The 142928-nt window shown below is 37.4% G+C and overlaps 9 protein-coding genes and 1 pseudogene across 18 annotated transcripts; 7 read left to right on the top strand and 3 right to left on the bottom strand.

The window, feature by feature from the left end:
• Nucleotides 1-25994: 25994 nt before the first annotated feature.
• LOC116247295 (probable E3 ubiquitin-protein ligase ARI8) lies at nt 25995-48048 on the top strand. 3 transcript variants are annotated; one of them, XM_050075857.1, is made up of 15 exons: nt 25995-26401; nt 27899-28023; nt 28449-28557; nt 28784-28874; nt 29037-29134; nt 32124-32228; nt 32328-32416; nt 33171-33278; nt 34507-34597; nt 34689-34778; nt 36785-36832; nt 44377-44448; nt 44525-44627; nt 44705-44831; nt 47332-48048. In XM_050075857.1, the coding sequence occupies exons 1-15, from the start codon at nt 26237-26239 to the stop codon at nt 47591-47593; spliced, it is 1683 nt and encodes a 560-aa protein (XP_049931814.1). In that variant the 5' UTR covers nt 25995-26236; the 3' UTR covers nt 47594-48048. The 3 variants fall into 3 exon arrangements, with proteins under 3 accessions (XP_049931814.1, XP_031475246.1, XP_031475245.1); XM_031619386.2 differs by having other exon boundaries at nt 28962-29134; nt 44528-44627; XM_031619385.2 differs by having other exon boundaries at nt 28962-29134.
• Nucleotides 48049-51916: 3868 nt separating this feature from the next.
• Nucleotides 51917-69204, top strand: LOC116246993 (uncharacterized). The gene is made up of 9 exons (XM_031618933.2): nt 51917-52233; nt 53146-53295; nt 55051-55265; nt 55353-55423; nt 55529-55691; nt 57774-57960; nt 58565-58723; nt 59612-59700; nt 68670-69204. Exons 1-9 carry the CDS (start codon nt 51921-51923, stop codon nt 68766-68768), a joined length of 1446 nt encoding a protein of 481 aa, XP_031474793.1. The 5' UTR covers nt 51917-51920; the 3' UTR covers nt 68769-69204.
• Nucleotides 69205-71878: 2674 nt separating this feature from the next.
• On the top strand, nt 71879-75083 carry LOC126409826 (uncharacterized). The gene is made up of 6 exons (XM_050076306.1): nt 71879-71977; nt 72666-72792; nt 73635-73800; nt 73881-73932; nt 74012-74164; nt 74465-75083. Exons 1-6 carry the CDS (start codon nt 71888-71890, stop codon nt 75014-75016), a joined length of 1140 nt encoding a protein of 379 aa, XP_049932263.1. The 5' UTR covers nt 71879-71887; the 3' UTR covers nt 75017-75083.
• Nucleotides 75084-77032: 1949 nt separating this feature from the next.
• Nucleotides 77033-83476, top strand: LOC116248626 (protein farnesyltransferase/geranylgeranyltransferase type-1 subunit alpha). Its single transcript, XM_031621526.2, has 5 exons — nt 77033-77393; nt 77892-78001; nt 78948-79068; nt 79299-79394; nt 82726-83476. Exons 1-5 carry the CDS (start codon nt 77151-77153, stop codon nt 83149-83151), a joined length of 996 nt encoding a protein of 331 aa, XP_031477386.1. The 5' UTR covers nt 77033-77150; the 3' UTR covers nt 83152-83476.
• A 2450-nt stretch (nt 83477-85926) lies between these two features.
• LOC116247045 (S-type anion channel SLAH2-like) lies at nt 85927-94359 on the bottom strand. Of its 2 annotated transcripts, none has more exons than XM_031618993.2 (7): nt 94169-94359; nt 93697-94035; nt 93176-93250; nt 89218-89745; nt 87745-88512; nt 87405-87436; nt 85927-86570 (listed from the first exon to the last, which is right to left on the bottom strand). In XM_031618993.2, the coding sequence occupies exons 4-7, from the start codon at nt 89740-89742 to the stop codon at nt 86255-86257; spliced, it is 1641 nt and encodes a 546-aa protein (XP_031474853.1). In that variant the 5' UTR covers nt 89743-89745; nt 93176-93250; nt 93697-94035; nt 94169-94359; the 3' UTR covers nt 85927-86254. The 2 variants fall into 2 exon arrangements, with proteins under 2 accessions (XP_031474853.1, XP_031474852.1); XM_031618992.2 differs by having other exon boundaries at nt 93697-94011.
• Nucleotides 94360-97775: 3416 nt separating this feature from the next.
• On the top strand, nt 97776-100109 carry LOC116246787 (F-box/kelch-repeat protein At3g61590-like). The gene is made up of 2 exons (XM_031618650.2): nt 97776-98026; nt 98538-100109. Exon 2 carries the CDS (start codon nt 98564-98566, stop codon nt 99782-99784), a length of 1221 nt encoding a protein of 406 aa, XP_031474510.1. The 5' UTR covers nt 97776-98026; nt 98538-98563; the 3' UTR covers nt 99785-100109.
• Nucleotides 100110-101502: 1393 nt separating this feature from the next.
• Nucleotides 101503-110188, bottom strand: LOC116247132 (uncharacterized). Its single transcript, XM_031619113.2, has 3 exons — nt 109702-110188; nt 105031-105160; nt 101503-101907 (listed from the first exon to the last, which is right to left on the bottom strand). Exons 1-3 carry the CDS (start codon nt 110122-110124, stop codon nt 101678-101680), a joined length of 783 nt encoding a protein of 260 aa, XP_031474973.1. The 5' UTR covers nt 110125-110188; the 3' UTR covers nt 101503-101677.
• A 1291-nt stretch (nt 110189-111479) lies between these two features.
• Nucleotides 111480-119401, top strand: LOC116248814 (U11/U12 small nuclear ribonucleoprotein 59 kDa protein). Of its 7 annotated transcripts, none has more exons than XR_007572658.1 (10): nt 111480-111635; nt 111866-112069; nt 112532-112712; nt 112820-113213; nt 113321-113404; nt 115323-115388; nt 115506-115578; nt 117226-117614; nt 118051-118119; nt 118320-118386. XR_007572658.1 is itself a non-coding variant. In XM_031621796.2 (10 exons), the coding sequence occupies exons 3-10, from the start codon at nt 112561-112563 to the stop codon at nt 118402-118404; spliced, it is 1284 nt and encodes a 427-aa protein (XP_031477656.1). In that variant the 5' UTR covers nt 111481-111635; nt 111866-111927; nt 112532-112560; the 3' UTR covers nt 118405-119401. The 7 variants fall into 7 exon arrangements, 6 of the variants coding, with proteins under 6 accessions (XP_049932326.1, XP_031477656.1, XP_049932324.1 ...); XM_031621796.2 differs by having other exon boundaries at nt 111481-111635; nt 111866-111927; nt 118079-118119; nt 118320-119401; XM_050076367.1 differs by having other exon boundaries at nt 111481-111635; nt 111866-112008; nt 118079-118119; nt 118320-119401.
• A 448-nt stretch (nt 119402-119849) lies between these two features.
• On the bottom strand, nt 119850-119960 carry LOC116249416 (U6 spliceosomal RNA; annotated as a pseudogene).
• Nucleotides 119961-138470: 18510 nt separating this feature from the next.
• LOC116246909 (NAC domain-containing protein 83-like) lies at nt 138471-140344 on the top strand. The gene is made up of 3 exons (XM_031618824.2): nt 138471-139116; nt 139222-139508; nt 139777-140344. Exons 1-3 carry the CDS (start codon nt 138951-138953, stop codon nt 140032-140034), a joined length of 711 nt encoding a protein of 236 aa, XP_031474684.1. The 5' UTR covers nt 138471-138950; the 3' UTR covers nt 140035-140344.
• Nucleotides 140345-142928: the final 2584 nt, after the last annotated feature.

The raw sequence follows: 142928 nt of genomic DNA, 5'->3' as shown, positions 1-142928 counted from the left end.
AATAGTGCTATTAAACAGTCTACTAACTATGTAATAAATTACATATATACATATACATGTATATACATCATTGCCGCATCCATACTTAATTTTTTTTTTTTTTTTGAAAAATTGTTACATATGCACATGTATCTGCACCCGCACCCCACACTCATGTGACATAGGCCAAGGTCTCAATTTGAGATCAAGGTAGGTCTGGGCCAAATATCAGGTCTACTGGGGGCTCAATTAATGAACATTTTGCCACTAGTGTGGACTAGTAAAAGTTTTAAAAGTTGAACCAAAGCCTAGTGATCTTCACATTGTCTATTATTGGGTTAGGAGTTTCCCAATCATGTCTGGGTTCTCGTGTCAAGTGGTGGCTACCACCTGACAAAGAGCTCCGATGGTGACAGTCACAAGCAAGAGGAGCAGCAAAGATCAATGGTGGATGCGATGGTATAGAGGCTTAGAGAGAGGACAGAGTGTGATGTGGATAATGAGGTGAGTGAGGGTGCATAGTAGGGGTGAACAACAAGTCGAGCCGTCATTTGTTTAACGAATCGAACTCGAGTTCATGAGTCGACTCGTTCAAATAATCAAGTTGAGCTCGAACTCAACACATAACTGCCAAGCCAAGCTTGAGCCTTAGTCGAGTTTGTCGAGCCTTAATTAAGTCGATATATTCAAACGAGTTTACGAGTTTGTCGAGCCTTAATCGAGTTGAACTCGAGCTCAACATGCAACAATGAATATCAATTCTATTCAAACGAGTTTGTTGAGCCTTAATCAAGTCGAGCTCGAGCTCAACACGTAACTGCCAAGTTGAGCTCGAGCTATTCTCGAGCCGAGTCGAGCTCGAGGTTTCATTAGTCGAGCCAAGATCAAGATGGCTGAACTCCGCTCGACTCGGCTCATGTTCACCCCTAGTGAAAAGATGGATGGGGGACTCCTTGAATATGCAAATGAATCATTAAGATTGCGTTTGATAGTATCAGATCTTAAATATGAAACTGCATTGGAAGTGTGATTTGGAAGATCCTGAGTTTGTTTAAACTAAGGATCTCAGGAATCCATGCTACATATTAAAAACCATGGACTTAAGAGGGTGTTGCCCAACCTCAAGTCTGTGGATCTAAGATCTGCAGAAACAAACACAACCTTAGAAATCTACAAGAAATATAGGAGATGAAAGAACATCTTGAGTGGATAATGTGGATGGAAACAAAAAGTCGGACCTCAAAGACTGCCCAAAGGTGCATGTTTTGTTTGTAGAGGAGACGCCAGTTGTCTGAATCCATTCAAAAGCACACATCTTGAGTGGAAAGAGCCAAGGCCCATGCTTTCCACACGTATGTTAGCATGGTAGGGATGGCAATATACAATTTGGATTGGGTATCCAATCGAACCATCCCGAAAAAAAAAATCGCATATGGAAAAATTAATATCCGATTAAGAAATTGGATCGAATTTGAGCTTAAGAAATGACATCTGATCATATTTGGATTCTGATATGCTTCAATATTCGATCGAACTTGGATTTAGATCAAATTTAGTGGATTGTGAAATCGAGATTCAGTTATGATTTTTCTTCATTTGGATTCAGCGAATATGTGAATATAAGAGTACACCAAATTCTAACATGATCTATTGGCATCTCTATAGCCCATGCAAGTGGGCACCCTTGAACATACGTCAAGTACTGGAACTGCACCAACTGGTCCCCATGCACCTATTTGCCTTTGTTTCTCCTCCATGCAGTAAAAAGTTATATGCTGCAAATGTTATATGCTGCAAGCTTGGATATACCATTCTTTTGAAGCTGATAAGATATGCTAATTTGACCTCCTTCAACACCGAATCCTTTTCTGCAAGAGGCACGGTGGGAGATGGACCTTGTAAATTAGCTTATCATCCATGAATGATGAAAATTAAGGCTGCACAACGTGCCGAGCCAACTCGGGCTTGACTCGAACACGCTCGGAAAAACTTGGCTCGTGCTCCACTCGTTTATAAACAAGTCGAGTTCGAGCTTACAAAGATACCCAAAACGATAAACGAGTCAGTTTGAGTTTCAGGAACTCAACTCGACTCACGAACTGGTACTCTATATAATATTATCAAAAACGGTTTCACGAGTTACATGAGTTAAACGCTTACACGAGTTAAACGAGTTACATGAGTTGACGCTTACACGAGTTAAACGAATTAATGCTTACACGGGTTAATGCTGAACGAGTTAATGTCTAAATGATCTAAATGGATTAAACAAGTCAAGTTCAAGCTCGATTTTGTGCAGTAGAGTCGAGCTCGAGCTTGTTATAAAAAGCTCTACTCAAGTTCGAGCTGAGCTCGAGCTTGAGTTTTTTGAGCCGAGTGGAGCTGGCCAAGCTCAGGCTTGACTCGGCTCGTGTGCAGCCCTAATGAAAATGGAACATATGCATTGATAAAAAAACTTGATCTTGCCTTCATCTAACGTTGATCACATGCAAATTGGTGCTTGTTTCTTTCTGCAGCTTTGTGATTTTATGTAGTTGGACATGAGCTTTTCTTATAGTGGTTATCCTTGCAAGGCCTTGTTGGTGGGGCTCAGCCGATGATTTCAATCCTAATGAAGGTAACAATCCAGTGAAGATCAGATCCAAATTACAGAAGAGTATGAAAATAATTACTGAAAAATAAAAATGATTGCCCGCTGTTAATGCCAATCTCTTTAAGTGTAGAAAGAATTACTAGACAAGATGGGTTGTAGCATCATTTGACTTTGTAAGATTCAAAGATTTGGCCAATCAATTGCAAAAACATGTTCTTCCATTGATAATGAAGATAAATAGAAAAATGAAGCCATCTCTTCCTACCTATCACATCTTTTTCGATAACGTATGAAAATAAATTCACCTATAAAAAGAAATTGTTCTGCTGAAAAAGTAAAGATTATAAATTTTTTATTTTTCGTACCTATAATTGCTTGATTTGCTGATATTCCACTTAAATTCTAATGAATCTATAGTTGCCATATGGAGCTGGTACCATGGCTATAAAATACAAGTGCAAAGCCCTTCTTTGCATAAGACAGTCAGCTCTTCTTCTAATTGTCTAGTATGAAGAAGTTGTTCTAAATGCCATAAAGCGCCAAATTTTTGTACATTGTAAATTGATTTGTCTTTTTTTTTCACTTATATATTTTTCTTAAAACTTTGATGTTCTTATTTCATGAATTGTCTAGGCAAGTTTTCTTTTGCCTTTTCAATGGACGCCACAATGTATTCAAGCTTTAGAAAAGCTTTTAAAACTAGGTATCATCTATGCATAAAATAAATAAGTGGCTGATTTTTTGTTTTATTTAAGAACTTTTATTCCATGTAAATGAAGTCACAACTTTTTACAAAATTAAAAAGTCTTTTTGTTTAAACGACATAAAGAACCAACTCTCATGAAAACATTTACCAAAACGCTAGCACTACAGTATGTCTACGTCCTGCTTAGCCGTTCTTCGATTTATTTGTTTCCAATATTTGATATTTTGCTTGATAAAATGAATCATTAGCTAAGTTGAAATTTGCTTATGTTTTGGATGCAAAACAAGTACAGCACAAGCATTTAGTAAAATCTGTTATAGTACACAGCAAGATCAATATCAATGGTTTTTCTTTGCTTCAATTGTACTATCTGCAGAAGAAACATGATATGTAATTAAACTTATTGTTTCTCCTATATGTATTTAAACTTGTTGTTTCTCCTATGTGTGAAATGGCAGGATTTCAATGAAGCTTGACTTTTGATAGCGTATCATTTATTCTAACAAGTATGTTTTTATTCGTATTTATTCATTCAATTGTTTTTTTTTTATCAACAACAATTGGCTCCATGGTGAAGCTGTTTGCTTCTTGTCAAAATATTCAATTTAGATAAACATAATTATGATAACGGCAGTTGAAATAACTCAAGGATTTGGTTAGTTCTAGAATGGCCTGATATATTTTCTTTTGAATGAATTGCAATACTAAAATTTACAGGGGATTCCAAAATCAAGATTGTCTAAAGTGCATACTCGTTAAAGGAGTCATCACATGTTCTTTATTGTAATTTTCTTTTGCAAAAACTATTCATAAGTTCAACTATACAAAACCTTGTTCAAGTTCTTCAACTATACAAAATAATTCACCTTTTGTGTACTATTTTTGGGGATTCATCAGTATCGTTGTCCAGGAACTCATAGTCGGCCTCGTCGTCATCGCTAGCCATCGCCGGGTCTCCGCTGTAGAAATCATCTCAGGATTCCTCCTCTGCTGCATCATGTATATCGTCCTCCGAATCCATCATCTCCAAACTAGTAGTTTTCTCTTTCTTTAAATTAATGAAATTTCCCTTAATCGGAAAATAAAAAAGAGACAAATCAGCCAAGAAAGGCATCGGAATCTGCAGGAGAGAGCGGGGAAACTTGAAAAACCAAGAGGATGACGATCGATGAAGAGCAATGTGGAGGAATTCGGCAGAGATAAGATGGAAAACTGAGGAGAGCGAGGGGTTTTCCTTCTCTCTCTTCCCCTCCTTCCCTGGCATCGGCTCACGTAAGCTCCCACTTTTATACGGAGCTCAGAATTTTTTCCCAAATTACTGACGTATCCCTACGCTTCGGATAGTGGCTGTGGAGTTGCGTACTATCTGGTTAAACGTTGATCGCATTTGAGTGTCAAGGGCAACGATTGATACGCTCATGTCTGAAACTTGTCGATGTGGCTGAAAACGAATCGTATGGCTTGTTCTTGAGGAGATTAACAGATTACGTCACGGAGGGAGTTAGTCCTTCATGGATTCAGGTTATTTTTGCCAATGACTCTTATGCCCTTACAAAGCTTTACTTTTTATGTCTGCCGAATTCGGTTATAGAGAACCCCTCGCTCTCCTCGGTTTTTCGTCTTGTCTCTGCCGAATTCCTCCACATTGCGCTTGATCGATCGTCATCCTCTTGGTTTTGCAAGTTTCCCCGCTCTCTCCTACGGATTCCGACGCCTTTCTTGGCTGATTTAGCTCTTTTTTATTTTCCGATTAAGGGAAATTTCATTAATTTAAAGAAAGAGGAAACCACTAATTTGGAGATATGGATTCGGAGGACGATATGCATGATGCAGCAGAGGAGGAATCCTTAGATGATTTCTACAATGGAGACACGGCGATGGCTAGTGATGACGACAAGGCCGACTATGAATTCCTGGACAACGATACCGATGATTCCGATGGTATGACGGCCCGTCGGTCGCAGGTGGATGGTTTTTTCGATGATCGATTTGCTGTTGCCCCGTTTTTCCTAGAAATTTGGTCGTTCTTCATTGGTTGAGGTGATGCTGTGGCTAGAGGCTTCCTTATTTGTGTTTTCTCTTGGGATCCCTGTTTTCTGAAATTTCAATTTTCTTTTAAATATATAGGAAATGATTGTCATATGTTACTGCTTTAGAGCGCTTTTAATCCACTTGTACCCTTGTTGGTATCCGATGCTAGATGTGAACGCGTGGTTCTAATATGTATACTAAACGTTTTTTGCTTTTTTCTTTTCTTTTTTTTTCGAAAAGTTAGGAACAATGAAGTTTTGTCAAGAGAATATAGGTGAGCTCTGGTGAAAGAAATCTTCCTTTGGGCAAATAGAGTCATGCCCATCCCAGTCATTCTGTTATAACTATCATTTTCTGAACATTGTTTAAAGTTGATGTTTCTGGATTGTGGACTATTTTCTGGTTTATCTAGGTATGGGCTTCATTTTTAAAATATGCTTGCATGTATATAGACATATTTACCCATGCTCACAGACACATGTAGGCAGTTGACAAGGTGTAGCATATAAATGTGGTGCATATAAAACACAACCAATAAAGCCAAGATACTTGTGTATTAAAAGCGACATGAAACATCCTCTTGTCATGGCAGTTGGGTAGGCACCTTCCAAGTGATAAATGAGGTTGTTCACATTAAAAGTTCAATGAAGTGGCTTTATTCACAATGGCACCCCCTTTTCTCTTTCTTATTTTCATTTCACTTTTGAAAAAATAACAAAAAAGCACTTAAACTTTAAACAAATGGTAAATCACTATTCAACCCTTAGCCACTCAACTTTTAAAGAGCCTTTTCTTGACAGAAAATTTTAATTCTTAATGTAAAATAACAGAATTGCGCTTATTGAAGACAAAAATATATTTATTTTTCCAGTACCGAAGAATTAATATTTTTTGTTAGTAGACAGCTCCTTGAGAATTTGATCTCCGGAAAGTCAAAAAGCTGAACACGTATTTGATAGTTTTAAGCTAAACATATTAATTTCAACCAACCATTTTAACGAACAAACTGTGGATTTCAAAACTATGGGTTCAAGATTTTGGTTTAAGTTGATGTTCGCAGAATTCAAGATGCAAAATATATGCTCTGTTCCACTAAAAACACTTTAACAAGGCTTTCATATAGAATTGGACGAGTTTGATGGGGTTTATTCGAGCTGAATATATTTGATTTGGATCAGATATTTGATCCAACCGATTTGAAAAGTCTGATATAGAAAAAATTTAACATTTGATTAAGAAATCGGATCACATTGAAATTTAAGAAATGACATCCAATCGGATTAGGATTTGGATTTAGATATACATAAGTATATGATCAGATTCAGATACAGATTTGAAACGGATTTATTTTTAAACGAATATCTTATATGTAATGCTTTTACATTTTGAAAATCAGTTCAAAATTTGGATTCGAATATGAATATAAAAATCAGATTTCGATTGTAAAATTGAATTTTGATTTATTTGGATTCGGATGTGACTTTTCTTTAATGATTTTAGACTCTGAATACGTGAATAACCGAAAAAATGAATATGGAATCAAATCTGTTGGCATTCTTATATACACTCTAGCTAGGTAGAATAGTTAAGAGACTTTGCCGCTCATTCGGCAACATAAATATCCAAAAATAGTACTTCCAACTATGCCTACTTTAGCTTATATGGAGTATTTGTGTTCATTGGAATCGAACTGATCGCTTTGTACAAGCTACTAACCCGACAAAACGACAAAATTTTAATATGTTCTAGAGTTGTTTTTGCGAACCATTGATGATTCAAGTCAAGATCAAAAAAATTAAGATTAGCATATTTGGTTGACTGTTTGAGGGAGGCATAGATGACGCGTCATCAGCTCGATCTCAACAGCGATCACTTAAGGGGTGTATTGTAAGACTATCCAAGTCCTGAAACAGCTTTAGATGCCGAAGGCGATAAAGGAAGCCGCTTTGGCCCTTCGCATACCACCAAATCATAATTAAAAAAAAAATAAAGATTCAGTATCTAATTAATTGAGATGCTGTTCCACAACCTACCAACATGTCTTTTCTTGCGTCTTGCACTTCCTGGTGGATCTGTCAGTGTAAAGTTCAAGTCAATATGTTAAATTTGTGTTCACATTTTTCAAATACGTTGCTTGAAACTTCAGTTCAGACTCCAATGTTGATCTGGGCTGGATCCGAAATCTTGAAACCCAAATTCAACGATTGTTTTGGGCTTAATTAAACATTAATATTGTAATTTAGTATCTTATTAAAGATTGAGAAAGATCTTCAAAAACTTGTAAGAGAAACCGATGCAGCCCAACTTACTGATTTCAATTCAAATGTTACTCTGAGCATTCAAAAGACAGATAGCATGTTGGATCATTTGGAGCTGAAATTCAACCATGTCAATCCATCTGCATCTCTCCAAGTAACATATAATGGTCAGCCACTGTTATAATTGATCATTCAAATCTATAAGTACTCTTTCTCTCTCTCTCTCTTTTCTTTATCTATGAGATTTCTTGTTCTCAAATTTTGTTATGCATTCTCATTTTATCGGCTCTGTCTCTCTTTTTATCTCTCTCTCTCTTGTGTGAGACAATAGCTCTTAGCTCTCTTGAGAAACAATAGTAACGTGGGTGTGATTTTGCTCAAATACTCTTGTTTGGGTTCATGATACACCAGCCAGGTGAAATTAATTTTCACTGCCCAATACACACCCTGAAACATTTTTAAACATTTCAGATACCATGGGGGCTGTTTGACATCATTAACAATATGTTACTGTTTCATGTATCTATCCCAAATATTACGACAGATTCAAAGAATATTGTAAGATAGTATTTCATGCTCAGAAGAAACTGCTATATACTGTTATCCTTGTCAAACAACACCATAGATCTTAATTTGTTTCATTCTACTATGTGATTTTATGCAATTGGCCATGAGCTTTTCTATATTGATGTTGGTCATTGTCTACAAAATTTCCTTATTTCCATATTGAAACATCCTTATTTTTATTTATTTACATACAAGTGCTCCTAAAAGTTTAAAAAAAGAATTAGTACCCCTTACTTTTGGCTTGGCTACTACTTAAATTAGTAAAAAATTTGATGACAATCTTGAACTTTGGAAAACCAAGTTGCCCAATCTGCCCCTTAACCCAAGCCTAGGTAGGCAATATATTAAGTCACTCTGTTTGGCTCCATTGTCAAAAGGCCAAACCTGCAAGTAGAAAATCAATAAATGTGGAGCATAAAGGTGGCGAAAATCCATTGAAGGCATGAATTCTTGGTCAAAAGGTTACACGCCAAGGTTTGTTTAATTCTTTCGCCTTCATAGGTTGTGTTTGTTTGTTTACCACAAACCTACAGTAATCTAATATCATTGAAGATCTCGACCTTCTCTCCGTCAGACTTTAAGGTTGAGTATGATAGCTTCGGATCTTAGATCTATTATTGCATAAAAGCGTGTGTTTTGAATGAACTTCAATTTAAACAGACTGAGGACCTCAGTAGCATGGATCTAACAATAGATTTAACACCGAACAGAGGGATGGTATGATCTTTAATCCATGGATCTCATATCATCGTGAATCTCAAATCTAAGGTGTAACAGACACAACCTAAATGTTTGGCTTTTTGTATATAACATGGATTTGAGACCCATGCTATTGAGATCTTCTGTTTGTTTACAGATCTTACATAGCACAACTTTTAAAACAGTCTCGGATCTCAGATGCAAGGCTATCAAACATAGCCAAAGTGATGGAAGCGTCTCACGAGATGAAATAGAGAAAAGCCGATCAACGATGTGTCTAGCAGATTTTAGGACCTCAAGCATATGAGACCGTATGGGAAATAGTTCGAGGTAAATGTTGGGAGATTTCCCTCATGCATATACAAAAACAATATGCTCTAAAGAAGATCATGTTCATCCTAAATCATTGAAACCAAAATACTTAACTGTAGCGGAACCGTACTTGAATCCATCTGAAGAACTGGACAGTAGATCGCGGTAGAATCTTTCAGAGTCTTTGCGGCGCACGTAAGGTCGCTCTCAGATAGCGAAGAGACAACACAAAAAACCAACGTTTCAAGCAACCATTCCACGACCCCAGGGACCACAACCATTTTATATTAAGGGCAATTACGGATTCAACCCATCAAAGAGTTCGTAATTGCGTACATGCATCTATACATTTCAAAATTACCCCATACATCTAAAATGACATAACATCCCTAAATGCAATCACTTAAGTGGATATTTACATTAAGACAGTCATAATGTCTGAAATTCCTGATAGACATATGTCGGCCCACCAAATGATCCTTACAATCTCTCACTTGGGCCAAATATGTCTTTATACATTCAGACATTACATAAAACCTTATGAGCTCAAAACTGGTATCTTATTAAACGTTATTTTCACCAATCTCGTCCATGATCATATCAACACAGGACCAAAGCGGCTTTCGCTATAATAAAATTAGTTAAACCTTCAATGATCACAAATGTTAACAAAATCAATGACATAGATTTGATATGAATGTATAGTATGAGAATTACATGTAATATGATTACAACATGTTTATTCTCAACTGGTTCAATTTTAAAACCTTATGGAAATCACAAACATATACACATAATGAAACGAAAGAACTTTAAACTTTATTCTGCAAAAAACTGAATATGTATCCATATATAAGAGCAAACAAAATACAAACTCCCACTAAACCAGCACATCATCCAAAGGTAACACCCCCATATGAACAACATGTTCGTAAAAGTCCTTAGGTGTTAAACCCTTGGTAAGCGAATCCAAAATCATAGAGTTTGTCCCAATATACTCTAAAGACACCTGATCATTCTGTATCCTATGTTTAATAGCCCAAAAAAACTTAATGTCGATGTGCTTCGACTTTGACAAACTGCTGCTGTTATTAGAGTACATGATTGCTGAATTATTGTCACACAATAACCTTAGTGGTCTTTATACATCATTCATAATGCGCAGCCCAGTGACAAAATTATGCAACCATAAAGCATGATTGGATGCCTCGTAACATGCTATGCTACTTTATTCGCACCCAGCAAAGTCAGAATCTGAATACCTAATGATCTCCAACTGGTCTGACTTTTTGTATGTGATCATAAAACCTTTTGTTCTTTGTAAGTCCATCAATACACTTTTAGCTGCTTTCAAATGATCCATATCCGGATCACTTAAGTATCTGCCTAACATTTCAACGATAAATGCAATATCCGGACGATACAAACCTGAGCATATATAACGCTTTCCACAACAGACGAATATGAAATCCTTTCCATTTCCTTAGATTCGATTTCACTTTTAGAGCACTGTTTGAGACTAAACTTGTCTCCTCTAGCAACTGGAGTATTTCTTGGTTTGCAAGCCTTCATGCCGTATAGCTGAAGCACCTTATCAATGTAGGCCTTTTGTGATAATCCAAGAATACCCCGAGAACGATCTCGAAATATCTGGATCCCCAATACAAAATATGCATCACTAAGATCCTTCATGTCAAACTTTGTTGACAAAATTTCTTAGTTTCTTGCAGTATACCCACATCATTACTTTTCAGTAATATATCATCGACATATAAAACCAGAAAGATAAATTTGTCCCACTGAACTTTTGGTATACACATTCATCAACTATATTAGTTTCAAAGCCAAATGAAACTATAACTTGATGAAATTCGTAATACCACTGAAGGGAACCTTGCATTAACCCATAGATGGATTTCTAGAGCTTGCAAACAATTTTCTTTGCATCACCTGAAACAAAGTTTTCTGGTTGCACCATATATATCGTTTCATCAATGTCTCAATTTAGAAACGCTATCTTTACATCCATCTGATACAGCTCTAAGTCAAAATGAGCCACAAGTGCCATTATAGTCATGAAAGAGTCTTTCAACGAAACTGGAGAGAAAGTCTCTGTATAATCAATGTCTTCCTTTTGAGTAAAGTCTTTTGCGACAAGACGTGCCTTATACCTTTACATGTTTCCTAATGAATCCCTCTTCGTTTTAAAATCTATTTACAACCAATGGGTTTCACACCTTCAGGCAAGGGAACAACTTCTCATACGTCATTATCCATCATGGACTTTATTTCCTCATTCATGGCATCTATCCACTTATGAGATTTAGAACTCTTTATCGCTTGCTGGAAGTTAATAGAATCATCTTCCATTAAGCCCATATCAACATCATGTTCTTGGAGATAGACAAAATCATTTGAAATTGTATTTCTCCTCTCTCTAGTGGATCTCCTTTGTGGCACCTCTACTTGATTTTCTTGAGGTTGTTTTGTTTGTTCTTCAGTAAGGAGATCGACACCATTGCCTTTTTCTGAATATGTTGTTGGAACAATTGCAGGAATGAATACCTGACTATTGCTTACAACATCCGTATGAGCGGACTTAGGTCCCTCTTCAAAGGCAATGTTTCTAATATGATCACCTCCTCCAAACTCAATATCCTCAAAGAAATGAGCATTTTTCATTTCAAAGAAAGACTTACTGGTTGGATTATAAAACTTATAACCCCTTAATGTTTGTTTGTTTTTCCTTTATACTTTCAATGCAAACATTAAAGTCTGCAAAATCAAGGGACTCAAGAATTCCATACGACATAACCCTTTTTATTTTCCTTGTCAGAGATATGTCTTAAGCGCCTATGTCACATCATAGTAGAATTCTCATTGGTTAATTTTCTTTTAGTACTACTAGACGTAACATGCAAGGTTTCATGATATGAAGCAACCGTATTAAGCAAATAAAGGTTATCGCTACCAGACAAAGAACCAATGGCTATCAAATTTGAGTGCAGAAACAACTTAAATTTACTATCTCCAAATGAACAATAATAACCAAATTTGTCCAACGAGGAGATAGAAATCAAATTTCATCTCAAAGATGGTACCACATAATTTTTTGTCATATTCAAATAACAATCAGTCTTTAACAATAACCGAAAATCTGCTATGGCTTCAACCTTCGCCTTCTTGCCATCGCCCACATAGATGAATCTTTCAGCATCATTTGGCGTTCGACAATTTAGGCAGTCTTGCATAGACACACTTATGTGAGTAGTAGCACCCAAATCTACCCACCAAGTGTTTCTGGGTACTGAAGGTAAATTAACCTCAGAACAAGCCAAAGGCAGAAGTGTACCTCTCATTTCACGTCATGCATGATACTTAGTATAATTCTTCTTCGTATGACCTTCACCCTTGTAAAAGAAGCAGCCTGATTGGCCTTCCTTATGCTTCTTCTGTTTCTTAATGGGTGACTGGTCAACTGCAACTTCCTTAACAGTCTTTCTTTTCTTACTTATAAAATTCGAATCATTTAACTCAGGAATAGTACTCAAATTTACAAATATCATGAAAGCAGAACTCACTGTACAAAGAACAAAAATACCAAACATACTCACAATCAATACATGTACATAAATGAAACAACAAATATATATGAATTTAAATACAATGGCCCAAATCCCATCACAAGGTACCGTTACAACATTAATATCTAATCTTTGGATTGAAATGTTAACTATAAGTGGTATTCTTAGCCAACAATGAATATAGATAATTAGCTTTGTCAAATAACGAGCCCATTTTGGATTGACTCACTATTCACAGGGAAACCTAAAAAATTATCACATATTCATGGCCCTGTATACTTAAACTTGACCAAGCAACAATCCTCCTTTGGGTTGATCATTGCCTGCATGGATCAAGTATACTATCATCTAATGTTCAAAAAACAAACAGATTCGTACAATAGAAGTCACTTTGGCGACATAAAGTACAAACTTACTCATTTCGAACAATAGACATGGCCAAAATTCAATTCATGGTCCAAACATTCATCTAAAGCACATTCACAATTTCAATATCATGCAAAAAACATGATGCATAAACCAAATTGCATACAACATTGTCCTCTCATTGAATCCAAAACCAAAATGATTCAATGAAATAGGCCCAAAAAAGTCCAAAATTTCTTGAACCGGTACCAAAATCATGCTTAAGTAGGTCAAAAACCACTGAATCAGCCTTAAAATGGTCCGTATCGTTCTTGAACCACAACTAATCCACCCACATGGCCCTAAGTAGGCCTGAACCGGTTTAAAATTTGAACGAACCGTTCAAAATTAGACCGTATCGGTTCCAAAACCCACTGAAACAGTTAGAAAATGGCTAAAAAAGATTTCAAGGATTTGGGCAGCTGAAGCGGCGGCCAAAAGCCACCGGCGGGCTGTGGGTGGGCACCAGTGCGTCGCATGGCGCCGTCCAGCGACGGTGAACTCCTCGGCGAGGCTGGACGTGGCCAGACGGAGGTGGGCGAAGCCCTTTGCTCCCGCTCCTCTACATGTTCCTTCAGAATCCCAAAGAGAAAACGGGCGGGTCGGAGGTGGGTGGGCACTAGCCGTCGCCCGAACCGGCGGTCGTTATCCGCCGTGCCGCCATAACTGCTGGCCCGGCTGTTGCCCCTCGCCGCCCGCGCGGTTTCTTGCAGCGAGGCTGCCGCTCGGTCAACCAAGCACCAAACGGCAAACCGAACGGCAGATCTGCGCCGGCAGGGCTCCGAATGACTTGGGTGGGTCGCACGATGCCGTCCGGCGACGGCGAACCCGTCGGTGGCCTCCCTTCCCTGCCGTCGCCCATCAACGGAATGCCAATGCCTTCCATCGCCTTCCCCTTTCCCTTAGGTGGCTGCAACGGAAGCCCGACGGCTTCCGTTGCTCGACCACGCCCAAAGTTTTTTTTTTTTTTTTGAAAAAACATGCAGCCAAAGATAGGGAACATCCGAAAGGGAAGATCGCGCAAAAATACATCTAAAGATCAACGATTTAACAATGAACACAGGGCTCTGATACCAATTGTTGGGAGATTTGCATATACAAAAACAATATGCCCTAAATAGGTTCATGTTCATGCTAAGTCATTCAAACCAAAAAACTTAACTGTAGCGGAAGCGTACCTGAATCCATCTGAAGAACTGGACGGTAGATCGCGGCGGAATCTTCCAGAGTCTTTGTGGCGCACGTGAGGTCGCTCTCAGATGGGGAAGAGACAACCCTAGAAACCAACGTTTCAAGCAACCATTCCACGACCCCAGGGACCACTACCATTTTATATTAAGGGAAATTACGGATTCAACCCATCAAAGAGTCCGTAATTGCGTACATGTATCTATACATTTCAAAATTACCTCATACCATCTAAAATGACGTAATATCCCAAAATGCAATCAGTTAAGCGGATATTTACATTAAGAAAGCCATAATGTCTGAAATTCTTCATAGACATACGTCGGCCCACCAAATGATCCTTACAGTAAAGAGTTGTCTCAATCCAGTGACGGAGCCAGAAATTTCAAGTTAACGGACGCTATTACTTTTAAATTTCAAATTTTAATTGGCAGTCATAAAAAGTGAAAATTAGTGAAGTTCATAAGTATAAATAAAACAAATTTTATGGGCTGGTGTGGGCAATTGACCACAGCAGCCACAAAGTGGTTCCTTCATTGGGGTTTAACTCAGTCTTGCTTAGCTTGAGGTCGACTCGACCTGTAGACAGCCTTAACCCGCCATTCGGCAAAACAATTTTGCTGAAAGATTAGCATTGGTCGATCTGAAATCACATTCATTTAGGCATAAGCATGAACAAGATTCTGCAGCTTTATGGGATTGTATTGGAAGCGGAGCCAAGGTAGGGTCCACTTGGACATTGGCCCACTTCAATTTTTTTTATTTATATGTAAATTTAAAAAAAAAAATCACATGTTTTATATAAAAAAATATGAAAATTGATATTTTGGGCCTAATCAAAATTTAAAAACTTTAATTCGGTCCCCTTCGTGAAAATTTTTTGGCTTCACCCTTGATTGGAAGTAGCTGCGCGCAACTACTTGAAATAACTAGAAACTAACTTTTGATAATGGAGGCACAAATTAGAAAGAGGTAGAAACATACTTTTCATGCAATAACAGTCGCCATACTAATCATACGAATTCTGTGGCGATAACGAAATGTGAACATACTAAAGATCAACGTCTTGCGTCAGCAAGAGCTCATAGACAATGGGAACCTTTTCACTTTTGACCCTACTTTTCTATTAAATTTCTGAAAAGGTAACGACTTCTTGTGATTTTCTATAAAGTGCACACTTCTTTTCTGAAAACTGTCAAGCAACGGCAAAGAATGGGCTTTCAACTTAACTTGGAAAGCACAATTGGTAGCTAAAACGATAATAATGTGATCTAACATTAGTGATAGACGTTAATATTAACAAAATTGCAGTTGATTAACTTCAAACCCTTATTTAAGAGTTTCTAGGAGAAGGATAGCGCTTATTAGAAAATCACAAAAGGCAGTTTCTTTTTCTGAAATTAGGGTAAAAAGGTAAAATGAAATTATAAAACACTGGATCCCAATTCTCAAACTTTTGCTACTATTGATTCCATTACATTGTCAGCCTGGGGAAGGAAGGAAGGGTTCTTGACAGTGAAGGAGCTAAAAAATTTGGCTGGAGAGGCATTCGTATAGAAATTCTCATGTTTAGGTGGAACATCTATATATCATAGTCACAAATAACGTCTCGAGTTTTAAACCGTCCGGTTTTTCTTGAGTATAATACGACAAGAAAAAAAATACGGTAAATTTTTTAAAATTTTAAAAAACTAAAAATGTGGAAAAAATAAAATGAGAAACTAATAACACAAACATAAAAAGATAAGTAGATTTGCAACAATTTAAAAAAAAAACTGTTTGGAATTAAAAAAACTAAAAAGAATGAAAAAAGTGAAAAAAAAACTGGAAACCTGCGTTTTTTTTTTCATTTTTAACATTTTTTTTTCAAAAAAATGTGTTTTCTATTACTATTCTATATATAAAGATAATTAGTTAAAGATGCCTTTTAAAAATAAAGAAATTTTCAGGGCAGTTGCGCACACCAACCCACATATGGTTTCGCCACTAGTTCTTGATGTGACTAGGAAAACAACCAAGTTGCATTCAAGTTAGACTGCAATACTTAGCAAGCACAAGAATGTACCTTCAGTTTATGTTTCCGCGAACAATAGTATAAAAATTCTTGAGGTTGGTAGGTCATTTATGTTTTAGCCTTTTTCTCTTATATATTGCCCCAAATTTGTCATCCACCTTAACTGCTAGTTTCCAACTCTTCCAACTCCACAATATAATACCAATTTCATTAATACTTTGCTTGAGAACCTTCTCCTTCTCAAAGCAAAGGATTTATGAGGTTGGTATTATATTGAAAAGTTGGACGAGTTGGAAGCTTGCAGTTAAGATGGATGATAAATTCAGGGCAATTTAAAAGAGAAAAAGGCTAAAACATAATTGACCTACCAAGCCCAAGAATTTTTATATTATTGTTTTTGGAAGCATAAACTGAAGGTACATTCTTATGCTTAATATGTGTTGCAGTAAAGTTAGATGCTTTTGGAGAAGAATAAACTAAAGATGCATTCTTATCCTTACTATACGTTGGACCCCATTGAAGCAAAAAAAAAATTAGAGAGAGAGAGAGAGAGAGAGAGAGACAAAGCTGAGCAATTATCTGCCATTTCCCAGATGAAGGAAGCAATTGTTATTGAGAATGACATCAATAGAATGAATAAATATTTATACAATAAAAAATACTTGCTCGAATAAATAATACACTATATAAAATCAAGTCTCATTACATATCATGTCATTTCACACATAGGAGAGAGTGTAAGTTTCATGATGTATCATGTATTATATGCACATAGTACAATTGAAATAAAGGAAAAATATCAATGATTTTGTTGTATACTATATCAGATTTTACTAAATGCTTGTGCTGTATTGGTTTTGTATCGAAAACAGAATCAAAATTCAACTTAGCTAATGATTCATTTTGTCAAGCAATGATATCAAATATTTGAAGCAAATAGTGATACAAACTAAAGAACAATTAAGCAGAACACCGGCATACTGCATACAAGCCTTTTGGTAAATGTTTTCGTGACAATTGCTTCTTTATGTCATTAAACAAAAAGGCCTTCTAATTGTGTAAGGAGCCTTGAATTCATTTACGTGGAATATAAGTTTTCAAATCAAAAAATACAACCAATCACTCACATATTGATTTAGTATATTGATGTTATCTAGTTTAAAATGTTTCTCTAAATCTTGAAAATAACGTGGCTTCCATTGAAAAGACAAAAGGAAGCTGGCCTAGAAAGCTCGTGAAATAAGGATATCAAACTTTAAGAAAAATATAGAAGGAAAAAAAAAAGAGAAAACGATTCAATACATACAAAAAAAGTTGGTGCTTCATGACATCTAAAACAACTTCTTCATACTAGACGATTAGAAGAAGAGCTCATTGCATCATGTAAAGAAAGACCTTTAGACTTGCGTTTTATAGCCATAGTGCCTTCTCTATATGGTATAGATTCATTAGAATTAAAGTAGAATTTCAGCAAATAAAGCAATTATAGGTACGAAAAATTTGAAACTTCATAGGCTTTACTTTTTCATCAGAACAATTGCCTTTTATAAGTTAATTTATTTTCATATATTATGAATATATATATATATATATTTGAGGAAAATGTGTGATAGGTAGGAGGAGATGATTTTGGTTTTCTATTTATCTACATTGACAATGAATAATATGCTTTTTTGCCGTTGATTGACTAAATTTTTGAATCTTACCAAATTTGATGTTAATACCTATCTTGTCTAGCAATTCTTTCCACACTCAAATAGATTGGCATTATTAGTGTGCATTGAGACTATCGGGAGCCTTTTGGTTTCCCTATTTGAGAAGGTAGGGTCGGCTGATGTATCAGCCAACCGAGGGCTTTGTCACATGGGTGCTCCTAAACAGCGGCCATGTGGTGGAGTTTCTACGACACAGCACATCTTATGCAATCAGTTGAATCAGGTCAGAACTAATTATTTTAAATGTACACCTGACTAAAGTAGCTCTACTATAAAAGATTATATGTAAATATAGACAAATAGTGCTATTAAACAGTCTAATAACTATATAATAAATTACATATATACATATACATGTATATACATCATTGCCGCATCCATACTTAATTTTTTTTTTTTTTGAAAAATTGTTTCATATGCACATGTATCTGCACCCGCACCCCACACTCATGTGACATAGGCCAAGGTCTCAATTTGAGATCAAGGTAGGGCTGGGCCAAATATCGGGTCTATTGGGGGCCCAATTAATGAACATTTTGCCATTAGTGTGGACTAGTAAAAGTTTTAAAAGTTGAACCAAAGCCTAGTGATCTTCACATTGTCTATTATTGGGTTAGGAGTTTCCCAATCATGTCTGGGTTCTTGTGTCAAGTGGTGGCTATCAAGCAAGAGGAGCACCAAAGATCAATGGTGGATGCGATGGTACAGAGGCTTAGAGAGAGGACAGAGTGTGATGTGGATAATGAGGTGAGTGAGGGTGAAAAGTAGGGGTGAACAACAAGTCGAGCTTAATTCGTTAAAGCTTGGCTCGTGAACGAGTTCGAGCCGAATCATTTGTTTAACAAATCGAACTCGACTCATGAGTCGACTCGTTCAAATAATCGAGTTGAGTTCGAACTCAACACATAACTGCCAAGCCGAGCTTGAGCCTTAGTCGAGTTTGTCGAGCCTTAATTAAGTCGATATATTCAAACGAGTTTACGAGTTTGTCGAGCCTTAATCGAGTTGAACTCGAGCTCAACACGTAACAATGAATATCAATTCTATTCAAACGAGTTTGTTGAGCCTTAATCAAGTCGAGCTCGAGCTCAACACGTAACTGCCAAGTCGAGCTCGAGCTGTTCTAGAGCGAAGTCGAGCTCGAGACTTCATTAGACGAGCCAAGCTCAAGATGGCTGAACTCCGGCTCGACTCGGCTCATGTTCACCCCTAGTGAAAAGATGGATGGGGGACTCCTTGAATATGCAAATGAATCATTAAGGTTGCATTTGATAGTATCAGATCTTAAATATGAAACTGCATTGGAAGTGTGATTTGGAAGATCCTGAGTTTGTTTAAATAATGATCTCAGGAATCCATGCTACATGTTAAAAACCATGGACTTAAGAGGGTGTTGCCCAACCTCAAGTCTGTGGATCTAAGATCCGCAGAAACAAACACAACCTTAGGAATCTACAAGAAATATAGGAGATGAAAGAACATCTTGAGTGGATAATGTGGATGGAAACAAAAAGTCGGACCTCAAAGACTACCCAAAGGTGCAGGTTTTGTTTGTAGAGGAGACGCCAGTTGTCTGCATCCATTCAAAAGCACACATCTTGAGTGGATAATGCTCTTTAGCCAAGGCCCATGCTTTCCATACGTTTGTTAGCATGGTAGGGATGGCAGTATCCAATTTGGATTGGGTATCCAATCGAACCATCCCGAAAAAAAATCGGATATGGAAAAATTAATATCCAATTAAGAAATTGGATCGAATTTGAGCTTAAGAAATGACATCTGATCATATTTGGATTCTGATATGCTTCAATATTCTATCGAACTTGGATTTAGATCAGATTTAGTGGATTGTGAAATCGAGATTCAGTTACGATTTTTCTTCATTTGGATTCAGCAAATATGTGAATATATGAGTACACCAAATTCTAACATGATCTATTGGCATCTCTATAGCCCATGCAAGCGGGCACCCTTGAACATACGTCAAGTACTGCAACTGCACCAACTGGTCCCCATGCACCTATTTGCCTTTGTTTCTCCTCCATGCAGTAAAAAGTTATATGCTGCAAATGTTATATGCTGCAAGCTTGGATATACCATTCTTTAGAAGCTGATAAGATATGCTAATTAGACCTCCTTCAACACCGAATCCTTTTCTGCAAGAGGCCCCATGGGAGATGGACCTTGTAAATTAGTTTATCATCCATGAATGATGAAAATTAAGGCTGCACAACGAGCCGAGCCAACTCGGGCTTGACTCGAACTCGCTCAAAAAAACTTGGCTCGTGCTCCACTCGTTTATAAACAAGTCGAGTTCGAGCTTACAAAGATACTCAAAACGATAAACGAGTCGAGTTTGAGTTTCAGGAACTCGACTCGACTCACAAACTGGTACTCTATATAATATTATCAAAACCGGTTTCACAAGTTACATGAGTTAAACGCTTACACGAGTTAAACGAGTTACATGAGTTGACGCTTACACGAGTTAAACGAATTAATGCTTACACGGGTTAATGCTGAACGAGTTAATGTCTAAATGATCTAAATGGATTAAACAAGTCAAGTTCAAGCTCGATTTTGTGCAGTAGAGTCGAGCTCGAGCTTGTTATAAAAAGCTCTACTCAAGTTCGAGCTGAGCTCGAGCTTGAGTTTTTTGAGCCGAGTGGAGCTGGCCAAGCTCAAGCTTGACTCGGCTCGTGTGCAGCCCTAATGAAAATGGAACATATGCATTGATAAAAAAACTTGATCTTGCCTTCATCTAACGTTGATCACATGCAAATTGGTGCTTGTTTCTTTCTGCAGCTTTGTGATTTTATGTAGTTGGACATGAGCTTTTCTTATAGTGGTTATCCTTGCAAGGCCTTGTTGGTGGGGCTCAGCCCGATGATTTCAATCCTAATGAAGGTAACAATCCAGTGAAGATCAGATCCAAATTACAGAAGAGTATGAGAATAATTACTGGAAAATAAAAATGATTGCCCGCAGTTAATGCCAATCTCTTTGAGTGTAGAAAGAATTACTAGACAAGATGGGTTGTAGCATCATTTGACTTTGTAAGATTCAAAGATTTGGCCAATCAATTGCAAAAAACATGTTCTTCCATTGATAATGAAGATAAATAGAAAAATGAAGCCATCTCTTCCTACCTATCACATCTTTTTCGATAACGTATGAAAATAAATTCACTTATAAAAAGAAATTGTTCTGCTGAAAAAGTAAAGATTGTAAATTTTTTATTTTTCGTACCTATAATTGCTTGATTTGCTGATATTCCACTTAAATTCTAATGAATCTATAGTTGCCATATGGAGCTGGTACCATGGCTATGAAATACAAGTGCAAAGCCCTTCTTTGCATAAGACAGTCAGCTCTTCTTCTAATTGTCTAGTATGAAGAAGTTGTTCTAAATGCCATAAAGCGCCAAATTTTTGTACAATTTAAATTGATGTGTCTTTTTTTTTTCCTTATATATTTTTCTTAAAATTTTGATGTTCTTATTTCATGAATTGTCTAGGCAAGTTTTCTTTTGCCTTTTCAATGGACGCCACAATGTATTCAAGCTTTAGAAAAGCTTTTAATACTAGATATCATCTATGCATAAAATAAATATGTGGCTGATTTTTTGTTTTATTTGAGAACTTTTATTCCATGTAAATGAAGTCACAACTTTTTACAAAATTAAAAAGTCTTTTTGTTTAAACGACATAAAGAACCAACTCTCATGAAAACATTTACCAAAACGCTAGCACTACAGTATGTCTACGTCCTGCTTAGCCGTTCTTCGATTTATTTGTTTCCAATATTTGATATTTTGCTTGATAAAATGAATCATTAGCTAAGTTGAAATTTTCTTATGTTTTGGATGCAAAACGAGTACAGCACAAGCATTTAGTAAAATCTGTTATAGTACACAGCAAGATCAATATCAATGGTTTTTCTTTGCTTCAATTGTACTATGTGCAGAAGATACATTATATTTAATTAAACTTATTGTTTCTCTTATATGTAATTAAACTTGTTGTTTCTCCTATGTGTGAAATGGCAGGATTTCAATGAAGCTTGACTTTTGATAGCTTATCATTTATTCTAACAAGTATGTTTTTATTCGTATTTATTCATTCAATTGTTTTTTTTTTATCAACAACAATTGGCTACATGGTGAAGCTGTTTGCTTCTTGTCAAAATATTCAATTTAAATAAACATAATTATGATAACGGCAGTTGAAATAACTCAAAGGATTCGGTTAGTTCTAGAATGGCCTGCCATATTTTCTTTTGAATGAATTGCAATACTAAAACTTACAGGGGATTCCAAAATCAAGATTCTTTAAAGTGCATACTCGTTAAAGGAGTCATCACATGTTCTTTATTGTAATTTTCTTTTGCAAAAACTATTCATAAGTTCAACTATACAAAACCTTGTTCAAGTTCTTCAACTATACAAAATCATTCACCTTTTGTGTACTATTTTTGGGGATTCATCGGTATCGTTGTCCAGGAACTCATAGTCGGCCTCGTCGTCATCGCTAGCCATCGCCGTGTCTCCGCTGTAGAAATCATCTCAGGATTCCTCTTCTGTTGCATCATGCATATCGTCCTCCGAATCCATCATTTCCAAATTAGTAGTTTCCTCTTTCTTTAAATTAATGAAATTTCCCTTAATCGGAAAATAAAAAAGAGACAAATCAGCCAAGAAAGGCGTCGGAATCTGCAGGGGAGAGCGGGGAAACTTGAAAAACCAAGAGGATGACGATCGATCAAGAGCAATGTGGAGGAATTCGGCAGAGATAAGACGGAAAACTGAGGAGAGCGAGGGGTTTTCCTTCTCTCTCTTCCCCTCCTTCCCTGGCGTCGGCTCACGTAAGCTCCCACTTCTATATGGAGCTCAGAATTTTTTTCCCAAATTACTGACGTATCCCTACGGATAGTGGCTGTGGAGTTGCGTACTATCTGGTTAAATGTTGATCGCATTTGAGTGTCAAGCGCAACGATTGATACGCTCATGTCTACAACTCAATCAGGACGTGGCTCAAAATGCATCGTATGGCTTGTTCTTTAGGTTATTACCTAGTGAACGGAATTAATTTAAATTTCTGGTTCAAAATTTTAAGCATTTGAATTTTGACCCCATAACAATTTTAAAAATAATATTGGCCCTCTAACATCCCCCATTTTCCCTCAAAACTACATGGAAAAGGTCAGCCCATCAAAAGAAAGGGCAGCAAAAAAAAGGCAATTCCCAATCACCAAACCAGGAAAAGGAAGAAGCATGGTTGGATATGTCTAGCGGATCCTGCCTCTTGTTATTCCAGAGAGACTTGTGTAAGATCACAACAAGATTGCAGAATCAGCACACCTTTTTAATGGGCAGTTGATAAACAAGCTGAAACGAGTCGAGTTCGAGCTAAGTTTCGGTCTATCACGTTGAACTCGAGCAGTATATGAATTGAATTGAATTGAATTGAGCTGATCGAGTTTGAGCTCGACTCAATTCATGTGCAACCCTATCTCAACCTTTTAGCGAGACTCTTTTCTCTTGCTAAAATGAAAGGTGTGCGATTATGCAATCGTGCTGCGATCTTACACAAGTCTCTCTGGAATAACAAGAGGCGGGATCTGCTAGACATATCCAACCATGCTTCTTCCTTTTCCTGGTTTGGTGATTGGGAGATTTTTTCTGCTGCTCTTCTTTTGATGGGCTGGCCTTTTCCATGGAGTTTTGAGGGAGAATGGTCACTTGGAAGCTCAAAAAAGAACATAAAAATGTTATAAAAGGTAGATCAAGTTCCATTGCTTGCTTCTCTTAACTTGATGCTAAAGGTGGACCCAACAATTTTTTCGTTGGGCGGCAATAATTCAAAAAATTTAAATTACTTAGTGGTTGTTTGGCAGCGGGACTCAAAGTGGATGTCTTATGAATCTGTTCCAAAGATTTGAGTATATTTATTGAGCTTTGGAAGTAAGGTACTATGAATTTATCTAGATCTTTAGGGCTGATTCATCAAACATTCACATAGTGTTCCTGTTGTCAAAACAACTTCTTGAGGGACACTTTATATACCAAGGTAAATGATTAAAAAACATTAGCATATAAAATACACAATAGATGGAATGAATTAATATGCTAATAAACATTTGTTTTATGATTGTCTAAGCAAACTGCTTACACATGCAAAAAGAAACTATTGACATGCAAGTTGAAGCATGGTAAGAGCGGCATCATGAGATATCAACAATAGGCTTTACATCCTAAATCGTTGGGTGTGAGCGTTGTTTCTCTTTTGGATAGTAAGATGAAATATTTCTCCTGCTCACCCAAAACTGTCCATATGCAACTCCACATGTAGATTTCACAGTAAGGTGTGGTAGCTGAAGCTAACTCAAATCAAAGAGACAACTCACTTGGTCAATCAAGGCAGCAGCTAACTCGAGTCAAAGAAGTACACCCACTAAAAACTTGCTTATTAATAAAAAAAAAATGCACGTAAAAAGTAGACAAAGATTACAAAGACGCTTAAGATTTTATGTTTAAAGGAAAGCATCCAATAGTTTATTTCTGTCAAGCCAACTGTTAAGTCCTATTCAAAAGTTATTGAGAAATAATTATCTTTCATGTAATTTACATGTGAAAACCTTAAAAGCAAATTAATTAGTAACATTATTTGGTACAGCTAATGAGGTTAACACAAACTAATTAAAATAAGGTAGTGGTTAGGTGCGTTTAATAAAGGAAAATGGAATTAAAGCACTAATGGACAACTTTATGTGGAAAATTTGTTGTTGAATATTAATGGAACAAAACGTCAGTGGGTTTTTGACGATATTGAAAAGCTAACTATTGCAAAGTCTTTATCTGACAGCAGTCAAAATCTGGCTTCATAAAGAAGAGAGTAAACGACAAGCTCAAAAGAAAATAAAAACCAATGTTATTGGTCATGGTCAATGTTGTCCTTATTATATTATATCGGCCCGTGCCCCTCCATAGACGTTGTGACTAAGATTCAACTAGTATCAAATATTTATCAACAACAATGTTGGATCCTGATCAGATAGCAGGTGAGATAAGGAAATTTAGGTTTAGTTACATGCCAGGTTGAAATCTGATTCACAATAGATTCAAATTTACTAGATCCAATTAAATGAATTTGAAAACGAATTGTTATTTAGGTCTAGTTGCATGCCAAGTTGAAATTTATCGAATTCAATTAAATGAGTTTGAAATCAATTTGTTAAATCTGATAATACTTAATGAGATTGTATTCATTCCAAGAGGTTGTAGTGCATTGGGCGGCAAAACAGTCTACTTCAAAAAGTTCAAAGAGATCTGATGTTCAAATCCCTCTGCCTCTCGTAGCCATTTGTCACGATGCCAAAAGATTCACAACAAAATTCGTATTCAATTAAACTAAGAAGATGGTATGGTCTTAAATACATGGATCTCAATTAATGAGGATCTTAGCAACCGAATACTCTTAATTTGAGACATACTTCATCGGGTCCTCGTTCCCGAAACCAAATATAGACCCACCGAGGACTAGAAAACGTTTTTAACGGCGTTAAAATATGAATTATCGGGCGATATATGGGTATGCCTTTGTTATTATGGTTGGTCAATGTCGTTTATGCCCCTTCACCTGAAAAGTAAAGCTTTGTAAGGGTATAAGCGTCATTGGCAAAAATAACCTGAATCCATGAAGGACTAACTCCCTCGGCCATGTAATCAGTTTATCACCTCAAGAACAAGCCATACGATGCATTTTGAGCCACGTCCTGATCGAGTGGTAGACATGAGCGTATCAATCGTTGCACTTGACGCTCAAATGCGATCAACGTTTAACCAGATAGTACGCAACTCCACAACCACTATCCGAAGCGTAGGGTACGTCAGTAATTTGGAAAAAAATTCTGAGCTCCGTATAAAAGTGGGAGCTTACGTGAGCCGACGCCAGGGAAGGAGGGGAAGAGAGAGAAGGAAAACCCCTCGCTGTCCTCGGTTTTCCGTCTTATCTCTGCCGAATTCCTCCACATTGCTCTTGATCGTTCGTCATCCTCTTGGTTTTGCAAGTTTCCCCGCTCTCTCCTGCGGATTCCGACGCCTTTCTTGGCTGATTTAGCTCTTCTTTATTTTCCGATTAAAGGAAATTTCATTAATTTAAAGAAAGAGGAAACTACTAATTTGGAGATGATGGATTCGGAGGACGATATGCATGATGCAGCAGAGGAGGAATCCTTAGATGATTTCTACAGCGGAGACACGGCGATGGCTAGCGATGACGACGAGGCCGACTATGAATTCCTGGACAACGATACCGATGATTCCGATGGTATGACGGCCCGTCGGTCGCAGGTAGATGGTTTTTTCGATGATCGATTTGCCGTTGCCCCGTTTTTCCTAGAAATTTGGTCCTTCTTCATTGGTTGAAATGATGCTGTGGCTAGAGGCTTCCTTATTTGTGTTTTCTCTAGGGATCCCTGTTTTCTGAAATTTCAATTTTCTTTTAAACATATAGGAATTGATTCTCATATGTTACTGCTTTAGAACGCTTTTAATCCACTTGTTAATCGGATCATTGTTTCCACATACTTTGCCTATGTTCTGTATTTTGTACCCTTGTTGGTATACGTTGCTAGATGTGCACGCGTGGTTCAAATACGTATACTAAACGTTTCTTTTTGTTTTTTTCTTTCTTTTTTTTTTTTTTTGAAAAGTTAGGAACAATGAAATTTTGTCAAGAGAATATAGGTGAGCTCTGGTGGAAGAAATCTTCCTTTGGGCAAATAGAGTCATGCCCATCCCAGTCATTCGGTTATAGCTGTCATTTCCTGAACATTGTTTAAAGTTGATGTTTCTGGATTGTGGACTATTTTCTAGTTGCCAGATTGATGATTCCGGTGCTATTATTGCCCATTACCTGGGGAGGATGATCCTTCATCCAAATTACCGTCATTGTAGATAGCATGATCCATTATTATTTTATGAAGATGCACTGGAAAATCATTTTCACTGGCTTATCTTGTACTGGGGAAATAGCAATATGTGGATATGTGGAGGTCTGGTATGGCAATAGATTGAAGTTTCAGACTCAATTGAGCTGGTCAGTCAGGCTATGGAACTTCGTGATGCAAAGTCAACATGTATTGAGTCAGATGGCTGAGCTATGCTTTGATGTCCTTATTTGCATATTTTTTTATTTTAGGCCCCATGTCACATGGATACATCATTTACCCTGCCATGCCCATGTGGATGTCGTGTGCATGCAACTGTGACAGCAGGCATGGGTGCTCCTTGGCTGTAGGCAAGAAGAAGGAGGAGGAGGAGGAAGAGGAGGGCAGCATAGCAGCTATGGGGAGTGGGGAAGGGAGATTTGTAGGGGGAATTAGGTTTCTCTTTCTTGCGTACTTTCTCTTTATAATTAGAAAGAAGTCTGCTTGCACTTTACAAATGTTCTCCTTTTTGACAATTTGCAATCCATTCAGATACTTTTGTTTTCTTTTGACATGCAATGGTTTGGAGATGATAAGGGAAAAGAGTGAATAAAACCATGGAACAATACAGTGGTGGGAAGTTCTTGATCAAATAGTGTCACAAAGAGATTTTTTTTTTTTCAATATGGAAATTTCAATGTCAAATGACGCTGCACCTCTGTTCTTAAATTTCATGTCCATCATTGGCATTTGTTTTATTCTCCTTATTCTAGTTCTCCATTTCTGGCAATTTCGGCTCCAGTTGCACACATTTCCAAACACATCCCCATAGTTGTCTGTAGCATGCAGTGTCTGAAACTGTTGATCATGTAATATGTTGGTACTTTTGTAATTTTGTTCTTTAACTTGCACTTTCCAGCAAAGCTATACCATCTTAAATGAAGCTGATATACGTCTGCATCAAGAGGATGACATAACAATGATATCTACTGTGCTATCCATTTCAAGAGATTCTGCTAGTATCCTCTTACGACACTATAACTGGTAACAGTTTCATATTTGCAATTTTATTTTGGTTTATTGGCTATTAATAGTATGTTGAGCTTATGTGATTATGATTACCGAGGAAAAAAAAAGAGAGAAGAATGTCCTGCTTAGATGGTAATGTCCTCAGTCTTTCCACTTACAATAGTTGCCTTGCTTAATGATGCATGATATTTATGAGCGCTTATTATGTTTGGGTCATTTTTAAGTGTGACGTATGGGATTCATAATGACAAGTAATATTCAGATAATTGCATAGCTATGTTTTTTGTCAGCATTCCAAGAGATGTATGAACTTTTTAGTCCTTTTAATAGTTTGAAGTATATTACTTGATCGCATCATGAAAAAGCATTTGTATGTTCTTCTAAGTATGCATAGAAACTCAATCATGCTTATGTTTTATCCTGGATTTTTTTATGTGCAGGAGCGTCAGCAAAGTCAATGATGAGTGGTTTGCAGATGAAGATAATGTTCGGAAAGCTGTAGGCTTGTTGGAGAAGCCAGTAGTTGAGATAACGCCTAATGCCGTGGAGGTACTTTTTTTTTCTCCTGAGTAAAGCTTGGGATTTGCCTCGTCATGATTACCATCGTCTTCATCTTTTATCTGCATGATTGTCTGTTTTTGTGCATATATACTATATATGCATGCATAGGTGAACACGTCCATGCTTACATGCCCATGTATATTTACATGCATGTATTGGAGTTCTTTTTCTTTGGTTTATGCCATTTGAGTTTATCATTTTCTGCTTCCCACAGCTTACATGTGGGATTTGCTTTGAAACTTATCCTCGTGGAGTAATGCATGCTGCTGCTTGTGGACATCCATTTTGCAGTGCCTGTTGGAAAGGTCTGTTCATTCTTCTCATATATTCTGACAGAAAAACTGTTATATGAGTTGTAAAGTACAATTTTGATTGATATGTTAGTTTTAAAGGTTATATGAGTACATCAATAAATGATGGACCTGGATGCCTGATGCTGCGGTGCCCTGATCCTGCTTGTGGTGCAGCTGTTGGCCAAGTTATGGTCAATTTGCTGGCATCCAAAGATGATAAGGAGAAATACTCACGTTATCTTCTTAGATCCTACGTTGAAGATAATAGGAAGGTATGTAATTGATGAAGTTCTTAGTTATGCTTTAGTGTTGCATACAATAATCAGCTGTCATATTGCATAAGTTGTTATTTCAACTGTGAGTTAATGCAAGAAGTGAAATGAAGAATAGTAAAGGAAATCCTTTTTATTTTCATTAGTTGGCAAGCATAACAAGCGGATTAGTTCTGAGCAATTTATTGCAGTCTAAGTACCTCTCAGTCACTTAGGCAGCTTGGCTCCTGAAAAGCCTGCTGGACTACTTAAAGCCTAGTTGAGAGCAAAGAAATTTAAAGGTATGAACAATGAACTCCATAATTAATTTTTAAAGTAAAAAACTGAAAAGCTTACATAACAAAAATGGAAAACACATGATCCAAAGACATCATTTCTTTCTTCAGAAAGCATGATGTAATCACGATGACATTTTCAAATCCACCAATCAAACATTGTGAGATAATCACATAATGATTCATGGAACAAGAACATGGTGCTTTTGGAACATGTGTTCTAGGAATATGTGTTTCAATAATTCGATGTTCTTTTTGTCAAACACATGATCTACCAAGTGTATTTGGCTCCAAAATTGTAACTTCTAGGCCGTTACCTGCATGATTGCTTCTGATGCTTTGTCTTAGGAGAGAGTGATGGGTATAATAGTCATCTTCTATAACAATTAGTCAATCACTTTTTTGCTCTCGGTTGTCTTATTAAGTGGGCAAAGAAAAGGAAGTCGGAGCAAGAACTGAAGCAGTACCTGCATCTTCCATCACTTGGGTGGTGAGAGAACATTTTTTGGTGCTAAGGCGGAGATAATTGGTTTTCTTTCTTATTGAATCTTTCTTTTTGGTGGATTGAGTGTATAGATTGTTTGGTCTTTTCTACGACCACTTCAAAGGACATGCAATTTTTTTATTTATTGGAAATTGTTTGATGTAGTAAGTAATAGGTTCTAGTTGTTTGCCGTTTCGGAGTTATTGTTTAAGACAGTTTATGGCATTCATAAATAGTTTAGATGTCATACGTTAGTGCAACTCCAATGGTGATCCTAGTTTGCCGTTTCGGAGTTATTGGCATTCATAAATAGTTTAGATGTCATACGTGATATGTGAGTGCAACTCCAACGGTGATCTTCTTCACTATAGTAAAAGTAGGCATCCCTATACTCATGTTTCAATGTATGAGTGCCTAAATGAGTCTCGTTGTATGCTATCTTACATGCAACATATTATGCTGTTGCCAGATCTGATTGGCATTAGTCTTCTTTTATTAATATAGTAAAGAAATGTGTTCTATCCTGATTTATTATTGCTAGGCAAAGAGGTGCAACACCAAAGCTCAATTACTATCTTTTGGAACCTCTCATTCAGTTAATATCAATGCCAGATCTACAGAAGGGACAGTAAGGGAGTGTAAACAACCAATAAGGAGAGTATTATATCAGGAGTAACAAACCAACCAACAAGAAATAGCCTTCCTTGAAAAGTAGGTGATCCAGCCACACCATCTAGAAATAGAAAAATATAATTTCCTATCTAATGCAAATCCAATCTCATCTGTTCTCATTTCTGAAATTTTAGATTTTTCTGCCAGGTTGATTTTGAGGGATCCCTGTATCTAGAAATTCATTTGAAAAAAAAAAAGATCTAATGCACTTACATCTGGCAAATTATCTTGTTCCAAAAAGGAGAAATTTTGTTTGTCAAGTCTTTAGTATTCACTTATTGAACAGCAGCAGGTGATGGGGTTTTTAGTGTTTCCTCATATAAATTTATCGAACCTTGAGCATTGTTACAAACATTGCTGTTTTTTCAAAAAAAAAAAAAAAACACAAAAGGAAAGTAAAAGAAAATCACCAAAACAAATCTCATGTTTTTGGTTTTTCTTTTAATTTTCCCCCTTTTCAGGAAGAACATGTTTTTTAAATTTTTAATTGTTGTGATGCTTCTTTTGATATTCTGATAATTACTTTAGATTTTGATTAATGCTTTTATAAGATAATTAGTAGGAAACTCAAAATTTCATAATTTTTTATTATATTTTATATGTTTTAAGTTTTGAATTTCTGAGATTTATCTGAGAAAAACAAACTGCTGGCCCATTTAGTACCCCTGAAGAATGATTTTTGTGATAATTCTCATGATATATGAGGAGAAGAGAAGCAAGCCAACCATGTAGAAGCTTTGCTAGAGGGAAGGTGTGGTGACAGAGAAATCATAGAAATGGTATCTTCTGCTATTGCGCCTACAATTAGAAACAGACCTACTTGGGTTCCACTTTTTTGCTCTCTTGGATAATGTTCTCAGCATAGAGGAACATGTGCTAGGGTGCAGGTATGATTCGTTCATTTCATGATCCAGTGTTACTGACCATGTCACTGAAAAAGATTGGGAAGTATTCAGGTATTAGATGTCATTGGTTGTGGCAATAATAAACCTAACATAGCCATGCCAAACAAAGTTTTGATCCAATAATCTTCTTTTGCAATTCCATCCTATTGCTGTAGTATTCTAATATGGGATAACAGAAGGAGACCAATTAGGAAGTTGAGAAACAGGGTTAGGATTTATTGAAGAAGGGACAGAACAAAAGAACATTTCGGAAGAAGAAAATTAAAGAGGGCTTTTTTTTTTCTTCAGAGATGCCTTTTTGAGATGTTATATAAGTAGGGTCTCTTATACAATTGTAATATGCATATCATTTTGAGTCTTTATTTAAAAAATCATTTTCAGAAGACTCAACCCAAGCCCAATCCGAACCATCCTTCTTACACCTCTATAAACTTATTTGAAATGAGCATTACTGAGTCATGGTAATGAACAAGCTTTAAAATAGTTCTCTTTTCTAACCTTCCAGCAGTCTGAATCAGTTGGCTTGGAGATCCTTAAATTTTTCTCATGGTATTTTAACGTATACATGTCTTATAAGTTCCGTTTGAAGTTTTTTGAAGTGATGCCGTTTTCCATCTTTCTTGACCATTAGTTTTCCCCTTTGGCTTGTATAGACAAAATGGTGCCCAGCTCCAGGCTGTGAGTATGCAGTGGATTTTGTTGCTGGCAGCACTAACTATGATGTCATTTGCAACTGTTCTTATTATTTCTGTTGGAATGTAAGTCTCTTCTGGAATTCTTTGTGCATATAATTTTTGACAAATTTTATTTTTAGAGCTGAAAAATGAGAAATTTAAACCTTTTGAGTATGAATGCAGTGCACAGAGGAGGCACACCGTCCTGTTGACTGTGACACAGTTGCCAAGTGGATTTTGAAGAACAGTGCTGAGTCGGAGAATATGAACTGGTATGACTTATGAGGCAAAGAGTTTAATTGGTTTGTTGTTATTAAGTACTAGGTTGAGCTGAGAGGTTTTTGAAAGTGTATTTGTTGTTTCCTTTTCTTCCCTTTTTTTGATAATGGGGAACCTGGACTAGTGGGTGCTGGGTTGCAATATTTCATCAATAGGAAGTGTGTTTAGTCCCATTTTTCCTTTTGCCACTTGTTGATGATGGGAAACCTGGCCTGGTGGATGCTGGGTTGTAATATCCCCTTAGTAGGCTAACCTCCAACCCAAGAAGCTGGATCATCTTAAACCATTGTTTCCTTTTCACAGATCTGGTCAACCAAGTCTGCTGTATCTTTATGTGGGAATCTATTTTTTGCAGACTGGGGACAGGGTCACCTGACTGTCAAGATGCATTCTTGCAGTCAAAATTTCAACCTTGTGACCTTCTTAATTGAAGGAACTGGTGAACCTGTTATATTAAAAGGTTCTGTAGAAAAGGGCAGGAGTCTCTTAGATTGCAATGCCCAAACTCATCTGTGTTAGCCTCTTTCCATGACCCATTTTTGCATCAACTCGTAGTTATTGCTGGTACATGATTGAAATTTTTATTTTTGGTGATTCTCAGAAAGGTTCTGCCGGATGAATTTGTACAGTTTGATTTTCCATGTGAATATGCTTGTAGTTTGGATGGCCATCATTGACCTGATCATGTTTTAACTGTTTTATACATCATAATAAGATGCTTATGAAGTTTTCTGATGCAATATTCAGGATACTGGCAAATTCCAAGCCCTGCCCAAAGTGCAAGAGACCAATTGAGAAAAACCAGGGATGTATGCATATTACTTGCACACCACCTTGCAAATTTGAGTTCTGCTGGTGAGATTTTGCTTAATTGGATATAAAATGTTTTGAGAGCTTTCAAATTTAATCCATCCTTTAGTCCTATTTATATTTTTCACCCAAATCCTTCCATTATTTCAAATTTCTCCAAAGTTTTCTCATCTCTAAGCAACTACCCGTTCCCTTTTTTGTATGTCCTGTTCCAATCCTAGTTATAATAGCATTGATGAAACCAAAATCACAATACTACTTTTAGGAATATGTATATGTAGTCTTTTCTTATGTTTAAGGAATGCAAACATAATCCGTAGACATATATTATATTTATCATTTTCAGCTATGGAGGACTTTTATTGCAGATTTTAATTGTTGATATATTTCAATCATTGTTGGGAAACTCAGCGCAAGTCAACTTGTGGCTCAGCTAGGTTGTCTTGGATCAGTCCCTAACCAGTTAGAATTAGGGCCTCTCTATTAGGAACCAGTTGTTCAGGTCTGTCAAGTGTCAAGTTGTCTGACCATGAAAAAGCTGTTGCTTTTTCTGTATTGTGTATCGAGGATTGCCTTTAATGCTTATGTGTTGTCTGCTCCAGTTGTTTGTTCACATGATTTTCTTTGTGTGTACAATATATGGTAATTAAAAGATATTTACTTATTTATATATGAAATTAACTGATATTATGATATAGTAGTTAACTAATATATATGTATATATATATATATATATGTATATGTATATATATATATATATATATATATATTATAAATTTGTAATGATGTATAGCTGAAAGTCTAAAAGATGTCTATATGCGAAGTTCCAAGGTTATGTATCATAATCAGATCACATGCTTTCATTTATTTTTAATAAATTAACCAAGACATTTGAGTCATCTGGAGTTGCTGGGTTGACTCGTCGAAGGCACAGGTAGGCAGCAGCCTGATCAGATACTGAGTTCCAAGTAGGTCTACAATGGTTTCAAATTTCAATGCTATTTGTGGCAATAATATAAACTAGATGGGTTAAAACTGATGGCTGATACTTGATAGTTATTCTGAGTATCAATTGGTCAATGTTAAGATATAATCTTGTTGGGAGTTGACTCACAACTCATGAGGTAATTGTCTTCACCTGAAGTAGAATTTTGATGGATGTCTGAAAATCAGGAATAGTTTGGTGGTTTATGAAATAAGAATATGAATTGTTTATGATAAGAAACTCTCCTGAAATATTTAGTTGTTGTTCTTTGTTAACTGCCATTCACAGGCTTTGTCTTGGTGCATGGACTGAACATGGTGAACGGACTGGTGGTTTTTATGCATGTAATCGTTATGAGACTGCAAAACAGGAGGGAGTGGTATGATGATTCATTTACTGCTTTCATAGGATGGGAGAAATTTTTTCTGACGAATCATAGGTTTCTCTCATTATGTTTTCATGGTTTTCAGTATGATGAAGCTGAAAGAAGAAGAGAAATGGCTAAAAATTCATTAGAGAGATATACCCATTATTATGAAAGATGGGCTACAAACCAGTCGGTAGGTAGTCTTTACATTTCTCCCTCTTCTTTGTATTGATTTTTGGTGTTTATTAATAGGCGTATCTTTCTCTGTCTTTGATGTTCATGTCGATGAGTATCTTGTACCGATCCAGCTAATTATTGTTCCTTTCATGCAATGTCATATGGAGATGGATGTGGAAAGTTGGAAATGATGCAAATGAAATTTGTAAAACATGGTGATGACACGGATGCATATGCATAACTTGCATATACTTCTCAAATGTGATTTCGTAGTTGATTCTGGGGTTTTTGAATATGAGTCTTGCATCCCTGTGGACAGTAAGTAGATCGAGACATACAGAGATGGATGTGCCAATGAAAGTCTGCTGAGAGATAGATGTGGAAGCCGGAGATGATGCAAATAAAATTGGTAAAACACGGTTTTCTCAAGTTAGGCATGATGACCAAACTGCAGTCACGAAGAACTTGCACGTACTTCTCAAACATGGTTTCTGGGATTTTGGACATGAGCCTTCCATCCTATGGATAATAACTATTTAGTGACACTAGAACTTAGTAAATGTTCTGTAGGGCATCAATGACCAATTATAGCATATTAATTTTAAAAAGCAAGCTCATAATGGTTAATCAGTTAGTAACTTACTGGAAGCCCTATCTTTGGGGGTTTTAGTCCAACAAAAAAGTCCCTTGATTGGCTGCCCTCCCATTATTAAAACTTTTGGTCCATATGCCTACGAGGGAGCAATTTAGCATCAACTTTATAGGTAAGGAATGTGCGAGTTGGCTTTTGTCCTTCTTACGTGCTCTTAACATGATCGGGTAGGGCAGAGATCAAGGATTTTAGGGTTAGGGCGGAAATTAGGGCAGAGATTTTAGGGTTAGGGCAGAAAACAGAAATTAGGGCAGAGAATGAGACTTCTTACCAGACAATCTCAGTGGCAACAACCTGGCTCTGATACCATGTAAGATTTTGAGATATTACGCCAAACCATTGGATGAAATCCTTTGTAGATGTGAGAGGAGAAGAAGAGGTGGTGACTGCACGTGTAATAGAGAGAAAAGAAAAGAGGGCAGCAACCGTGGCCCTTCCTCCTTGTCATTAATATAACCTAATTTATGTTACAAGTAAATACAGAAAACAACAAGTATTTACAAGTATGCCACCGCCCATTATGTTTGGGTGTATGGGCAAGTTGGATCGGGTCTGCCTAGACCCGATCCAATTCGTACAATCTTAACATTAAGAGCTAAGTGGAGCCCTTGTAGGCTTGTAGTGCTCTGTTTGCTTTCTTTTGTGTACTCCAAATTCCAAAGTAAGTCTATGACTCTAAGCGTGCTGGCAGTAGCTTGAGGCACCTATGTGATATTCCTGAGCAGCCTCCTTTTCCTTTAATTTTTATGTCAAATAATTTTTTCCTTTTCCCCTGAAATCTTTGACATATTGGTTAAGGGAGGAGACTTCTGAAACCTTTATGTATCCCTTCTTCTTTGTCTTCTTCTTTCTATTACTGCTTTCTCCTCCTTCGTCTTGCCTTTCCTCTTCTTTTTTTCCCTGTTCTCACAAGGGACTGATGAGTTCCCGTAAAATCCTTCAAGTAGGCTTCTATTAGGGCCTATTGTCTAGGTAATATTGTATGGTATTAGCTACTTCCTGGATGTTAATCTGTAGTGTGTCTTTGGCCATTTCCTTCAGGAAAGGAACTTGATTTTCATCTGTGATTTGCTTCCTGCTAAGGCTGCATCATCAAAATGAAACTAGCATTTGAGTGTTCTTGGCTTGCCATTGTTGTTGATTGGCACACACCCTTTAGTTTTATCTGTCGTAGGTGTATTTATGTTAACATTAATTGCAAATAATACTTCTCGTACATTTTATCCACTGGTCTATGTGCCATTAAATGTTTAATATGTATATATATATATAGTACACTGTGATATATTTGAGATTTTTCTACAGGACATAAAACTCAAATGTCCTCTTGTCATTGTTCATGCTTCTAAACTTGTCTTTCTTGACTACAGTCACGTGCGAAGGCACTGTCAGACTTGCATCAAATGCAAACTATCCATGTAAGTGGCTTTAGATAACCATGACATTCATATCTTGTTTCCCTGATGTGCATGTTCACTACTTGTGGTTGTATATGTAAATGTATGAGCTTTTTCCATGTTAGCATAATCTCAAGTTTATCAACCTCTCTCTTTTGGATGTCAAAATCAGAGAAGGAAAATGTTTGTCTGTCTGTGGCGATATAACATGTGGAAGAATATGCTGGAACCTGTGTGAGAAACACACGTAATGGAGCCATTCTTTTGTAAGTCCAATCCCACATATGTGATCTACCAAATTAACTTTTGAATCATATAACCCTATCTGTATGGCGGCCCGGAAAAAAGAACTGGTCAAAAAGGACAGCTAGAAGATTGTTCTTTAGGTGTTTGATCATGTTGGGCAATCTATGCCATTGATTTGGGACAAAGTGTCTAAAAGGTTGTTCAAAATAGGTGTTTGGTCGTGTTGAACAATCTATGCCATTGATTTGGTACAAAACAAGTTGAATTATTTATGAATCCAATTGGACTCCAAGTAAAGTAGTTTGCAACAAATAACTGAACACACGTTCATCTTTGTGTACCCTCCCTGTTTTTTCAAATTGTTGAGTGGCATTCTTTACACTGGAACCATATTAGCTAGCTGGTATCCATCAAATAGGGCCTCCTCTTAACATTCTTGCCTTCAATTTAGGTTAAAAACCTTCTGGCTTAATTGGCTTGATTTAATTGACAATCATGCCTTTTTTCCATGAGAAGCAGGTTAGTACTTCTCAAACTTCGAAAAGCAATATGGAAAATTTTAAACATTCGCATTTTCCAAAATGGTACAGTTTACCTGGGGCCTTGTTTGGCATTGTCAAGAAAAGTTTAGCCTATATCAAGAAATAAAAAAATGTGCATACCTGATCAAAGTCAAGTGAAGAGGTTAAATGGAAGTATGCTAGATGTTTAAGCTAAATGGTGACTTTGCAATCACATGCTATCAACATTTTGAGAAAAATGATATATTTTTCAAATATTCTGTGAATATTAAAATATCTTGCACCAGTTTGAATGAAACACAAAAAGATCTTAGAAGCATAGTCACAAATAACGTCTCGGAGTTTTAAACGGTGAGTTTTTCTCAGGTATAATACGACAAGCTTAAAAAAACGAGAAACAAAGGGAAAAATAAAGTAAATTTTTAAAAATTTTAAAAAACTCAAAATGGGGGAAAAATAAAATATGTGAGAAACTAGTAACACAAACATCAACAGATAAATAGATTTGTAACAGTAAAAAATAGAAAATGAAAAAAAAAACTATTTGACATTAAAAAAACTGAAAAAATGAAAAAATTGAAAAAAACGTGTTTTTTTCGTTTTTAATGTTTTTTTCGAAAAGTTGTTATTTTTTTGTTTTAAACGGCTAGTTAACTTATCGTGTTTTTTTCGTGTTTTTTTCGAAAAAAAACACGTTTTTGTTCTTTAATCTCATTTGTGTCAATAGCGCTTTTACTCAATGTTGTAAAAAGCGTATCGTAAGCCGTATTGGTCGGGCTTTAAGATACGCCATATCGTAAAATATCGTAACCGTATTGTATTTTTTTTAAATAATAATAAATCAGGAAAAATTGAAAAAAAAATCGAAAAAATCATTAAAAAATCAGTAAAAATAAAAAATAATAAGTTCTTCACAGAAAACATGTTTTAGATAATGATAGAGTTGTCACAAAAGACGTGGACGGGTATAATACGGCGATGAAAAAAACGGGTATAATACGGCGAAGCCGAAAATCTCGGGAATAAAACGGGAAAAAGACGGCAAATTTTTAAAAAATAAATAAATAATCCTGATAATTATATAAAAAGAAAGTAAGTGAGAAATTAAAAGAAACATTGAAAAATGACTAGATAAGCAACACATTAAAATTAGATAATGAAATGACAAATACATAACTAACAAAAGTTTTTTGCCTTCATGGCTTTACAACACAAATGAAGTCATTTCAGTTGGAAAGTGAAAAAAATATGTCCTAATCGTCTTCCCAAGAAGTGGAGTCATCTTCTTCATTTGTTGTACGCCTTGAACTTGAAGCTCTTTGTCTTTCACTTTCATCAATATTTTCCTCTTCTGAATCTGAAGACAAGTTCGCTGTCTCAGTATTTAAATTTTCTTCTTCAGCAAATGGGTTCACATGTTCAATGTAGATAGCTTTTTCATTGGTCTTCTTCAATTCTGGAGCCATGCTTTGCAAACGCATATTCATTCTAATGAAGACCAAATTTGTTAATCTTGATGGTGCAAGATTGTTTCTTTTCTTCATGTTAGTAGCATCAAATGCACTCCAATTTCTTTCACAGGCTGATGCGCTGCATGCATGGTTGACTTAAAATTTTGATTGCTACACTTTGAAGCACAGGAACAGAAGAACCGAACATCTCCCACCAAACCCCTATTATAATTAGAAAACAAAACAAAATTTAAAAGAAGAAGGGCACAACCAATAATGAATGTTGATTGCATAATAGAAAAACTAGTAAAATGAGACACTTACGTGGATGTGCAGTATGAATAATTGTCATGGCTAATCCCTCGCGAAACAAACCCTCACGAACTTCTTCATCCATTGTGACCAACTCATTAGCTATTTCAGAAAAGTTTTCAAGAGGAACAAGTTTTTTTGTCACTATATCCAAACCCTCACGAACTTCTTCATCCATTGTGACCATTTTTTTCCAAAATAAAAGAGGATTTAAAAAAGCAGCTGCAGCATGTACTGGATTGTGCAAGTTACGAGCCCATCTCCTATCAATGTTTTTCCAATATGGCATATATTTTTCCTTCTTATCCTTACTTGCAGCCTTTATAGCTTCTTTAGCTCTGTCAAGTGCCTCATATAAATATGCCATAGTGGATCCTTCTCCATCTACCATTTTCAATACTTTCACTAATGGTTCCACAAACATGATTATTTCTTTTCCCATATTCCAAAAATCTTCATTTTGAATAAGATGTGTAATATCTCTTGCATGATCTTTTTCCACTTCTTCGACAAGTCTCCAATCATTTGAGGCAACCATGAACCTCAAATTTTCTTCTTGTTTTAAAATAGAATGTAAACAAATGAAATGAGAAGCAAACCTTGTTGCACCCGGCCTTTTCAACTCAGCTCCCTTTGTGTAAGTTCTCATTACATCTAAAGCTTGCTGCTTATTGTATATGAATTTAACAATTTGTCTAGCTTTTGTCATGATAGATGCTACATTTTCCAAAGTATCAATATCTTCAAGCATTAAATCAATGCAATGAGCAGCACATGATGTAGTAAAAATATTTGAATACCTTTCTTCAAGGATAAGTTTTGCCTTTCTGTAATTGCTTCCATTGTCTGTCACAATCTGTATAACATTTTTTGGCCCTATTTCTTCAATAGCTGAAGATAAAAATTCAGTTATAAGTTCTGCATTCTTAGGAACCTTTTCTACATGTTTTGCTTTCCAAAATATTGTACCTGTTGGACAACTTACCAACAAATTTATGTATGATCTGCTTCTAATTGTATCCTTCCAAATATTTGACATAATAGTACACCCATAATGTGCCCATGTAGATTTCATTTCTTCAATATATACATCAACCTCTTTCCTTGCATCATCTAATAGCCTTTTTCTCGCTGTTTCACTACTTGGTGGAAAGTATCCTGGGCCATGCTGTGAAACAGCAACAACAAAATTCTTGAAATCATTCGATCGAAGTAAGTTGAATGGCAAATTGTTCATAGCCATAGCTTTAAAGAGGAGCCTATCAATATTATCCTTTTCTTGTTTCCTGAACATGTTTGAAATTGTCTGAAGTTGTCCTCCTTCTTTAGTCAATGAGTTTGAAGTTGAACCGGAAGAACCTAAATGTGGTCCACTTGCACTTGAACTTATTCGGTAGCTTGACATTTTTCCCTTTTTTGTAGGCTTCTCGTTCATACCTTCAAAAGCTTTTAGTGCCATTTGTTTGACATTGTCTGGCACTTGATGACATATAGCAACATCATGACATAAAAGACCAGCTCAATGATACTTAAACCGAGTGATTCCTCCTGTATATTGTTCTCCACAAAAATTGCAAGCCAATTTTCCATCTTCTTTTAATTGTGCATGTCGCCAGAATATGTCCTTGCCTTTAGGCATGATTAAAATTAAAAATTTATCACCACCACCTAAACCATTCAACAAATTAAAAGACAGTGAAAAACGCTTCATCTAACAAGTTTTAGAAACAAACAGAAGACGAGATGGAGACGAAGGCATGCATTGAATTGAATCATTGATGCATACGACAACAAGAAAAAAGAAAAATCGAACAGCACATGTATACTATAGTGACGTTGTAAAAAAACGAAATGGAAACTTGGAAAGACTAAAGAGAACCTGTCACCGCTCGAATGAAAAAGAGATGGAGATTGGAGAAGAAGGAAGTTGAATCTCGAATGCCCTCCTCTTCAGCCGGATGAAAACGAGAAGATGATGAAAACCAGAAGAAGACGATCAGACGAAACCAGCCGAATCTTGAATGCCCTTCTCTTCAGCCGATTGAGAGGTGAGGTCGAGGAACGAACGAAGGAAGAAGTTCTCACCTCACTCGAAGAAGCCTGCCCTATTACGCCTCTCTGTCTCGGAGACAAGATAGACTCGAACGTTCGAAGCTGAAGGCCCTCAACAAATTTTGGATTTCAAGTTAACCCTAAGCCCTCTTTTCTTATGTTAAAATACTTTTTTGCCACTAAAAGGTAGAACAAGTTTAAAGAAAAGCCAACGTCTTAAAAAATATTACAAGCTATGCCATTTTGCACTCGCACGTTAAAAGAAAATGCAAAAAATCGTTTTATGCACGTTTTATACGCGTTTTATACGCGTTTTTTAAATTTTGCCGTTTTTTGTGACAATGCAGATAGACTTATTATTGCTATAGAGTTATGCGTTCATCATTCATAGACATCAAAATTCATAACATTGTAACAATAACATTCTACAAAGCATAAGCTAAAGTGAAAACATTCAACAACCATCGTCTGAGTGCACCGTCGCTGGAGCCATCAGCCTGAATCAACGCCTCTTGTCGTTGGAAAAGGTTGAGGACTGTTGCCTCTAGTGGGAGATAGCCTGTCGGTCGCCGAAAAACCGTGAATATAGCTGGAAGGAAATTGAGGATTGCTCGCTGCACGGCAGGGGCAGTAGCAGCAGTGAGGGCTTTGACTGTGTGCAGTTTTGTGCCGCAAATTGGAGCAGGTCCTCTTGCATCGCCAGAAGTGTTGTCATTTTTTGTGCGTAGGTATGGTGCCGCAAACTGGAGCAGGTCCTCTTGCTTCACCTGGTTTCTGTGCGTTGTGATTCCCATTATGCCTGATGGCTGCTGAGCGGAAGGGGAATAGCTTGACTGAAAGGATGGATTGTATGATGCAGAAATCAGATCATCTTCCTGTCCAAGTCACGATGATTCGCTTTACCAAGGACAATTACCTTTGTTGGTCTGCAGTCATTACGATGGGACTTGCAGGTCGCGGCTGGATTTCCTACATAAATGGGAAGAACAAACAACCTGCTAAATGGAATCCCTATTGGGAAACGTGGTATCTTGAAGACCACCAGGTCAAAACCTGGATTGTTAACTCTGTTTCTATTGAAATTCGGTCATTGATTATTCGGAAAAGGACTTGCCTATGATATGTGGGTCTGGTTAGTCATGGTTCGGAATCGAGCCAGAAAGGTATTCGGAGATTCTCACATTGCAAAAAGAATGGTCATGTTGTTTTTCTGTTTGGATCTCCATCCGAAAAGGAAGAAACATCGTGGCAGCAAGAACCTGGGTCCTGAAGTTGCTGATTACACTGGCGAAAAAAGGAAGATAACAACCGATTAGATTTGTGAACTTCAAGCCTCTTTAAGTCGCATTGATGTTCACAAGAATGAGCATTCTGATGATGTGAAGATCAATCGTGCCCTTGCTGTGAGTGGTAATGCCTATTACAAAATGACTGGATGCTTCAGAATCAATCAACTACACCATACCTGGGTCACTAGTGACTGTACCAACAGAAAGGGCAGAATCCATAACCACAGTAGTGGCAAGATGCGATGATGTCCATGTGGAGGATCTTTGAGCAAGTATATGCTCGTACTCAGACTGGCTTAGGCTCATGGTGAAGAAGTCGGAGAGATAGTAGAGCTCTCTCCAATAGATGGAACGGTTGCCTGTGCTGACCTTGCTGGAACATGTGACAAAGAAGTACCTCTACCAACCGTTACTTTCCCTTCTCTGACTGGTTTTGAGCCAGCAGGTCGACCATACTTATCCCAGCATCGGTCCTCCAAGTGCCCTAATTTCTACAATATGTGCACTAAAAGCTCCCATGTCCAGCAGAGCCACGACCAGTACCTCTGCCTTTGGCACCTGAGAATGAGCCCTGCCCATGGCTCCAAGGAGTGCTATGGTTGATGCAGGAACCTCACTAGCAGGCTGAAATAATGTCACTGCTAGCCTATTAAGCCTATTATAGGCCTCAGACAAATCTGGAATTTCACTCTCAGTGAGTATTTGAGCTTTGGCTACTGCATACTCAGGTGATAGGCCGATAGAAGTTTAGCAACTATAGTGCGTTCAAAGTGAGATTTGTAACACGTCTTGCAAGGAGGATGGAGAGATTTCAATCTTTCATATGCTGCCTTTATTGAAACAAAGTATTGAGATAAGTCTTGATCTCCCTGTTGCATCTTAAACAACTCTTCCTCCACTTGGAGTAACATTCTTATCATGAGAATAGGTCTGCCATAGAAATTCCCACATGTCCTTTGCAGTAGTATAGTAGGCTATGGTAGGAGCAATCTGGGTTCTGCATTATTCATAATCTAGGACATTGCCATGCTATTGTGCTCTTCCCATGTAGCATATTTCCTAGTTGTGATTAGACTCCACCCGCCACACACCCTTGAGGATGACTTCAGCAGATCAAGAGAAACAACGATAGAGATGGAGAGAAGAAGAAGAGGAAGAAGAAAGGACACCCAACACCGCTGCCACTGCTGCTCGCCGGAAAAGCTACCGCCATTGGGTCAACTTTAGTTCTGATACCATGTAGCAGTCGACTGTTTTGAGAGAGAAAGATTAAATCTTATTAATCCTGAGATAAACATGATCTTTGAACATATTACTGTCTTAGTTAAAATGCCAAGGACTCCAATCACTGTTACAAGTAGCGGGCATGGAGACTTGTCTCTATCCAATTACTGCACATAAATGCAAATTACTGGCTATAACTGTTGATAGACTAGAAGAATTGAGAGTGCTAATTTTGACCATAGAAAGAATACTGAATATAGAGTCAATATGGATATGATAACTTTTATTAATTAAAAAAATCTGTCTGAGGTAGCTTCGAATATGAGCTTTTCTTTATGCATGCACTTGTATGTGCCGCTACCATTTTACATGGTTCTCTACCTTGTCCAGAAACTTAGGCTGTTCTTCTGAAATTGTGATACTTCTCTTATAGTTTATGAAGATTATAATGGTGCTGTGTGGCTTTGCAGCTTGAAAAATTGAGTGACAAGCAGTGTCAACCTGTTTCACAGCTGAAATTTATCACCGATGCATGGTTACAGGTATTATATTTTCCTCTTCCTTTGTTTCCACATGTTTGCTTTGATGCATAAGATTTGTTATGCTGGTGTTGTTTAGCAGATAGTGGAGTGTAGAAGAGTATTGAAGTGGACATATGCATATGGGTATTACCTTCCTGAGCATGAATATGCAAAGAGGCGGTTTTTTGAGTACCTACAAGGTACTTCTATTTGTTGATTGATTTTGATTCATATTATGTCCGTTCATGTCAGTCTAACATCACATTTGGCACCATAGGGGAGGCTGAGTCTGGGTTGGAGCGACTACATCAGTGTGCTGAAAAAGAGTTGCTTGCATTCCTTGATGGTGAAGGGCCATCTAAAGAGTTTAATGAGTTCAAGACTAAGTTGGCAGGCTTAACCAGGTAAGGCAGCCACTCAGCTGGACTATTTTAAATTTTATTCGTATAGACTATAGACAGGGAAATGCTATACCAAGAAAAAAAGGTTGGAGCAACGCTAATATCAGTGGTACTTAGCCAATAAAACCACAAAATGGTCACAAGGGATATATCTAAGTGGTGGTTACCATTTTTTGACTTCTTCTGTTCGTGTAGGCTTTGTGACAAGTTGCAACTATGTCCAATTCCATCAAATAGGAAACTCAGTGAAAGGGAACTTAACCGCTTTTTTTTAGGCCAATGAACTAATCTATTTATGTTGTAAAAAGTTTTAAATAAGTGCTAGATGTCATTAACTCAGAAAACAGAGCCCTTTATGCAAATATCTGAATAAACTACATGAGAATGGTTGATAATTTGCCATTGTACTCTGGTCAGGTAGTCACCTTTAACCTCAATCTTGCAAAAGCCTGTATAATATGAAGTGGGAAAACAGAGCCCTTTATGCAAATATCTGAATGAACTACATGAGAATGGTTGATAATTTGCCTTATACTCCGGTCAGGCCGTCACCTTTAACATCAATCTTGCAAAAGCCTGCATAATATGATGTGTCAGTGCATTGCAAGCTGGTTTGTCAACTTGGTTAATCCAAGAATGTCACCTTGTTGCGTAGTGCATGTCATGGGGTCAATCCTACTTGCTTTTCAAACTGTAGTGGGCCAGTGGCCACCTTTGAGTGTCTACTTTCAGTATAAAAGTTTGAAATATACTGACCATGTGTTCAGATGTCTAGAGAGACTGTACAACTGTTGATCAAAAGGTAGCATGGTGCCAGCTGACTTGGTTGCATCTGTCACTTTGGACAACAGTGATCATCGGAGTCTCTAGTGGTCTAATCTTCATACCAAATGGCACCATTGTGAACAAAGCAACATGAAGCTTCTGCTACAATCATGTCATAAATTTGGCTTTATCATCACCAATGTTGTAAGAGGCATATCATAAAAAATTAAAAATTAGAGAAAATTCAGAAAAATGTATTTCGTATGAAAAATGTATCTCACTTAAAGAGCATTTATGATTCGTTATTTATAAGCCATAATATATGAATAACACATTAAAAAATGAGAAATCACAGATTCAGAATAATATAAAGCGCATCAATCACAAGTTTAAAATGTTTTAGATTGTATCACAAGTTCACAACATATACTTGTTCACTGTCAAGTGCCAAATATCATTATTATCATCAATAGATGATAATCATCATTATCTTGATATTCATCCTCATTTTCTTCGTTAATTGTTTCAATGCCTTCAAATGGAATGTCCTTACCAACAATATGATAGATTTTTTTAGAAAACTAGTAGAATCTTTCTCTCCCACAGCTCTTGAGATGTTTAGAAAGCGGGAGGGAGGAGCTATTTCATAAAGAAACACGAAACAAGGGGTTTGTTTTTCATTTTGTCTCCGTATCATAAGATACGGTGGCATATCGCCCAATACGGCCCCTGTATGGCCCGATACGGGTGATATGCCTATGCTATATATGTATATATTGTGGTTGTCTTTTGTTATGAGTTGATCATATTGAATGTAAGATACAATCATGTCATAAATTTGGCTTTATCATCACCAATGTTGTAAGAGGCATATCATTACATGGATCAGACCCGACCCATATGTCATATCATAATCTATCATAAAGGTAGCATAGTGTATCGTAAAATTAATTTTTTATGTCAAAAAAGATAAAAATTAGAGAAAATTTCAGAAAAATGTATTCAATATGAAAAATGTATCTCACTTAAAGAGCACTTATGATTCGTTATTTATAAGCCATAATATACGAACAATATTTTCAAAAATGAGAAATCATAGATTCAGAATAATATAATGTGCATCAATAACAAATTTAAAATGTTTTAGGTTGTATCACAAGTTCACAACATATACTTGTTCACTGCCAAGTGCCAAATATCATTATTATCATCAATCGATAGTAATCATCATTATCTTTTCAACCTCGTTTTCTTGTTAATTGTTTTAATGCCTTCAAATGGAATGTCCTTACCAACATATGATAGATTTTTTTAGAAAACTACTTGAATCTCTCTCTCCCACAACTCTTAGAGATGTTTAGAAAGCGGGAAGGAGGAGCTATTTTAAAAAGAAACACGAAACAAGGAGTTTGTTTTTCATTTTGTCCCCATATCATAAGATACAGTAGCATATCGCCCAATACGGCCCTTGTATTGCCCGATACGGGTGATATGCCTGTGATACACATACATATTGTCTATCGTAGACGTATACGATACGTATCGCGTGATACGGACCCAGATTGTGCAATATGGATAACTATGATCATCATCATCTTCCAGTTTGTGCTTCTACTCTATTATAGCACAAAATGTGTGTTACATATCCAAAGAAGAGTGCCTTAAACTTCTTTACTTCTTTGAACAATAATGGAAGTTTTTGTGCTAATGTTTTTACTTGGCACCTGTTGATATGCAGTGTGACTCGTAATTACTTCGAGAATCTGGTAAAAGCATTAGAAAATGGGTTGGTGGATGTGCATTCCCAGGGAACAACTAGTAGATCAGCAAGCTTCAAGGCTGCTCCTAGCAAGGGGAGGAGTGGCAGGGGCAAGGCTGCTACTTCAAGATCTGGTTATGGAAAGGGCCTTGATGATACGGATCACTGGTATTGTGAACATTGCACATTTGCCAACCAGAATTCAATAAACATCTGTCAGATATGCAACCATCGTAGGTAACAAGCAGAAGCCATGTGCACATAACTTGTGCATCTGTTGTATCGGTGTTCCCCCAGTCTTGAAGGTGTCTGCATTTGAAGACTTCTTCCTCCTTGAGAATTAGTGAAGTTTCTACTTTTGCCTCTTGCTTAATTAGTCAGAATCATATCAGGGCTCATGTTGTAAATATCCTTCTGTTGATTATAGAGGAGCGGGGAAAATGTAAATGCAAAGGTTTATCGTTTCCTTATTTGCTCGGTTGTGAAATCGCTGGTGTTGCTAAGATTCTTGAGATCTAGTCATGTGAGTAGCATAAGCTTTACGTCTGTGTAATCCCAATTTGAAGGTAATGGTGTTGGAATCTATTCATGGATCAATTCCATGTTTCCCTTGTGTCATTGAGGTTCATCTTGTCCTTGTATAGAGAAGCTCATGTATATTTTCGATCAATAGCACATCTTCTATCAAATTTTTAACTAGTCTTCTACTTGTGGTGTATGAAGGTTTCACAATTATTGCTTATGTTCCTCCAAAGTTTGCCTGATTGCATATTTTCCTGCCTCTTTAGGCGGCAGCATAACAGCACAATTAACTGCACTAACTATTCGGGTGTGTTCTTTAACTATGTTCTATATTATCGGTTCGGCGGGCATATAGAACGCACTGTTGCCTACTCGAATCTTGTAGGTGCTATTCTCTTGAACTGTAAAAGGTGGGATTGTGACACTCAAGTTGGAGGGTGTATTGTACTCTATTTAGGTCTGGATGTATTTCCATACCCTGGAGACCGGGGGAACGGAGGGCTTTCAAGTCCTGTTCGAGTACTTCTTGTTCACTCGAAGAATAGTGGGGATGTTGTGCCTTTTAGCTGTATTTTTAAACATTGATACCATGCATCAGGCAAGAACACCCATTTGGGTAAAAATGATCTTTTTATGTGCTTTGAAGGTTGTTCATTCTCAACGTTGGCAGTGTCCAAAGCTGCCTTTTGTTTTCCTCTCGTTCTTTTCCCTGAAGAAACCTATTGAGGAACTTGTTTTCTTTTTCCTTTTAAAGAATCTTGTTTAGGAGCTTTGATACGATCTCTCTCTATCTCTCTCCGTTGGCATCACACTTTTGTGTCTACTTAGATGTGATACATGCCTTTAGGCGACGTTCGGCACAAAATGACTTTTTTGTATACTTAGATGTGATATATGCTTTTATGGGATATTTTGTACAGGTGAAAAGTTATGATCCATTTTATAACTTGTCAACTAAAATATCTCAAAAAAAATTAAACAATAGGGCCTGATACGTGAGGCCGTTTTTCCTAAAATATATTAACTGCTCAATTTTTTTTTTCAATGTTATCAAGCGCCCCGTCGCTTGTTGACGAATTGCTTCATTCATCAAACGCTCAAGAGTGGGACGCTTCAAATTTCAAGTATTTTAAATATTTAATATTTTTATTTGTAATTATGTATTTATATTTTTTGTATGTATTTTGAAATAAATTTGAATACGTTTTTCTTCTTCACGAGTGGTTTAGGAATCACGGGTTCATAAACTGATTTTTACAACCCTGGTTAAGTGCATTTTTATCTGCTATATGTTTGGGTTATGCTGCACCCCGTTTTCACTTCTCACAGAGAATTAGGTGATCGAATTTTGCTTGACGCGTTGCAGCCAAAAAATTAATATGTTCATATGCTCTATCCGGTTTCCAATTCGTTCTATCTAGTTAGAACTAACCTGTATTTGTATAGCAATTTTTGGTGAATAAAAAGGTCGGAGGCTTATCTTTCTGCCGCCTTGGCTAGGGATATCCTTGAAGTGAGATTTTTAGGAGATAGTAACACTGTGTTACTGTATTATAAAGCTGTCCCGTAAAAGAGATGCACATTTATGCAGGGACGGAGGAGGGGGTTGGCATGGGTGATGGCCCCTTTACATTTAGGGAATTTTTTAAACAAATTTATGGATATATTTTTGAAAATTTTTAACTTTCTATATGTAAAAATTCTGAAAATTGTTATTCGGCCATTCCTAAAAAAACAAATTCTGACTCTGCCTCTGCATTTATAGTACCCTATAACATATTGTTCTATGAATCTTCCTTATTTTTTAAGCCAAATTCGTTGCATAGTAACAATGTGCCTCTTAAGGATATGAAGGGTCTCCATACAACTTGTGTAGCAATGAGAATGCGGGCATGTTGAGCATTATATTGTACAATAATTGCATTCAATTAAAAGGCAAGTTGCACCACACTAAAAGCATTATACGAATTAACCAAGGTTAACTAAATCCAAAAGCTCATTTATAGTCATGTTATAAAATTGGACTGGTCGAGAACGTAGAATAACATGAAAGGCAACTTTAACTTCTGAGTTGCCATCAAATTTCCTTTAGCATGTCATTATGATTCTATCTTTCTAACTTTAAAGGGGCATTGGGTAACAGGAACACTAGGTTGGTGTCCTATGAATATGTCCTAAAGATTGGAGCAAATTTATGCAACACATAAACTTACTGCAGATGGAATACTAATGCAATATAATGATTTATATGCATGTATGAGTTCAAAGCCTCCCAATTGACCATCACTTGTGTGCTTATCTTAAGGCAAAATATATTTTGCTCCCGCTAAGAGCAATTTGAATAGGAGGATGATAAGATTCAAGTTTTGTCACTTGTGAATTAACAGCCAATTAAATAGGTGTCTGCATATCATGACATTCAATCACAGTCACAAAGTCTCAGAGTTTACGGCAAGGTTTTTGTCGGGTATAATACGGCGGGCTTGAAAAACATGAGAACAAAATGGTATTTTACAAAAATTAAAAAACTAAAACTGGGAGAAAATAAAATAAGTGAGAAAATAATAGCACAAACATCAAAAGATAAGTAGATTTGTAACAAGTAAAAAGTAGAAAGTAAAAAAAAAATGTTTGGCATTAAAAAAAATGCAAAAAAAAGTGTTAAAAACACATTTTTTCGTTTTTAACGTTTTTTTTCAAAAAAATGAGTTTTTTAAAAGTTTTAAACAACATTTCATTTTCTTGGGTTTTTTCGCGTTTTTTCCGAAAATAAAGTGTTTGATTCCACCATGTTTACAAGTTTGACAATAAGTAAACTTGCAAACTTGTATTGGTTGTATGCATTAAGAATAGGAGGTCAAACCCCCCCCCCCCTAAACCTTCTCCTACCTCGGGGTTCGGGATTACTTTGAAACCTGGGTGGGAAGCGGGATATCGGTCAACTAGTGTATAATGTTTTCAGCCCAGTAGAGTTTCGTTCACGGAATCAAACTAACGATCAAACTTTCACCAGCCAACCCAACCAGCTAGGGTATGCCCATTGGGCTCCAAGAACTGGATGTTACTGAATTCAATTTTGAACCAATCACAAACGAGCAATACAATGCATGCAACACCCGCGAGCACCTCCGAACACATGATCGTGTGTTAAGGAGGTCAAACATAACACCTTCTCTGCCACATGAGATCATGCTATATTGGAAAGCTGGTGTATGTGCCCCATGCCAAGACTCCCCAATATTGTCACACACCCTTCTGGCTAGGATGTAACCATTATCATATTAGAATCATCTGATGTTCACGTATTTGGATTTGAATATGAATGAAAAAAGATAATGCCATAATAAAGTCTGAATTTTAAACTCCAAATTCAAATATGATCTTCTTCCAACTTTAAATTCGCAACTGAATTCCAATCCGACTTTTAAATACACAAATGAATCTTAACTGCAGTATCATATGTTTAAAAAGGCTTTCAATCTGTATGAATATTGAATGTAAGATACTTATTTAAACCTAAATGCGAATACGGTAAGATATTTATTCAAACCGAACCCGAATATGGTTGTATGTCATTTTTTCAGATAGGAACTGGATACAATTTCTTAATCTGATGTTAATCTTTTTCTATAACTTTTTTAAGCAATTCAATCGATACCCATTTCGGGTCCATTTATGACATTCCTACTTCCTAAGCAAAAAACCTGCTCCGTTATATATATATATATAACACTTAAATTCGCCTGCAGGATGAAAGTTACCAAAATGCCCCATAAATTAAATGGAAGACCCCTCCTTTTATGAGGGTAAAAAAGGAATAAAAATATCTCCAATGAAAATTACAAAATAACCCTTTGAAAAGAGGTGAGAACATGCTTTTCTGACAGGGAAAGTGCTCTCAGTAACCAAGTCGATTAAGTGAAAAATTCTAAAAGTGAGCTGGTTTTTACAATATGCTCAATTAGTTGGGGGTGTTCGTTAAAATTTCCGTTATTCATATACGGAGCTTTAAGTGTCGTTCGACTGGACTGAACTCCGCTGAAAAAATGGAGGCCTGTCTGCTCTCTTCTTCTTCTTCCTATTCTCTCGGAAACACCAAGTCTCTCTCCAGGTCTTGTTCGAGGACTTACCCTCACATCATATTTGTGTCTGGAATAAGGAGGTCTAGTAACCGTTGGACCCGGCTATCGGTGACCTCAAGTTTCAGACCAACCGCGGTCGAGAACTCAACTTTCGATGTCGTCGTAGTCGGGGCCGGGATTATTGGGTTAACCGTGGCCAGGCGCTTCTTGATGACGACCAATCTGTCAGTCGCCGTGGTGGATGCCGGGGTCCCATGTTCCGGCGCAACTGGTGCAGGTGGACTCTGCGCGTCGTCCTTCTAGTCTTCTTTTATTCTGTTGACGTTTTTTTGGAATTCTGTAAGGCCATTTTTGTTCGTATGGTGCTCTGTGTTACCTGAAGCATAAGCAACTACTAGGCCATTCTGATCTTAACGTAGAGATTTATTGGTCTTCGGGAGCACAGTAATCCACTTCCTGCACTTAAGTAATCTCAGTTTTCTGCACCAGATTTGTCAGGTCCGGCTGAAATCAGGAGTACTTAAGACACATTAGTATGCAAATAGCTTGATGGTTGTTAAACACATATATTCTAATGTAGTTTAAATTCTAGGATTGCGATCCCTGAAGTGGGGCACATACTTGGTTGATGTGAATCCGTCCAGCATATGATTGGGATCTGTTACTATAGCTTGAGTTGTATGCATGAATAACAAGTCAAGGTAAGACAGTTTGGCTTCAGGGAGCATACTTGGTTGGGCATATTAACTTGAGAACCCGATATGTTTTATGGTAGCTCGGTAGCTCGACCTGGGTACTAGCTGTGACTGTTTCATTCCCGGAATTTCTTAATCTTGCTTTAGATTAATACTACTTCCGTAGCTTGAATTGAAGCGGTTTTACTTCTTATTTTCCTGACAGTAATATTGTTCATTTGGTTGTCAGCTTTGCATCTATTTATCAACGTATTGTGAATATTGTTACATGAAGATGCAATCCAAGTCTAACAGCGTCCATGTCGAAGGCTATCAAAATTTGATTTAAGTATCTTTCCTATAGATTGTCCTCTATATTATGTGGATATCAAGAAGCAGATAGCAATTTAGTTTCGTTGATTATATTAAAAGATTATTACTCTTCCTGTCACGATTTTTAGTGGTGTTTGTTGGGAATGATATTTATTCTGTCGATGATTACATGGCATTGTTAGGCCAAGGTTACATATGGATGACACATAAAACACCTGGAAGTGAGACATGGGATCTCTGCAACAGAAGCAAAAAGCTATGGGAAGATTTGGTGGATGAGTTGCGGTTTCATGGCGTGGATCCTTCGCAAGAGCTAGGATGGAAGAAAACAGGTTACACATGGCCCTATCATTTGATATCCGTATCCTGATTTATTATTGTAGTCAACGAAGATGTGCGTTTTGCTTTCACTTCCCTAATGAAGTAGACATTGTTTCTCTTGTAAATTATCTACGACATTTCACTTATGCATATCACTTAACTCTTCTATATTTAATAATGTTCTTAGATTTTCTTGCTTTGCTAAATTTACCTGGTTGAAGGATCTAGGTTGTCCCTGTGCTTCAAGCGAAACTTATATTATTCTTTGTCATTAAAAATGCATATTCTGTTTTTCCTTTTCTATTGAATGAAAGAATGTTTACCTATGACAAATAACATATTACGTAATTCACTTGACTCATTGATATCTCTTCCTGCTTCTTAGATTTTTTCCTTTGTGCTATTTCATAACCTGTTTGAGCAATGCAGGTTGTCTTCTTGGCTAGATGCGAAATGTTATCTTCTTCGTTGAAAATATGTGTCTTTGTTTCCCTCTCTCATGAAATAGAGATTTCTCCTGTATGATAATCATGTGTTGCTACAATATTTCACTTATGGAACTCACTGACTATTTTATTTTTGCTTATGGTTTCTTATGTTTTCTTACAATGCTGTGACAACCTGGTTGAATATTCCAGTCTGTCCTCTTGCTTCATGTCCATCACCCCTTTTCTTCTCTTCCAGAACTAGTTTCCTTGTGTTTCAGTTAAGCAAGCTTTGTTTTCTTTTTCTTTTGGTGTTTTCCCTTCTGCTGATGCTTCACGCTCTTCTGTTCTAGGCTTTTTCAATTTCCATCATCATGATTATACTCACTCTTCTTATTGCTTTGTTGTCATGCTCATTATCAAACATTCTTACTGTATTGGATTGTTGTTAAATTATTGATGCTATAAATACTCCCTCTTTTCCCCTTATGTCAGAAATGATCCTGATGCTCCCATCTTTTTCTTGCACATGCTTTATTTCATGTTTCATGTTTGTCATATATGATACCTGAAAGAGGGGAAAACTGTTGAAGAATAGATTCTGGTGGGAGGGTGAAACCTGTCTTTGTCATTAGCCTCTAAGGTTCTTCATGTGCAGGTCATTTGTTGTCATTACATCAGAGATTGTCTTGTACTGAAGTTTGTCCATTGGCTTGAAAATTTGAACCTGGGGTCTCTGTATAACATTGACAGCAAATTGTTCCTTTTTTATGTTGTTGATCCTCTCCATAGAAGTTTTAATATGCAATAGACTGCTGTTCAAAAATCAACAAGTTATGCCTTTGAGGTTCTCAAGATGATTTGAAGGTGCTATATGAGTTAGCTATTGTTTCAACTGTCAAATAAGAAATTCTGTAACCCCCTTGGTGGAGTTTTCAGATAATGCCAGTGTGTTTATACTCCAGAGATATGTTTTGGTATTTTGTTGGCTGTTAGTTGGGCAAGATGTCTGGATTGGAGAAGGGGTTGGGTTAAAATGCATATGACTTGAATGCTTGTTTGGAAGGCATTGGCCAAATGTTTTGGCAGTGAGGTGGTTTTTTTCCCTTCGCTGAAAAACAAATACAGGAAGCATTTAATGTGAAATAACTAGATTAAGTTACCATCATTTTCGTAAAGGTGTATTTACCACCATTTTCTAGGTTTATAAAATACTTTGTCTAGTTTCTCTTTGTGGTTTTTTCTTTTTCCCTTATTGCCTTCTGATCTTATCAATAGCAGTAAATCATGCAGACATGTTAATATGTTATAAAAGTATCTTAATCTTATGTTGATTAATAGGAAGCTTGTTGATTGGTAGAACTCCTGAAGAATCGGAGATGCTGGCAAGTAGAGTTAAGTTACTCTCTGAAGCTGATTTGAGAGCAGAGTTCTTGTCTGCTGGTTCTCTGGCTGCAGAAGAGCCATCTCTTCAAGTTGGAAGGGACTGGAGTGCTGCTTTTGTCCCAGATGATTGCCAGATAGATGCTCAACTTGCTGTGGATTTTATTGAAAAGGTATGCTAGAGATATTGTCTTCTTACAGTTACTTAAATGAAGGAAAGTGGAAGGCATGCTGACCTTGTCGATCTTGGTTACATATAGGGGAATAGGTCCTCTGGTTTGCAGGGCAGGTATAAGGAATTCTTTCATGAGCCAGTAATCTCCTTAGTAAGGTATGCTTCAGTCAATGGTGACGGAATGCATTTTCTCCCTGAATTGTTTAACTATTGAATTTCTGCCTTCATTAATGTGGCTTTCTATCATGTTATGCTATGTAGGTCCGATTATGGTGGTGAGGTTGTGGGTGTCCAAACTTCCAAGAATATACTGTACTGTGAACAAGCTCTTGTAGTGGCAACTGGTGCCTGGAGTGGATCCTTAATTCAAGACCTTTTCAAGGGATTAAACATCTCATTTTCTGTCCCTGTGATACCTAGAAAGGTCATCTCTATGCTAATCGCCAAGTACTTGTGGTATCTACAAAAATTATAGTTGTCATGTTTGTATCTTGAGGTGAAAATGAAGTAATGGATTTTCTTTTTTGGTAACTTACTTTCCTTTTGACACTTTATTACTTGGTAAAGTTTAGGTATTATGCACCTCCATTCCAAATGCTCATAATGGTGCAGCATATTTCGTGGATTACCACCCATGGGGCCAAAGGCACCGATCTAGGTGCTGGGTGGCAGCCTAAACACCTAACCTGAGGCACCTAGGCTCCTCAAATAAAGAACTAGTATGTCCTTAAATTTAATGCTACTAAAAATCTGAGTTTCATCTTCTAATATATTGTGGGGTGGAGGAATTTAAAAACCCCCATTTTCTCTGTTTTGCTACTTTTCTTTTTCTTTCTTTCTCTTTTTTCCATATTCTCTGTCAAATAGGGACTGCTTATGGGAATCTTTTCCCTTTTGTTCTTGTTATTTTGTCTGTTTGAGCAGCTTTAATCCTTGTGTGCAACTTCTTTCCTTGTCATTGTGTATGATCAAATACAGAACTCATTGCATCTTAAACTGATGGTTTTTGAGCAAGCAATACAACAGGCATGCACTACAGCTTCCCAGATTTTAGCCACTGCATAAGCAATTCATGACAATTCCTAAACGCAGGCATGAGCACATGTGCACACAATGCAAGCCAAATGTTAAGTAGCTGATGCCCCTACTTGACCATAACTGGGTGTATAAATAGGCAGTTAACTGATGACTAGGTTGGCCATGACAACATATTATTTAGGGTAATCTTAGTCCAGATAATTTTAACAAAGCATCAGAGATTGTCTCCTTAAGATTGAGTAGTAGAACCTACTGTCATAGAGGAGTTTTCCTCATGTTCTATTTTAAGTTGAAAGAAGTTGCTATTAATTTTACCTTTTTCTTTTGTAAATATTTGGAAGGAGAAAATCACATTTTCTTCTTAAGACCCTATAAGCTGTTATCTTTAGTTCCCATAATCCTTTTCCAATAAATTCAGTTTGAAGATTCACTTTTATCATTGCCCAATAGTCTTCACAGAAAATGCTTTGCTTTGACACATACATGAGGTTGGAGTTCTATACCTGGTTTTATACTGTCTTTTATGTTAATACTCTGCTTGGTTGTTGCTGGAATTGGAAATACAAAGGATATTTGGTTTTCGTTTTAATTTTTTGACCAAGTGTCGTACATCTAGGCTAGGATGTTTGTAACTGTAACAATGTTTTCTTGATTTTCTTTTTTTCTCATGGAAGTTATGAACCTTAACAAAATCACTGACATATCCTTTCCTGAACCTAATTCTATCATTCTGTGTTGTCCCTAAATGTTATGGCATTTAGGTAGAAGTTTGCAGGATCTATTCCATACCTAATATGTTGCTTTTTTGATAAAATTGGTAACACCTAGTTGAGGCAGTTAAATTTCCATTTACGGTATCTGGTTTTGACTGCAAGGCATGACCACCATGTCTGATTAACTTTATTTACAATTATAAGGTTTTCCTTCCAGTGCCTTCTTCTTGTTGATTAGTTCATTTGTTCTTAGCATTCAAGCAACAACTTGATGGGTTGGTTTATGTCTTACATTAGTCAGCTCATGTTCATTTTGGGGCTTTCTATTGCTTCTGGAGTCGACCTTTTTGTGCTAAATGGATTTATGGGGTGCAAAGAGATTTTGAAGGATTTAAAATATCAAGAATTGTTATAACCAAAGCTCCCATTCGACCAAAAAAAGAAAAAAAAATAAAAACTTAATGGCCATGGCTTCCTTATGTCCGTAACCTATAGCTTGGGTTAGTTATTGAAGTTGAAGACAGGGAAATTAAGGGTGCTATGCATGTAAATTTGCGACTTTTTTTGTATTCATGAAGCTAAAGTAGTGCTGTCCTAAACTTGTACAAGTAAGTGACTCAACATAAATTATGGTGGAAGACTGGAAGTTTTCTACGTTGAAGCAATGTTGGTTGTTTTTTTTTTTTTATAACAGTCCCTCTGTGTGGAATACTCTATTCTTATAATTATTTGATAGTCTTTCTTTGCTTCTCCAGGGGTACCTTGTCATATTAGAAAATTTTCAGAAAATGCAACTAAATCATGGTATAATGGAGTTTGGATATGTTGATCATCAGATCATTTCTCGATCATCCAATTTATCTGCTTCCGGAGTTTCTGAATGCGAGAAGTTGTCAATTTCAATGACAGCTACAACTGATGCTACAGGAAATTTGCTTTTAGGTCTGTGCTCTGTGTGCTGGTTTTTCATAGACCCTATGTTCTTAGTTAGCTTTGTTGTAGCACATGATTTGTTGGTTTTAGTCTGTCAGCTTGTGTCCATAGTGACGGAGCCAAAGGTCTTTCAAGTGCTGAATGTTGGCTGACTGCTCCACTGTCTTTCTTAGCTTGTTATTTCTATCAACTGAGAACAAATTCAGTAAATTCTGAACGGCTTTTAAAGACTGTTTTTGGGTACAAGCTAGCATGCAGTTTCTAAAGCGCCTTTTCCTTATATATAATGAACTCTTCCTTTTTATTATTTACAGATTATTAAGTATTGTACTTCTGAGTTTTTTAAGTAGTAAGTCAGGGGTCAGTTGGGTTTTGAGCGTTTTTCTCTAAGCCCCTAGACAGCCTTTTTTTTCTCATTTGCTATTGTTATTAAAATTTTATTTGGTAAACATGAAATATCTCTGCCTGTTCATTCTGCATAAGAGTTTTTTTTTTTTCCCTTTTTGAAGTTGTATCACATGCTTTATAACTTTTAAGATTTCAAGCTGAATAACATTATTCTATGCTATCTTATTTTGATCTGAAACTGTGACCACATTGACAAAATTTTCAGGAAGTAGTCGCCAGTTCATTGGATTTGACAATGGAATGGATGAATCTATTGTGAATTGCATATTAGATCGTGCACAACAGTTTTTTCCTGCTTTAAGAGACCTCCCTCGACAGGACATGTTAAGAAGCAGAAAAATAAGGATTGGATTTCGTCCTTACAGTAAGTTCTTCATTTCTTATTATGACTCTTCTAGAGTGAACTGAATAAGACTCGTGGTGCTATAATGGACGATGAGGCATTTTCTTGGAGCATCTATCATGTAAGGAGCTAATGGCTTGTTTGTGAAGGCCTGCAATACCTGCAATTTATAGGTTTCAGACTTATGGTTTCATTGCATGTAAAATATTATTTGGAGGGTGTGTGGTGCAACACCACCTCAATGCAGGTTATGGTCAATCTAGACTTTGGAGGAAGTAGGTCTACAAAACCTGGATTCCCAGTTGTTTGGGGGGCAACAGAACCTTGCTTTCAGCTGTCCAAAGGCTACATTGTTGCTGGGAGGTTCTTTTTGACATAGTGCAACTGCCGTCACCTCCCAGGTGTGGCGACTGGGATGCATAGAATGAGCCAAGTAAGCAGTCATTCTTGGCCCATTTAGTTACTAAGAACGGCTGGTGCATCACAGTTTGCCTCTGCAACATTTTATCTGGTCATATCCTCGCTGCTTTGTGGTTGACAGTGAAACAGTGTCCAGGATTGTCCATTTTTCTAGTGAAAGTAGTGTTGCGAAGTGCTTTTAGTAAGGCATCTAGGCTGGGTCAAAATAAGGTTCTCTGATTATAGTTTTATATTGCATGTTATCCTTGCACCAGGACAAAAATTCCGTCCATGTGTGTGCTCTGATTCAGGAAAGTGGACACGCATGCAGGCATATGCATGAGTTGGTATACATGTGTGGACTGTGGACCTGGGGGATTATATGTTTGGGAAAGCATGTGTGAAAAATTGTTGTAGCGAAGTCTCCAGTGAAACATTCTTTTATTGATGTTTTTGAAATTTATCTATAACCATCGCTGGTATTTGTAACATAGTTACCAAAACTTGTAGTGCATGATGGGAAACCAATTATTGGGCCTGTTCCTGGCTTACCAAAGATGATCCTTGCAGCGGGACATGAAGGAGGAGGATTGACCATGGTATAGTTCTTTCTCACTTCAGAGAAACCTTTAATGCAACTAAATAGTTCACGTGTTTTCCAAGCATGTTATTGTTATTATCTTTCTTTTTTCTGTTTTAACAAGAAGGTCCAGGCTGATACCTTCCTTTGTTCTCCCAATTGTACATGTTGAAAGAATTGTCATGTTTTCAAGTATATCAAGAATCAAAGCGAAGCTATGGTTGACCCAGAAGCTAGGGGAAACCATAATTAACATCCACAAACTGGGCAAAACGAAAAATTTTGATACAAATTCGATAATAGAGATAAATTGCACTATACTTACCAAGCTGAAAAATGTGCTCAAGATAACAATTCAATTCCCTAACTCCTGGTGCGTCGGTTTACCCATATATCCTTATATGTACATACTGTGTCCTATAGAGGGTAGACCTAGCCTGACAGCTATTGGGATCAGGTACAGAGGCTAGTTAAACTTCCCCAACTAGCCATTAGAAGTCTAACAGATACTAAATTGTAGGAAGATAAGTCCAGATTGTAGTAAATTGGTTATTCAAAAACCTTAAATAGAAAAAGATTAAAAGATGAATAAGCATATACCTTATCTACATAAAAGACACTAAAACTGGAACTTTAATACAACTTAAAATTTTGAGGACCAAATACATAGGGAGCTGATAATAAAACACTGATCTTAAATGCATAAGGATTTCTAATATTGATATATGTGTTCCAAACTTCCAATAAAGGATTTGCTGGGAGATATGCTCCTGACTGTTTTATTTCCAGAAAAAATATATACAATATATATGTTAAGATATATTTATTTGTATGTTCTGGTTTGCAGTTCTGGATCCATTATGGATTTATTAATTATTATCCTGAGGTGCTACTTAAGGGCATTGTTGATAGATTGTGTGGTTCGGGTCCAGATCCATACCCGACCCGCCTTGTAGCCCGTTTTTGGGCTCTACTTAAGTCATGTAACCCTAATCCTTATGTGTTAATGATAATCTTAAGAGAGAGAGAGTCTGGCTGCTAGTGGGCACCAACTCCTCCTCATTCGTGGTTTTTTCTCCCTCGTGTTGAGGGTTTTCCACGTTACATCGTGATCATTGTTTTCTCTTCCTCTTCTTCTTGTTCGTATCTCTACATGGTATCAGAGCCGTGAAGTTCCGGCGTTTCTGGTTGTCTTTTGCCCGTGTTGGAGGAGAATCGCCCGGCACTGTTCATCGTCTCGCCCGTGCCCGACGCTCGTGCCCAAGCGTCGTCTGTCGTCCCGCCGCCGTCTCCGCCCAGCGCTGCCCTGATCAGCGCCGCTCAGGATTCCGCCGTCTTCGCCTAGCGACAACCGGCCCAGCGACGCCCTGATCAGCGCCGCTCAGGATTCCGCCGCTTCCGCCCAGCGTCGGCCTGCCCAACGACGACCTGTCCAGCGGCGGTCTTTTTCCGCCCAACGCCGTGTCTTTTTCTGGCGCCGCGCCGCTCTGCCTGGTTCCGGCGGTCTATTTCTGCCCAGCGCCGCGCCGACTGCCTGATTCCAGCGGTCGCCGCTTTGCCTGGTTCCGTTGCTAGCTCTCTGTCCTTTTTTTTTGGTGTTGTATTGTGTTGTTGCTTCCTGCTGCCCTTGCTGCCTACTGGTCTGTGATTATGGCAGCCTCTTCCTTGTCCACCGTCAACACCAATCCGACTGAAATAGGGGCTTTTAGAACTGAGAATGTTCCCATGCAGGTCATCACTCTTCGCCTCACCAAGGAAAACTATTTCTCGTGGTCACCTGCTATGACTATGGGGATTGCTGGCCGTGGTCGCATGGCCTATATTGATGGGAGCAACCCCGAACCAGCAAGAACAAGTGATGTGTGGCATACTTGGTTTCTTGAGGATAATCAAGTGAAAACTTGGATTGTCAACTCCGTTTCTGCCGATATTCAGCCCCTTATCCTTCGGAAGAAGACTGCTAGAGACATGTGGGTGGTCCTCGAGCAAATGTATGGCCAAAAGAAAACGACAATTCGTACTTACCAAGTTATGAAGACAGTCTATGGCATTCGACAAGGGAACTCGTCTGTTGCAGAGTACTATGGGGCTTTGAAAGCCAAGTGGGAAGAGCTTGACTATCATTCTGATATTCCTTGGCATTGTCCCCATGATCAGGCGCTCTATGTTGCTCATGAATGGGAAAACAGGGTGTTCCTATTTTTAGCAGGTTTAAATGATGAGTTTGAAGATGTTCGAAGCCAGATTTTGAATTCAGGGGAGGTGTCCAGTATTGAAGATGTGTACTCCTGTGTTGAAGCGGAAGAACAGAGAAGGCTTGTTACAAAAGAAGGGAAGAGGGAACTTGTGCCCTATAACGAGAGATCTGCTCTCGTGAGTCGTGGTCCTGGCGGCCCATCTAGGTCTCTTCGCCGGTGCACTCACTGCAAGAAGACAGGTCACACTGTGGATTATTGCTGGGATCTTCATCCAGAAAAGAAGGGAAACAGAGGGAGATCTTTGACTGGGAGAACGCCTATGTCTGAGGTGCAAGCCTCTAGTGGAGAAAAAGTCTCCATTTCTGCTGACCAGCTTCGTGAACTAAGGGCTTATTTGGGCAGGATCGATGTCAACAAGACTGAGACCTCAGAGAGAACTACAGCTAATCATGCTCTTGTAGTTATTGGCAATCAAGGTAACTTTTCTGTGGGGGAATGGATTGTTGATAGTGGTGCTACTCATCACATGACAGGTAATCCAAAATTGTTTCATGAGTATAAGTTGTCCTCGGGAAGGGAACGTGTTTCTCTTGCAGATGGTTCCTCTACCTGTGTGGCAGGCGAAGGCACTCTGTCCTTGTTGGACAAATTTCATGTGCAGGGCGCTTTACATGTTCCCCAGTTTCCTTTAAATCTCTTATCAGTCAGTAGACTTACTAAAGAATTGAATTGTGAACTTATATTCTCTGCCGATCGTTGTGTTTTGCAGGACTTGGTGACAGGGAAGAGGATTGGGATTGATTTAGCTTCTGATGGATTATATCGTCTTCCCATACGTGTGGCTACTGCTCTGTTGACAGCGATCCGCAAGACAGATAAGAGAAGAGAAGATTGTCTTCAGTCTTTTATGTACTGGCATGAACGTTTTGGGCATTTACCTTTTGGGATTTTGAAACATTTGTTTCCAGACTTGTGTTCCTCCTTTGATGTGTCTTCCATTTCTTGTGATGTTTGTCAGTTTGCCAAACATGTGAGGGCTTCGTACCCTCTTTCTTCTAGTTGTGCTAATGAAGCTTTTTCCCTGATTCACTCTGATGTGTGGGGACCTTCGGGCATTCATACCCGTCAAGGTTTCCAGTATTTTATCACTTTCATTGATGATTTCTCTCGTGCTACATTTATATACTTGTTAAAAGACCGCAGCGAGGTTCCTTGAATCATCGAGACATTTATTCTTCTTGTGCATACCCAGTATGGTGCGAATGTTAAAACTTTCAGGTCCGATAATGCCCGTGAGTACATGTGTCAGCCTGTTGAGGAGTTTCTTAGACAACGGGGGATTGTTCACGAGACATCCTGTAGTTATCGTCAACTTCTTAATGTCACCAGGGCTCTTTTGTTTCAAAGAAATCTTCCTAAACACTATTGGGGTGATGTCGTTCTTACTAGTGCCTATCTTATTAACTGCATGCCCAGTCGTGTTTTGAACGGTAAGACTCCCCACTCGTTGCTTCCTGGCAGTCGTCCACCATTTCCTCTTCCTCCTCGTGTTTTTGGTTGTGTATGTTTTATCCATGATCACAGTCCAAATGTCACGAAACTTGATCCTAGGTCTATCAAAGGTGTCTTTGTTGGATACTCCCCTACGCAAAAAGGATACAAATGTATTGATCCTATTGCTGGTCGAGCCTATGTTACGAGAGATGTTACCTTCTTGGAACATGCCTCTTACTTTGGTGCGAATCCTCTTCAGGGGGAGCAGTCTGTGGGCAGAGAAGAGTATTCTCAGAGACAGGAACTTCAGTTTATAGATTTTTTGGACTACAAGAAAGCAGACTCACTTAATACCGTTGATGTGCCTGAGAAGGAGGAAAGGTGTGACAATAGCATTGAGAAGGAAGGCCCTCAGTTGTTTGGACAGTTCTACTCTAGACGAGGTACTCGGACAGAGATGATGACTTGTGATGCTAGATCTACTTCCAATCCCAATGCCACTCCTTCCCTGGATGAACCAAGTCCTACCGAGGAGACCATGGAGACTCATGATGAGGTTGAAAAGAAGAATGACGATCTTCCCATTGCCCTGAGAAAGGGTGTCAGGTCATGTACTCAACACCCCATTGGTAATTTTGTTTCTTATTCCAGACTTGGGAAAGATTACAAGTGTTTTGTTTCTACTCTTTCTTTGGCTGTGATTCCCAGGACTGTCGCTGAAGCTCAAAGTGACTCCAAGTGGGCTGATGCAATGAAAGAAGAAATAGATGCCCTAAGAAGAAACTTGACATGGGAAGTGGTGAAGATTCCTGAAGCCGCTCACTTAGTTGGATCCAAATGGGTGTATACCATCAAGTACAAACCAGATGGGAGTGTTGAAAGATATAAAGCTCGACTTGTGGCCAAGGGGTTTAGCCAGAAATATGGAATTGATTACTTGGAAACATTTGCTCCTGTTGCGAAAATGAAGACTGTGAGGGTGGTTATATCTCTAGCTGTGATGAAGGAATGGAAGATGTATCAATTGGATGTTAAGAATGCATTCCTAAATGGTGACCTCGAAGAAGAAGTATATATGCATATGCCTCCAGGATATGAAGAACCAGAAAAATGTTGTAAGCTGAAAAAAGCCCTGTATGGCCTTAAGCAATCGCCCAGAGCGTGGTTTGAACGACTGAGAAGAGTAATGCTACGTCATGGATACAAACAAGGAAATGGAGATCACACTCTGTTTGTGAAGAAGAAGGAGAGCAGAGTTACTATCCTGCTCGTCTACGTAGATGACATGATTGTTACTGGAGATGATGAGGAGGAGATTATCAAGCTAAAAGGGTTACTGGCTACAGAATTCGACCTCAAAGATCTTGGCAAGCTAAGGTATTTTCTTGGTATGGAGGTTGCTAGGTCTAGTACTGGTCTTGTACTAAACCAAAGGAAATATACTTTAGATCTGCTGGAAGAAACTGGTAAATTGGGATGTAGACCTACACCTACCCCTTCTGACACTGGGCACAAGTTGAGTCTTAGAGATGGAGAGCCTCTCTGTGAAGAAGACAAGGGAAGATATCAACGTTTGGTTGGGAAGCTAATTTATCTTACCCTCACGAGACCTGATATCACCTTTGCGGTGAATGTTTTGAGCCAATTCATGCATGCGCCAACCGATGCACATCTGAAGGCTGTGGACAGAGTGCTATGCTACCTGAAGAAAAATCCTGGCAAGGGACTCCTGTATGTGAAACAAGAGACTGTGAAAATCGAGGGCTACTCTGATGCGGATTGGGCAGGTTGTGGTGATACCAGACGATCCACTACAGGGTACTGTGTCTACTTGGGAGGAAACCTTGTTGTATGGAGGAGCAAGAGACAGGATGTTTGCTCTAGATCCAGTGCAGAGGCAGAATATAGGGCAATTGCTATGGGAGTGTCAGAGTTATTATGGTTGAAGATATTGTTGACTGACATTGGAATAGAGATTGAAGGACCTATGAAGATGTACTGTGATAACAAGTCTGCAATCAACTTAGCCAACAATCCTGTTCTTCACGACAGAACAAAACATGTTGAAATCGATCGTCACTTCATTCGGGAAAGAATTGATGCGAAAGAGTTGATCTTACCTTACATGAAGTCTGAAGACCAAACTGCTGATGTTCTGACGAAAGCTCTTCCTTCAGCTTCATTTGAGAGGAATGTATCCAAGTTGGGCATGTTTGATATGTATGCTCAACTTGAGGGGGAGTGTTGATAGATTGTGTGGTTCGGGTCCGGATCCATACCCGACCCGCCTTGTAGTCCGTTTTTGGGCTCTACTTAAGTCATGTAACCCTAATCCTTATGTGTTAATGATAATCTTAAGAGAGAGAGAGTCTGGCTGCTAGTGGGCACCAACTCCTCCTCATTCGTGGTTTTTTCTCCCTCGTGTTGAGGGTTTTCCACGTTACATCGTGATCATTGTTTTCTCTTCCTCTTCTTCTTGTTCGTATCTCTACAAGCATTATAACCTTCTTTGCCCTAATATAATTTATAAATAAGAGGACTTCTCCCAGCATGGAGGCTGCTAGTGCTGCTGTTGCATGTCCTGATTAGAGAAAGCAAAGGTCAAGTTCCTCATCCTCTACAAAATTTGGTTCAGGTTTATCCAGTTCTGCCTTTATTTTATAGTTTTAGACCAGTGGTTGTTCTTGGGACATTGAGATGGCCATCTTTCTGTTTCGTTTGTCTTGCTGGTTCACCTTCTATCCTTGTGTCCTGCCATATATTCTTCAATCCTGTGAAATTTGCTCTTTGGCTCACTGAGAATATGTGATTGATTGTGTTGCTCTTTTTGGTGTCTTTTTCCAGTTGTTTCATCTTGTTCATTTCCTTTATGTGTCTAGAACATCTGTCTTGGCTTACAAAAATAAAATCAGTGTCTCCGAATCTTATTTTCTTGGTGATTCTATTCCTTATTCACGTTTTCCTTTCAGGTCATTAAATCAGGCTGCTGGATTACTCCTTTTGAGTGTTGATTGCTTTTGTGCTCTTCATTGTCTTTGTCATCATCGTTTGGTATCTTGGTTTCTCCCATTTTCTTCAGTAGGGGAATCCTGTTTTTCCTAGGTCAGTCTTAAATTCTGGTCCACTCAAGATCTCACAGTTATGGACTTCAATACTTCTGAATCCATGTTCTCTTTAAGAATTTTGCCTCAGTAGGTGTCACTAGATTTGAACAGTGCTTATTTTCTGTCTTGGAAGAGGTAGATCATTCTTTTATTACGAGTTATGGCCTGTCTGAACTCGTACATTGCTGAGTTTGAACACTGCTAGAATTCATTCCAAAAAGCATCAGGATGCTAAAAAGCTTGTGACAGTTTCCTATCCTAAAAATTGTGAATATGTTTTGTAAATGAAAAACGAGCTATGGTTGCTTATCTCACATCCATCCTGTCATAAGTGTGTCTTGTGGGCGTGCTGGATGAATGTGACTAAGGAGTTCAATCAGTACCAACTCTCAGCTTTTTTATGTTCATATGGTGTTTGTCAGGAAGAATTTTTAGAACTTCAAGAAAGATCTTTGACAGTAATGGAATATTTAAATAAGATTAAAGGTATCACTGATGAGTTGACATTAGTGGGAGAGACTTTTAGTTCGTGACAAGGTCCAACAAATTCTTGCTTGTCTACCTGTCTTAAGGCTAATATTACATTATCTCCACAATATTGCAATATTCTCCTATTTTTCCATCTTTTCAGGAACTCATGACAAATTTCTTCAGTATGCGATGAATCTTGAAGCTATTACTGTAAATCAGCTATCTTCAGATGGTCCTCTAAATGTTCTATTTGCTGGTATGAGTAGATGAAGAGGAAAGGAAGGATAAATCACAAGGCGGTGTTTTATTTACTCCCAACAGTTTTTACACCAATACCATCAAAACTCGGGGTACAGAGGTGCCAGTTTGTTACCTATGCTGTAAATATAGGCATGTGAACTGCACACTATTATTTTATCCAGCCTACACTGCAGAAAGTAAGTCCACTCAAAATTAAGCACAATTTCCTACTCATGAATAAATCTCAAGCTAGAGTGGAAAAGACTAGGGAGAATTTGATGCACTTCTTGCTGCCATAAACATCCTTCATTGTGAAAGCAAAGTGACTTAGTCCATTGACTTTGGAGCAGCTAGCCATGTTACAAGAGATATAGGCATTCTTTGTAAATATGTTACATAACGTGTATTCATCGAGCCCAAAGATAGATATGCAACATAATGTAAAAATTTACAATCTACTCTTTTAATGTTAAAAATTCATAAAAATTTGAAAAAATTTGAAGAATTCAAAATAATAAAAAAATACTCTACCTTTACAGGCTCAGCTAGAACTTCAGGATTCCTTTGTAGCTACAAGCAGATGTGCTGACTATGGATGGATCATAGAGAATGGAAAATCCAACAAATTAAAAGATTTGGTTAATAAATTTGGAAAGAGGTGTCCATACTAGAGGTCAGAGAAATCAGTTTGAAATTACAAAATCTCAGAATGAAAAGAAGCTGTGCATAAATGAGCCTGCAGATGAGAGTCTTTAGCTTTGACAAAATCTTATATATGACATCCTAAGGAAATATCAGTTGCTTATGGAAATTCTTCATGCTGCTTATCATTCCTTTCTTACAGCCATGGCGTTAGAGGGTGAACCGTAAAGGCTCATGCTTGTCAATTTAGAAAATGAATTTGAGGCAAATTAATGAAGAGATGAAAGAGGTACATAAATGTAAGGCCCTAGCATAAGAACATGGTTGGATCAAATTGATTTTATACTTAGTGTACGGCTAGACCTGTGGCCAATGGTTTTACTCTAGGGCATGGGTTAGGCTACGTTTGGTCATCGTAAATGATGTTAAATTTAATTTAGAGAGTAGTATCTAAAGGGATACTCATAATGCGTTCAAGAGCTGAAAGGCTGATTCTAGCTGTCTGATTTTCTTGTGTAACATAAGTTATTATGTTTTTGTGGAAGATGACCCTATTTACTTGACTATATCCATGCAACTGCGAGGAAAATTAGAAAGTTCTTTTAACGGGCAATAGCCACTAAAGCATGTCTTTCATGTGCTGTTTGTGTTTTTCCGTGGTATAAAATCCTCATGTCCTTCCCCCTGCTACCAAGAAGGTCCCCATTGTTTTGGCCTGGTAGGAGGAAATGACATTCTGGGTGTTAAAAAGTTCTAATCTTCAACTTATCAGGCGTGTGGAGCCGGTGAGGGCTGCGACTACAAGAACTTCTAATGATTTCTTGCCGTTGAATTTGCAGGCCTTGGGAACTGCAGAAATGGTCGTGGATATGGTGTTAAACAACGTCCCAAAAGTTGATCCCACACCATACTCGCTTCAAGGCAGGTGTTGCAGCTAGCTCCTGTTCATCCCTCTTCCTGGGAAGGTTGCAAGACGTGGGAAAGCTACATATCCTGCAGGCATGAGTGCAGTCAGTCCTGTCTGTTTTCAAAATTTACCGTAAAACTTGTTGGGCGATTCATTTTAGATCTTGTGGGCACATCTGCATCCTACCCATTTATTGTAAAACTTGTTGGGAGATTCATTTTAGATCTTGTGGGCACATTTGCATCCTAACTACTTTGTGCCAACGATCAATGTCAACTTTCGTTTTTGCAATGACTTTTTGAGAGGGGCTTGTAAAGCGGGATGGTGGAATCAGTTACAGAGAATAGCATCTTTAGCCCTTCCTGTTATTCCCAGTAGCTTCTTGCTGACAAGATGGATTTCTTGAAACTTGAAAGCAATTAGCATTCTCAATGACATTATGAAAGAAGGTTGTTATGAACAGCAAACGATCGATGATCGGGACAAATTTACATCTGTGACTAAGAGGACAGATAGTTCTGCGATGATGGTACACAGGCCTGGTTGTGAACTATCAAAATTTTGATGTTATAAGGGCCCTTGATTTTTAGATTATTTAAAAAACATTATTAAAATAAAAATTGACTAACTTAATATATGTTTCTCACTAAATTACTATCGCTGTTAAGTTCATATCTATAAGGTAGATTGCAGAAAAAAATAATGTCAAGTGGTCTGGTTTTTACTGACTTTCCTATATATATATATATATATATATATATATATATATATATATATATGCACACCTACTGACCTTGTTTTCGTTTAGCTGTTTTATAATTCAAATGGAAACAAAAATGCTTTACTTGGCTACCTTTTCATACCAATTGAGAATTAAGGATGTCAACCGACTTGAAATCGGACATACCCTCTATTATATTCAATTTGTCGGATATTGACATATTTAACTTTGACTCAAGATTTCATTTTTTAAATACACAAATCAACCTAATTCAAAACCATTTTTAAATTCGAATTCAGGTATCTAAATTTAGATATCCATGTCATGATAAGTCAAAAGCAGACTTTCAAAATGTAGACACTGAATAAAGGAAAATGGAACCGGCCATATCGATGCCTATTATTCAATTGGATATTTACTTGAAACCGAATCTGAATATGATCAAATGTCATTTACTAAAATTGAATCTAACCTGGTTTCTTAATCTGATGTTGTTTTTTTTCATATCCGACTTATTTGAAGTAGTTCAGTTCACGCATAATTCTAATTCCAACCTAATTCATTGTCATCCTCATTGAGAATGACCTAAACCCTCAAGAAGTAAAGATGTCAATGGATCAACTTCTAAGTTATACCCTTAACTATATCTACTTTTTTGAATATTCACAGAACTTAAATTCGGATTCAAATACGAACAAATAAAAGCCATATCTGAATCTGAAATCAGATTTTAGAATTTGAATCTGATTCAAATCTGATTTTTACAGCAAAGTTCTATTCCGTCTGACTTTCAAAATGTAAGAGCATTGGATATAAGATATTTATTTAAAATTAAATATGATCTAAATCCGATTGGATGTCATTTCATCCTATTCTGATTCGATTTCATAGTTGGATATTAATTTTTTTTTCATATCTGATTGTTTGAGAATGGTTCGGTTAGACAACCAGTTCAAATAAGACATATTGACATCCCTATTACGAAGGCCCCAAAATTAATTTTGTTGGGTGATAACAAGCGGCAGTCTTGAAACATCAAAACAAAAAAAAAGTTAACCATGGTTAGCACATTGCCAAACTCTCGCTAACTTAGAGCAAAATAATCTTATGCTTCATAAAAGAAAAATACAACGTTATTCAATTAGTAACGGCTAATTTATTGGGTGCATTAATGTTCTTCTATTACCTGTAAAGTACATGGGTATAGCAGGTGGCTTTCACAACCTTTCTGAAAATTAGATATGTGTCAGCAAAGTGGCAATTCTACTTTATAGAAAAATGCCAAATACGCATAATTCCCGCTTACCGTTTCTGTGCAGCGGTTCAAACACATGGTTACAAATCTTTTCTCATGTCAAGTTTACACATTACAAGCCATGTGACATTCCAGATATAATTAAGCACCAAATGGAGGCACTTTTCTCTTATATATATTAGTCTTGCTTGTGAAGATGGTATGCACAGAGAGAGAGAAAGATTTCTTCCCAAATTATTTTATTCATCTCCATCTCTTGCCTAATTTTCTTGTACAGTGAGGTGAGAAACTACGCTTCCCTTGTAGAAGCAGTCCTATTTCATCTTATTAGATTTGAAAGTTGCTGGTTTCTAACTGTTTTGGATTTTGCAGGAGTTATTTGATGTTTACTGATGTATAAACTAGAGAAGATGAACGATAAGGACATTAAAAGGCTTGCATTGGAAGGTAATGGATCATCAGCTAGTGGGTGCATGGTTGGTTCTGCAGGTAAGCCCACAATTCAACTATTTGCGCTTTAAAATTGCAGTGCCATAAAGTTCTTTTCATCCTTGTTGCCATGCTTTTCCATTCAGTATGTTTGTTATCTGTGGATGAGATCCGTTGCATCACAACCACGTAGAATAAAGTTGTAAACATCGTTATTCAACAATCATTCATTAATGTGATCTATACTGTTTTTTTCTCACAAATCCAAACATAGAGTTCTACATGTTTAATTACACAGGTCCAAACACAAGGATGGACTCTAAGTATCCAAAATTAATGTGGAATTCAAAAGAATAATGAATTTTGATGTACAAAGCAGATTTTATGGAGATTTTAGATCATAGTATGTGGAATTCAAAAGAATAATGAATTTTGATGTACAAATCAGATTTTATGGAGATTTTAGATCGTAGTTTTTATGTTTATCCACTCTAAAATCAGGTCTGAGTGCTGAAAATGTAAATATTTTTCATCTAGTATAATTTTGACACTCCAACTCTATATATGCGGTTATTTATCAAGAAAACTTAAATCATGTGAGGCATACCATATTCAATTCTTTTAGTTTCCTACTTTAGATTTAATCAATGTTATAAGACGTCCAACACTTTCAACCATCTTTGACATTGTAGGAATTGAATGTGCACAAGGTGATATTGATTTGCCACAACTTGATTGTAAAAAGATGAGGACGGCGACTCCACATCTTGTAAGAGGTGAAAAACCGGATGAAGAAGGGAAGGAGCTCGAAGAGGGTGAAATTCCAGCGGAACAGGTTAAAAACCAAAATGAATGAAATGATTAAGACAAATTAACATTTTCTTTTCTTCAACTTGGTGATTTTTGCAGCTGCAATTTTCATTTGTATTTCTTTATTCCTTATACTGGGCAGGTCCATGCTGAAATCCTCCCGCCACCCATCCTTAGTCCATCTGAATGAGTGTATATATATATATATATTGAACTGTACTTTTAGATAGGCAGAGTTACCCAACTCACTCGTAAGGACCATTTAGTTTGTCGTGACAAACGGTTGAAAGAAAAATAAGAAAAAAAAGTATAAATTAAATCAATTTTTTACCTTGTTTTTCTTTCAACCATCCATAATGATGAATTACATGGCTCAAGTTTGGTGTCCATTAGTTTTAGAGTCACCTTTTAATGGACTATATATGTGATATTTGATATTTAAAGTGTTTTTTTTTAATCTAACCATAAATATGATCTTAAAGTAGGTTGATGAAAAATATATATTAAGTTGATCATTTTTTGGGTTTTAGTAAGGTTTTTATAATAAGCAAACGTGAATGGGTTTCATAGCATCAAGATTTTGATAGAAAAATTAACATTTTTCATAAAAAACAACTATATATATATATGAGTGGAAGACCAATATGCTGTTGTGTTTTCTCAAACTGGCTTAGTAGTTGAGCTTGGATATTAACTTAATTTTTTAATGTCAGGGATCCGATTCTGGAAGTGTAAGAACAAGTGAAGGCTCTCAGACAACTATCTCCACTGTTGGGCAGGGAGAATCGTCTCCTTCAACGCCATTAGTCCATGAGGCTGGACCGAGTTCAACCAACCAAGGTACTGCTTGGGATCAATTGCCTGATTTTCTTGCTTTCAGATTGCAGTTTAATCAGTGGCGTAGTTACATTTGTGACTGTGCGGGCAGTTGCCTACACCAGTCTCTTGAATGTTCTTTATTTTTAAATGAGAATCTTAAATATTTATCCTTATATATATATATATATATATATATATATATATATATATATATATATATATATATATATATATAAATGCCTTACTAGATTTGAGTATTTTTAAACAAGTGCCCTTCCAACTAATTTTTCTAGCTCCGCTACTGAGTTTAATGCTACCACCTTCTTTGCTATATTAGCTCTACGATCATCCTGAGATGCAGTAACAGAGTTTGAATTCTGGTCCAGCACTATGTAACCTGATCTTGAATTATTCTCTCGTTACATCGAATGCTGCAACTCTTATATATAGCCCTTTTTTCTTTTTATGTTGTTAATTTTCTGTTGGGCAGACCATTTTCAGTGTCTGCTGAGACATAGGTGCAAATTGAACTCTTGACCTCCTTCCTTTAACTTAAAGTTTGTCGACAGGATTCACTGAACTTAAGCTATCAAACACATTTTTTATTTAAAAAATTTGACGTGTACCATATGAATTACTTAAACTATGATCGAGCTATGAATTTGAAAAGAATCATTTTTTCCTTATTGTGAATACGTTGGATATATTTTACATGACGCAAAATTGATGTCTAAAAAAATATAGAAAACAGTTCAGTCATTTACAGCTTCAGATACTCTTACCTAGCTCATAAAGCTCTAGCTTTATGCATGTGTTCTATGACTCTATGAAACTGCTATTTAACTATTTTAAAAATTAAGCAGGAGATCTGGAGAGATGTCAAGAGATTGATCTGAAGATTCTTTGCTCTGTAGTAACTCCTTTCCATAGCAGTTCTTCTTCTTGCCAGCAGATTGCAGAAAAGGGATATGCATATGCAACTGGTTGGTCTGCTGGGCCGGCAGGAAGCCTAAACGAGTTGAATTACATGTACAATCTTGCAGCCCTACAATTAAACATACACATGTATCTTTCAGCCAAAGTAATGAGAAAACTTTTGTTTGTTTCAGTGTTCCTGGTGCGTGTGAGCATTACCAAGAGAGGAGGAAGAACGACCTCACTGTAATGATTTTGGTAATCAAATCTGCTTAATATTTGATAAGATACTTAATTTGTTACATGCATTCTTGAATCCATGCAGCAACAAAAGGAATACAAGAATGAGGTGAAAATGAGAAGGGGGTATCTGAAACATGTGACTCCTCGCGCCGCCGGTGAGCCGCCGGGGGACGTTGTCTGCAGAAACAGCAAGAAATTTGACCTGAATCTTTTGCCTGACATGGATGAAGATCAGGTACTTGTTGGTAATTGGTATATGATAACTGATCAACCGGATCCATGAAGATTCACATATTTCATGGCATCATAGCTCCACCCAGAAACTGGTTCCAAAATTTTGGGATGCTACCCATGAAATTTGGAGTTGTTCAAGCAACAAAAGTTCATGTGAAATTTCATGTTGTTTATTTTATCTGATATATTTTTTTCTAGTGCATCTTGATGCTTCATAATATATTTTCACGAAAAAAAAAGATTAGATTTCTGTACTCCACTTGCTGCAATGACGATTAACGACTGCTAAATCTTGTGGCAGGACGATGATCATCAAGGAGAAATGACAGAGAGTAGCACCACCAACACCACTGCAACCAAACATCTGTTGCAGACCCCGAACAGGGTGAGCGCCTTCTCCCCCTATGTTTCTTCCAGCAGGAGCCCCATGCCTGGCGTTCAGAAGCCAGCCCACTTGGATTCTCAGAGTTTCAGGTCTTATCAGCCGGCAATGGCACCTCCACATACACAAGCGCCAGGAGCTTCCAGGACACGACCACCACTGCCTCCCGGGTTCGTTCTATCCATGAATGCGGCGCCTTCGGTTTTCAGAAGCATGGTCGCAGCAGTTGCCCTGCCTCCAGCTAATAACCATGGCAGAAAAAGACTGGTTGCAGCAGCAGGGCCTCCTATAATTGAGCCGCCATTTATGGCCCGACGAAGAGGACCAAGCTTTGTGCAGCCACCTGCTCGCCTCTTTGTGAATTATGGTACAGAACAACCGCAGATAATGCAAGAGCAGCAGCAGATGGGAACACCAACTGTGCGACAGCAACGACAACAAACACTACAACTTTTTCCAAAATCATCTTAATTTTCTCCTAGGTTCATGGAGCTAGCGCCATTCTTTCATCAAAGTAACAACAGAGACAGAGAGAGGGGGGGAGAGAGAGAGGAAGGTGATAAGAAAAGGAATAAAAAGAAACCTCCCATTCATTTGGATATTGCTATTTTGTTTTGATAAAAATTTATTAGTTTATAGAGAGTTGATGCTTTGATGATTCAAAACATGAATTAGCCGCCTAGCCAACCTCCTTGAGAATTACTCTTATCTTATTCATATCTTATCTTATTCATGTATAAGAGCTACAATGTTTGACAAGAGAGTTGTTTGTTGAATAGTGGGTGAAGTGAGTTACATAACCTTCAGATCTAAGCATAGGTGTGTTTGATAAAGAAGAATATTATGTCATTAAAAAAAAAAATCTGCTGGTGGAATATTCTTGTTTCATAATAATTATTGAGCTTATATCTATAATTTGATTGTTGGATTCAAGAACATCATTTACAATCGTATCAAACTTTTTATAGGGTGACAATCAAATAAAGGGTGAAAAAAAACCTGGATTTTAAGGGCTATTGAAGTGAGGACAGTCATGTCTATCGGAGGAGCGGTCAAAGACTCACAGTATTACCATAAACATCATTCTTTTATGCATTTTAAAATTGTTGATACATTTGCTAGGTTTAGATAGATTTGTTAGGGTCTTACTAACCAGATCAGATTTTCTCTTGGAATTCATTTGCACAAGGGAAAAGGATTTACTCACAATGGATCTTTATAGCTGAGTTTTTTCTTTTATAAGGCCCAGCCCTTCTCGGCCCCGGCCCATTTAAATTTAAAAATACATATATTTAATATAAATAATATATAAGTATAACCCTATTAAAATAATGATCCATAATATATAAATATAACCCTATTATAATTATACATAAAAATTAATAAAACATATTAAAAAAATATTATCGGGCCCATCTAGAGCTCACCTGGGCCAGCCCGATAATTGATCAGGCCAGCCCGGTGCCCTTTTTTCCAGGATCCAGGCTCAAGTCGGGCCGAGGACCAGGTACCGCCAATGGCCCCGACCAAGTGTCCAAACACTCATACACCAAAGACACCCAAAATGACATTTGAAAGAAAAATAATATTTTTCCTTCAAAACATCGTTTCCAGCATGCATCCAAATGTGCCCTTAGTGGCAAACAGATCAAGGAATATCTCTCAACTTGGGGTGGAAATTTAAAAAATCCTAATTAAAATACATTTTTATTATCTCATTAAAACTTGAGATTGCCTTTAAAAGTTTTTTTTTTTCCATGAAAATTTCACAGCAAAAAAATCTTAAATGTATAATTCAATGTGGCACGTCATAAATTGAGGATGATAAATATACAGTTCAATGTATATACCATTCGATATGGCATGGCTGGGTCGTGACTGCTCACACAGCGTAGTAAGAGTCACAAATTGAAGATGATATAGGTCCGAGACTTAAAATATACAGTAAGGATGTCAATAGATTTAATTTGGATATGATAACCGATTGAACTGTTTAAAAAAATGGAGAAAATATAATCTGATTATATTCAGATATACATGAATATCCAATCTAATTTAGTTAAGATTTAGTTTTAAGTAAATATTTTATATCAATGTTCCTCTATTTTGAAAATCAGCCAAATTAGGTTTAAAATTTGGATTCATATTTGAATATCAATGTCCAATTGAATATCGATTGGATTCAAATTGAAAAATTGGATTTTAGATTTGAATTCGAATAAGACTTGTCTTTGTTTGTATTAGAATTTGAATGTATATCCTATTTAAATTTGAGCCGTTGACATGTCTAATCCACACAAAAACATTCGACCGTCTTCCATCGTGAAGGGGTTTGATGCAAGGGAAGGTTTGATTTTGGGTCCCTCTTCCAAGTTCCAAACGGAGAAAAACTTTGACATTGGATACATTGGATCTGATCCGAGGAAGATCAAAAGTCAGATGGGCGAGGGAATCCTTCTCTGCTTAAAAGGTTCCCGGTAGGCACATGACGCGGCGTCATTGACGCCCTTGGAGACTCTCTCTCTCTCTCTCTCTCTCTCCAGCTCGTGAAGTAGCTTGTCTGTGGTCTCTTGCCGGTCTGGCCGATCTCTGAGGGCGTGACTATATGGACTCCGATTCGGACGAAGAGGAGGAGATGCTCCCTCCGATCAGCGAGAGGGAGGAGTGGCGAGACGTGAAGCCCCTCCCTCAGGACGATGGCCCCAACCCGGTTGTTCCCATTGCCTACACCCCTGAGTTCCGGGAAACCATGGACTATTTCAGGGCCGTCTACGCCGCCGACGAGCGTAGTCCCCGCGCCCTGAAGCTCACCACCGAAGCCATCGGATTGAACGCCGGAAATTACACCGTAATCTTTTTGACTCGTTGGGCATTGAGCGAATTGAGAGTGAACTTCCTTTGTGGTCTTATCTTGTTGGGCTATCTTCTCTTTTCTGTTTTGCTTTAGCGGTAATTTGCAGTTTTCTTTTATTGTGAAGATACCCATTTAGGTTTCTGACCTAATACTTTTGAGGTGACCGTGTTGTTATATGGCTTTGGTGGTTGTTTGAGCTTCGTTTTCTGCTTTTCTTCTTCTTCCTCCTCCTCCCCCTTCTTCTTCTCGTTGTTGAGTGTTGTTTACTGTGGCCATCTGAGGTATTGATCTACTAGAACAATTCGCGTGATTCTCCATTAACTTGACATGCAAACATGAAGCGTGCTTCCTATAACACTCATGAATTGTTAGATACTAGTTGCTTAAAGGAATCCTTTCTTCATTCGGTTTAGTGTGCTTTTGCCACTTGTTTTCGTTATCAAGTACGTATTTTGACGCCATTTTGGTCCCATGTATACTTTTTCACCCCAGATCTGGCATTTTAGGCGTCTTATACTTGAAACGCTCAATGTTAATCTGGACGATGAGTTGGGCTTCATTGAGAAGATAGCAGAAAGGAACTCCAAGAACTACCAGATATGGTGAGTTGCTGATATGTACTCTTTTCTCCCAAGACCAGTGCAGTTTATCTATTTTTATTTTATGTTTTTAGCTTTTTCTTTTTGACAAAATGGGAGGCCTCGCTAATATGGGCGATAGAAACAAGTCATCCGGAGTATATGAGGGCCCTAGGTTTTTAATAATCCCAGGTTCGGAATCCTTCCACAATATTATGGTAGCATGCTAGCTGACAGCATGCACACAATAGAAGAGTAAACGTGATATATAGTAGAAGCCACTGAAAATTTTCATCCGGCATGAGGCCCACGACATAACTAAATTGCCCTAGGACCTCAAACAGAAACTTGAATGTGCCTTGAAAATCTCAAGAATATTTCATAGTGGTCTTCCAGGCTATGGGTCCTTGCTTGCAAAGAGGGCCTCTGTATCCATGAAAGGCTGTTTTAATGAATTTATATTTACTACCTGTAGGGCATCTTCCACAGGAGAAAATACCACGTGAAGGAGCCAACAGATGGCTTTCATTTGCACCATGGTAGATGGAGTTGGGGAGGGCCTACAGGATACTTGCATCTTGGATTCCAGAGTGGCAGAGACCTGAAAATACTTTGCTTTATCCAATTGGGTTGGACCTGCAAAATGGGGCCGCCAATGTCCCAAACGTGCCTTTAAATCCTTTAAAATTCTTGCACTTAACTGTCCTCTTAGCAGCATCCAGCATTAGGGGAGTGGGGTAGATAGCCTCTTAGTTCCCTCTTAAATCTGGTGAATTGAAGGCCAAGAGAGTCTGTTGATCCTTGCAGTTTCCTTGATAGCTGCAATATCAAGTCTGAGGCAGCTCCATTTCATCAATACAAAACTCATATCTTTTACGTGGTTTGTTTCACTCTTGTGCTTACTGCCTGAGTGCAAGCATAACTTGTCTATGCTTGCTGTGAGGGAAATTGATCTCCATAGAACTTGCAGGCATCACCGCCGTTGGACTGCTGAGAGACTTGGAAAAGAAGCAACAACAAAGGAGCTAGAATTTACTAGGAAGATACTATCTCGGGATGCTAAGAACTATCATGCTTGGTCTCACAGGCAGGCAAGAAGCTCTGTTTCTGATTTCTCACATTACTGTTCTCTTTAGTAGTACAGTTGAAGAATCCGAGTTTTTGAAACATTTCTGTTCTTGTGTTGCTTTTTATTCATATGTTCCCAGGCATGCATTTTTGTAAGCTATTTTTGTTTTTGCTATTTTCTTCTTTTACCCGTTTTGTGCATAGGGACATATGTCTTCATGTAAGGTTTCAAATTTTTTGAATCTTCATGCAGTGGGTACTTCAAACATTAGGTGGGTGGGAAAATGAACTTGATTATTGTCATCAACTGCTTGAAGATGATGTGTTCAATAATTCTGCTTGGAATCAGGTAATTAGCTGCAGTGTCTATGACTCTATCATTTTTGTCAAATATTTAGTTGCATTTGAATTATAAATTTTGCCGTTTTAGCCTTTCAACCATGAATGCATGTGCTCACGTTTGTATGGTTTCTGTATTCATCACATCCTCCGTCCCTTGTTTCCTCATATATATTAATGAGATGATATTCCTGTATCTGTCTTTTGTGCTTTCCTTCCCTTAGTCTTTCAAATGTGCTCTATGTCCCCATGTCTAAGATCAAGATATGCTTGAGCACCTTACTATGATTTCTGCTTCTTTAATTTCAGTTTTGTGTTTGACATTTCCTGTCCATTTTCATGTCTGTACAATATCTTAGCTTTTTGTGATTTGTTTATGCAATTATTCTGCTAAAGATCTTTTTTTATGATTTTATGCTTGGTGTCTAGTTTTGGCCTGGAACAGAGTCCTTTCAATTTCTTTATCATGGTTATGTCATTTTTAATGGAAAAAGTTGGAGGTATTACCTTTAGCAATAAATGCTCAATTTGGAGTTGCTAAATGGGCTGAGTAAAACCACACATGTATTTTTGTTTAAGTCCCATTTACTTCATAGGCCTCTTCAACCTTGGCTTGTGGCTTTCCTTGAGAGAAGCCAAGCACAACCTGGTTCATACAGAAAAATCTTGTCACTTTTATTTTCTTTGTTTTTTTTTTTTCTTGGGGGGGGAGGGGATCTTATTATATGTTATCTATATAAGATATGATAGTATGATACAATATACATCCCATCAATCTTGTGCTTGATGGTGTGGATGGACTTTTACCTTTCCTCTCGATGCTATTTGGGTCCTTGTCAAATTTTCACCAAAATTGAAGGATGAAATAAAAGAATGATGATCAGGTCCTAGTGAAGTTTAAAGTAGAGATGAACTCATTAACCAGGAAAGAGAAGTAACAAAACCTTTATATCAATTACTTACAAGTTATATGCCGATGAACAAGAATGATATGAGAAATAGATGGCGCCAATCCTGCGGTGAGAGTGTTATCTCCTCTCGTCCTTAGTTATGGATAAGAGACAGATGGAATATTATTCCCTATTTTGGGTTGCTATTCCTTGAGGATTTACCTCTTTCTTAGGGAGTTAAAGGTTTTTGTTCAACTGCATTCATTCTTTAGAGACTTGGATAAGCTTGATTTCATATTGAGGTATAAGAAGCCGTGACACGAAAGTGCAAATCATGCATATGCATCATTTTCGTATTTGAGTTTTTCACCTGCTCACATAGATATGTCAAAAAAATATGTGCATCATCATATCACCATACATCTTAATTTTTTTTGGAAAAAGAAGTTTTGTGGATGGTTTGAATCATTTTGACACTTGACACGTGTCTTGGATTCAGATGGTTGCCCATGTGGGTAGGCTTCATAGTTCATACCATTCAATTGCACAGATGGAAGTGCTCCAATATGGTAGACATATATACTGCTCACTGTCAAAGACAACCAAAACTCGTTTCTTTCTACTTGAATAACTGGGATACAGGCATTAACATCCAAATATGAATCATTCGGATGTGTAGAAGTTGTACATGTTTGCTTGCAGCCTGAAGATCTAAAAGGTCCAAAGTTCCAATATGGATATCTTTGGCGGCAACTTGAAAGAGACATGTTAGTAGGCTGAGTGTTGGTATTTTCTATCAGTTTGAGTTATTATATAAACTCTTCCAAGGTGATATGTTTGTTGTTCTTCCTTATTCATGCTTTACTTTTAGATGTCATATGCATGCATGAGGTTCATTCTATTCAATTGTTTTTGTTTTACGAAACAGTTCTCAACGACAGTGACTGTCACAGTGACTGTCACCTGGACACTTGTGCAAGTCTCAATACCGGATGTGTCAGGCTCTGACAGAGAAGACTAGAAACCAATGGACATATGTCACGTATCTATAAATATGACAACTGAAAATAACTGAGACTGTCAAATTAGGTCAGAGGCTGTCAAAAATGCTTTCACAATTTTTTCTTTCAATTTGGCATTGTGTGAAGTCAATTATTGGTATCAGTTCACATTGGGCTGTATTACCCTATTATATACATTGTATTGGCCCCTCCCTAAAATGATACAGGGGCTGATAGAGGGATTTATAGATATGGGTCAAAATTTGGCCTGAATCAGCAAAAATGGTGAAAATTCGCTGATCTAGCCTGTATTGGTCCCTTTTTAATGAAGTAATAAATATTTTGTCTTAAAGTTTTTAAGTAAAAACTATTTAAAAATGCCAATTCAGATTAGGTAGGTATGTTGATACAGGCCAATATTCTTTATCACCTCATAAGGAAATTCATCTCAATACCAATTGTTGTTTGTTAAGAAAACTATTCACATCGCATCCGTCAAAATTTTTTTGGCTATCTGATCCACTGATTGGAGGGTTGGGGTAGGGAACACATAGGCACACAGAACTTGGAGGAGACCATCAAATGTGTCTGTCGTGCATGTCTGTGAGAAAAAATAACAAATAAGTACCAATGTCAATGCCTGACCTAGCTGGATATGAAAAAGTTGAACCTCTAAAAGTGTACTTTCCTATGAAGCAAAATGCCTTCTCAAGGTTAATGATAGTAAACTTGGATTTTATTACCCTTTGGATCTTTTCCTGCTATTCCAGATAGATGTTCTAATATGCTATTTACTGTTCATCAGTTTTTGTTGTACTCAACCTTCAATGGTAACCCCACTCTCAGTTCAGCTGGTATGGCTTTATTGAGTTGCCTCCATGCAAAAGTGCATACATATGCCAAAGTGACGGCCATAGGCACAGAAAACGTGTTTTTTTCGAAAAAAACCTGATAAATTAAATGACCTTTTAAAACTTAAAAAAATGCATTTTTTTTAAATGTTAAAAACTAAAATAATGCGTTTTTAACGTGTTTTTTACACTTTTTTCATTTCTTTCATTTTTTTAAAGCCAAACAATTTTTTTTTCATTTTATATTTTTTATTTGTTGCAAATCTACTTATTTTTTGATGTTTGTGTCTCACTTATTTTATTTTTCCTTTGTTTTTAGTTTTTTAAAAATTTTAAAAATTTGCTGTCTTTTTCCTTTTTTTTAAGCTTGTCGTATTATACCCTAGAAAAGCCTCGCCGTATAAAACTCCAAGGCGTTACTTGTGACTATGTGCGAAACTATGGCTGATTAGGCTTTTGGTTACCCACGCTGGTTTGAGCTTGTAGCTAGCCAATGACTGGGTCTGAGTTTCCTTTTTTGTTTTTCTTGTTTTTCTTTCTTTTTCTTGATGGTGCTATCAATGATAGCCTCTGATGAACAACTCGATTGTCTGCTGCAGAGATATTTTGTTATAACAAGATCACCCTTGTTGGGTGGTCTGCAGGCAACCAGGGAATCTGAAGTGAGATATACTGCTCAGGCAATTAGAGCTAATCCCGGAAATGAGAGCCCTTGGAGATACTTGAGAGGCCTATACAAGGGTGAAACTGAATCTTTCATTAAGGACTCTTACATTTCTGAACTGTGCCTTGAAATCCTAAGAAGAAGCACACACTTTGTTTTTGCTCTGAGCCTTCTTCTTGACCTTCTCTGCTATGGTTTTGAACCATCAGCAGAGTTTGCAACTTTGATTGAATCAGAAGGTAGTTCAAGTCAGTCCAACAACCTTGCGAGTACTATCTGTTCTATTTTAGAGAAGGTGGACTCGATGAGATCAAATTATTGGCGTTGGCGAAAAGGCCATCTTCCTCCTGAGATATGTTGAATCTTCAGTTAGTTACAGATGGAAAATATGGGTGCTGTGTGAACCATTATCAATCTGAGTTCTAGTTTTGGTTTATTCCTGCATGATGGGTATTAAGGTTTCAGTACCGTGAAGGTTGCTGCCGGAGTTATCAGGCCATGTAGCGGGCTGTTACACCAGTCATGATTTCTTCAAAATAGATTCTTCAAATTATCTGGCTGATGCCTTGTTGGAGATTAACTGCGAAGATCAATATGTATTGACCGATGATATGTACATGGGGACTGCTCAAGGCTGAATGTTGTACCGTTTAGAACATGTTACCTGATAAAGTTGCATTGATGTTTGTCTTGTGTTTGGCACTAATCACTTCCTGGTATTCATGACACAGAACTGTTCATTGACGTCTACATATATTTCCAGGCCAATGCCGTTGTGGATGCATGAAACAACACAACTATGTGATGGCCTCTTAAAAGTAGGGTGAGGGTGATAAATCTTGCTCCATTTGAAGATGGAAATCCAGACCTTTCATTGCACTTTGTCCCAACATTGCATGCAGAACATGGCCACCAAGCGCGCATTTATAATGCGAGTAGCAAGAATTTAAGATTGAAATATGAAGGGTCTTTGTGCTTCATTGAACGATACTACCTCAGGAGGACCTTACCGGCTTGCCTAACCAGCGCTGATGAGGCCCATGGCTTATCTGATACTGCCAGGCTGACCTTTTGCGTGTTCAATGTGTCAAAGCCCTTCTGCAATTGTTTTTGGTATGCAAATTGCCCTGCAATTCTTTTGTGACGTGCGTCGATAGAGCTAGAAGAACTCGATTGACAGGTAAAGTTGCCTGCTGGAACTATGAGCAAGATTTTCTGTATGGAAATCTTTCAAGAACCTTCTTTTTCAGCTTTTGGAAAATTTTTGCCTTGTTGCTTTGTGCAGGGAAGAAAAATTAGCTATGGCATTGTGACCAGGATACTTAAGAGTGGGAGATAGTCTCTTGATTGCTAGCAAATGGGAATTAGACATATCTTACCAGATTGAAACAACTTAAGTGCTAGCTACCACTCTGGATTTGGCCCCTAAATCCTCCTAAAAGAGTTGTGGGACTGGTCAATATTTGAGAGCATAGCCAATGACTTGAATTGGAAGTTGAGGTTTATACTTCCATCTGCCATTTTGAGAAGTGGGTTTGCAAGATTGAGGGGTGGAGTCCAAATTAGCTTATGCAATGAGCCTTCCTGTCATTAAGGGGTCGTTTGGCAACATGAATATTCTGGAGTATATTATGAATCTGCCCAAAGATGATATCAAAATCATGGAACATTATTTTAATGTTCAATGAATCTGCCCCAAAGATTCATAGGAAACTCACATAATGTGGCTGCTGCTGAATGACCCCTAAAGTTCAAGAGTACCAAAAAATTGAGGTCTTTTGCTGTGTATTACAGCCCTTTTCACCTACTCTTGTCAAAATCTTTTGTTTTAAAACCCAACATCCACTATCTGATGGGTGGCTGGAGGTCAGGTACTTCATTGTCCATTTCTGTTCTCAATGACTGTGAACTTTTGCACCCACATCTATTGTTCCTATTGAGGCGGTCTTTCCATTAGGATGTCATATAGTGAGACCATCAAAATGAGCTCAACAGTGAGGCTGGTCATCGAGTTTCCTATAATTCGGTTCTTTATCAAATTTGAATGGCTCAAACATACGACATTTGGGATCCATTTGGATCTTCGCATGTTTTTTCTTTACCCATCCTTATGATTTTTATCCTTTTGTGGAACTGGGTCCATTCGGATCCTTTGCTGATTCGCGTTTCATGGTAATTATTATAACCTTATCCCACCCAGTCAGATTCCAATCCAACTTGGGACCATTTTCCCTCTTTATGATAACTTTTGCCAAAATGCTAAAGAAGAAGCCTTGGAACACATTTCTTTACAATATTATCTCAATCAAAAGACAGGATATTTTCTCAAACTGATAGGATTCTGAACGTTGAAAATTAATCCAGAAAACATAAAATATTTATGAGGATTACCATGCATTTGTGCATTAATCTCAATCCAAACAAAAGACTCTATAATCTCTTAAACGGTAAATAGATTTCATATGAAATTTTACATATAAAAACTTGTCATTTTCCTGATAAGCCCTCCAAAAATTAGATCAATTAGTCATCATGAAGGCACAACTTTCTTCACAATCAATCATGCAGTTAAAAACTATTTCATACAGAGTAAAGTTTGACTGACCCCTAAAAATTGGTGCTTTCCATTTAGTGTTATCAAAATGTATAAGAAGGAATTGACAGGTGATCCAAAGAAAGGTGAGGTAGAATGTAAGTTTCTCAGTCCAAGGCCCTACTTGCTCCACAACTCTCCACAACTCTCGTGTATTAATGTAACACCCACAAATGTAGTCTTGTATATAAGATTGTCAAAATCTTGGGGGACATAAAGGGGTTGTTCAACTGTTAGTTATCTTGGTTGTTAGTCTTTTTCAGACCAGAACCGAAGCTGCTAGGAAGTGGGTTACCAGGAACCCAAGTCCGATGTGGGAGTGAGCTGGGTCATTATAATTAAAAAATCCAAGAGCTCTTACTGACTCGGAAGATCATATTCTGATACATTAAGTCATAGACTCATAGTGATGCAAAACACAGTCTAAATACATAAATGATTTAGGCAAGTTGATGTACCAAAAATATATAATTCTGCAAGAGAGGACAATAAAAATTGCTTTTAAGGTCCAAACTCCATGGGTCGTACGTGCATTCACATGACATATACATTAACATAAAAAGAGGAATGATACATAATAATCTTCAGACCTCCAAGTCAGCTGATCAAGTTTGGAACTTGCTGATAGAAGAATTCATTTTTAAGCAATCATTTCACCGTTTATATTTTACAGCAGATGATCCTCGTCTCCGCAAAATGACTAGATTTAGTTGCCATGCCCATTAAGCACAGAATTAGGACTACAAAACTGTGCCATTTGAAATGAAAGTACTATTTGGGTTTGCATAAAGCAACAGAAAAGGTTTCATATTCAGCAGTTTTTGCTCTAGAGTGGAAACTTTTCAACATTCGTTGAGTTTCTGGACAATGCTCATTGATTGGATACAGTGACTTCTCTGAGGGGGATGTCTAAGGGTGACAGCTTCATAATATGCGAGTTCTTCTTGACAATCTTTGCTTTCTTTTTCGTAATGGCAATGGCTATGTCATTTGGGAAGAGATCACGAAGGACAAAGGCATGGATGACCGTTGTGATCAGTAAACTCGTTACTGTGACAGAAGAAATGCAGGATAGAGCAATAGACAGAGCCAAATTGACGGCATGCGGAGCTTCATTTGTGTACTTAATTGTCGCAATTGAAGCGCCAGTCATCGGAAATGTGTAAGCCCACCATGCTAAGGAGAACCTGCACCATGAATATCTGGTATCAGAGAGTGAAACCCAATTGATTGCGTGGACGTCAGGATTTCAGAGCCAGAAAGAGCATGCCCAAACATAATCCATTGACCAACTTCATCTACTCGTTGTTCGATTGTCGGAAATGGCCTGAAAAGGCATCCACTCTGGTCAGCTATGTATTTTGACTGCCTCCATATATGTGTGTGTGTGTTTGTGTGACTATACGTATATATCTATGTTAATTAGGATTTGTTTCAATAAGACCATATCAAATCCTGCAAATGTCATAGTTGCAAGTTATTTCCTAACCTGAACGTATGCGTTGCTTGGCGCAGTTTTCTCAAAAAGCAAAGAAGAAAGACGCATGTAATGTGTTCGACATGTTTTCTGCTCATACTGGAGAGAGAAAAAAGATAGCTTATGTCCAACTGAAAGTTGAGGGTAAAAGTTAAAATTTCTTCATCATGTTAATATTTTGATCTGAAGCGGTGTTGTAAGTGAACAGGAAAAACGATGAACACCGTACATGTACAGAGTAAACTGAAAACCTGCAACTATTTGTGGGACGTACGTATATAGATTAGTTCTACATGTGATTGACTTGGCTCACAATCAGGTTTAGCATGGTTACTGCAAATTAGTAGAAATTCACTTCCACCAAGAACCCTACTCAACTCTGGGAGTTTTTAAACATCTGTTGTACTAATTTAGAATCTAGATCTTTAACTGCAACCAGTAGTAAAGTACATCATGACTTTTAGGAGGCATTATGCTCAAAAAGTTGTGCATAAGCATGTGAAGTAAACCATAATACTGAAATGTCAAAATAAAAAAAAAATACCTGAATCCGCGAAAAAAGTTAATCCGGACTGCCTGCACATGCAACAAACAGGTTTTACTGGGATGTTAAATTTGAAAAGCACCACCAGAGGCCAGATTTGGGAACATAGCACATGGCTTTGAATTTAGGCTATGAGGATTCATGAATCCCAAGGGTAATTCACTTGGGATCCAATGAGTCCATAGCAAAACCAGTGCTCTTTTGTGGACGTCATGATGGTCCATTTAAGAGACCTGCCAATAACTCTTGACCCAAGAGGTGGGCAATCTTCCAAATCCTACAGCATGACCATTCTTCAAGAAACTGTACTAAAGTCAATTTATCTGTGAAGAGATTTTACCAGAGACATGTAGAGAAACAACGCAATAAAATATATGATCCTTGAGACGTTATCGAAACTGCCATTGATCCGAGCCCACGCCATGGAAGCAACACTTGGAGCTGCAACAAACAAAAAGAATACCGGATGGAGCTCTTTGGGTAATTTCTCGTTGGTTGGCAACCTCTGGTACAGTGTAACAAATAGCACTGCATAGTGAGCAAAACCAATGGCGAAGAAAAACAGAGGCCCTTCTTTCAGACCCATGGTAGCCCCCAGCAAAGCACCGACAAAATTTCCGACTATAGAGAGATGATTCGATGGATTAGCAACTTTGGACAGTCTGCGTCCTCCGGACATCCACTGCCCATATATGTTGAGTTCAAGACAGAAAATCGGAGCCATCAAGAAGTACCAGGCCATGGGAGGCACGGTTTTCACCAGCAATGGAGGTAATCCCATTACTAAGAACAAGCATGCGATCCATGGCGCAAAGAAGAAATTTATACGAATTGGGTGATAGTACTCGCGACGAACAGCTTCAAAGTAGAAAATGATTTTCAGAGTGTAGATGGTGGAGATAATTGCAACAATCGCAATAGAGGCAAACCAGAGAACCAGGTTTACGATTGGGCTTACATGTAGAAACGTTAATGATGGAGCAGATGATAGCGTTTTCCAGAGGATAGCTTGACTACTTAGGCCAAGACATATGCCAAAGGAAGATATTGGGAACCTGAGAAGGAAAGGCCACTCCTGATCTTCAGGAAGGATTAATTCTTCAGCGTCCTGTGAAAGCAAGAAACCAAATCAGTTTCATACCCGAAGTTTCTTTCGCCTTTTCTTCCCACGCGACTGAATGCATATCTATAGAGAAATTCTAATCTACCGGACGCCGGATTGCCCCTGCGGGCAAAAAAAATTTAAACTTTAGTACTATATAAGCAATTGCAGCACCATAAACTGTAGCTAATGCCCCTGTAGTAACTTTTTCAGGATCGGTTATTTGTTTTTAACACTTATAATACTCCAGTATTGAATTATATATATATATATATATACTTTCCGTTTATGAATTATTGGGGTGCATCTACATCATGCATCATAAATCATCCTTCCAAGCAAAGTTCTAAAGGCCACATTTAGTTTTTCTTCCGCTTTATCAACAATTAAATGTTTGGGATTAAACCAACTTTGGTTTACTTCAGAGGCATTATTTTTGGATAAGCAAGAGGCTAACAATCCATCATTCTGAAAAAGAAAGCCCAAAGTCATTCTTTTGGGTTTAGACAAAAGATTAGCTTCACAATAGTCCATGTTAACTTTCTTGATGTGGTAAAAATTATGCTGATCAATAGAGGCATCAGTGTCCTTCTAGGCATGTTCATATGAACAGAAGAGCAGAGTGAGTTGCACCAAGAAAGCGAAATCATTTGTTTTTTTCATCGTGAGAAAGAGAAAAAGAAGTCCGAATATTTTGCTGTCAGATCATACCTTAAGTCTATCTAGCTCAGGCCCATCTAAAGCATCAAAATATCGATCCACTGGCAGAACCTCAACTTCTTGTGGTGGCGGGCCATCACTGCTTTTTATCTCTTCAACTGGTTTGCCTCGCAACATCGTTATCTGCCTCTCAAGCCTGCCGGAAAAGGTCTTGAAGGACTTAAAGGACTTCATGGTCCTCTTATCTCTTTGTGAATCTATCAGACAAGAGCTCGGTTGATCAGAAAGCTGCAGCCGGTCTGCATTTAGAGTATCTGCCTGCATGTGAACAGAATACGATTTTGCCTGCGTGGGCAGCCTTGGAGAAGCATTACGAGAAGAAGTAGGCGGCCCTGCTGCGAAGTTGGTAGAAGAGTTGTCATGGTTAACACTGACATTGGACATTCTCTTGTCATTCTCTGGGTTCAATCCCAATGGTGACGAAGGCATGCTGATAGAAACTGCATGGACCTGCTTTGAAGCTAAGAATGAAGATGATTTGGAGAATTGGGTAAATCGTGCTGAATCTCCTTCCATTTCCTTCAACATAACAAAAATACACATATTTAGGATTGAGGTCATGAAATAAGAGAAGTTGGTAGCTCAAAAATTATGAATTCATGTATTCTAAATTGGATTATGAAGTAAAGAACGCATAGGCATCAACAATTTGGCCAGAGGAAACCAAAGCATTACCATGTTCTACGAAATATGAGAAAAATTTATACATCCTGTTCCTTGACGATGAAGTATAAAACAAATTGCTGCTAACTCCAACGCAATAAATCTATCACATCCATTGATGCCCGGTTTTTAGTTGAGAACAACATGAATTTTGAAGTATAAAAATAAAAATTCACAACAATGCTATCAGATAAGAAAAGTGAAAAATGCTTTTTTGTTTATTACAATGACGAATCTAAAGATTTGTTGCCATAGTCACAATTTAAAGAAGTCAAAGTATTCGTTGTTATGTAGTTTCTGATGAAAATAACAATTGGAAATTAAGTAAAGAAAAAGTTAAACATTAAATATTTGATGAAGATGTATTTCTTCAAGGCAACAAAGATCAGAGCATCATGACGGTCAGCTCTCGTCTGCCTCGATGCATTCTTCGAACAACAAAAAATGTAAGATTCAATGGGCATATAATAAAGGCACATCCTACAGAAAGGTACGCTCATTAGAATATACATGTATGTATGTGGTTGCCCTTATCGTGACTTGACTCATAGATTATGAGAAAGGTTGTCACTATTGAGAAGAAATGATACTTGGAGCTAATAGATTAACCACCTGGAAAGAGTTCCATCATACTAAAATAAGTTTACCAAGTCAAATATAAAAATTCAAATCTGAGATGCTAGGAAAGCTAAATGTCCAAAAATATGAGCGGATCTTTTGGAAGCATATCCCCCTATGGCCAGATAAAAATAAAAGGATAGCAAATGTTTTCAACTTGATGTTAAATCAATTTTCTTAAATGGGTACTTGATAAAGTTGCTTACATTGAACAACCCTGAGGTCTTGCCATTACGGAGCACGAAAAGAAAGTACATAAACTGAATAAGGTTTTATATGGTCTTAAAGCAGCACCTCAAGCTTGGTGTAGCCAATTAAATGCATATTTTCATAAAAGAAAAAGGTAGCCTACATTATATACCAAAATGGAAAACAACAAGCTTTTGCTTGTAATGTTTGCATATATACTATTTCTTCAAAGAAATTGTGTAATCAGTTCAAGATGAAATGATGAAAGAATTTGAAATGTTTCACTTGGGTCTCTTTGTATCTTCGAATAATCTAACGACAGAATATTTGTGTCGCAAGAAAACTATATAAAAGGATTACCAAAGAAATCCAATTTAGATAAATGCAACTCCTACTCATGTAGGAGACAAACTGAAAATTGATTATTAGATAGTCAAGGCAATTGAAACATATTTTAGACGTACGGTGGGCAACTTAATGTATCTGAGACATACACAATGTTGTATGATGTTATTATGTTTGTAGCTGTGTTCATTTATGAATTTATGCATACATCAATTGTTTATCATCTTGAAAACTGCAAAAAGAATGTTGTGCTACATCCAAGTAACCTCAAAATTTGGCGTTTGGTTTAAGCCAGTCACCCGTTGTATCATGTCAATGGTTTTCTAATAATGATTGGGCATGTCCTCTGGAAAAATATGAGTGGGTTTGTCCCCCCCCACTCTTAGTTCTGATGTAGTGTCCTAGAGTTCACACAAGCATAGTTTTGTAGCATTTATCTTTTGACACAAAGTATGTAGGTTCAACTGTGGCATCTTGTCGAGTGATTCAGATGAGGTAAATCCTTGAAGATATGCATATTCAACATCAATCAACTGAAATTTTCTCTGACAACAAAAGCTACTGTGTTTCTATGGCAACGAGTTCAGTGCTACAAGAAACGATGAAGCATATGGAACTTGAGCATCATTTCATTTGTGAAGCAGTAACAAATGGAACGATTACAATCAAGTACCCCAACACCAATGACCAACTTGTAGATGGTTTTACCAAGCCTTTATCCTACCCCAAAAAAAAAAATTCTATTTAGAGAGTCGGTGGGGCAAGCAAATTAAGACATAGTAAAGTTGCATAAATGGTGAATCGGTTACAAAGTGGTAAAAGTGTATTGAATAGATTAATGGTGTCGTAAATAAAAACAGTGGTTGCAATGAATAGGAATTGTGTTGAATGATAGATGTTTCGTTTTCTTGTCATTACACTATTTTTATGTATTCATCAGCCTCCTTTTTAGCAACTTGTTTATTTAGCGCTTAGTTCCTACAGTTTGTTAGATCAATAGAAACTAAAACTTATTGCTTTGCATTAGTAAAAAGGTAGAGAAGGTATTGAACAGGGCCTTACACCAACCCAACTAGCTAGAAGTAGGGGTGGAGCCAGAAAATTTTCATGCCAAATTAAAGTTTCTAAATTTTGATTAGAGTTGAAATATCATTTTTCAAAATTTGTATATAAAACAAGTGACATTTTTTATGGGCCCTACAAACAAGTGACATTTTTTATGGGCCCTACCTTGGCTTCGCCCCTGGCTAGAAGTGCATACTAAACAGACAAAGTGTACAAACACGACATCCAAAGGGCTATTTTTCCGCATAACCTCCCCTACAATATCTTCACCGCAATAGTGTTTAACCACCAAGTATCATCACTGCATAGGTAATATTTCATCCGAAAACACCTACATCGATGCAGTACATGTCAATGAAATCATTGCTTTTTCGATCAAAACATGGTTTCACCAACATGCATTTGCCACGCGTTGGTGAAGGCCTATTTTCATCAACATCGTTCTTTGGACGTTAGTGAAAGTCTATCTTCATCGACATCTCTGATCATGACGTCGTAAAAAGCTACTTTCACTGATGGCCAGAATCCCACGCATTGGTGAATCCATGTTTTGTTTAGTGTTCCTCTACATCTAGAGCACCAGTATATGGAACCATAAACAAAGAAAAGCATGACGGCCAGCATCCCATGCATTGGTGAATCCATGTTTTTTTTTAGTGTTCCTCTACGTCTACAGCACCAGAATATGGAACCATGCACAAAGAAAATCATGAGAGAAAAGCCTTATTATATTGGCTAGCTAGTGATATATAGGAACAATCCGAAAATTCAGAACTAAATAACACAGAAGGGCTTATGGAACAAAAAAACTACATGTTTATTTCTATGACAAATGTATGTGAGTAAAGCTTTCACATCTACAAAATTCTAACCGTTTCTCAAATCTTGTGAGAAAACGAGAATATTTTTACAGTTTAAAATGTTATGCGCAAAACCTATTTGCATGGACCTCATGGAGGTGATCCTTCAGCTGGAAGGGCCTAAAAGCAATGATATCATAGATCAGGAATCATAGGGAAAGAAGCACCAGCAGAATAATGCTTGAAAAAGACTCAGAATTCCTTCAAACCTGCAATGGAGTTTGGAAACCCAAATCCGATCCCTTGGAATCACATGAACCTTCCTTCCAGTTTGTAGTCTTACCCTGAGAAGCCAATTCCACCATTTGAAGAAGGAGACATTCATTAGAAGCAGGAACCATGAAAAAATATAACAAATTCTCAATGCACCACAGTCTCCAATTTTCCTTTCCACATGCAATGTATAAATTAAGAAAGATAGGTTAAATTCGAACAAATAAAAAGTATTAATATGACCGCTGATAAATGATCCGGCGTCCGCAGTCGCGTGAAAAAAAAAATTGTCTTCCTTTCTCTCCAAGGATCTCTAGATCTCCCGTGTTCGACACGGCCAAATGGTTAAAATGTTGACGTGATTTTCATTTTCTCTAAGGAAATTGCATTTAGCTTAATTGCATGTACAAAAGGTTGCATGAAAATTATTTGCAGCATATTAATTGTTGATTTTTTAATTCAGCATGAAGCACCATTACAAGAAAACCAAGTTCTGAAGATGTGGGATCTGACTTACTTGTATGACAAACGAATGTTGGTAGGATACGCGAGAAGGAGAAGGAACTCAAAGGGATGCGCTTTCAGGATCCCAGGAGGCTGATCAGCGTTCTATTTGGTGAACAGCAACGCAGCTCTAACACAGCTAATTGAAAAAGCTAGCTGGGCAATGATGTGCGTCAGTTGTTGCTGCAATTTCTTCTGTGGTAATTATTCTCTTATAAATTCGTATAAAGTACTACGTTTGCCTGGTGCCATTTGATTCTGATTTGAATCTCCATTCTCATCAATTCATGCTATCTTTCTCCATCTGATCTGAATCTCAATGCTGTTCCTGCTTATAGAAATTCAATGCCGCCTAAACATATGAAGGATACAGCAGAATTCCAAAATTTAATGTCCAAAGCTGAAAATATATCTATATGTATTCAGCTCTGGACATTAAATTAAGTGATCAAATAAAAATATATTGAAAAACAAAGAATACCAACCTGGAAGAGAAGGCTTGAGATCGACTACTGTAAAACTTTTTCTGTTCTTCTTTTCTTCAAACTGGATTTACCAATTCAAACTGGATTTACCAAAACAGCTACAGAGATCAAGGGAAAGGGATAGCAGTCACCAAAACAGTAACTGCGTACCCGAAGGGAGAGCGAGAAGGCGTAACTGTTATAAGGATGAAAAGACTGTGCAAATTACGCGGGGGCAGTTAGTGAAAACAGAGACAGAACAAGGAAAATGAACAGAGAGTTTTGAAAAAATTGAAGAAAAAAAAAACAGAAAGAAAATGCATCACAGATGTTTAAGGTAAATGTGGAAAATAAAAATATTTAAACAATAAAAGTGTGATTGTAGCCAACAAAATTTCAGCCTCTGATGCAAATAGTTGCTTTGTATGCTTTCCTGTAATAGAGATTAGGTAATAGTTTATTTTTAGTTGCAAGGAAATGGTCACGATGTGCCTTATTTTTAGCTAATGGTTGGGTAACGGTTTATTTCATTGGGAAACAATTGCAATTAATTAATTAACAATTTAATTAACAATTTATTCTTAACTTTAAGGTCACTTTATATTTTAAAGACCCTGTCACAAATTAGTGCTTCACCAGGTGCCACCCAGGTGCAGGGGCTTTGGCATCCCTGGGATTTTAAAAACTTCAAAATATATATATATATAAATTACAAAATTTTATTTTGACCCATGTTAAAATTTTGAAACTATAGTTCAACCTCAACAACAAAAAATTCCTAGCTTCGCCCCTAGTGTCACCCCGAAAGATGTTGGTGCACCCGCTTGAATCAATGGTTGATAGAAAAACAAACAACGAGGCAGTGGTCAAAATGGAACGAGAAGTATAGATAAAAACCAGAGTCTGAGTCAAATTTCACGAGATTGAGTTGCATGCACACAACAAATATGCACCAAAAACGTGTGTAGACGTATTTTCCAACTTTTTTATAAAATAAGTTGGCATTTAGACTTTTTTATAATTCTTTTTTACCCTTTTAAAAAGTTTTTCTTATTTTAATAAGGTATTTTGATCATTACCTATTTTAGGCCAGATTGACCCTAATAAATCTTCTTTTTATTTATATCCAGAATCCTTATGAAATAATTTCACAAGTCTCTAATTCATCCTCTACGGAGTTTTTCAACTTTTCTTGATTTTTTTTTTTGTTACAAACTTTGAATTATCCAATCTTGTAGCTGCTCTGAAAAAAAAAAAAAAGGAATCCGTGGACCAAAAATGTCCTTTACCTCTCGCTAATTCTCTCCTGCAACTACTCTATGTGGGCCCCACACTGAAAAACTGAGTCACTACCAGGACCCCACTCTGCCCTACTACCTATTTGATACTGCTTTACCTGCACAATTTCACGTATTTGTATAGAAACAGCTCAATACAAAGTATTTACATTTTACTGCCACAATTAGGTACCAATTAGCACCTGGTTCCTTGTTCGACTTGAAGACAAAAGAATGAACAAAAGGAGTTACGTGCCAAGAGTTTTTTAGTTGAAGTTTCTGATCTAAAGGTGTGTTTGCTAGCCACATATTTGACATTTATGAAGACCTTCAATTATTGAGGATCTCATATCCCGTGGATCTGAAATTCAACCTCCCTCCCTACTTTCTTGGACATCATTTCCATGGTCATTTTTATGTGCAATGTGGATATGAGATTCATACCATTGAAATCCCCCACTTCTATCTTAGTAGCATGGATTTTAGATCAGCCTCGGACCTGAGATTTCGGGCTATCAAACAAATTTGTGTCACATACAATTTGATGCCAATTAAGGCATTCGAGTTTTTCATTATATGTGAGTTGTGACATGCTCCTGAGCTAAGTGGACGGGTATTCTCCATTCAACACTAGTTAAATTCTTTTGGCACACAAATCATTTTTTTTTTATTCATAACATCCTCTTGTGCAAGTTGTAGCAGATACGGATGTCAACGGATCTAATTCAAATCGAATATACTCTTAACCATATCTATTTTTTTTTTATATTCATTGGATTTGGATTTAGGTTCAAATACAAATTATTTGAGTTCAAATCCAAAATCTGATTTCACAATCCGAATTCGATCTAGAACCGATTTTTACATTCATATCCGAATCCAAATTTTGAACTGAATTTGATCAATTTTCAAAATATAAGGGCATTAAATGTGTGATATTAGTTTCAAAATAAATCCAATCCGAGTCTGACTGAATGCAAATCCAATCAGTTGTCATTTCGTAAATTTGAATTCGATCTGATTTCTTAATCAGATATTAAATTTTTATTTTTTCATATACGATTTTTTTGGAATGGTTCGGTCAGATATCAAATCCAAGTCGGATACATTGACATCTTTAGGAACTGACATAGTCCTAGGGAGAAAGGTACTAGCCTCAAGGTTTTACACTAATGGGCAACTAATAAAGTCTCTTTGTCCAGTAGTGATAGAGATACATGGGGCCTGATGTGGCGATGAGCTCAAAATCACAATGTGGTTACTCAAAAAATTACATAGCTATGTGTCTGTCCGCCAAAAAATCCTGACTTTGCCACTACTAGCTACGTGGAGTTTTTTCATGTCAAAAAAAAAAAAGTTAAATTACAATCTTTTTCGTGCATATAAATTAGGGTTCTTTCCATATATACATCACATGCTATCCTATGCCATCATTTGGCCTTCTTGTATGAGAGGCACATGACATTCCTAAAGAAGCTAAGCATCCTTAATGGGAATAGAATAATTGCATTGATACCTCAAAAGGATTTGTATGTCAACTTTGTGGTCGCAAGCAGCCATTATGATACATGCCAAGCTACACAGCCTGTCGCTAAATAAAAGCACCTTCTACTCCCACCTTTTGTTGTGCATATGCTCTTTCTTGTACGTCTCTTTCCTTGAAAGGAGTTGACAGTTTATCATCGTTCAAATTGGAAAATCATTTATCAATCAAAATATGTGCATTACAGTTTTTATTGTTTTAAAATTTTATTAGTTTAGATCTTTGGTGTTCATAAACTGCAAATTAAACCATGATTGGAATGAGTAGACACGAAAGAATTTGTAGAATCAAAGTAAGCACAGAGAAAATCTTTTTTCTTTCACTACCCATTTTGTTTTTTAACTGTAAGTTAAACCATTGAAATGATTAGAAAGGAAAGAATTTGCAGAATCTAAGTATGCACAGAGAAAATCTTGTTTCTTCCACTACCCTTTTTTTTTTTTTTTTGGTTTTTAATCTGCATGACAGAAAATGAATTTAAGTAGGTGGGGGACATTAGGTCGTGGACCCGTGGGAAAATCCACTCATGAGCTTTGTTGTTGATGAAAATGGCTACGATACTTTTATTATTTTTAGGAGACGTTGGAAAAGATGGTGGAAGAGAAAGATATGGTTCTTCAATGAAAACGAACGCATAACCGATAATGACGACAAAAATAATTCACAATAAAGAAAAAAATAGTGACTATAGTTTAGTTTTAAAATCGTTAAAAAGGTATTATACTATTTCTAGGAATTAAAAAATCGTAATAAACAATGAAAAAGTTCATACCCCACACCACATCATAGGGTACAAAAACCCTCGTATCGAGAGAGAGTGAGGGCGCGAGAGCGACAGTGAGACTGGAGAAAACCACCATCTCTCGCCTGCCTCCCCTCTCTGTCTCTTTTATGTGTTTCTGTTTTCATTTTTTTGTGGGTCGTCCTCTGCTTTCGTTCCGAAGACATTTTGTTGCTTCCTGTGGGAAATCTGGGGCATTTTCTGAGGGATTTAGAGCTGCCCATCTGCTTGGACGTGGTAAAACGTCTGGGGTTCTTTGAAACGGCTCTGCTGTTTGGGTATGTCGTTGCTCCACTCTGATTCTCTCCGTGGGTGTTCCCTTTTCTGTTCTTTTCTCTTGCTGCTAGTTCGTGTTTCTGATGGATCCGATGCATGTGGCACCAGCATTTCTTCATGTTGCTTCCTGTGTATTTGAAACAATTACTTTTGAGTGTTCTTTGGCGTGTCAGATGTTCGCCTTTTGGCCGTATGGATAAAATAGAGGCGGTTAGGTTGGATTTTTCTTGTTATGAGCATTTTATTGATCTCTGCTCAGTGATCTCCTCCATGTGGTTAGCATCTTACTGACATAAATCTGCTTGCGCTTAGACTATTTAGTTTTCCACCTGGATCTTTTCCTTGTAGATGGTGGCGTGGGGCTTAGGTTCTTTTTCAATGAGAAATAGATGACGGGTGATCAGTTCCTTCCCGTTGTTTGTGTTCTGACTTCTGAGTAGTGTTGAATCATTTTCTTTCTTGTTCATTTGAGTTATTTTTTCTCATTTATTTCTCTTTTATGATTGTCTATAGGGGTTTTCTTTCTTACGTTTTTCGGAATGGAAGGTGAGACTTCTTGGATACCTAGCCGTTTCAGCGGAATAGGAAGAGAGATGATTGGGGAGGATACATTCCTAGACAGCAATGATGAAGTTGGGGTTGATCTCTCTGTGGTCTCTCTTGATTTTCTTTTGCCAGATGATTTACTAGAGAGAATCCTGGCCTGTTTGCCTATAGCTAGCATTTTTAGGGCAAAGTTGGTCTGTAAAAGGTGGTTAGAGATTGTCAGTTCAGACAGGTTTTTGTGGCATTTCTCAAGTATTACATCGCACAAGCCTTGGTATTTTATGTTTACAAGCAATGAAGGCCCGTTCGGATTTGCGTATGATCCAATTCTGAGGAAATGGTACAGTATACACCTTCCTTGCATTGGTGCAACGAACTGGTTCATTGCGTCTTCTTGTGGGTTAGTCTGTTTCATGGATAACAGCAGTAGGAGCCAGCTCTATGTCTGTAATCCTATTACCAAGATCTCTAAAAAGATAGAGGTGCCTTCCGAGCCTGAACAATTGGACTATAGTGCCCTTTCTATGTCTGTGGACCTTCAGTCCAACTCCTATACTGTCGCAGTTTTGAAATCTAAGCAGGTTCCTGATGATTTTCTTCAATGGAATTTGTCAATCCAAGTCTATGATTCTGATACGGAGTCCTGGGTTACCTCTGTGACAGAAGTTTTGAGAGGATGGAGGGGAGGGGATGAGAGTGTTATCTGCAATGGGATTTTCTATTTCTTGATTTACTCAACTGGTGTCATGGCTACTTCCGAGTACCGGCACAGATTGGTCATGTATGATCTAGCAAGTAGATCTTCTCGCTTTTCTTTGATGCAGAATTTGATTTCTGTCCCCTGTCCTTTAACCTGTGGACGTCTGATGAATCTCAAGAATAGATTGGTAATGGTTGGTGGGATTGGTAAACAAGACAGGCCTGATATAATCAAGGGGATTGGGATCTGGGTACTGGACAAGACTGAGTGGCAGGAGGTGGCTCGTATGCCTCATAAGTACTTTCAAGGATTTGGGGAGTTGGATGATGTTTTCTCTAGCAGTGGAACCGATGATCTCATATATATTCAGAGCTACGGTTCACCTATTCTGCTTATATTTGACATGAGCCAGAAGCAATGGAAATGGTCACAGAAGTGTCCAGTGAGCAAGCGTTTCCCTTTGCAACTTTTCACGGGCTTCTGCTTTGAGCCCAGGCTCGAAGTTGCCCCTTAATTTATTGCGGTGCTTGTTCTGGTTGCTTAGTCAATGTCTTAAGGGAAAGGATGCTTGAGGGAATTGCACTAAATACTGAATACTCTCAGCATTCTTGAGAATGATAATATCTATCACTTCTGATATATTCGTTGTGTGGGCTATCTGGTATAATTTTGTAAGATCATATATGTCAATCTACAAAAGAAATGCTGGTATCCCTTTTCTTTTTCCCATTCCAATTTGGTTGGGGATGTAAGGGCGAATTGATTGGAGATTACGCAATTGTGCAAAGCCTTCAATCTTGGTATCAAAGTTTTTGTTACTTACTGCGAGGTTCCTCTCCTATTTTGTGTAGCTCATGGTGGCAAAAATTTATGTGAGGATTGGTTCCTTTTGGCGTTCGCTCTACGATTCTCTGTTACTAAAGCTACGAAACACAATTTCGGTTGATTCCAAGGTGATGAAATTACATGCTTGCGGCGTTCTATCTTGTGCTACAAAACTGAAAACTGATTGACTCTTGAAGTTCGGCATTCGCAAGACTGTATACGTCAAATTTATAAGTCATGGTTTGTTTCCATCGGTTTTTTTAGAGCTTACGTTTTAGTCGTGTTCTGGTAGGTTGGTAGTGTTAAATTTAGTGCTGCTGTCATCGCGCTGCAAATTTTCCTGCTCCGGGCTAGTGACTCCGGAATTCTGGCAGTGACCTGAACCTTCCATTGTCATATTTTAGGATCAACAGACGTCCTCCGCGATTGAGAATCTTAGGAGCAGTCGGGATCTGATAATTCTTGGGAGTAGTGAAACCCTCTCCTCAATATCCAAAGAAGACTCAAATCCTCCTCCCAAAACAAAACCAAACAAATGGTAGCAATGTTTTTGTTATGCATGGCCATTTTATTTGTTGAATGCAACAGAATCTCATAATGACACCTTGTTCAGATTAATGTAATCAAGTCCAAAGTTTGACAACGGAAAGGGTAGCAATTTAAAATTTTTAATATTAAAAATTAAGTAATAAAAATTTAAAATAAGAAAAAAAGGAAAAATATAACAAAATCTTATAGAAATTACGATCTGTCAAAAAATAACAAAATAGGAAACATATGATACACTTAACATCTTTATGATGAGAATTTACATTTTGAAATTGACAGGTTCAGTTACACTCAATGCTAAAATGGTTGCTAAATAAATGAGTCAGCGTGTGTAGTCCTTGCTCCTTGGGGTTATAAAATCTGAAAATGTCACTGGGAAACTTTGGCATAAATTTTCTATGAAAAGTCGTGATAGCCCTAATTTTTTGAGCAAAATCAGTCTTTATTTCTCTGCTTATTTTCAATATATAAGAATGCCGTTGTTGTCAAACTAGAAAATTCAGCCTAAACTAATGCAATTTTAGTTTCCAAAAGAAAAAGGCCCTTATGTTTTGAAAGTGTATCATATCAGTATGTATTGCATCATAAAGTAAGATCTTGAGTGTATCATAAATTAGATCTGGTACGAGTACAGTAACACCCAGTTTCCCTCAAAAGTAACTATATGCTACGTTATAACGAAAGATGTATCGTGTAATACGCTATGCTACGTTGTGTGCAACACTAGTTCAGAGGAATGGACCCAGACTCCTTGCAAACCATCATCCTGTTAACTATAGTGGCTGATTAGTGGCGATTCTGGATTCAGTGCAGCTTATTTCATGGCTTTTTCCTTATAAAAGACGAGAAAAAACCAAATTACAACATGACCGCAAAAGGATCAACTTTACTGGTTTTTGACAGGTTTACCTCAACACTGAAATTATAAAAAACAAAGCTTTTCAAAATTAAAAAAAAAAAAAATCATGGAGTGCATGTCAACAAGAAGGGTGAAGAAAATCTTGGCCTTCATGCTGGAACAATTAAACAGCCTTCATTTCTTTTGTTCAGACTTCTTACCAGAGCCCCTTCCATGCCTGACATTGCAAATAGGCCAGTCCTCATTAACTTGGTATAGCCTAATTGCAGGATGAACCTTGAGATCCTTCATCACCAACTTCTGCCCCACATCCAACTCACTTAAATCTACATCAATATATGGGGGGACAATATCAGCTGGGCAAAGGAATGGGACTGTCCTCCTAATTGTGTTCAAATAAGCCCCTGTTAAAAGGACAATCCAGTTGGTTATTGCACAAAAATGAAACAATGCTGCCAAAAGTACAGGTCAAAAGGTTAAGCATTGTTTTGAAAGTATGCACTAATACATGAAACAAAAACAATAGCGTGCAGTCAAAGTAGAAAGGATTCACTGTCATTTTGTCTGAAGGAACCGCAAATGGTTGGTGTTGTTTTAAATTTGCTGGTTGAGATTTATTAAAACAGAAGAACACACTTACAAAGCCAACATAATGGATGCAACATTTACCAAATAAAATCCCAGTCTTTAGAACATAGTGCGTCTCCAAAATGAATGAGGCATATGGTGAAATTGATGGGAGAGAGAGAGAGAAACAATTGTTGTGACAATAAAATTGAAGAAATGCAACATGCTGCTTTCGTATTTTGCCCCTAAATTCTGAACAAACAAAAGCAAAAAGTTTTTTCCAAATTCTTCTGAATTATTATATTGACAAATCTATATACCTTTTACTTAAGTGCTTCAAATTGTTCCTTGTTAACTTTGACAATTAAGAATGGCGTTCTTTTAACAGGATATGAGTATCCTTAGAAAAGAATGAACATATAAACCAATACATCAGTGACAACTGTTCTTCAAATAGCATCAAGTTCTTTTCAAATGATAAAACAATGCTCTAATGAATCAATCATCTGAGATTTGAAAGCATTCACTAACTGTTAGCTGGGAAGACTTTCATAATTCATAAAACATGAGAGTGTTCTCTTCCATACTCTGTAGAATGAAACTGAAGAACCTATGCACAAATTTGGGTAACTTCTACAGAATTCTTGTTCTTTTGTTTAGGAAGCAGCAAGCTGGGGTTAGACAGATCCCACCAAGCACAATATTTTCCATTAAGTTATAGGAAATACATCTGAATAAAATTAGTTAGTCGACAAGATATATGACAGAAATGAATTATCACTAACAGGAATACAAATCAGTATAAAAAAAAATCAGCCTGAATCAGTTTTTCGTATTTGAACCTATGGCAAACCGATTAGATGAAGTGGCTAATACCACATGTAATTTTTACTTTTCAAAATGTTCTTATTCCTTTTTGCTTATTTTTATGTAATTTTTCATTTTATTTTTTAAAGAGATGGATTGAACAAATACTTTTTGCCAACCAACTACTGAATCAGCTGAATCGCTGAGTCAACTGATTCACTGAATCAATAACCTGGCCAATTTGAATAAGATTATGATTTTTATAAATCTCGTGCAAACCATTTTGGGCAGTTGAAAGTTTTACAATTGAAATGTGAATCATGACATTATCCTGAGGAAACTGTTGAAAGAATAATTTAGTCTAGGTCATTCACTGAAGAACAAATACAATGAAAACCTGTATTCTCACTCATGTTTCTACCATGGGACGAGCATTATTTCAATATCTTGAAATGAAAAGTTAACCATACCACTTTCAGAAAAAAAAAAGGAATGAATTAATACAACAGCATATAAGCATTTTTTAAATGATAATCATAAGCTGCTATTCATAGTCAAAGTAACAAGAACGATGGATTTGTCTTCACACTTGACAGTGTAAATGTCAAGGATGAATTTGTCAATCAAAATAAAGCACTGATCATGTCAATCAAATATTACTTGGGATGAAACTGCAAAAAACCTGTGTTTTTAAAAGCACTACATGCAGCCTAGGCAGTCAGTTGAGCCTAGACCCTAGACATGACTAAGTGCATTAAGTGGTTGAGAAAAAAAAAGCAATTTTAGTTTTTGAAAATAACAAAACTGAAGCATTTCTCAACTAAAAACTTATTATTACCAACTTATATAACAACGAAACAATTAAAACACGTTAAAAACTTAAGATTCACATCAGACATTCCATAACATGATAATAAACACTATTAAATGTTTGAAAGAGCAAATTCAATAAAGTTGAACAATTAAACTTTAAAGGTTATACAGCATAAAGAGAGAAAGTTTACAATTTTATCACTGCTTTGCAACATTCTAGAGCATGCAAAAATCTTCTAGTTTCCTAAATACCAACTATTAAATTTCTAATTTTAACTTATAAATTTTAAGAGCTAAACTACAGGATAAAATTACTGATCTAATTTAAAAAAAAAAAAAACAGAGGAAACAAAAAGCCACACATAATCACAGCTTCTATGTTAACATTCCCTGTTGTAGATCTGTCTTCTACTAGAATTATAATAAACAACAACAGTGCTGGGTGTATATGTATGAATATACATTGATAATATATATATATATATATATATATATATATATATATATATATATATATATATATATATATAAAGCAGTTAAAAACCTAAAAGGACATAAAAATATTCAAGGTATAACAATAATGAACTATAATCATAACTATAAGTACAACTACAAAAATAAATACATGTTTTTACATATACAAATCACATGCAACACCACAACAAGAAAAGAAAATTAGCATAAAACCAGTAGAAAAAAAGAAAAGAAAAATAATACTTCAGATAGCAGACGTAGAAAAAGAACAAAGAGAGGCAAAAGATCAAACTCAGAAAGGAAAAAGGAGAAAAGGAAGAATAGAGAGAGAGAGAGAGAGAGAGAGAGAGAGAGAGAGAGAGGGGGGGGGTTGTTGGGAAAAAGAAAAACTTTAGGTTGTCGAGTGCCTAGACATGCTTAGGCACCTTAGGTGGTTGCCTATGTGTCTTCAAATGGCAAGTCCTGTAGGAACAGCCAGCACAGAAGACCAGCCAAGACTACGGGCCTAGGCACGCTAACTGGAGTTTCTAACACCATAAGAAAAGCATGAAAGAAAAAAACGTGTACACAAATAGTTCAAAAATAAAATGGTGATAGATGCTTTACAGATTAAGATAATATTTGCTAATTAAATTGTTAAGCCATTGACATCATCAGTCAATAATTAATATCTACAGTCTCAAGAAAAGTGGCACTATCTCAAGAGAATATAAACAGTTAAAACTTAAAACCAGCAAGTGCAAACTCAGAGCAAACCTTTGTAAAGAGGGTTTCCCTAACTTAGATAAGATGTAAAACCGAGAAAGGATGCATCAAACACTTCATACAGTTTCCATGGAATTAAAATATCAACCAATACAACTAACCTTTTCTTAGCCCAGGGCATGCATCCTCTCCTCTGTATACAAGTGGGACATTGACCTTAAACTTAGCACCTGAAGGGGCCCTCATGAATGTAACATTAAGTACTTCATCTGTGCCCGAGTGTAGATGCATCTAAGGCAATCATAAAATAAACATTTTAATTTAAGATGAAGGGACAAAAAATAATCAATGGCATCAGGTAACCAGATAAAATGTGATCCTAAACATTAAATGATGAAATGCTAGATAGAAAGATCCATCATAAGACATGAATGAAGCAATGTAATTGTATATTTCACCAGCAAGCAGGAAAAAAAACAAAGAATAAATAAATAATCAACTGGGAAAGCTAAGAATCTTAAGAGCCAAAAAGATGGCCATTGATCAGATACAGATACCTCACAAATAAAGTTGGGGAAATTTGGACTTGCCAACAATCCACTATCCATGTAGCTAAGATAAGTGAGCAAAAGAAACTATATGTTGAGAGAAAGTAGACCATGAAAGAAACAACTAAATATCAGCCCTTCCATGAAAATATTATGAACCAAAAAGATATGTTAGCAAAACAATGTACAGAAGGAAAAGAGATCATATGGAGGCATAGTCAGAGACAATTTTGCCCATTGGAAGCAGCTCAAAGAGGAAATAATTTCAAATAGCAGAAAAATCAATCATGTGAATGTGCAGATTGGTGAAAGGAATATAAGAGAATAAATGTCTAGATCTCCAACACTAAAAGTCAGTGTGCATATACATGGAATGAAACATGAAAAGTACATTACAAGCTTAGTTCTCAAGCAGCGGAGCAAAATGTAATTTCATATCTGCCCACATTTTAAATCATGTTTCTATTTACAGATTACATAAGCATAAATGTCTTCTGCACTGAAATTATCATTTGATTGTTACAGATTCAAATGAATTAATTACCATCCTTTATTCAATATGCATGTGCTAGCAATTCGATACAATTTTCATGTTTCTAAAGTCATGAATAAACTGTATTAAATACAGTTGACTATGAAGTACCAATACCGTTTTCCCTAGATCTGCGTATTATTCTCAACTGAAACATTTGGTTACTACTAAATCAAATTTGTTGCTTAATGGTGGTACTGTTGATTGGCTATATATTGGTTAAATATCTCACCATATTAGCTCAAAAGCATGTCTCATATACTTCAAAATGTCAGACTCAAAGAATTATTTCACTGACGAGGACTGCTACATTGCTCTTTGTACCATAGTAAATCTCCTTTGCTCCTGTTTACATAAGTTCAATCAGAGGAAATAAGAACTAAATTGCTTCCTTCTCTAAAGAGGTCCATTTCAGCATTTTAGGTGATGATTTTTCCAATAAGACTTGAGTGCTCATTGTAAGATGGAAGAATGAATCTTTCACCTTTAACTACTACTAGTGCGTATTTCCTAAGAGAGAACAGTAGAGAACATGAGCCAGACATCTCCATGAACACACAGATGGCAGGTGAACTTTTTCAAAATGGTAGGATCATTAATCTGTTATCACTCAGATACACAACCAACATGGCTAGATATCTGATAGATTAAAGTGCCTATTTTAATGCATCTAATTCACGAACAGATCTCCCACCAATTGGATCTGAATCCAAAATAACAAGTTTCTTCATGCTATTAATCTTTTAATGCATGTCAAGCTCTTGTTTCTCGAACCTTTTATGAGTAAAATTGTCGTTAGATTTCCCTGATATCACCATTACTTATCATGGTTCATCTCTTATATGTGTTTAAGCTTAGTTTACATTTTCATACTTGATGAATGTACAACGATGGTCACAAACATCAATGTCCAAAACCATGTCGAGTCAATTCTCAGCAACTCAGGTGACTCAGATCAGATCTGACCTTATACAAAGTAAACCCAGCAGCTAGACTTGGACTGAATACAAACTGGGTAAAATTTGTCATCAACTTGAAAGACTCAAACAGAGTTGTGAGTAGCCATGATTTGGACAACTAAGTTTCATTCTCCCACAAAAAAAAAGCCAGACAAGTGGCTCATGTAACTCCTGACATGGGATATTACAAGAGTTAGCATAAGTCCTGCAATTCCTGCAGTGGCAGAGTTGTAAAAGGTGAACAAAAATTATTGTTGTTCTAAATAATTAAACTACTTGAGGGTTTCATATTTCTCTCCTTGAAATCCCAACCATTACCAGAACCCTAAAGATGGCAACAATATTTTTGGCACCCAGTTCTCAACTTAACAACCTGTCCAGACTCCAGTTTGAAGAATGCCTCCACTGACCAAGAAACTCAGTTATGTTTTGTTTTCCAATCTCTCCTCATCTCTACTTTTCCCTCGTCCTTTCTGTTTTTTCATTAACCAACTTAATGAGCAATGTTTTAAGGCATCTCTTCCTCTCACTTTGTATGTTTACCATCTCCCAATGTCCTTATGTATTTTACACAACCAAGCAACCGGTCTCTCTTTGTTTGCATTTCCGACATCTCTAAATCTCTCTTCTGGTGACCAAATAACCTATCTCTCTCCGATTCCAGCTTCTGTCAGCCCCTCCATGTCTTCTATAACCAATCAACTCTTGGTGTCTAACTATTTAGCAGCAAGATTGTTCCAAAATTCCAAATGCTACATGCCTAAAAAGCATGAGTGCACATAAACATGCAAGCCTAGATGTATACAAGGTCATCTAAAAGACTAAAACATAAAAATTGCTACAGGTTATTTATCAAAGTATAAATTCAATGGAAAATACATTTTATATGTATATCTAAACCAAGGAATCCCAATAAATCTATAACTTTTCATATGCAAACCTGAATAAACCAATAATAATATTAATAATAAAGAGATTTTTATTAAACACCAGCTACTTCACTATGAAATGGTTAAGAGAATGTCATTGCATCTTCGGCATAGATGAGTAAACCTCCACAAATGAAATTAATGCATGAGAATTTCCTTTATAATCATGGAAGTGACAACTCTGATGCAAATTTATTTGTGCAAGGCATTTATTCAGTATTTCTCGTGAACTGGAAGCAACTCCAAGATGATCCTTCCCTTAAAATAGGAAAAAAGCCAAAACCTGATCTTTGGGTTATCCTAAATATATACTTTCAGTAGGTTTTCCATAAATTTGATTGCACAAGATCCAACGAGAAATTTTGTATCCAACATGTCTTTTGTTTAAGAGAGAACAAAGAAAAAGTTGTATACAACAGCCATCGATAACCAGATAGCAAGTTTCATTGAGATGAAGCCCACAAGGATAGAAAAGGATCTCTAAGAAAATGGGGACAAATGTTTCCCTTAAGGGCTTCTTTGAGATCCAAGTGGTAAACTCATGGATCTGATGTGGCACAGGCTTGCCGACGTGGCAAGGGAAGTTTTGTCAAACTAAGAATATCAAATCAGACTTAAGATCCAAACTGTGCTATTTTAGATTGTCAAACATTCTGATCTAAGACCACAGGGGGGATCTAATCTTAACACCATGGCCTTCAAAATCTGAGAATCTTTGAGAAGAAATTAGATCTAAGGTAATCAAACATCCGTTAACTAAAGCTTACAGTTTACTTGGTTTCACAGTTTTGTTCTGAAGGGCGACCAAACTCGATCTGTTTTAACATTAGCCTTGCACATGAGGGAGTCTGAATGAAAGAGCCGATTTAAGGACTAGTTTACTATGTCGATGGTGCTACATGATGGGAATTCATCATGTGACAAATAAGGCTACTCATGCTTCCACAGGAGGAAGAGTAGTCCTGTCGTACATAGAGCTAAACCTAGCAGCTAATGAGTAATCGTCATTGTACATGTCATCATGTTGACCGTCAAAGATAGACAGCTATTACAAACTTGAAAATGTCCATGCATCCAAGGTTATATTCGGTGGATATCTCTAAGATCGGATACATGCATGAACACAGAGGGAAGGCCCCCATAGGGAGACAATTCCACGAACCAAGCATGCGTTAGGCAACAAAATTTGTGTCTAAATTTGTTTTTCGGTTCTCAGACATCCATTTGCCATTCTTTCAACTTGAACCTACCTAACAACACATTCACCATTTTCAACAAGCACATTATGGGCCCAGAAAATAAAACCAGCACCCAAAAGAATGAAACCATATACATCTGGGTAAAAAGTGAGCGAACACCCAACCAGCATGTCCATGGAAAGAGGGCATCCGCAAAGAAACACAACAAGAAACAGTAACAACAATAACAATCATAACAAGTCCATCAAACAGTAAGGACAACTTCTTGCCCATTGATCAGAAAAGCAATGTGACTTGTGAAATTGCGACACTCTCCAAACTAGCAAGATCCCAGCTTATCCGACTTAACGGGAGAATAAGGCAGCCTCAGTACCGTGCTTTGATTTATCCACATTAGTAAGGCCACCACTTTCATGCCCATTTGTCAAGCAAACAGAATAGGAGAAACTGCATTGCATTATACAGTGCAAGTTCCCAACTTATCCCACGACACATGAGTGCCCTATATAGCCACATCTAGTTCAACTAAATCAATGCCTAAAACTTATCTACACTAAAACATTTCTTCCATTACTCACAAGCACCAACCACGCCAAAAACCACTATTAACAACACCGAAAAAAAGGAAAATCAGACGAAGGACCATCCACGATCGAGGGCAATACCCGGCGCGGTAGAACGCGGACTTTCTCGATGATCTCGTCGGACTCGAAGTCGGGGCGGACCTCAAGATCGAAAAGGCGAGAGAGGAAGAAGGACTGACCCAGCTGCGTGATGAGCTTCTTCATCTGCTTGGTCTGAACGGAAATGAGGCGCTTGTTGCCGCCGTGCTCTCCGTCCGCCTGCTCGAAGACAATGCTTGGAACACGACCGGCCTTTCTCTCCTTGGCGGAGATGAGGCGACCGGACTTCTCCCTGGGTATTCCCAAGATCGTCTCCGAGTACTTGGGGTCCGGCTTGGGGAAGCCCTCAAGGTAAGTGAGAGGCACGGTCGTCCCATCGGAAGACGGCGACGGTGCCTCGGCGAGTGATTGCGAGAGGAATCTGAGGCCGATCGACCGCCGTAGCAGCGTTGGAGAGAGCCGCATTGGAGAGAGGGAGAGAGAGAGCGAGAGAGTTGGAGGGTTTAGGAGGGGTTTTCGCCTTTTGCTTAGAAACTATTTGTCGTTATTTTTAAGTTGCCATATTTCGAGAAGCACAAATGGTGCTTTCAAACGATAAAATATAACACTTTTTCTTTCCGTCTCAACAATTCTTCAAAACTGCAGAAATTAAGTAAGTTTTTAAATAGTGTGACGCGTCGAGTGCTAGACAATTTTGAATATATTTTACATTTTTATTTTAATTATTTTATTTGCACTTTTCTTTTCTTTTTTTCTAGTAAATATGTGAGACATTTTCATGAGGAAATCATTATCTTTCCTAACCCCTTTGAATTTTTAAGTGGATGAGTTAATGTACATTCCATATTTATTTTCTAATGTAGATTTGGGTCCTTTATTCATGTCTAAAGTAATCTTAATCCAAGGACCTAAATAAGGGGAGAAAGAATCTTGTTGTATGGTGAAGATCATCCCTTTTATGGATCTAATTTTAGCACAAAGAGATTTCTAAACAGATTATTTTCAAATTTTTTTAGCCAACGGTCACATAGAGCACCAAAATAATTTTAGAAAAGCTGGACTAAGATCAAGATATAAAAACCCTCTTTGTTTGTTAATAATAATGTTTATAAGAGAAATAGCCCCTTATGTAGCAAATTTAGTGGGAATCATTTGGGTAGTTTGATTTTAAGAAGATCAATAGTGGAGATCAAAATTGAAAATATCTAAAAGTTGTTTTTTATGGTAAATGTTATCGTTTAAAAAACAAATCTGCTTTCCTCTTTGTCTTGCTTTCTCTCCTGCTCTAAAGGGTATTTCTGTTTATTGAAAGAACAAATTGGACTCTAAATTTTTAACATAATCTTCACCATGACATCGAAGATCCACATGATTTCCATTAGGTCTTGTGGATAAAGGTTTGGTAGCTACCTTCTAAATTTCCAATAATTTGTAAACCGGAGAGCTTGCCATATACGAAACAAATATGTTATCAAAAAACACTAAATTTATGTTCAAATGTTTGTCCATTGGTTGGTTCTAACTTTACAACAAATTATGTAATCGGTTGGCAGCGGATTTAATCTGTATTCGGTATTAAAGTTCAAATATTTCTAAGTCTCAGTCAACAACATATTCAGATTGACATAGACCAACATGCTGAAGACTTTGCATGTAATTATATCTTGATGCATGTGAAAGCTGGATGTCTATCAAAATTCGACAATAAGACTCACATCCGATCCAACTACTTGAATTCTGAAATAATTATATTTTATTCTAAACATTGTTTGAACCCTCAAAGGCTAGATCGTTCCTGAAGATTTTTCTTTAACACAATTTTCTTTTTATAGGTCGGATGAATTGGGTTCAATTCGGTACTGGCCTACCGGGACACACCCGATCAATCGTCATTCAGCGGGAGACAAAGAGAGAGAGAGTGGCGGCAACCTTCTATCGCCGGACGGCCTTTCTCTTCGTTCCTCTGCCCCGACCAGGTATGCGTCTGCTCTTGTCATGACTACCCAAAGCTTCCCTCCCTGGAACAGCAGATGCTACGGTGGCCGGAATCTGAGAGGAACACCACCGGACTCTGCACCATTTTCTGTGGTTTCCGCCAGAAAATAAAGGTCCCAAACTCGGATGACGTTGGGGATATATAAGCTAAAATTAACAACTCCTTTTTCGCGAATTTGATGCGTTGGGATGGTTTCTTTGTGCACTGCAGGCTTGAAGGTGTCCGTTACAGGTGACGGATGGCTTCTATAGCGTCCTTCCTGCTAGAAGATGGTTGGAAATCCTTCACTTCAAATGCACTTGACTAGACGAAATAGTTGAGCTTTGCGTGGCCTTTAAGCTTATACCGTTTAGGTGCACGAGCTGCTGAGTTTCTGTGTCTCAGTCTCTCTCAGTCTTCTCCCTGTCTTACATCGTATGTATAATGCACGACTGGTTCTGGGTTTATCCCTCTTTTCTGCCTAAATGCTTGCAATCAAATTTCAGGCACCATGTTTGTAATATGTTATTTTCCGCACGTTTACCTGCTTCCCGAATGCTTTGCCAAACGTGATGCATCAGCACTTGGTCATTGTCTTGAAATTTGGAATACAGGATCCATTGATTTCGTTCCATCTAGATTATTTCTTTCAAGTGGTGAAATAGGACATCTTTCGTTTCAGGTGAAACTAGTGCAAGTTTCCCCTCTAAGCCCAGTGGTTTATGCCCTGATTTGTTCAAGGTTTTGGTGTCATCTCTTTGTACCATTACGGCTCGTACTCTTTTTTTGTTTGTTTAACTATTTTGAAATTTTGACTAATTTCCGCATTTTGAATAGCAATGGTGCATGTGGTTGTGTGTCACAAATTTGATCAGTGTCTTGTTTTTCAAGTTGCAGTTGAAAATTGTTCTCTTTAGTTGAGCATCATGTTCCCATCCCCAGTACCGACTGGAGCGCCTCCTCCTAATTGGCAGATATCTCCCGATGTGCATTCTGCAGTCGGTCAGTATTGGCAGAAAACATGCCTTAGTGAGAGTCTGAGCAAATTGCGAGATACAATTTCTTTGGCAAAATCAATGTACATCACTGTCAGTTTTTTCGTTTTTTCTGCTTTCATACTTCTCTTATGCATTTTTTTTGTTCTAACATACTGGTTCTTTATTTTGAGAGTTGTCTCTTTTACAGGCACCAAGAACTGGAGTCTATTTTATCAATCAAAGGTTGTGATGCAGTCACAGAAGAATTGGATGGAAACTACTCTGGTCAATCGCTTGAAAAGGATTTGGCATCAATCAAAGCACCTGAAGATTCGAGAGGCAGAGATGAAGTTCTCTGTTCTGAACTGATTAAGGCAAAGAAGATTGGTTTACGAACTCAAGAGTCTCTTTCTGTGGAAGCTGCAAATTCATTGTTATCAACTTTGAGAGACCAACTGTTGCCTTTTGATGTTGTCAGTCAAAGTAGTTCATGGGAGGAAAAATCAGTGGCAGTAAGATTGGCTAACAAGATAGAGAAGGCTAAACGTAACAAACTCTGGAGAAAAAGAAAGAGAAAACGAGTAGCTGAAAGGCTATGCAAGGTGATTTATGTTGGTGCTATCATTTATACGTTTACGTCATTTATTTGTGATATCTCTTTTTTGCTTAAAATGTTTTCTGGCGACATTTCTTTTTGACCATTTTGTAGGAGAGAGAAATGTATGATCAACTTGACCAAGATGCCGATGAATGGAGGGCAAGAGAGATTGCAAAAGATATTGCCAAACGGAAGGTTAAATACCTTTTGACCTTATATAGTTGTCACGTTCATGTTGTTTGGTTAGAACCTTTGACTTGTATAAAATTTGTTTACTACCTACACAGTGATAGATGTCAACATGAGTTTTGGTACTCTATCATATCATAGCTCTTCAATGACTATACGTAGTTCTAATAGTTTTAAATGTCATAACTTAAATGTATGGTTTGTCAAAGCAGAAAATTGTTAGAAGAAAAGTGGAAACATTTCTAAAGAATTAAATTTTTGCTGATGTCTTGCTCTAAGCTGTTTGCCTTAAAGACTTACTATTACAATTCACATAATCTGAAAATCTTGAAAATGTGGGTGACACTTGGACATGGCATCACAAGGTTACATTTGGAACCAGCATTTCTAGCAGTGTTGTTGAAAGCATTAAGACATAGTGAAATGCAGTACCTACTGTTGACTTGATTCATGAGCCTCACAGCATAAATCTACATTTTTTTACATGAAAAAAATAAAATTAAACAAATGCACATATACAAGATAATTATATGTAGGCAATTAGACATGCACGCACGTGCAGATGCTGAAACATAAAGTATGCCAGATTTCTTTACCTCAGAAGAATGAAAAAAGAGGCAAAAGAGGAGGACAAAATGGTAGCAAAAAAATTTAAAAAAACATAAAGCATACAGATTTGTTTAATGCACCAAAAAAAAGTGTTGAAAACACAATATCATACAAAAATAACACTACAAAAAAACCACGCCCAAACAAATTGCAAGAACATACTTTTCCTTAGGAAAATGAAAATGAAGAAGAAAAAATGAAGAAGAGAAAAGGAAAAAAAAAAAAAAGAAGAAACAGAAGAAAGTTGGAAACATAGAAGAAGAACGGAAGAAAGAAAGAAAAAGACAAGGGAGAAGAAAGGATAGAGCCCACTTGAATCCTGCCAAAATCTGGCCAGAGATGGTTGGAGAAGTCTTCTTGGAGTTGCAGGTGCAGTGCTGCCAGACCATGCAACGAAAGGGGCAGCCGTAGTTCACCATGGTTGCTCTTTGTTCAAAAACCTTTTTAGGTTAAAGTAATTAAAATTGAACCTCAGAGGGCTTTGACCTTATTTTACCAACAAAAAAAGCATGCGCCTCACATATGAGGTACACTTTCTCTCTGTAGCTTGCCTCATGTGATTCTGTAGCACGTGCAATTGTGCTTCAGCTTTATTTTACTACAAGCTGAAGCACTTGAGTGCATGCTGTGTTATATAAGCATACTTTTTGCACCTCATAGCCCATTTTTGTCCACACTGGCTTATAAATTATAATGTTTGAGATCCAAAGAAGATATTGGAGAGGCATCATCTCCTTTGGGTTAGTTACCTTGTCCTGATTGGGATTCATTTAATGTTTAATGGTATGTGGGTAAGAGGTTAATGATCCGTTTCAGCTGTTTCTCATGTGTGTTGCCTATAACAGGAGGTACATGTAAAGGTTTTGCATAAATCCTTGATCTTGTGCTCTTTGGAAACCTCACAATCTGTAACCTGTAGTTTTTTTTTGGCAAATTGATAGATATCAGGAAGGCATGCAGAGAAAAAATTCATATATTTTGACCTTGAGTACTTCAGGCATGGTCGGTCAGTCACAGAGGTTTGTTTGCTTTGGTGGGAAAGTTGATGGATATCTGATAGTAATAAAGCAGGTTGCCACTTACAAGGTTACTAGAACAACTTTAACTGTTGAAACTGATAACACACAGACAATTATGTCTTGCATTAGACTGTGAATATGATTTATTTGTATGGATTTCTTTGTTTTTTTCTATCCGCCTTACCAGTTTCTGTTCTTGGGTTATGATGTTTGGGATCTTCCGAGTTTCCTAGTGAATTTAGGAAATTCTCTGATCTTTATAGTTCTGGTTAATTTAGCTCTTTACATACAATCAGGTTGAGAAAATGAAGGAAATTGCAAAAGTTAAGACGAAGGAGGAGAAGAAGAAACTGGAATCTGAGGTAACATATTTTTGCAGATGATGAATTTTTTACCTTTGAGTAGCATTTCTGGTTCTTGGCTTACATTTCAATTTATGGTTTATCAACCTTACACCATGCTGTTTTTTTTCTTCCCAGCTTGAACTAGTTCTGGTTGTTGAAAAGTTGCAAGAACTTCGATCAGTAAGGATCCAAAAGTTGAAGAAACAAGGTAAATGCTTTGCTGACTGCTATGTATGGAAAGTGAAGTGCGAAAAAGTTACTCTTTCTGTTCTGACACAGATATAACTTTTGATTGTAAGGAACAAATTAGAATGAGAAATTTCGGAGGATTTATTCTCTGTATCTTCTTTCTTCTTATGTCTACTGTAGCCAACAAATTTGTAAATGTTTATCATAAACTCTACCTATCAGACTAAGGTTCATAAGGAATTATCAAAATTGTATTTTTGTTCAAAAAACAAAAGTTATAACAGTTTAAGTATTCAAAACAATTAGAAAAAAGAAGAATATTATAATGCAAAGGAAAATGACCTAAACTGTGAAGTTAAACATACATACATTGCATTTTCAGTTATGTATATATGCATGGTATGCGAATCTCAGAAAAAAGGAAAAGAATCGATTACATAATACTTAATTGCAACCTACAAAACTCTGTTACAGAACCAGTGGTTTTAAATTGATCAAAATTCACATGAATCTTAAAATCATGTCAAATTGGAACCTCCACACATGAAATTCACTTAAAGTGGCAGTTTTTTCTGTCAAGTGTGCATGGCATGGCACATCCCATAACACTGGTAGTCTGTTATGAATGCAGAAGGCTGCCCTCGGGAGCTTAAGATGTTTCAAGGCAAAGGAACTCTTCCTTTTCAAAGGGAAAGAAAAAGATGATGTCCTTCCAAAAAGGAGGGAGAGAGAGAGAGGTTTATTCAGACTAAAAAAGGGAGGTTACTGGAAAGGAATCGGAAAAGGTTAACTGAAAAGGAAAAGGAAGAAAGAGAGGAAATTGAAAGAGAAAAGGGAAAAACGAAAGAGAGGGAAAAGGGGCAACAAGCCTGTCCATTTTTTGGATACTTCATGGTGGGAAAATGACATGTCCCACAGTGTCAAGTCATTTCGGTGTTGGATGTGGCTGGACACCGACACTTCATTTTTTTTGAAGCGTTCATGCATATAGCTAGAAGGCCTTCAAAGAGTGAGGAACCCTTATATCCTTTGACTCCTATCCTGATGTTGGAGTAGGAGTCCATGATAAATACAAAGTTTTTTACAGCATTTTGAAAATAAATATGAACTGTTGAAAACTTGCTTGGATTTCCTGTACCAGTTGGAAAACCTGTAAGATATATTATGCAAGTTTAGGCGGTTCATATTGAGATTTCCTTTACTCCCATAGAATTCCATGATAAATACAAAGTTCTTAACTATGGCACTTTAAAAATAAACATGAACTGTTGAAGACTTGTTTCGATTTCCTGTGCTGATTGGAAAACCTGTAAGATGCATCATGCAAATTTCGGTGGTTCACATTGAGGGTTTCTTTACTCCTATCCTGATGTAGGAGTATAACAAATACAAATTCTTATAGTGTTTTAAAAGTAAATATGAATTGTTGAAAACTTGTTTGGATTTCCTGTACTGGTTGGAAAACCTGTAAAATGTATCATGCAAATTTAGGTGGTTTGCATGGAGTCGTGGAGAGTTCCTTTCAGTGGTTAATGCATAATATAAGTGGCAATCCTGCATCTGTACTGTGTGGATGTTGCTTGGCTTACCACAAACTAGCTTTCATTCTGATATGACAATCCATTAAGAATTTGTACCTAAATTTTTGGATTCTGGTTGGGCACAGGCCATTTTCTGCCAGAAGAGGATGACAAGTTCCTTCAACGAGTTCGAGCTGCTGTTGAAGAGGAGGAGCGTCAAGCAGCTATTGCTGCTGATACTGGTGCTGCTAAGGATGCTATTGCCATTGCTGAAGAATCTAGACTGGCCATTAGAAGTGGTGTGCCTGGCATTGAAGGTACTCAGTCAGAGAAAACTGGAGACATGGTGAAGCAAGAAGACACAGATAAGGAAACTGGAAGGGACTTTGGAAAGGATGCTGTTTTCACTGAGTCTGCTCAGAAAGGTCCAGAGGTTCAGAGACAAGGTGGAGGATATGAATCCACTGTTGCTTTACCATTGGAGTTCTATCATTACTACCATGGTAGCAATAATGACATGGGCACCCTTATTGAGGTATTCTATTTGCAGTTCTCACAGAATCATACATGAAATTGGATTTACTTCTGTGGTAATAAACAGATGTTTGATATTGTCACTGGCGTAGCTTTCCTATCTATGCTTGGTTACCATTGTGAGTAATAGGGGAACTTAGGTTCCTTAGTAAAATAAGTGTTGGTTTTTTTACCACATAAAATAGTTGCATTTGTACTGTGGCAATTTTATGTCATTACCACATAAACTAGTTGCATTTTCAAATTCTTAAATTTCTTTTGAGAACCACTAGAAAATTGGTAAGACCAAATCTTTTGTTATTTTAGTATAAATAACTGCATATGGGTGTGCATATGTATGTTGTCAAAACATGAGGTTGGAACGTATCTGCTAGTAAAGCAGATAAAATAAGGTCAGTTAAATGTGATTGATTGGTTATTGATGCTCTGAATGACAGGTTCATGTCCTCTTGTAAATTTTGGCAGGTGAGAAGAGTTTGGGATGCATATCTTAGACCTGGTGGAAGGTGAGTATGACAGTTTCTCTCCCAATGATGTTTTTCTTGTGCAATGCTTGCGGAGGGGCAAAATGTGAATTCGACATTGTTGTGATCCTTAACTTTCAGTTCCTTGACCGTTCTATTTGGCATGCACAAAGTTACTCCAGCTTTGATTCATCCAGTTACTTTTCTTCTTCTATTTTTTCATGTGTTAAATTCCTCTGCAGTCGGATCCCTGGACACTGGGTCCTGCCGCCACCTCCTGCAGATGACATATGGGCATCATACCTGGTGAAGCCTGGAAATGCCTAGCAAAATAATGACAGCATATTTTGGTTGAACATATTTCTGGTTGAAACACGGGCCAATTCACAAGAAGGACCATGCTTGCAGAAGCTTGGTGTTTCACAGTTAAAGGCGTTATCACTCTGTTGGCAAAATGTTGTTTCGGAAGGAAGCAGTTGCTGACGTGAATGTTGGACCAGATTTAAGGTGCAAACGGGGGAGGAAAGACTCTAAAGCCTTCTGTTGTTCTTAGGATAACGTTTCATATCCAGGTCGCCTGGAGAGGGTCGATGGTATTTGCTTCACAAGGGCACCTTGACGAAGCGTGGAGCTTGCTCAACTGATTCTTCCTTGTTGACACCAACCTGCTGAGGAAAGAAAGTGTACTGGATTAACGTGTCAATCGTTTTGGATAAACTATTGCGATTTGCTCATCAACTATTCAATCACTGCTTTGAGCTAGGTCTGTTGCCGACAGCGTGGAGGCGATAAACATGGGTTCACGCTTTCAGTTGCTAGATGTGCTTTTGTACTATGTTGCGTGGACATGGCTAAAAGGACAGGGGCATGTCACTTTGTGCAAATTTTCATTAAGTAATGATCGAAAACGCCATAAAATGTCTCTATGACATTTATGTGTGCGTGCCTGTGTGAGCATGCATATGCTCATGTGCATCCTGCTGGCCACTATGGAGGCTCCGTACACAATGACTTGTTTTCATTATGTTGTCTGACGAAGATGGTGTTCATGCTTTATTGTGATGCAATGTTATGTCATTCTATGTCTTTGTCGGTGTATTTGACGAAGATGGTGTTCATACATGATCGTAATGTCATGTTATGTGATTGTGTATGTGTTTGTGGGTGTATGTGAGCTGACTGCTGGAAGCTGAGTAGCTTGCTTCTTTGTATGGATGCGAATGAATTGGATTTGTATGGTATCCAGCCTTTATTGAATTCAACTTGATTGTATTATATGTAATCACTTTTTTAAATCCAAGAGATTGAGCATTTACATATTTTATTGGGTTGGATCTGCATCGGATCCCAAATGATCATTGAACTCGTGTTTAGATTTGGTTGTAAAGGTGCAAACTGATTCTGAGTCCCATTAATAATCACATCCGAATTGGCCGTGATGAATTACTTCTAAGCATTTGGCTTTTGAATGCTTAAGTATGGCTTGCAGCTCGATGATCTGTTGATAAATTCTCTGAATCTCAAGAGCACGAGTTGTGCAAATTACGCTGCAGCCCCTGTAAAATAGTTGTTAGATGTATATCTGTCAAATCCTTCATACCTCCTGTACTTTTTTATGAATGTAAAGAAGTTGTGAACTGACATTTTGATGGTGTCGAGTCTTTTGGCGATGTTCTTCCAAGAACTGGGGTGTAGAAGACAAATGAAGAGTGAAGTGAAGCTGATTAACCCATCTTCCCTATGTCTGCTTGCTAAGCCGATCACGAAATAGCAGATAGCAGGACCGTTCCTCAATTTGTGCCTGTCATCCTTGCTCTGGGCCCATGCTAATCTTCTCTGTATCATTCCAATCTTATCGGATGTCTCCGAGCGGATAGCAGGACTGACTTATTCCACTTTGGCTGTGTACGATGTGAGTTACAAGGCAAGTTTGAGAATAACTCAAACGGGGTTTTTAACTTAATTTTTTTTATTTCTGCTTTTTTGTTCAATGGAGAATGACATCTTAATTGTTCCATCATCTTACATCTTTTCTCAACATAAAACAAAAGAAAGGGAGACAACAAACCTCCAAACTCTACTTGACCGACTTTAGCCCAACACATTGCACAACTCAGTCATGAAACTCAATAATTATCTGCATAACATTGACTACAAGAAATCAAATGCTGCGAATGCAAGCGAAACAATATCTTATGTACTTTTTTTCATCTTCACTAATCTATCGCTTATTCCTGCAAATATTGGAGTCTGAAGGTTATGACTACTATGAGATGATTCTTTGATTACCACGAGATCAAATTCCTTTTCATCCTAACATAGAACCGGTTGGCAGGAAACATTTGACAGGAATCACGAGCGGAGAGGCATACAGACGTTCAAATATCAATTGACGAAGCACGCTAGCTGTCTTTTAGAGGAGCAACCTTTCCAGCATACAAAATCTCATACCTTCGAATTATCTATTGAGTAATTTCAGGTTTTTTTTTTTGTTGAAAAACAAATAATTAAAGAGACTTTTCCCCATTTGGGTGACAGTAAAAACATGTTAAAAGCATGGTTTCAGAAGTTAAAACAAGTTCTGTTGAACTACGGTTGAGGTTAAAAACAAGTTCTGCAGCATAGTTCTTGTCTCAAGCAATCCATTGAAGGTATTTTCATTTTCATGGAGACATAAGTTCAAGCATGAAAAGCCAGACATAGGTTTAAATTTTGAAGATGGAAAGGTAAACTTCGTTCTGTCTTCAGAAAATTTGTTTATGCCTGACAGACCACTGCGCACGAAGCTGATTGGAGTGAAATTTCATTGAGGTTAGAACGAGGGGACCCCATTAACTGATCCGCCTACAACACCTTATGTTTTGCTTCTCGAAATTTGCAACCAGTGCTTCACATAAATGGAGCAGTCTGACTGCAATGTGCAACCAAACTCTTAATATGATATTTTCTGGTAACAGAAAAGAATCGAGGCATCAGCATCTTTGTCAAGTTGCCTAAAAATCAACGGCAGCACAAAGCTTTTCCTCCTACCTAGGCATACATAGTCTATAGGCTAGCCTTTTTTCTACACTTGATTGGAAAATAAAAAACTATGATGCAAACAACGGGCCTTTCCTTTTCTAGCATGTGAATTTTGCTTCAGACTGCTGAGAGAAGGATCATTGTAGTGCTTCAAGTTGATCTGTTGCATGTTTCCTAAGGATCCTGTTATGGAGGCAGTTCCTCTCTTCATGCATGTAGCATAAGATAGCCGTGATTGGTGCCTCCCTCTCTCTCTCTCTCTCTCTCTCTCTCTCTCTCTTTGAGATATCAGATGTACCAACCATTAAAATGCACTCAAAGATGAAGAATTTTTCATCCCTCGAAGCATTCTACCTAAATGGTCCTATCCTGTGATCATGGCGTGCCACACAATTTGCACAGACCAACGATTTTTAACATCTCAAGAAAGAAAACAAAAGACGTAGAGAGTAAGACAATTGGTCGGTACATTTGGTCCTAACAGGCCCATGAACACCTGAAATTATGTTGCACAATGCACAGGACAATCCTTTTTCAGGAGGAAGCAAGGCCGCCTTTGCAAGGCCATTTCATGGTGGTGTTCTATCTCTTGCTTGGGCCCAACGATGGACAAGACAACGCCATTACCATCTGAACTCACTGATGGCTACCACAATGGGGCTGCACAGGCACATGGCTGTGACTGGCAGTGCTTTGAGACGAAGACCCTGATCCGGCCGGACTGATGCCAGGGGGAAACAAAGATCAAGTTGCCACCCATTTCACTTCTCTATGTTGCTTTGATCTAAATTATGCCTAGTGATCTTGCAAGTTTTGTCTTGGTAAGAACAGTACTGAACAACGTAACTGCCCAAAACTTGAGCTGCAAGTCAAAAATTTATGTTTTCCCCTTAAAATTCTAATTGCACCAATATGATCCCCAGTCCAAAAACCCAGAATTCCGCTCTTAAATGGGTTTTCTTTGGATGTATACGACACCCATTGTCTAAAGATGAAAAGAACTTTGAGTTTGAAGTGTTACTGCACAATTTGTACCATTAGATTGCGCCTGATCTTCCTGATAGAGGTGGTGTGAGCTCATCAAGCGCCCCGTTTCAAGGACAGTCTTCCTTGACACACTGTAATTTGAAAAAGTAATGTAGTGTGGGCGGTTGACCAACTTGCAGGAAACAGCAGAACAATGTTCTACGCGGCTCCACAAGTAGCCAAATATCACTTTAATTCCGAAAACTACAAAAGCATGGAGTTTAAGGAAAACTCAGAACCAGACAAATTGATGGCATAAAATGCTCATCGTATCTCTTTTGCTTTCGATTTTTCTGCTTTGGCATCATTCCCCGTCGACTTTCCCTGTTGCTTCAAGTCATGAACAATTAGAAACCAATCTGCATCTTTCCTCCACTGACATTCTTTTGGTCTCCAATTTTTCCTTCACTTGCGATTCCATGCACTCTATTCTTGTCCTTGAACCATTCACATGAACATGATCAAGTGGATGAGAAAACATTTGGATCATTCTTGCTGCAAGCATCTTTCTTGGCCTTACACTTGATTTCTGGTACGATTTTCGTGAAAAATAGAAGAAACTCGAACATGGGTGTCGTGCAAACTTCAAAGCAAGCAACATTTAAAACTTAATGATGCTAAATCCAGTTTCATACGTGGTTTTGGAGTCAATCAGATGACTTTTGTTGATGTCCCTCGTAGGTGCATCTTGAACTAATCCTAAACGAATATAAAATTATTTATACATTTTAAAGTTAGCTATGAACCAAATTCTAGGAAATCTTAGCAAGTTTATGACAAACTAATGAATAATAAATTAAAAAGGGTAGTTGCTAGTGTTTTGATTCTAATAAACATTATTAAAGAAAAGTAATGCGCAATGACCAAGGTTGACATCGTAATCATACTTATAAGACCAATGATGATGACCATTACTCAATTATATAGTACTATTACACTTATAAAAACATGAGAAGTACTTTTAATTTTAATAATAAAAACCTCTAATTAACACTGTGGTTTCCAATTAGTAGGCGGCTTTTGTTGGCGCCTTTGTTCGAGTGGATCCAAAATATCAGGCTGATCTGCCTTGACCATAATTAATTATAAAAATAATGAGAATGTTTGACTATTGTTATGGCACAAAAAAAGATTAATCACATGCTAATGGCGCAGTACCTCGTGGGGTCAAGGAGGACTTGTGGGTGTGTTTGGTAGCCCTCTTCTGGGACCTTAAGTCCATACATTTATACGTGTAGCATGGATATGAAGTCCCGACTCTCCAGATCCCTTGTTGGTATATCTCATGCTGCACAGACTTTAGATCTCACATTCTAGGCTATCAAACACTGCCAAACAGTGGATTTCAGGCTGCATGGACAGTTAAGGGTGGGTATCAGGCCGGGCTGGGCAGCCCTGCCCGGCCTATTTAAATTTTTAAAAATAAATTATAAAATAATATTTTTAATATAAAATATATTTATTAAGAATAAAAAATATTATTAAAACAAAAAATTAAAATATATATATATATTTTTAACTTACCGAGCCTAAACGGGCCGGGTTGGGCCGACCCGGGCCTGGCTGTCGGGCTCGGATTTTTTCGGCCCAAACCCGGCCCATACCGGGCCAGCCCAGCGGTGGCCTGGTCCGACGCCCAGCCTATGGACTTCAGATCTCAGATTCGAGGCTATCAAACACCGCCAAACAGTGGATTTTAGGCCACAAGGACTTCAGATCTCATATTCGAGGCTATCAAACACCGTCAAACAGTGGATTTTAGGCCACAAGGACTTCAGATCTCATATTCGAGGCTATCAAACACCGCCGAACAGTAGATCTCAGGCTGCATAGACTCCAGATTCGAGGCTATCAAACACTGCAAGTTGGGGACTTGATTTTTCGCTTTGACTATTTAATTAAAAAAAAAAACAAAGAGAAAAGGAAAAAAAATCTTTAGGAGGTTGGACCGGGCCATGGCAATCCACATGGTGTGAGGCTTGTAGTCCCCACGACGTATCTTTTGTTTAAAATTTGGGAGATTTCTTGAGTTTGAGGTTGAGTGCATGCAAGCATTGTTTTGATCCGTACTCTTCCTCATGAGCTCTACTACTAAGCTTGCAAAATCCACGCCCCTTTTTACACTCTTTGATATTTTGTTCCCTTCCCTTCCTCTCTTCTTCCACTTCCTTCAACAAAAAGGCAGTAGTGGATGTGCTTATCACAAGAATCTCTCTTGCGTGATTGCGTCTGTAAACACTCTTTACATGATCTAGAGGTAGACAGTTATGAGCTCATTTTTCTCACAACTTCATTTAGTTGTTGGGTTCGCATGAAGAGTATTTCATCCTGCCGTCCAATAATATGACTGAAACCTTCACTCTTCCCCTCCTAAGGAATTTGAATGGCGCTATTCATTGTACGAATCATAGTCACAAATAACGTATCGGAGTTTTGAATGACAGGGTTTTTCTCTAGTATAATATGGCGAGCTTGAAAAAACAGGAAAAATACGATAAATTTTTAAAATTTTAAAAAACTAAAAATAAGGGAAAAATAAAATAAATGAGAAACTAATAACACAAATATCAAAAGTTAAATAGATTTTCAACAAATAAAAAATGAAAAAAAAACTGAAAAAATGAAAAAAAAGTAAGAAAAACGTGAAAAAAACTTGTCAAAACCACGTTAAAAACGTTTTTTTTTACGTTTTTTTTTTCAAAAAACGCATTTTTTTATTTTTAAAAGACCATTTAATTTATCTTTTTTTTGCATTTTTTCCAAAAAAAAAATGTGTTTTCTATGACTATGGTACCAATGCCCTAGAAGATGTACGTTTTTAGTTGAGAAAGAGCTTCCGATCATTCAAACTGAAAGAAATGAGCCCAAAGTATTAGTATTAGGTTTGATTACTGAATATTGTAGTTCAAAGTGCTGGGCCAAACTTATTTAGTGCTCCTCGGATAAAAAAACTTCCGACTCCGCCACTACTTGTCAAAAACGAAGTTTGAACTTGTGACCAGCTGCCTACCAGCCAAATCACTTTTCGGTGGTGTCAACTCATATTTAAAAAAAGTATTTTTTGATTTTAACAAAGTATGTCAACCAATTAGATGAATCTCATAATTTAATTCAAACCATGGAATCTATATGAGTTTGAATAATGATAACAACTTTTTTTGAACGGGCCTCATCAAATTAGGCCAGACTTCAGTGCATATATTTTTCAAAAATTTTAAGAGAGTGGTTTTGTTTTTTGTCTTTTTTGCCGTTTGCCTCATCAAAATGCCGTCCTCAAAGCGCTGAAGCTCTGTTTTTTCCTTCAACAAACTTTGGCCTTCTTTAAACACATTTGAAAAATGTTCTATAGAGAACGAAATCAAGAACTTATGATATCTGCCCAAGTTCCCAACTCAGACTCTCGATTGCCAATATCCGAATAATCTCTCTCTTTTTGTTTTCTATCTGATGCATATGGCATTAATTTATTTACTGTTGTGCACAGGAGTCGTGCGGCTAAAGGGCACTAGTTATAAAATTTTATTTTTTAAAGGGTTTAAATATATAAACGATTTTTTTTTAAAATCCCAATATAAAAATAAAAAATTTTATAGGCAATCAGTAAGGCTAAGCATTGAGCCCAACAGCCTGATAAGGAGTCGCAGCCATGATTGCAACATGAAACCTGCCCGATTAACATTAAAAAATATTTTTTTAATATAAATAACATAGTTAATCATAATAAAATATATACAATTATATATAAAAAAATGATAAAATAATACTAAACATAATAAACGATGCCTTTGCCCCTACCTGCATCAAACGTCAAACTTTGACAATCGAGGGCAGTGTTGGATGTTCATCACTATTCACATAAAATATATATATATAAATATATACATATCGATGATCTTGATCTAGATTTGGTTGTTGTTGTTTTGCGTTTTCAAAGTCGTACTTGGTTATAGAAAGGTCGGAGAGTCGGACTGCCGTTTCAAAGCCTTTGATTTCGTTGTTGGCTGCGGATGCCTTTTCAAATCCACAGTAACGTGCACAGCAACTCTTCTGTTGAAAAAAACATGTAACACCTCATCAAACACTACCGAGTTCATGAACTTTCTGGAAACCTGAAAATTGCAAACTTGGAAACACTTGCGCTGCTGAGCTCGAGAACTTCAGCGTAGCCGGAAACCTTGGAAAATCTCAAACTTGGCCGTGAAAGAAAAAGCTTGCATCACTGAGTTCGTGAACTTGATCATGGCAACACACGATTAGCTAGGGTGCGTGAACCTGAGCAGGGCTGGAGGTAGAAAATTCTGGCTAAGAGGTGTTAGTCATGAAATTTTAAAATTTTAAGAGGCACCATCATATAAATAATAAAAATTACCTTGAAATATCGATATGAAAATAAATATTTGTATTATAGTTTTGTGTGGGCAATTGTCCACACAATGCCCGCACATGCCTCCACCCCCTCTCTAGTGAGCCAAATTTGTAAACTTATAGTACACCCATGAACTTATCACGTTTGTCATTGTATATAATTCCAAAAACTTAGCACCCACAGGAATCGAACTACTGCCCCAGCAGCTATGTTAAGCCCCTTAGAGCTTGCCATTGTTAAATAAGTGCTTCTTTAAGCTAGTTTTTATGTTAAAAAACCTAAAACTATGTCGTTAACAAAGGGGTCATTATTTGCTCCATTTCTTCTCCTGATAGATCTGCAGAAATTTAAAAAAAAAAAAAACTGATGACTATCACATAGAATTGGTTCCCTTTAATTTGGGGTTTTGTTTTTTTTCATATGGCAAACTTTATTTCTTCCATTAACGCCATGTCCTAGCAGGTTTTAAATGGTTCCTACCGAAAAAAGAAAAAAGGAAACTTTGGTTCTAAAGGAAGACAAGACCTTTCTTCTGCTTAATCTGAAAAAAATGAGCCTCTTGTTTTTGAATTTCTTGGCATGGGCCAATCCTGCTAGGATTGCAAATGAGAAGGAATCCGGTACTAGAATTCTGTCATTTCTTTGATCTATCAGATTCTATCCCAACCCTATCTCCTGCCCTTTTCTAGCATTCAAAATCTGCATCCCTACTGCTAGATTTAGCATAGTCTCTGTCATTAGAATCTCAGTTGAACTGTTCTAAGTGATAGTAGTGATCTTTTTTCTTTTCTTTATTGAAAGGAACAAACTACAGTTCAATTTCAATGGGCTACATTGACAATTCAAAGGAACCACATTTCCCAAGATGATAACCATGCTTCAGAAATTACAGGCAAATTTTTTTTTTTTCCCTAAGCAGAACTCTTTGAAAAGATTTTGCCAAAACCTGAAGCCAGTGTGGGCATTAAGTGCCATGTTTCTTACCCCACTGCGCTGCAATGTAGCAAAGATATTGAAAAGACATTGATTGCAATGCAAACAAAGACAGCACATGGAACTGCAGGTCGCAGATCTTTAACATACCACAGTAGATCTTGAACATGAACATGAGCAAACTCTAATGGCAGTGTCCAGAGAAAGCCTTCACTGCTGCTCCAAATGAGAGACTGCCCAAAGAACTGAACAGAAACTGCTGCTACTGCAGTCACCCTCTTTATGGCTTGCATCTGCAGCGCTTCAAAGAGTTCTGAATGCTGCCATTGACTGCACTAGCTGTGTAAGCAGGCTGTAGCTCTCTTAAATGCTTGTTTATGGACCTGGTCAAAGCATTTGCCTGAATTTCTAAAAAGTATCATGAAGATTTCCAATACTCATAGTTCTCAATCATAGGGGTTTATGAGGACAACCAACTGCATGGTGCAGATAATGATTAGGGATGTCAATGGATCAGATTCAAATTTGGTATTCATCAAACTGCTCCAAAAAAATCGAATGTGAAAAAAAGATTCGACGTCCCATTAAGAAATCGGATTGGGTTCAAATTTAAGAAATGACATCCGATCGTTTTGGCTTCTCTGGTTGAGTGGTACGATGAAATACTCTTTCTCTTACTCAAGAAACATAGTGACCGAGAAATCTCTTCAAATCTAGGCAAGTAATGAGACATATGAGAGCTCAATCCTTTCAAACTTTTAAGCACCATAATGGCAAAGAGACAAAAGGAATTTTACATATAGAAACAAAGGCGCGGTTAGATGCCATGAGTAAACCAATGGACATGGCCTCAGCGCTGGCTGAGGCAAGTGGAAAAGCATCTGCCTCTTGTCATCTTCTCCATGCATGCTTTCTCTATCTCCTCGTTCCCTGTGTGTGTGTTTGTGCGTGTGTGTATACCGAATGAATGACATAACCCGGAATTCTGTGTGCCTTCGGCGCGTGGCTTTTGCTTAGAACCAATCAAATATGAATCAATCAATCAAGGTGCGAAAGCAATTTGATGGATGTGATCTGCATGGTTTATTCAACAACAAATTTTGAGTCCCTTCAATCTGGATCCAGATTTGGATCATGTACTGTGGGTGGCACAACATTTTTTTACTGGATCCGACTAAATGGTACTGTTCGGATCTGTCATGGGATGCGAAATACATTGTGACGTCTCCACATGGAAGTGATGAAGCTTTATCGTTTATGGAGTCTGATTCCAGCAGAAAGAGTACTGAAAGTTTGATCCAGAACGTATGATCTGGATTAGAGAATTCACTTCAAACCAAATATCAATATCAAGCTTTTTTTTTATCTCTCTCTTTCTCTTTCTCTCTCTCTCTCTCACACACACACATACACCGGTGGCGGAGCTAAGGTTTTTCATCAGTGGGGCACTTGTGTGATGACACAACTTTGGTGTGGGCATTGCATATAAATTTAAAGTCATAATACTGCAAGGTTAGCACATTATAATGAAATTTTTGATGGGCTGGCGTGGACAGTGGCCCACTCCAGCCAACAAATAGCTCCGCTACTCTCTCTCACACACACAGAGCTGGTGAGTTTCTTGTCCTCAAAATTGCCCACACCATGACTCAGAGAGGAACGTGTTGGTTTGCGTTTGACTGCCCATATAAACTTTGGCCCATTCGTTTACACAGTGTGACCCATCTCTTGGTTTTGTCTTTGTGGGGCCCACATCCTCCAGTGTTTTATACCACAAGTTAGGGCCCACTCATTAACACAGTGTGACCCATCTTTTGGTTTTGTCTTATGTGGGGCCCACATGCTCCAGTTTTACATCACAAGTTACCGCAATCTGACCGAAAGTATGGTACACGCGTTGCGTTTTGGGTGAGCAGGAAGAATATTTCATCGTACAATTTAGTAGAGAGCCGAAGCCCCTAACCCTTTCTTCCATCCCCTAGGTACCAGACATGCTTTTGGTACCTTGACGTGATGCCTTAGCTTTACTTAAACTTTTATATCAATGCTTCCTCTTTAACAACACAAGGAATTGACGCTACAAAATGTTTAAATAGCCGATAAAATGGGAATATTACAAAATGTTTAAATAGAAACTAGATGCCTACCTGCCCTGCCTTGGCAATTGCCCTAACCCTTCTGAGGGTGCATACATTGCTTTCAAACTTTGGAAAAGTAAAAATGATAATATTCATTTCCTTCATCATATATAAGCATTGGAAAATAAATATTTGTGAAATAAAATGAATTTTTAATCATTCGGCAATATTTGGTATATATATATATATATATATATATATATACATGCACACTAAAATGATTGGGCTATCTCTTTGGTGCAAGGTAGTTAATTTTCATTTAGTATCCTTAAAAACATCGTTAAAAGTATACACCATTTGCTAAAAGCTGTGGCCAAGCAAGTGATACTATAAGTGCACATTTTTGTGACAGTTTTCAGTGTTACAAAATAAAATAAATAACTATCTGGTCACAAATAACCTGCTGATTTCAATCTCTCTCGCTCTCTCTCCCTCTATATATATATATATATATATATATATAAGATTTCGGTTATTTAGAATAAGCCATCTAAGTAGTACAATCCATTTGAAGCATATAAATAGTTGAGAGAAAAAAAGAAGAAAAGAATGTGTAAATTAATATTAAATGATGCACATCACTTTTTTCTCCTTTTTTTTTGTTAACGGTCCATAATGTAGGATATATGTGTGTGTATATATATATACATATATTAATTGGATCATTGACAAAAAAACCAAACCCTTTGAGTTCATTATTTAGTTACTTTCTGTATTTCTGATATTATCTTAAGAAGATGATGTAAAAAAACATATATTAAGTTAGTCACTTTTTCTCAGTTCAAAGGTAATATTTGAAAACAACATATTAATGGCTCTTCTAACTACAAAATTTTAATAGTAGAAAAGCCAAGACAACTTTAATAAGATCCTGCTTTATATTAAATAGATCATTTATAAGCATTGGAAAATAAATATTTGTGAAATAAAATGAATTTTTAATCATTCTGCAATATTTGGTATATATATATATATATATATATATATATATATAGACACACACACTAAAATGATTGGGCTATCTCTTTGGTGCAAGGTAGTTAATTTTCATTTAGTATCCTTAAAAACATCGTTAAAAGTACACACCATTTGCTAAAAGCTGTGGCCAAGCAAGTGATACTATAAGTGCACATTTTGTGACAGTTTTCAGTGTTACAAAATAAAATAAATAACTATCTGGTCACAAATAACCTGCTGATTTCAATCTCTCTCTCTCTTTCTCCCTCTCTCTCTCTCTCTCTCTCTCTCTCTCTCTCTCTCTCTCTCTATATATATATATATATATATATATATATATATATATATATATATATATATATATATATATATATATATATATATATATAGATTTCAGTTATTTAGAATAAGCCATCTAAGTAGTACAAAAATCCATTTGAAGCATATAAATGGTTGAGAGAAAAAAAAAAGAAGAAGAAGAATGTGTAAATTAATATTAAATGATTAAAATGCACATCATTTTTTTTTTTTTTTTTTTGTTAACGGTCGATAATGTAGGATATATGTGTGTGTATATATATACATATATTAATTGGATCATAGACAAAAAAACCAAACCCTTTGAAGCTCATTATTTAGTTACTTTCTGTATTTCTGATATTATCTTAAGAAGATGATGTAAAAAAACATATATTAAGTTAGTCACTTTTTCTCAGTTCAAAGGTAATATTTGAAAACAACATATTAATGGCTCTTCTAACTTCAAAATTTTAATAGTAGAAAAGCCAAGACAACTTTAATAAGATCCTGCTTTATATTAAATAGATCAGTGTTCACAAGCTTTATGAATACAAGTTATCGGAATGTTCAATTTTATAAAAATGAAGAAAAGGCTAAAAACAGACATATAAATCATTTTTTTAAGTATAAAAAAATCAAACAAATCTTAAGTTGTTGAGTCATAAAACCTAATTCTAATTTTGTGTAAATTCAAGTTTCTTAATTATACGTTTTTGAATAATCGACGGTTGTCGGATAGGATATGTCTGACGCCCACAAGACAGCCATATTTGGCCACCGCTAAATATATAAATATACATAAATAAACATATATATATATATATGTATATATATATTATGTCTTAGTTTATTTAATGACCAATTCTTTTTTGGTTACCAAGTCAACCTTTAAATCCCAAGCAATAACTCGTGGGAGAAAGGTAAAACATTTTTTTTGGTTAAGAAGAAAGGGTTGTAAATATTCAAATTTTTAACAATTCAAATTTTTACATGTAAAAATTAAAAATTCTAGTTTAACCTACATAAAAAATTTGAAAATTATATTTCAGCTCTTATTAAAAGTTTGAAAAAATGTTTGGCCCCCGAAACCAAAAAAAAAAAAGAATCTTGAGTCCACCCATGCCGGCTACCTCTCGTTCGTAAGGTATTGTGTCAACCTTTCTTTGGTTGATTGTATCGGCATTGGCGGCCCCGTGTTCTTTTGCTGCGTACTTGTCTCATGGCTTTGTCCACTTGGTTCAACCATCATTAACTAAGTAAAAGGAGTATAAAGTAGCTGGCCGAAAAAGTAGCGTGTTCCAAACTCTAATCTCTTGTTTGATTGCTGCGGGCATTACACTCATGATGGCGTTGAGAGTTGGGTTGAAGGGTATCATTCAATGGTTTTGGGAGCGTTGCTGGTTGCCAAGGTGGTGCCCGCATGGGCCCAATATATAAATTTTAGAAAAATTCACTTGTTTTATATAAAAATTTTATAAAAATATATTTCGGCTCTAGTCAAAATTTAGAAACTTTAATTCGGTCTCTCTCATGAAAAATTTCTGTGTCTGTCTATCGCTGATTGTCCTCTCTCCTCCCCCCTTCTTTCTTTCACTCACTCAATCTCTCTCTCTCTCTCTAATCGACGAAAAAGGGTGCAGTATACTTGGCCGGGTTGGTGACAGGTATAAGACTCATCTCTTGTTCGATTCGCGTCTATTTTCTTGATTGCGCTGAGAGTCCGGTTGAAGGGTGTCATTCAGCATGAAATGGTCAATAACCAATGTTGTCCTCTTTTGACAAATTGTTTTCAATCTTTCAACTTCTTCTTGAATTAATAATTTTACGTTGAAAACATTGGTTTTGGTTTGGACCTTATCGCCAACTTGCTTCCTTTTCTTGTTTTTTCCTTCTCTTCCATTTTGAGAACCGAGATTTGGACTCCCCGATTTTGATAAATTTTACCTTTGAATGGTGATTAGAAAATTTAAAATAAATTCAACCTTTAGGTTGCGTTTGATAGCCTAAAATCTTAGATCCAACGTTGCATAAAAATGTGTGTTTTGAGAGATTTTTCACTTGACCTTAATAGCATGGATTTAAAATCATGCTATATGTAAAAAACAATGGATTTAAAGTCTGATTTTGAAGGGAGTTGGTGTCCGACCATTCTTAGGGATTTCAAATCACCGTGTAGTGAAACAAACACTACCTTAGTGAGGTACAGAAGTTTTTGTACATTCCAGTTTGTTTAGAGAGAGTAAGAACATTGTTTTAAGTCCTTGAAATTCAATTTTTCAATAATACCATGTCTTTGTTTTCAGTGAACCAAACAATGTTTCAAATGTTGTAAGAACATACGTCTAAAAATACAATATTCTCTTATCAAACACCTTTTTATTGAGGGGCAAGTGGGGGCCATGGCTCCTCTCAAGTTTTGAAAAAACAAAATCAAATTTTACCTTGTAAATTTTATAAATATTTTTATTTCACCCCATGAAAATTTTAAAAATTATGTGGTACCCTCCCCCACAAAAAAAATAAATAAATTAAAAGTATAAATTTATTATTAAATATAAAGATGTTGAAAGAACTTTTTGACAGGGGATATAGTCCCCACACCATTTACTTTGATGGGCAAACAAGGAGGAGGTAGAGGTCGTAGAGGTGGGAGGAGACAGAGTTTCAAACGGCGAGCATGACTCCCATCAGCACGTCAACATTGTGATGCCGACCCTCCCCTACCTTTGTGTCCCTACTTTTTAGTGCCTTCGGTCCCCCAACCAACCGGAGCCGGTCAGAACCGAACGGACCCAACTACCACATTGCCCTAAGTCAAGCAATGTGTCCCCTTCCATTAACATCTCCTCGCTTTGACCCAGCACAACTTCGGAGAATCGGCCTTTGACTCGACCTGACCTGAACCCTGCCTTACTTGACCTTCTTACAAATATATATGTCGATTATCCTACATTACAGACCTAAGGTGATCTAATAAGTTTTGGTCCTTATAATCATTTCATTTAGTATCGATCAATTATAGGTAGAAACCCTAGATTTAGGGTTTACCGTTTACATGCATGCAAAGAAGTTGGCTAAATTATTGGTCCTAAGTTTTAGTGTTTTTAGGGCCGGAATGAGATCTCGAAACACAAGAGCTTGAGCATAGTATGAGAGTGGGTCGGGTCGTAGGAGCTTGGCTCGTGAACGAGTTCGAGCCGAGTCATTTACTTAACGAGTCGAGCTCGAGTTTATAAGGTGACTCGTTCAAGTAATCAAGTTGAGTTCGAGCTCAACACGTAATTGTCCAGTAGAACTCAAGTCTTAATAGAGTTTGTCGAGCCTTAATCGAGTCAAGCATGAGCTCAACACGTAACAATAAATATCAATTTTATTCAAATGAGTTTGTTGAGCCTTAATCGAGTCGAGCTTGAGCTCAACACATAACTGCTGAGTTGAGCTCGAGCTGCTTCCATCGAGCTCGAGGTTTCATTAGTCGATCCGAGCTCGTGCTGATTGAACTCAGGCTCGACTCAACTCAGCTTGTGTTCAGTCCTACTGTGTCGTCATATAACCTCTTTGCGTATAACTCCTTTGTTATATTCGGACCAATTTTTATTGTTTGGATACTTTGTCTCAAGTAGCTTTGAGATTTGTTTAGTTAGAGCAATTAAGTTTAGAAAGCAATTTAAGAAAGAACAACAAAGGCGATACGCATCGTATCGGGCGCACCGTCCCCGATACGGGTTAACACTATTGCGTAAGCAGGTGGGTGTGGGACCCACGCCGCGAACTTCCATCACGTGACAGACAGTGCAGGCGTTCCGAATGAGAGCCAAACAGAGGAGCCGCTGGAGCTCGAGTACCGAGCCCACTGGCGCCGCTGTTGGTACCAAACTGGGGAGGGGGAAGGTGGGCCTCGGCTCGAGCCAAAAATGGTACGACAGGCCACGAGTTTGAAAGGATTCTGCTCGGTCAAATGCTGGCAGTCAAAGGGAAGAATCTGGCAATAGCCGGAAAGGCAGGGGCAGCGCCCGTCCCTCCCCTTTTTCCCCCAGCAGTCTCCTCTGCCACCACGGTACGCAACAGCGGGCGGTGGGGCACCGGCTGTCGGCGGATCTGGACCGTCCGTTATTTCCCGTGCCGCCATCCTCCGCCGTCTTTCCTCCGATTAAAAAATTGGCCTCGCGGCCGTCGAAAATTACGTCACATGGGTCCCCCTTGCCACTACTCCCCGTTGAAAAGGCCCCCCGATTTACGGCAACAAATTTTCTTTCCTTATGACCGAATTGCCCCTATGAAAAGACCCCTCGTTAACCTTAACCCGCCGGCGCCACTTCAGTCGTTAAAACATTTAATTTAACAGAGGAGGAGAAAAACGCTACTTTGAAATGCTTCAGTCCAATGACATAAATACCATTGCTTTTAAGAACTCATAAGATGTAATTCGCGCTTATTTTCGAAAAATGAGATCTCATAAGATCCAGATTTAAATAAATATCGGCAGATTGAAATTAACTTTACAAAATGTACCCGAAATCTATATATATATATATATATATTGTAGTACAATTCAAATTCGATTTAAAAATTGGATTATTTATAATATATATAGGCATTTCTTCATTCATATTCCATTTCAAATATGTGAACATATGTACCATTGACGTTCCTACATGTCACGAAATTATTGGGTATTTATTTTTTCACTTGAAGTGTGACCGTTGAATGCATTTTTCTTTCAACGATTGACTAAGTTGAGGTAGTGGCAAAGTTAAAAAACCCAATGGTTGATGTGATTCATTCATTAAGAAGCTTCTACAATAAAAACATCAGTGTGGACATCCAATCGGATTTAATAAAAAAATTTAATATTCAACCAAAAAATTAGATCGGATTCAGATATAAGAAATGACTTTGATCGGATTTGGGTACAAATTGAATTTAATTTTAAATAAATATTATATATTCAATGCCTTACATGTCTAAAATAGGCTAGATTCGCTTTAAAATTTGGATTTGTATGTGAATGTAAAAATGGAAGTTCAAATTAGATTCATATATTACTTTTTTAGTTCATATTCAAATATGAATTGAAATTCACATTCGAAAAAGTAATAAGATTAAGATAATATCCAATTCAAATTAAATATATTGACATCCCTACAAGCAACTGACCTCTTACCATTTTAAAAGTTTTGAACATTCCTCAAAATTGTTGAGGAGGAAGACGAGGAATTTGAATTTTCAAAGAACCGTACACCGAGGGAGTACCATCCTACAATCAAACACTGTCACAAGGACAAAGGTAATATGGAACAAGTAACGTCGTGGATGCAATTATTTAATGACTGTAGCAACCAACATGCATTTAAATGGTTGACAAGTTTTACACGTATGATTCAAATTAAAGATGGGCAATACAATCTTTCAAGAGAGAAGAAACTACAGACATTGTGCAACTTGCTTATTATTTCCAAGATATACAATTTCGTCACATCATTCGCAATGTTTTATGTTCGTATAGCCCCGCGAATGAATATAAAATATAGAGCAACAGTCTCGAATCGAAGATCCAATGCTTTATAAAAAGGTGCCTTTTGTTTAAAAAAACTAAGAATCTCAATAGCATGAAACTACATGTTAAAAATCATAGATTTAAGGTCTGATAGGAGGGAGGTTTGACCTGGATTTAAGATCCTAGGATTTCACATCACCACTGATTTGAAATCAGTAGTGAAACAAACACAACCTGGTGTTTGTAAGTTTTAAAAACTGAGTGAGTAAATGATGTCTTTGATTATCTAAACCAGGGTTATCGCAGATGAATGATTGAGAGAAAAACAATGAAAAAATGATATGAAGTAATACTTTCATTACTTTTTATCTTTGTTTAAGTTCATCATGTTAGATCAAACGGTCCTGATTAGATGACTAAATAGCTCGACAGGAGTCGCTATTCAATCTTGTATAAAAGCAAAGACTCGTAAACATAAACATGCACAAAAAAAATTAAAATAGACGTTGATTTTTTAAGAACATCTTTAAAATAAACTTTATAAAGCCATGAAGAAGTCCGTCCTAAAGCTTATAAAATAATAAATTTTCTTGCTTTTTTTTTTCTCTCGACCGCAAACTAAAGACCCGACGTCATGCAACAACCAAAAAAATTTTGCGTTAAGGCTTCAAATTTGGCCCCTCATTAAGTAGACATCCTTTTTCTAGAAAGAGAAAATATCAATCGGAGATATAACTCAGGCAGTAGACAGCTATTTATTGATATAATAAATCTCAAGTAGGTTTTTTTCTTTTTGTACTGCCATGTCAATAACGGGCATTCACAAGGGCATTTACGTCATCGGAATTATAGGGAAGAGTCCCTTTCGTCTTTGGTTACCTGATTTCAAAAGGTCGGCAACAAACAAATAAAGAAGAGGAAAATCAGAGATAAATATAGAAAAATGGTTGGGAAAATGGTCGGTAGGGAATTGCCCTTAAGGGCATGAGAAATTACATCCACGCGGACGTATCTTCCCCGGAGAGCAACCTGTTGATTCCGGTGGGGGCAAAGGGAGCCCCAACGTACGAAACATTTCATTATTCCTACTTCCTGACGCCCCCTCCTTTCTCTCTCTAAAACTTTGTGGGGGGGTGAAAAAGGAGATGGGGGAAGAGAGAGAAAAAAGGTGGAGAGAGAAAATAACCACACCCCCAATCCCACACGCAACCGCAATGTTGACTAGGAAAAATACCAATGTCACGTAATAATTTAGTGAGAGAAAGGCTGTCTCCCCCTCTCTCTCTCTAAAAAACGTCTCTCTCTCTCTCTCTTCCGGTGTCCCACGCATGTCGAGTGGGGAAAAAATTTCAAGCTCGATGATGACGGCGTCGTGAGAATTAATTTCCTCTTTATCTCTCACAAGATTTCTTTTTCCCGTTTTTCTTTTTCAAGGATTTTTTGTGGAGTTGATGGGCAACGTTTCCCCTTTATACACGGAACGGCCATGAGAGAGAAAGGAGAAAGACAGAAGAAAGGTCAAAAGTGTAAGGATGAAGCAATCTCTCTCTCTCTCTCTCTCTTCTCATATGGCAAAGAATCGGAGGCCCCTCGCGTACGACATTCAAAATCTTCAGAATCCATGCCTTTCGCTGTCATAAATCTCCCACATGATCCTTGTTTCGAACAAAAGTTTCAATTTTGCCGATTTGAAGATCTCCATCTTTGCCCGCTGAACATCTGCAGAGCTTCTTGACTGTGATCATTTCTTGCCAAAGATTCCTGAACGAAGCCCGAAAACACAACCAAAACAGTCGAAATATGATATTGGTATCTCAGATTTTCACTCTTCTGCATCAAAACTTGCTAAAAGCATCAGTAAAGAGCCAAGCAAGTCGCAGTAAGAAAGTACTTTTTCTTAACTTAAATGAATGGCGTTCAGAAATGTAAGTTTTCACATGTTCCAAGGTATGCTGATCTCAATTTATCTGTAAAACAGAGGAAAAAAGAACTAAGAAAGAAGGAACAGATGCAGAGACACTTGTTCACCACAAGGGTCGATTTGGTCAATGGAGACAGCAAAATGAGGTCTGTCACAGAAAACTTTTTCAGATTCTATAATAAGGTTACTTCACTCATGAACGGCTAAAAATAGTCAGTTGTTGCTCCCACACAAGGCATCTCAGTTTTCCCTCTATGCCTCATCCAAGTAACCCTATTCTCCAGCACTTCTTTCTCTCTCTAGGTTGGCCCCATTTTATTTGTGTTTTTGATACCAATCAACCTTCTTCTCGCCCACACACTTTGGCAGGCCAAAACTAAACGCAAGCTCCCATGGTGAATCACATCCTTTTAATAGGAATCATGTCTTAGGAGTGATGACTGCTTAGTGGCTCTTAATAGGCGTCAACGTAGCTTGAGTCTTCCTTACGGCAAACCCTGCTGGGATACAACCAAACCGCGGCTGATATAAAGCCACCTCCCTCTCCTCCCTCCCTCACTGTGCCCGCCTTTCTCTCTCTAACGCCCGCCCATACTTCTAATCCAGCTCTATCCGATGGGCACTCCACAGTTTGGTTCCATTTGATATCTTCTGTTGGTTTTCACCATACCAACCTGGTTTTTTTGCTCTCCTTTGCCCTCTCCTGCAGCGAAGATGATGAGCCATGGCGTGTTGAAGCTGCCTCCTGGTTTTAGATTTCACCCAACCGACGAGGAGCTTGTGATTCAATACCTGAGGCGCAGGGCGTTGTCCATTCCGCTGCCTGCTGCTATCATATCTGACATAGATATCTGCAAGTATGATCCATGGGATTTGCCTGGTGAGTATCTCTTGAATCACCTTTCTATGTTCTTCTTTCTGCGGCTTTAGGTTTCGGCTTGTGGGAAGTTCTTTCTTCTAAAAGCGACGGATCTGATTGTTTCAGGTGATGGGGAGAATGCCAAGTACTTCTTCACAAGGAAGGAAACTAAGTACCCAAACGGGAAGAGGTCAAACAGGGCTTGTGCATCTGGCTACTGGAAGGCCACTGGGAAGGACAGGGCGGTCCATGCATCCAGAAGCAACCTGGTTGTGGGTATGAAGAAGAGCCTGGTGTTTTACAGGGGGAAGGCTCCTAAGGGAGCCAAGACCGAGTGGGTCATGCACGAGTACAGGCTCAGTGATTTTGGGCTTCAACCTTTCGTGTCATTGCAGATGAAGAACTCAATCCAAGTGAGTTTCCTCCCTTTCTTATTGTTGGTATCTGGAGACATCTCTTCTTCTGTTCAAAACACCCTTGAAATTGTTCAAGAACAGACTTCCCCATCTCTTCCTCTCCTTCATGTGTTCAAAAGGGTGAATTTTGTGCACCCCCATAAAGATAGCATCCTTTGGCTGTGGATTGCAAATTGCAAAGCCTTAATTTGACCAATTTTTTGGTAGGAAGCCCCATGGATGAACTCTGCTTGCTGAAATCTGTATTCGCTTCTTGTTTGTACAGATTCCCATGGAAGATTGGGTTCTCTGCCGCATATTTCAGAAAAAGACTGCCCAGAGAAGACACACGATCCTCCAATACATGGAGGGCCCTTGCAACATGGCAAGGCCCAGGAGTCCAGCCAGGCCGGTTCTCATTGACTTCATGATGGAGAACCAGAGAGATTCCGAGACTTCATCAGCGTCCAGCAGCATCACGGAAGTCTCTTCCTGTGAAGCAAGTGACTCTGGGGACAGCATCTCCAGCAGCAAGAGGGAGTAGTAGGGACGAGCCTCTTCCGGTCTCTTCGGTTGCAGCATAAGGGAAAAGTATGGCCCAACAATGGACAGAGAACAGATGTTTCAGCTTCATTTAACCAGTTGTTGACCCCGCTGCAGCCTCCCTTTCCCCCTTCTTTTTCTTCTTTCCATCCCCCTTTTCTTTCTCTTTCTTGTTTCTCTGCATAGTTTTTTTACCCCTTTGAACTGCAAAAGAGAAATGGATGAGCAGCACCAGAAACGGCTGTTAACATGTAGTCTGTACCCTGTAAGAGCGGAGAGCCTGTGAATAGAAACTGCAAGTTCAGACCAAACACTTGAGAAAGCCTTCTTGAGTACTCAATTTTTTATCACTCCCCATTTCTGCGTGCTCCAGCATCTTCACCAAATCCACAAACAAAGTGATTAAAGAACTGAAATGGTTTCTTCAATTTAACAGTAAATGAATTGGGTTGTCGGCCAACCAAATTTACGACATACTCTCAATAATTCAGCCATCATGCACCATACTTGCAGAGCAAGAGATGGGGAGAGAGATCTAGAGAGAGAAAGAGAAAGGAGCTCTCAATCCTGCATCTGCAGCTCCATCCCACCGTCCATCATCATGATGCATGGTCCCCTTATTCGAATGCATGTTGGAAAATTTCATTCATTCACGTCTAGTGTGCCCAAGAAAGGGAGTATGTTCAACGCATAATTGATCTGTGACATGAATGTGCCCTCCTCCATGAGCCTGTCCTTTGAAAGCCTCTTCACTGTGACCATAAAAAAAGCGACGAAAAGAAATGTCTAATATATAATTAGAAACAGACTTTGAAAAGGATTTGAACTCTCACAGAAAATGAGTTGGACGCTGTCTCAAGCAACCCACATAAAAAAAGTGAGAATTTTTGTCCAACATCTGCATATAAATAATAATAAAACTTACAGAAAACAAATGCTTCCATACAACCTTAGTAAATCCTTTATTATATTCGCATGCCTTCCTTAATTTCTTGAGATTCCGAGCGATGGTGACCACCGGTCGGCACAGGAGTCATGCTGAGCATTACCACAAGCAACGTGTTTCTGAATAACACCACCATTGATTTAGTGCCGTGGCTAGATCAATTAATCAATTATGCCGGCCAAGAGAGAGAACAAATCCTTCTAATTTAAAAATATTAGCATCTCACAGTGGGAGGAGTGTCACGATTTCGTCACGCTTTGGCCTGCGCTGGCTTCCTCTTGATCGTTAAGTTTGTGTCCGCTCATGTCACATGGACATGCCTAGAAGAACATGAAACACTTTATAGTTGTAATTTTTTATAAATATATTCAAGAATAAGCGGGTGAAATACAAGACTTTAGGGGGCTTGAAACACATATGTTCTTTGTTACATGTTATAAGATTACTGTTCTCTTGTTATAGAGAAGTGGTGTGATATTATGTTGAATTTTTAGTTCTTGATTCCATAAACAACACCTATAATCACATTATGTTCTTGAAATTGAACATATGTGTAAACCAGCATCACAGATATCGTGAAATGTGTGCAAATCAAATAGAATAAAAAAACTGGAAAAATCATGAGATTTTGAAAATCTCACAATGTTGTCGCAATTTTTTCCGAGATTTCAGTATTTTTGAAAATTTCTAAGGTTTTTATGATTTTTTTAGAAGTTGTCACATTTACGCAAAAAGAACAACTTTGTCCAACAATACCCACTAAAAACCTCACACGGCTTTGTTGGAGAACTATATTAGTGACAATGGTTTTAAGCTAAGTCACCTTGACTCTTCGATTTTACTGCCGCACCCGAGTCGCATCGAGTCTAGGTGTGCATCAGACATGGGTGCGGCTCCGACTCACACTCAAGCTCAGTTAGAATGTCATATTACTAAATTACTTATATAATATATGTTGTTCTGATATTTTCTTATGTAATTTTAAGTATGTTATATACATTAATAACTAAATTGTAATAATAATATATGCATGCTTATTTTGTTATATATATAATAAATTAAAAATAATAATAATAATAATAAAATACCTTCGCTGCACCGCCGCACCTAAATTTTTTGGGACATGCAGCCCTAGCATCTGCACAGGCACCGGCACCTGCACACCGCACTCGTCATAGGTTTTAAGAACACAAAATTTAAAGAAAATCGAGTACTAGAATGACATATTTTTAATCAGGGTTGCAATCGGTCTGAATCTGATTTGAGATTTTTGTCGATTTCTATTGGATTGAATCAGGTTGTGAACTGACTTGTTGCTAGGCTGCCGTCTGTCTCAGTGCAACCTTAGTTCTGCTCCATTAGAACCAGAAAAATTAGCTGCACATACCACACCGGAAGGAAAAAATTAGCTGCACATACCACACCGGAAGGAAACGGACGTGAACTTGTGGACATGAAGAATGACAACGACTGCAATGGACTCGGTCCATCCAAAAAAAATTACTCCATATATGCAACCTTTGTTATCCCAATCAGAAAAAATAATCGCAAGATGAGGAAAAGGTCCGGAAAGAGATAAAACTGCAACAAAGACAACCACGATAGTGCAGCTGAATGTCCAAATCTTGATGTTTACTCATGCATATCCACAGATCAATGGGGACCCATAAAGATTTTGCGATTTTGGGAAAATGATTTGCCTGAACTTTGGAATAGTTTCTTTTACTCTCTCGTGGAAGCAAGCAATGACTGGTTGATGTTATTGCTGAAGGTTGGTCTGCATCTAGCAGAAAGTTCTCACGGGGTTCCAATTCCGAAACTTGGAACCATAATAATTGAACAAGCTTTTGATATATCAATAAAATATTGTGTTAATGATGTGTCGTTATGGTTGATAATGAGTCGACAGAGAACTTTTCTTCAATATTTTTCACTGTTTACAGGTAGAT

Source organism: Nymphaea colorata, chromosome 2, assembly GCF_008831285.2.
Source record: "Nymphaea colorata isolate Beijing-Zhang1983 chromosome 2, ASM883128v2, whole genome shotgun sequence".
NCBI classification, from domain to species: Eukaryota; Viridiplantae; Streptophyta; class Magnoliopsida; order Nymphaeales; family Nymphaeaceae; genus Nymphaea; species Nymphaea colorata.
This window is presented reverse-complemented; position numbering and strand designations above follow the sequence as displayed.

What these genes read in the sequence shown, in the direction of transcription:
- LOC116247132 (XM_031619113.2), bottom strand. Translation starts at nt 110,124, where the DNA reads ATGCGGCTCTCTCCAACGCTGCTACGGCGGTCGATCGGCCTCAGATTC. An exon ending in TCCGCGTTCTACCGCGCCGG is followed by an intron (nt 105,161 to 109,701) that starts GTATTGCCCTCG and finishes TGATTGCCTTAG; the next exon opens with ATGCATCTACACTCGGGCAC. An exon ending in ATGCCCTGGGCTAAGAAAAG is followed by an intron (nt 101,908 to 105,030) that starts GTTAGTTGTATT and finishes TCCTTTTAACAG; the next exon opens with GGGCTTATTTGAACACAATT.
- LOC116246993 (XM_031618933.2), top strand. Translation starts at nt 51,921, where the DNA reads ATGGAGGCCTGTCTGCTCTCTTCTTCTTCTTCCTATTCTCTCGGAAAC. An exon ending in TTCCGGCGCAACTGGTGCAG is followed by an intron (nt 52,234 to 53,145) that starts GTGGACTCTGCG and finishes TGGCATTGTTAG; the next exon opens with GCCAAGGTTACATATGGATG. An exon ending in GATTGGATTTCGTCCTTACA is followed by an intron (nt 58,724 to 59,611) that starts GTAAGTTCTTCA and finishes CAAAACTTGTAG; the next exon opens with TGCATGATGGGAAACCAATT.
- LOC126409826 (XM_050076306.1), top strand. Translation starts at nt 71,888, where the DNA reads ATGAGGACGGCGACTCCACATCTTGTAAGAGGTGAAAAACCGGATGAA. An exon ending in ACCGAGTTCAACCAACCAAG is followed by an intron (nt 72,793 to 73,634) that starts GTACTGCTTGGG and finishes AAAATTAAGCAG; the next exon opens with GAGATCTGGAGAGATGTCAA. An exon ending in CTGACATGGATGAAGATCAG is followed by an intron (nt 74,165 to 74,464) that starts GTACTTGTTGGT and finishes ATCTTGTGGCAG; the next exon opens with GACGATGATCATCAAGGAGA.
- LOC116247045 (XM_031618993.2), bottom strand. Translation starts at nt 89,742, where the DNA reads ATGGAAGGAGATTCAGCACGATTTACCCAATTCTCCAAATCATCTTCA. An exon ending in CTGAGCTAGATAGACTTAAG is followed by an intron (nt 88,513 to 89,217) that starts GTATGATCTGAC and finishes TTGCTTTCACAG; the next exon opens with GACGCTGAAGAATTAATCCT. An exon ending in AACTTTTTTCGCGGATTCAG is followed by an intron (nt 86,571 to 87,404) that starts GTATTTTTTTTT and finishes TTCATGGTGCAG; the next exon opens with GTTCTCCTTAGCATGGTGGG.
- LOC116246787 (XM_031618650.2), top strand. Translation starts at nt 98,564, where the DNA reads ATGGAAGGTGAGACTTCTTGGATACCTAGCCGTTTCAGCGGAATAGGA.
- LOC116246909 (XM_031618824.2), top strand. Translation starts at nt 138,951, where the DNA reads ATGATGAGCCATGGCGTGTTGAAGCTGCCTCCTGGTTTTAGATTTCAC. An exon ending in TGATCCATGGGATTTGCCTG is followed by an intron (nt 139,117 to 139,221) that starts GTGAGTATCTCT and finishes TGATTGTTTCAG; the next exon opens with GTGATGGGGAGAATGCCAAG. An exon ending in AGATGAAGAACTCAATCCAA is followed by an intron (nt 139,509 to 139,776) that starts GTGAGTTTCCTC and finishes TTGTTTGTACAG; the next exon opens with ATTCCCATGGAAGATTGGGT.
- LOC116248626 (XM_031621526.2), top strand. Translation starts at nt 77,151, where the DNA reads ATGGACTCCGATTCGGACGAAGAGGAGGAGATGCTCCCTCCGATCAGC. An exon ending in TGAACGCCGGAAATTACACC is followed by an intron (nt 77,394 to 77,891) that starts GTAATCTTTTTG and finishes TTTTCACCCCAG; the next exon opens with ATCTGGCATTTTAGGCGTCT. An exon ending in ATGCTTGGTCTCACAGGCAG is followed by an intron (nt 79,069 to 79,298) that starts GCAAGAAGCTCT and finishes ATCTTCATGCAG; the next exon opens with TGGGTACTTCAAACATTAGG.
- LOC116247295 (XM_031619385.2), top strand. Translation starts at nt 26,237, where the DNA reads ATGATGGATTCGGAGGACGATATGCATGATGCAGCAGAGGAGGAATCC. An exon ending in ACGTTGAAGATAATAGGAAG is followed by an intron (nt 29,135 to 32,123) that starts GTATGTAATTGA and finishes TGGCTTGTATAG; the next exon opens with ACAAAATGGTGCCCAGCTCC. An exon ending in CTGCAAAACAGGAGGGAGTG is followed by an intron (nt 34,598 to 34,688) that starts GTATGATGATTC and finishes CATGGTTTTCAG; the next exon opens with TATGATGAAGCTGAAAGAAG.
- LOC116248814 (XM_031621796.2), top strand. Translation starts at nt 112,561, where the DNA reads ATGTTCCCATCCCCAGTACCGACTGGAGCGCCTCCTCCTAATTGGCAG. An exon ending in ATTTCTTTGGCAAAATCAAT is followed by an intron (nt 112,713 to 112,819) that starts GTACATCACTGT and finishes TCTCTTTTACAG; the next exon opens with GCACCAAGAACTGGAGTCTA. An exon ending in ACATGGGCACCCTTATTGAG is followed by an intron (nt 117,615 to 118,078) that starts GTATTCTATTTG and finishes AAATTTTGGCAG; the next exon opens with GTGAGAAGAGTTTGGGATGC.